This window comes from Phacochoerus africanus, chromosome X, assembly GCF_016906955.1.
Source record: "Phacochoerus africanus isolate WHEZ1 chromosome X, ROS_Pafr_v1, whole genome shotgun sequence".
Classification (NCBI taxonomy): Eukaryota; Metazoa; Chordata; class Mammalia; order Artiodactyla; family Suidae; genus Phacochoerus; species Phacochoerus africanus.
In genome coordinates, this window is record NC_062560.1 from 21,418,142 (window position 1) to 21,562,320 (window position 144,179).

The 144,179-nt window shown below is 37.2% G+C and overlaps 1 protein-coding gene across 1 annotated transcript; it reads left to right on the top strand.

Moving 5' to 3' along the window:
• The first annotated feature begins 106,187 nt into the window (after window positions 1–106,187).
• On the top strand, window positions 106,188–108,080 carry DDX53 (DEAD-box helicase 53). The gene has a single exon (XM_047764131.1). The coding sequence runs from the start codon at window positions 106,188–106,190 to the stop codon at window positions 108,078–108,080; it is 1,893 nt and encodes a 630-aa protein (XP_047620087.1).
• The last annotated feature ends 36,099 nt before the right edge of the window (window positions 108,081–144,179 follow it).

The window sequence follows — 144,179 nt, forward strand, 5'->3', positions numbered from 1 at the left end:
CTGTCCTAAAGAAAAACTGAAGCAAAAAACACTGCCTTCACAAGTGGTATGGACCAAGAGTGCTATGGGGCTTAGTTGAAGGGAATGAACTAACCTGTGATGTGGGTAGAAAGTACAAGTTGGGTATAAGGTTACTGAACCAGAATTTGAACTTAACCTTGGGCTATGATGAGGATTATTCCAAGTAAAAAAGCTAGGGAATCACATTACAAGCAGAAGGAACATGTATGAAGTAATGAAGTCAAAAGAGCAATGCATAATCTGAGGAAGGTCAAAGTTTAACCCAAATGGAGCTTAGAATAAATGTTAGAGAAGGAGAATAAAGAGCTAAAGAGGGAACTTGAGAAATACTTTTAAAATAAATTAGAAGAAGAAACATACAATTTCTCCTATAGAGAAATCTAGATCTAACAAGGGCTGTTACAGAAAGAGTAATAGGATTTTATTTAAAGATAAAAAATCCTGCAGTTCCCGCCGTGGTGCAGTGGAAACAAATCTGACTAGGAACCATGAGGTTGTGGGTTCAATCCCTGGCCTTGCTCAGTGGGTTAAGGATCCGGCATTGCCGTGAGCTGTGGTGTTGGCTGCAGGTGCGGTTCAGATCTAGAGTTGCTATGGCTGTGGCATAGGCCAGAGTAAACAGCTTCAATTCGACCTCCATACGCTGCAGGTGCTGCCCTCAAAGGACAAAAGAAAAAAAAAAGATATAAATCTGCAAGTATTGAGGATGGGTGATTGAAACAGAGGGCAACAAAGCAGGACAATGCACTTATAATAACTTGAACACTAAATTGTGATAATGAGTCAAAATTGTTTTCTCTTCAGAGAGGAAAAAGTGTCTGAGGTAAATGATAAAGCATAGATTCCATGAAATTTTCAAGAAATCAATTTACATTCTTCTATCTACATACACCTCATTCGTTACTACCCAGGCAGCAGGGGCCCTCCCTAGTTTTAGTACAAACATGAAATAATAACTGTTAGTGTTGAAGAATTCAAGTAGAAGCTTTGAAAATAAATATGCTTTCTAATTTAGACCAGAAAAGTAATTGTGAATGGCAACCAGGTGAACATGGAAGGCAATCAGTGATGATCAACCAACCCTATTAAATGGCAACTCATGGCATGAATCCAATGTCTCATTTAGTGATATGTAAAAAAGTTAACAAAACCCCACAGCATCAGACATGAGAATATTCTAAATTAGAGCTTAATACTTGCAAAGCAGAAAAATATTTGCTTTTGAGTATGCTGCATAATGAATTATTTTGTGACTATAATAAAGTCCAAAAATGGCTTTAAAACAGATAAAATATGAGTTTTACAAGAAGAGTTTAATGACAGAGAGAAATTTATTGATTGATTCAATAAATATTTATTGAGCAGTCTTAGGTTGGCAGAGGAAGATGCTGAAATGAGGATTCCTAGGCAACTGAGTTTTAAAAGAAGAGCTCCCAAAAAAGACAAATGAGCAAGTGGTGGAAGCCAAAGATGGAAAGGGGAAAAATTTAAGCAAATTCTAAGCTTTTGCCTGAAGCATTAATTTGCACTTCCATTATTCTCACAGTCTTTGGCTGACATCCATCCAGAGTGGCTATGTAAACTCCCAGGCTGTTCCAGCCTTCTGTGTGCAGCAAAGCAGTTCCAATAGTCAAAGAGTTCAGACATTATGCAGGTGTTAGAATCAAAGCAAAGAGTAACTAAGGGAATAGGGACACAGAAATAGTAAAAGGGATTCTAGGGGATCTAAGCACTTACTGTGATGGGTACTATGACTGCAAGGGCAAACAAGGCAGACAGGATCCCTTACATTCTAAACATGCTAAACATGTTAGAACTTGCATTCTAAACATGAAAACTATAAGCAAAGAAACAAAAACTATAAACAAGATAATGGTGGTTTATATTAAGTATGATAAAGAGAATTAATATGTAAAAGAAAGAATGGGGCAAGGGCATCTGATATTATGGAGTCAATAAAGGCCTCTCAGACATAGGAATATTTGTTCAAATACATTAAGCTTTAGTCTTAAGGAAAAGAAAACAGATAACAAGAAAATATTGCAAAAATAGAAACAAAATCTATATTAAAATCATAAAAAACAACCATAGAAAACATAGGTTCTAAGTCCACCATAGCAAGATCTCCTAGACAGTGACTTAAAGCTGAGGAGTTTTAATGGCTACATATGTGGGAGCAGGAAATAAACTAAGCTTGGAATCAAAGAAGGATGGATTCAGATCAAAGATCCCCCATATAAGGTACAGTTCCTTAAGGGGCACACCTTTGGTTGAACTGGTAAAAAAAAAACAGTAGGAATGCCTGTCTGTCTTAGTCACAACTGTGCATAGAGTAGGAGGGCCGAACAAAATCTCCAAATGCTTAACTACTTGTCTGTATTCAAGTGAATCTGGGGGTCTAAATTCAGACTATGTGTATGGCCCAAAAAGTCTAAGATGAAAAATTAGACTATATAATCCTAGGATGATAATGTCTCTGGATTTCTAGCAGAAGCAAATACAAATTCTCATTGGAATAATGTACCATGAAGATGGGCACCAAATTTCAAAAAAGCATGAGCTCACAATCAAAAGGAAATATATGAGTATGACAAATAAACCATGAGGAAGAACTAAGAAACAGTGAAGTGCAAAATAAGCAGACCCACTAAGTTTGGAGATATCAGATATAGAATATAATGTAAATTTGCTTATTGTGTTTATAGGACTGAAAGATTAACTTAAAAAAAGAAATATACAATGGAATACTCAGCCATAAAAAAGATCAAAAGCATGCCATTTGCAGCAACATGGATGGAACTAGAAACTCTCATCTTAAGTGAAGTAAGTCAGAAAGAGAAAGACAAATACCATATGGTATCACTTATATCTGGAATCTAATATACGGCACAAAGGAACCTTTCCACAGAAAAGAAAATTATGGACTTGGAGAGTAGATTTGTGGTTGCCAAGGGGGAGAGGGAAGGAGTAGGATGGATGGGGAACTTGGGGTTAATAGATGCAAACTATTTCCTTTGGAATGGATTAGCAATGAGATCCTGCTGTGTAGCACTGGGAACTGTCTAGTCACTTATGATGGAGCATTATAACGTAAGAAAAAAGAATATATACTTATATGTGTAACTGGGTCACCATTCTGTACAGTAGAAAATTGACCTAACAGTGTAAACCAGCTACAATGAAAAAATAATAAAAGTCAAAGTATCAAAAAAGTCACAAGTATTTCTGATGTTGTCCAGTTTGATAAACAAGGCTTAGTTTCTTCACAAATATATTTTCAATGATTAGGCAAAAACATTGTTGATATACGAGTAAACCCCATATTGTTTGTTGATTTTAGGAAACATTCTAACCCCTCTAACTCTCCTCTGTATGATGGGGGCATAAAGTCTGGAAACTCCAGACTCCACTGCCAACAGAGATTCATCTACAACCTGTCAATGAAAGGTACCTACAGGAGATTTTGATGGCACAAGACAAGGAGAGTACTATTTTTTCTGGTAACTGTTTCTAGGCACATGGGCATCCAAAGATGGTAGATTTCCTGAAACCTACTCTTCTAACTTTTGTTCCACCAGGATTAAATGACTGTGGGGGCCCCTAATTCCTAACATTAAACCTTTTCCTCCTGGAAATACCTAGAGTGGCTACTGTTTTCCAGAACAAGGTTTAGCCAGTGATCTATGAGGCATAGTTAAGGACAGGAAGTAAGGATAAATAACAGATTCCATGAGAGCTTTTAAAAGGAGTCCTGGAAACAGTGATTTATAGCCTGAGCTGAATTTTGACAAGTGGATTAAATATGGAGATTCAGAAACATGGGATCAATGATGGAACAGCTGAGCAAACTCTGATGAACATTCTCCTTGATGCCAAGACAAAATAGGGATGAATAGACAAATTCTGCAGTATAATTAGCAGAATTTTTCAACTTATAAAAATGCATCATCATAAATATTGTAAAACCTGGACAAGATGTCAGACCCCCATTGAATTCATGTGATCACAAACAAGATGATAAATTAAGGAAATGTCAAGTTTAAGAGACTAAATCACCGCCAAAATAGGCTTATTCCTATAATGAAAGACTCTGACGGTCGTATTAACTGATGACTCCCTTGTGATTATTTCATTTCAAAGATTCAATTATTTGTGTCTTTCAGATTTCAGGAAAAGTGGACTATTTTTGGATACTGCAAATGTTGCTGAACATGGAACCTGAGATCTTAGGAAATATACTCAAATTTTCCTTAATATACTCACTCACGGAAACAAATCAACTCCATAATATTCAGGCCTTTGGATATTAGAGTTTTATTTTTTTCAGAGAAACAGTAAAACACTTTAAGCTTTCAGAGTATTCAGTTAAAAAGGACACAGGAAACCACTTAGAAATAGAGTAATTTTGGAGTTCCCGTCATGGCGCAGTGGTTGTGGAATCCGACTAGGAACCATGAGGTTGCGGGTTCGGTCCCTGCCCTTGCTCAGTGGGTTAACGATCCGGCGTTGCCGTGAGCTGTGGTGTAGGTCGCAGACGCGGCTCAGATCCCATGTTGCTGTGGCTCTGGCATAGGCCGGAGGCTACAGCTCCAATTCGACCCCTAGCCTGGGAACCTCCATATGCCGCGGGAGCGGCCCAAAGAAATAGCAAAAAGACAAAAAAAAAAAAGAAAGAAATAGAGTAATTTTAACATCTAGGTAGGCTCTAACCCATTTTAATTTAGTTTCCATCCAACATAATACCAAATGTACTAAAATGTACTCATATCCCAGAGTCCATATAAATGTTTTTCTATACATTTATAGGATTTCTGTAATTTAGGTTTTGAAATTATTTGTCTTTACATAATTTATTTATAATCAGACATGACATCTCAGCAATCATGCTGCACACTCAAGAACTCAAGCAAAATGAGTTTTTCTTTTTATGTTTTAGAACCAATAATTCTTTTTTTCATATCTCAGTTTCATAAGCCCTTGAGAAACTGTGCTTTGTATTAAACATAAGACCATCAATAAACAATTTGTAGCCTGTGCTCAGAGTATGAATTCACAGGGTCATCTAACTGTTGACAAGTTTTCTTCTCCCCAATACAAGATACTAGAAAGGTATGAGGAGAAAAACCTTGATTTATCTGTCCACCCCGCTTTGAATTTAGACCCGAGTCTACCTTGATTCTGGTATTAGCAAGCAATGAATACCTCCACTCTGACATCCCCTAAGTCAGAAGTACCCTCTCTCCTACCTGACTACTCAACCTGACAACCAGGAAGCTTATGGCTACTTCCTATCAGGCTTTAGAGATTCACTGAGCCCTGTTTGGCTATTAAGGAGTTAGAGTAGGCATCAACAAGGGTCTGGAGTTCACAACATTGTCACTACTCAGATGAAAGTGCCTACTTAAGCTGACAGCCCTCCTGGCTAACACCACTGGCCTTTTCTGCTATTTCAATACTTTTCATAGAGAGAAAGTGTTTTGAAAACTGTCTTCCAAGATGGGACAAACTGGTCTTCTCTACTAGTAATCATGACTGTTACAGGATTAATGCCATGGTGGAGGTGTATTTCAATAGGAAATGTTATTCTTCTCCATCAATTTATTCACCTTTCTAGCACAACAGGGGCTAATAGTATTTCTTTTCCTTAATGAGAGAGAACTAACTTTTATCAAAAGTTTCCACCAATTTCACTGACAAACATAGATGCAAAAATCTTCAACAAAATACTAGCAAACCAAATCCAACAATGCATTAAAAGGATTGTACATCATGATCTAGTGGGATTTATCCCAGGGATGCAAGGGTTCTTCAATATCCACAAATCCATCAGTGTGATACACCACATTAACAAACTGAAGAATAAAAACCACATGATCCTCTCAATAGATGCAGAAAAAGCCTTTGACAAAATCCAACACCGATTTCGGATAAAAATCCTTCAGAAAGTGGGCATAGAGGGAACCTATCTCAACATAATAAAAGCTGTATATGACAAACCCAGAGCTAACATCCTTCTCATTGGTGAAAGCTGAAAGAATTCCCGCTGAGGTCAGGAAAAAGACAAGGATGTATGCTCTCACCACTACTATTCAACGTAGTTTTAGAAGTCCTAGGCATGGCAATCAGAAAAGAAAAATAAAATAAAAGGAATCTAAATTGGAAAGGAAGAAGTAAAACTATCCCTATTTGCAGGTGACATGATACTAGAGAATCCTAAAGACACTACCAGAAAACTGTTAGAGCTCATCCGCGAATTTGGCAAAGTTGCAGGATACAAAATTAATGCACAGAAATCAACAGTATTTCTATACACTAACAATGAAAGAGCATAAGGAGAAATTAGGGAAGCAATCCCGTTTACCATTGCATCCAAAATAATAAAATATCTAGGAGTAAACCTACCTAAAGGGACAAAAGACCTGTACTCTGAAAACTCTAAGACACTACGAAAGAAATCAAAGATGACACAACAAAAGAAATTAAAGATGACACAAATAGATGGAAAGACATACCAGGCTCTTGGATTAGAAGAGTCAATATTATCAAAATGATTATACTACCCAAGGCAATCTACAAATTCAATGCAATCCCTATCAAATTACCAAGGACCGTTTTCACAGAACTAGAACAAAATATTTTAAAGTTAGTTTGGAAGCACAAAAGACCCAGAATTGTCAAAGACATCCTGAGAAAGAAAAATGGAGCTGGAGGAATCAGGCTCCCCGACGTTAGACTATACTACAAAGCTACAGTCATCAAAACCATGTGGAACTGACACAAAGACAGAAATATAGATCAGTGGAACAGGATAGAAAGCCCAGAATTCAACCCATGCACCTACAGCCAACTAATCTATGACAAAGGAGGCAAGAATATACAATGGAGAAAAGACAGCCCCTTCAATAAGTGGCACTGTTAAAACTGGACAGCCAGTTGGAAAAGAATGAAATTAGAACACTTTCTAATACCACACACAAAAATAAACTCAAAATGGATCAAAGACCTAAATGTAAGACCAGACACTCTAAAACTCTTAGAGGAAAACATAGGCCAAACACTCTCTTATATAAACCACAGCAGTATCTTCTCAGATCCACCTCCTAGATTAATGACAATAAAAACAAAAATAAACAAAAGTGACTCAATTAAATTTAAAAGTTACTGCACAGCAAAGGAAATCCTAAACAAAATGAAAAGACAACCCACAGAATGGGAGAAAATATTTGCAAATCAATCGATTGAAAAGAGATTAATCTCCAAAATTTATAAACACCTCCTACAGCTCAATATAAAAAAAAAAAACACATCAAAAATGGGCAGAAGATCTAAACAGACAATGGTCCAAAGAAGACATACAGATGACCAAAAAAACCATGAAAAGATGTTCTATATCACTCATTATTAGAGAAATGAAAATCAAAACCACTATGAGGTACCACCTTACACCAACCAGATGGCCATCACCAAAAAATCTACAAACAATAAGTGCTGGGGAGGGTGTAGAGAAAAGGGAACCCTACTAAACTGTTGGTAGGAATGTAATTTGGTGCAACCACTGTGGAAAACAGTATGGAGATTTCTGAGAAAACTAAAAATAGAACTACCATTTGATCCAGCAATCCCTCCTGGGCATCTACCCAGAGAAAATCATGACTAGAAAAGATACATGTACTCCAATGTTCATTGCAGCACTAAATAGAATAGTCAAAACTTGGAAACAACCTAAATGTCCATCGACAGAGGAATGGATCATGAAGATATGGAATATTACTCAGCCATTAAAATGAAAGAAATTAACAGCATTTGCAGCAACATGGATGGACCTAGAAATTATCATGCTAAATGAAGTCAGTCAGTGATATGCCAACATCAAATGCTGTCACTTACATGTGGAATCTAAAAAAAGGACAAAATGAACTTCTTTGCAGAGCACATACTGACTCACAAACTTTGAAAAACTTGTGGTTTCCCAGAGTTCCTGTCATGGCACAGCGGAAATGAATCCGACAAGGAACCATGAGGTTCAGTTTCGATCCCTGGCCTTGCTCAGTGGGTCAGGGATCTGGCATTACCATGAGCTGTGGTATAGGTTGAAGATGTGGCTTGGATCCTGCATTGCTGTGGCTATGGTGTAGGCCAGAAGTTGTAGCTCCAATGAGACCCCTAGCCTGGGAACCTCCATGTGCCGTGGGTGGGGCCCTAAAAAAACAAACAAAAAAAAGTTTTTCATAACCTCCTAATTCTTTTAATAAAAAAATTTTTAGAGGTCCACTCTTCCTCTAAGTCTTCAAGAAGACACTGTCTTTCACTCATTTTGGCAGTGTGTTTTCCATAAGTGCTGCATGTTTTATTTATTTTGCCCATTCATTTAGGTACTTGCTATCTGGAGGCTCTGTGGTTTTTTTTTTTTGTATGAACTGTTTACTTTGGTGTTAGTCAGACTGTTATTTTGTGTCTACAGAGGGAACCACAAGTTGGAATATCAGTCCATCTTGTGGTTTTCTAGTGCTGTGGTGTTTAATGAAGCAAAATCTCTATTTCTCCCCATTGTTGTCAGTCTCTTGTATCTTTAAGGAGAAAAAATGAAGTGTACTAATACATTAATAGTATTGATAAATTATAATTTTAATATATACTGCCACCATGGATCCTCTATTTCAGACCTAGCTTTGCCTATGCAGTCTATATTTCTAAGGATGTGTTAGATACTGCTATCTCCCCATCTGCTATTCAATGATTTTCTTGAAGTTGTAGAATTACAAAGAAATGTAGGAAGGTATGAATAGCAATGAGGAGCAGTGAAAGACATCAATCATACTAACCTATAAAAGTAGCAGCCTTCCCTCTGTAGAACACCACCCCCATTTCTCATCAATATTAGCCTTGAGCTTCTGGGCAGCAAATGAGTAGGAGGGGAGATTCAGATTGTACCCAGAGTCAAGCAGTTTTTCTATCCCCCTGTACTTGCTGACTTGGACCTTATCTACCTTTCTAACAGCACCTTCTACCACCATTCCTGCTCAAATGTCCCATGGCCCAACTACCTGGAATTAAATGTCCTTCCTTGAATATTCTATTTCCTGCTAGATAAGCTCCTTCAAAACTTCTGTCTTGTTTACCACTGTATCTCCAGCACCAGAATGTGCCTGGTATATAGCAATAGCTCCACAAATATTCATTAAAGAAACAAATGAATGTCCCTATGTCTCTTGTATATTCTTCTTTCAATCCCTGTTTTCTCACTTTTCTATCAGATAGGAGCCTTGTCTTTCTTAATATTACCTTATGTCATCTCCTGTGAAGAACATACTGAAAGTCCCTAATAACGTTATGTGTTTTCCCATCTATCACAATGCATATCTTAGTATTATAATTTCCCTAGGTGTTTTCTCATCTATTATAATGCCTATTTTAATATTGTAATATCTCATTTGCAAATCTAATTTCCCACTAAGCTATCAACTTCAGGGCAGTAACCATATTCTTTTCATGTTTATAAACCCAAGCATGATGATACCTAATAAGTGTTTAAAAAATTATTGTTGGATAAAAAGTCTTCTAACCCCAAATGTAGTAGTATTATTATTTATAATAATAAAAAATAATAAATGTTTAGTGTAGCATAGTGGTTAAGAGCCAATCAGCCAGACTGAATCTCAGCCCTAACCTTTTAAGTGCTATGCCCTTAGCTATCTTATCTACTCTCTGTGTTCTTCAGTTTCTCACCTATAACATGGAAGTAATAGCAATACCTGCCTGATAGGTTTAAATTAGATAATATATGAGAAGTGATTAGAATAGTGCCTGATATCTATAAAACCTTCAGTATCTGTGAACAATACTGTTATACCCTTACAATGTAACAGACCTAATACAAGGCACTTTATAATTTATTTCTCACTACAATGTTAAGAGGCATTTTTTAAAGATCAGAAAACTGAGGCAAAGAGATATTAATCAATTTGATTAATACAAGAGTATTTTTATCAAAGTATAACTTATTTACAGTATTATTATTAGTGTCAGATGTACAACACAGAATATTAAGTGTTAAAGTCTGCCTAACTCTTAATTTGATAACACACAAATTTCTATAAGAGTTTGAAGATGTGATAATTAATTGTGTTGGAGCTTATAGACTATGAAAACCTATGCCCTTGTGTCATGTCTATTGTACTTATCACACAGGAAACATATCATCATATTAAAGAGCTGACTGGGGGGTTACAGTCAGACTAACCTAGTTCCAATCCTAGCTTTAACATTTTACTAGCTAGTGATCCTGGAAAATTGCTTAACCTCTCTAAACCTTGGGTTCCCTCTGTATAATGAGCATAATAATATCAACCTCAGAGGGTTATTTATTCTGAGAATGAAATGAGATAAAATATGTGTAAAATGATTAGTAAAATGGCTACCACATTCAAAGCTCAATAAAAGTAAGCTGTCATCCACCAGTGGTTGTCAAGTTTATTTTATTAGTTTCTATTTTGCACTGTAACTTTTTTTATCTTACTCAGGAATTCTAGGGGTTTACTCTATTTTCCAGACTATTCCTCCAAACATGTTGCCTACAAGAGACTCACCTTAGGGCAAAGGACACATATAAATTGAAAGTAAGAGGATGGAAAAAGGTATTTCACACAAATGAAAAAGATAGGAAAGCAGGAGTTCCAATACTTATATCAGACAAAACAGACTTTAAAATAAATGCCATAAAAACAAAGAAGGACACTGTTTAATGATAAAAGTATCCATTCAAGAAGAGGATATTATAATTGTCAATATATATGCCCCTAATATAGAAGCACACAAATACATACAACAAATACTAACAGGCATAAAAGAGAAATTGATGGGAATACAATAAGAGCAGGAGACTTTAACACCCCACTCACATCAATGGACAGATCCTCTAGATAGAAAATCAGTAAGGCAACAGAGATCCTAAATGACAAAATAGAAAAGTTAGAATTAATATATTCTGGACATCACATCCAAAAAAGTCAGAATATACATTCTTTTCAAGTGCCTATGGAACATCTTCAAGGGTTGACAACATATTGTGGCAAAAAACTAACCTCAACAAACAAGATTATAAAATTATTTTGGGAATTCCTGTTGTGGCTCAGTGGAAATGAATCTGACTATCATCAGTGAGGATGCAGGTTCAATTCCCAGCCTCGCTCAGTGGGTTAAGGTTCTGGCATTGCCATGAGCTGTGGTGTAGGTCACAGACATGACTCGGATCTGGCATTACTGTGGCTGTGGTGTAGGCCAGCAACTACAGCTCCAATTCGACCCCTAGCCTGGGAACCTTCATATACCGTGAGGGCAGCCCTAAAAAGCAAAAGGAAAAAAAAAAAGAAAGAAAGAAATTATTTCAACCATCTTCTCTGACTATAATGGCATGCAACTGGAAATCAACCACAGGAAAAGAAATGAGAAAAAAACTGACTACTTGGACACTAAACAAAATGCTACTGAAAAAACAATGGGTCAATGAGGAAATCAAAGGAGTAATTAAAAAATACCTCAAGACAAATGATAATGAAAACACAACCATTCAAAATCTATTGGATGTTGCAAAAGCATTTCTTAGAGGGAAGTTCATAGTGATACAGGCCTTCCTCAGAAAAAAAGAAAAATCTCAAATCAACAACTTAACCTACCACCTAAAGAATTAGAAAAAGAAGAACAAAACCTCAAGTCAGCATAAGGAAGGAAATCATAAAGATCAGAGAGGAAAGCAATAAAATAGAGGTTCAAAAACAATATAAAAAAAATAAAACCAAGAGCTGGTTCTCTGAAAGTAAACAAAATTGACAAACCTCTGGCCAGATTCACCAAGAATAAGAAAGAACTCAAATAAACAAAATAAGAAATGAAAAAGGAGAGGGAGTTCCCATTGTAGTTCACTGGAAATGACTCCAACTAGTATCTATGAGGATGGGGGTTCAAACCCTGGCCTTGCTCAGTGGGTCAGGATCCAGCGTTGCTATGAGCTATGATGTAGGTCACATACACAGCTCAGATTCCATGTTGCTGTGGCTGTGGAATAGGCCAGCAGCTGTAGATCTGATGTGATCCCTAGCCTGGGAAATTCCATACTGGATGTGGTCCTAAAAAGCCAAAAAAAAAAAAAAAAGAAAACAATAGAAGGAAATCTCAATGGATCTGCAGAAATACCAAAAAAAAAAAAAAAACATAGGCGAATACTATGAACAATTATATGCCAACAAATTTGAAACATGGAAGAAATGGACAACTTCCTAGAGACACACAGCCCACTATAACTGAATCAAGAAGAAATAGAGCAATTGAACAGACCAATCACCAGAAATGAAATTGAATATGTAATAAAAACACTCCCTACAAACAAAAGTCCAGGACCATATGGATTTACAGGCGAATTTTACCAAACATACAAAGAAGAACTTATACCCATTCTTCTTAAATATTTCCAAAAGGTTGAAGGAATAATCCCAAAGATATTCTATGTAGCCACCATCTTCCTAATACCAAAACCAGATGAAGATACTACCAAAAAAATAAATTATAGGCCAATATCGTTGATGAATTTAGATGCAAAAATTCTCAACAAAATTTTAGCCACCTAAATCCAACAACATATAAAAAAAAATCATACATCATGATCAAGTGAGTTTCATCCCAAGTCCACAAGTATGATTCAACATACGTAAATCAATCAATATTATACACCACATTAACAAAAGAAAAGTCAAAAATTATACCATCATCTCAATAGATGCAGAAGAACATTTGACAAAGTCCAACATCAATTCATGATAAAAACTCTTACCAAAGTGGGTATAGAGGAAACATACCTTAACATAATACTCAACATAATATAATACTCAATATAATACTCAACATAATACTCAACAGCTGAAAACCTTCCTGCTAAAATCTGGAACAAGACAAGGATGCCCACTCTCACCAATTTTATTCAACATAATATTGGAAGTACTATCCACAGCAATCAGACAAACAAAAGAAATAAAAGGAATCCAGATTGGAAGAGAAGAGGTAAAATTGTTGCTATATGCAGATGACATGATACTATATACAAAAAACCCTAAGGACTCTACAAAAAACTGCTCAAACTGATCAATAAATTCAGCAAAGTAGCAGGATACAAGATTAACATTCAGAAATTAATTGCATTTCATTATACTAACAATGAAATATTAGAAATTGAATATAAAAATACAATACCTTTTATTTATTTATTTTATTTATTTTTTTAATTGTTATTTCCCCAATACAATTTTTTTTCTACTGTACAGCATGGTGACCCAGTTACACATATATGTATACATTCTTTTTTCTCCTATTATCATTCTCCATCATAAGTGACTAGACATAGTTCCCAGTGCTACACAGCAGGATCTCACTGCTAATCCATTCCAAAGGAAATAGTTTGCATATATTAACCCCAAGCTCGCCATCCACCTCACTCCCTCCCCCTCCCACTTAGCAACCACAAATCTCTTCTCCAAGTCCATAATTTTCTTTTCTGTGGAAAGGTTCCTTTGTGCCGTATATTAGATTCCAGATATAAATGATATCATAGGATATTTGTCTTTCTCTTTCTGACTCACTTCACTCAGGATGAGAGTCTCTAGTTTCACCCATGTTGCTGCAAATGGCATTATTGTGTTCTTTTTTATGGCTGAGTAGTATTCCATTGTGTATATATACCAAATCTTCCTAATCCAATCATCTATTGACGGACATTTGGATTGCTTCCATGTCTTGGCGATTGTGAATAGCGCTGCAATGAACAAGCGGGTGCATGTGTCTTTTTTAAGGAAAGTTTTGTCCAGATATATACCCAAAAGTGTGATTGTTGGAAGACAATGGGACCTAATCAAACTGACAAGCTTTTGCACAGCAAAAGAAACCAAAAAGAAAACACAAAGACAACTTACAGAATGGGAGAAAAGTGTTTCAAATGATGCAACTGACAAGGGCTTAATCTCTAGAATATACAAGCTACTTATACAACTCAACAGCAAAAAAGCCAACAACCCAATGGAAAAATGGGCAAAAGCCCTGAATAGACATTTTTCCAAGGAAGATGTACAGATGGCCAACAAGCACATGAAAAAGTGCTCAATATCACTGATTATTAGAGAAATGCAAATCAAAACTACCATGAAATACCACCTCACACCCATCATAATGGCCATCATTAATAAGTCCACAAATAACAAATACTGGAGGGGGTGTGGAGAAAAGGGAACCCTCTTGCACTGTTGCTGGGAATGTAAGCTGGTACAACCACTATGGAGAACAGTATGGAGGTAGGTACCTTAGAAATTTATACATAGAACTATCATACCTTTTAAAATTGTACCCTAGAAATTAAATACCTAGGAATAAACCTTAGCTTGTGTGCTAAGAATTATAAAACATTAGTGAAGAAATTAAGGAGGATTCAAAGAAATGGAAAGATATTCCATTCTCCTGGATTGGAAGAATTTATACTGTTAAAATGGTCATACTACACAAGGCAATCTATAGAGTTAATGCAATCCCTATCAAATTACCCATGATATTTTTCACAGAACTACAACAAACAATCCAAAAATATATATGGAACAATAAAAAACCTGTAATTGCCAAAGTAACCTTGAGGAACAAAAACCAAGCAGGAAGCCTAACTCTCCCAGACTCCCAAAGCTACAGTAATCAAGACAGTGTGGTACTGGTACAAAAACAGACATACAGACCAAGGAAACAGAAGAGAGAACATCACTAATTATGCTAAAAACAGAAGCGAGAACATCACTAATTATGCTAAAAACATAAGAGAGAACATCACTAAAAATGCTCAACATCACTATTTATTAGAGAAATGCAAATCAAAACCACTATGTGGTACTAACCCACACTGGTCAGAATGGCTATCATTAATAAGTCTACATATAACAAATGCTAGAGAGGGTACGGAGAAAAGGGAACCTTCCTACACTGTTGGTGGGTATGCAAATTGGTACAACCACCATGGAAAACAGTATGGAGGTATCCCATAAAACTAAATGTAGAACAACCATCTGATCCAGCAGTCCCACTCCTGGGCATATATCTGGGCAAAACTTTCTTTCAAAAATATATATGCACCCCTATGTTCATCACAGCACTATTTACAATAGCCAAGACACGGAAACAATCTAAATGTAAATCGACAAGATGAATGGATTAAGAAGATGTGGTATGTATACAAAATGGAATACTACTCATCCATAAAAAAGAGCAAAATAGTGCCATTTGCAGTAACATGGATGGAACTAGAGAGTTTCATACTAAGTGAAGTAAGTCATAAAGACAAATACCATGTGGTATCACTTATATCTGGAATCTAGTATATGGCACAAATGAATCTATCTAAAGAAAAGGAACAAACTCATGGACATGGAGAACAGACTTATGTTTGCCAAAGGGGAGGAGGAGGGAGTAGGACAGACTGGAAGTTGGGGGTTGGTAGATGCAAACTTTTGCATCTGGACTGGATAAGCAATGAGATCCTACAACATAGCACAGGGAAATATATCAATCACTTGTTATGGAAAATGATCAGGATAATGTGAGAAAAGTAATGTCTGTACATGTGTATCTGGCTCACTTTGCTGTACAGCAGAAACTGACAGAACATTGTAAATCAACAATAATGAAAAAAAATTTTAAAGAAAAAGAACCAACAAAAAAAACAACCTCCTCACAAAATTCTTGATAATATAACATTAGCTCCTAGAAGCATACAAACTGACCCTAGCATACTACTGCCTTTAGAAATATAAATGAAGCATCTTAGGCAGAGGGAGATTGAAACATACAATGTAGGGGCTCTCTTAAAAAAAAAAGAATGCTAAAATGGATGCAAAATGAATATTTTAAGTTTTAATTTTATTATTAAAAGTATAGTTGATTTATAATGCTGTGCCAATTTCTGTTGTACAGCAAAGTGACACAGTCATATATATATGTATATATACATATACAATGTGTATATATTATATACAATGTGTGTATGTGTATGTATGTATATATTCCCCTTTGTCTGTTATCTTCCATCATGGTCTATCCCAAGAGACTGTATATACTTCCCTGTGCTATACAGTAGAATCTCACTGCTTATCCATTCTAAATTTAACAGTCAAAATGAACATTAGAAAAGAATAATTATTTTGAATGCCCACAGTCACTCCAACACCCCTAATATAAGGGAATGTGTATGAAAGGAATTCAGAATGGAAAGAGACAGCATTAGTCAAATGCAGTTGAAATAGGTGACTTTTCTAAAGTTTTTCAAAAACATACCATCATGTGAACACACTGATAGAACCCCTCCCAAAGACTTGGGTGTCACAAAAGTGATGAGCCCTAAAGCTTAATCATCGACAGCCCAAGGGTAAGACTGTCTTGATTTTGAGTGATCAGGACTAAGCTACTTCAATTACCTAGGTATCAGTAAGGCTACTAAATACTCTGATAAATTCAAAACCCCTGGGGAACCTTGCACCCTTAGAAAAGGCAGGTTGCAAAACTGATATACCTACAGAAACCAGCAGGTCATGGTGAACAAATCAAGCACATCTGCCTGCATCCTGTAGTTAATAGAGGGACCCCTGCCCTTCTTAAAGCAGATACCAGCTGCTTAACTCAGTGAATTTTTTTCATGATCTATTAAGGGCACAGTATTATAAGATAGTCTAGTTTTTCATAAGAATCCTGATATCTGGAATATTATGAAAAATCTGATTTTTATATGCTAGCTTCTAATTCAACAGGAAAAAAAATGAAGATCAAACAAAACTAGAGCTGCCATTTTTTAAACTCTGCCTCAGATAATACAGAGGATATCACTTGAGTGTATTGTTTATATCCTTCACCCTAACTATCCTCACTCATCTCCAGCATCTGGAGAAATAAAGCATATATTAGTAATTATTAGGTAGTACCATAACTGCTTGTTAGTGGATTAATCTTTCAATTAGATCTTGTATTCTTGGAAGTCACAGTTCATATACTCTCCTCTTTGTTGTCCTGATGTATGGAATACCTAGAAGATAGCATTGGGCATGTTGAGCTGCACATGGCATCTAATATCACATAAGGAGGCAGTGTAGCACAGAGGTAATTAGTATTGGCTCTGGGAGCAAATTGTCTGGGTTACAATTCCAGCTACTATATTTATTAGCTGAGTCTTTAGAAAAGTTACTTTACTTTACAGTTGCTCAGTTTCTTCATGTAAAATGGAATTAATTGAGACAGTCATCTCCTAGGACTGATGTTTGGATTAAATCAGCTAAGGCAAATAAAGAATTTAGCATAGAGCCGGGTATAGATGAAGTCCAGTAAATATTAGGCTGTTTATGTATTTGTTTCTAAAATGCAAATACTACTTTTACAATGTGGGTCAAACATGAAGAGGCTATTTAAGCGTTTCTAAAATACAGATATTATTCAGGATGCTATTATTATTAATATAGAAGGTTCTCAATAAATACTGAGATCCATGCTTTTCACTTTCTACCTGGTATTAGTTATTTATACCTAACTACTTTTGCAAATGGAATTATGTATTCCCCCTAATTTGTTTTATGTGGAAGTGGTAGAAGTAGTTTTATTTGGATTGAACTGTGGCACCTATAAACTTGACCTGAATGAAGGGTTCAATGGCAATATAAAAATATTTCATTGGGTGTATCTATCTCTCCTCAAATCTCCTGCATGCCTGATTAATGTGGGACATGCTCAAAATCTTCCTCCAAAGATGCTAAATCAAAAAGTGGAGCTATTCTTTATCCTGTGAGAGAAGGTTAGGCATTGGAGAAGAAAAACATTATCTTCTTTTTTATAACACAACTTTCTATCCAACTAGGCTAAGTTTTAATAGCAAGTGCTAATTAATATCCCCTTCCTTAACTCTTAGCAAGCATGATATCTGCTACATGGTAGTTCTTATTAAGTTTTTGATATGAAATAAAGAGAAATACCAAATGGTTTCCAGTTCCTACTAAGATAAAAGAGCCTCTGAAGGAGAAGAGAAAGAATTAACATTTATTGAGCCCATACTGGGGGTGAGATCACTTGCTAGATATGTTACAAAAAGTCCTTCTAATCCTTACAAAAATCTTGATTTATTATCTGTTTTCCACAAGGTAAATGAAACATAGAGAGGTCAAAGGAATTACTCAAGCCTTAGCTGTTAACAATTAAGGAGGTAGTATGCCTCCAAATCTATGCACTTTCCAATGAACTTGGCTGTTCTTTCATATTAACACAGCACTGAACAATTCTACTTATCAGTGACTGTGTTTAAAAAAATTATTGAGGGTATCATCAAGTTAATTACAAAAATAATGAGAAGCACTAACTTTTTTCAATTCGCATGGATGGTTAGGAGCACGTGCGATCTATAACAAAGTGTAAGAAAGTAAATGTCATCCTTTCATGTTTAAGTCAGATACAAATGATCTTAGATTATGTCAAAAATGTGTGCTGGAGCTCAATAGCTGGAACATAAAACACAAAAGGACAGTTAAAATGTCTTTTTTAAATTTTTACTTCTTTATATATATATAGGTTTTTTTTCTACTGCACAGCATGGTGACCCAGTTACACATACATGTATACATTCTTTTTTCTCACATTACCTGTTCCATCATAATTGACTAGACAGTTTCCAGTGCTACACGGCAGGATCCCATTGCTAATCCAGCCCGAAGGCAACATTCTGAATCTATTCACTCCAAGCAGTCGCATTTCTGTATACTAACAATGAAATATTAGAAAAGGAATACAGAAATACCTTTTAAAATTGCACCTCAAAAAATAAAATGCTTGGGAATATACATGGCCAAAGAGATAAAGGATGTATATGCTGAGAAATATAAAACATTAATCAAGGAAATTAAAGAAGATGTAAATAAATGGAAAGATACTCCATGCTCCTGGGTTGGAAAAATTAATATTGTAAAAATGGCCATAATACCCAAAGCAATCTACAGATTCAATGCAATCCCTATCAAATTACCCATGACGTTTTTCACAGAACTAGAACAAACAATCCAAAAATGTATACGAAACCACAAAAGACCCAGAATTGCCAAAGCAATCTTGAGAAACAAAAACCAAGCAGGAGGCATCTCTCTCCCAGACTTCAGGCAATATTACAAAGCCACAGTAAACAAGACAGTGTGGTACTGGTACCAAAACAGACAGACAGACCAATGGAACAGAATAGAGAACCTAAAATGTTTTTTTTTTAAATACAAATATGATTATGTCATCCCTCCTACCCTCTAGTGGCTTTCACACTCCTTAATGGAAGTTGTAACTTTCCTCAAAGTTCTCACTTTTGGCTCGTCTCTGTATTTCATGTTGCACCTCAAAAATCTCACTCAAAATCTTAAAAATCTCACTCAAGATCTAACTGAAATTCCCTTGGAATTCATGTTCTCTCATATTTTGGCATCTTTCCATAGGTTGTCCTTCTGCTCCCCCACTTCAACTGGTTAACCCAACATATTCCATCAAGTCATCTTGGACCAAATATCACTAGCAAGCAAGACTTCTGGAAGTCCAAAAGACAGGATTGGGCACTCAGATATGTGCTCCCATAAGTGGGTCCCCAGTCTCAGCATAGCCTTTATCTCACTTTGTGATTATTGATTAATTATCCATTGTCCTTTATTCCTTGTTAATTATCTGTAGGCTTTAGGAAGGTGAGAACCATGTTGACATTGCTCACCAGTAACTCTGCAGCATCTGCTAAAATACCTGGCCCATGGTATGTGTATACAATGTATATGCTGAAATAGTTTTAGGGATGGCTGGATGAAGTAACTAATATGCTGGCTTCACAAGTAAGGAAACTATCATATATATGTGTAATATTAATATACAATTACAGATGCTGATAGTTTTTTTCATCTAGTAAGACGTAAGCTGAAATCTTAATTAAAGATCCTCACGCCTGGAAAAGGCCTTATAAATCACCAACTTTAACTTTGTTATCCTCCAGAAAAGGAAACCAGGGTTAAAGAATAAAATAACTGAGCCTGGTTACATAGTTCCTTAGACCATCAATAAGCATGAATTCACAGGCCACTTAATAGTTACACAGTAAACATTCCACTGGGCTCTGATAGATGAGGAGACAGTATTCAAGACAAGAACAAAGTCCCTGCCCTTATGGAGAATACAGTCTGGTCGAAGAAGGAAGACTTTTATTTATCAAACAATTAGAGGAAAATGAGAAACTTTGTTATTAACTGCTAAATTAGGCAGAACATACAATAAATGCTATTAGCCACTCAAAGTGAAGGGAGAGATAAACTACCAAATGAGCTCAGATTGATCACTTATTCTTCCTTGTGTTTATGAATGACTGTCTCCCAAGTCATGGCCAGCTCCTTTAGGAAAGGGACATTTTTGTTGCCTCGATACTTCCTCTCCCATGGCTCAGTAATTATCTGTTGACAAAAACTAACTTATACCGTCATTTGTAGTTGCTACAGGAACTCTTTAGAAATCACAATACCCTTTCCCATTCAATGATGTTAAGAACTTACCAAAATAAATGAATACAGTATAGCATTAATATTGATACAAGTTTTCTTAATCTTCTTTCAAACCACCACCATAGAGATGATTTTATTCTGATTCCCTATGCACAGACACACACACAGATACATAAACTCCTCTTGAAAGTCTATGCATCTTTTAATAGAACACAGTGAATGGCTGCTATTGTCTATTTAACTAATAGCTGTCACCTCAAGTTCTGCAGATTTCTTCTACCCGATCTTTCCATAGGAATACGTCACTATCCTCAGTAAGCTTTAGATAATATCCCTGATCATCTTCCTAATTTCCCAGGGGTCCTTCAGGTGCTCCTATCACTTCCAGAAGCTAGGGCAGGTGAGGAGGGACCAGGAAGATAACACTGTATCTTTTTTCTGCATACGTGATTCCTCCATATCCTACAATGTCTCAAAGCCAAAGAAGAAAATGGCTTGATAATCCACTCTCACTTAAATCCTGTTCTTGCTCATTTCAACCTTTCCTAAACTCCCCAAGTAGAATGAGTCATTTCCTGTGCTGTACATCTACAGATTTCTATGGAAAAATCTAAAGACATTCCATATAGAACTGAAATGTAATGATTTATCGAGTTTTTCCTTCACTGATCTATATAACTTCTTGAAAGAGGATCTCTTGAGTTTAAATTTTACTCCAGCTAACTTCCTGACACATAGTAGTCCCCAAACATGTTTTGCCTGAAAGCAACTCAGGTCAATGGAACTTAATTCTCACTAAATGTGTTTATCTATTTTTTAAGCAAATTTCTTAACAGTGGTCCAAGCCAATTGCTTTTCTGACATAGGCAATCTACTTGTGAATGGATCACACTCCTTTTCAGAAAAGTATTTTTAAAAGGGACTATAACATGGGTATTTAAACAAAGATAAAATGAGAGCTCTAAAATTATGAGCCCTAGGCCACCAGTAAATATGGTACAAGTTTATAGAGTGAACCAGATTTTATCAAAACTTTCCCTTGGAAAATATTGGCTTTCCTCCCTGCTGGAAACTCTGTTCAGTGTCCTGGTACCTCGAACGCTGGCTTGACCTGTTTTGAGTTGTTAGTCTGACCCTGAAGTATAACCTATAAAATATTCATAACCTTCTGTAAGGTACATAGATTTTTATTAGTTTTACATAGTATATATACAGCACGTAAGAAAAAATACAATGGCATGATTCAGATGGATTGGTACCTCATGGTGACTGGACCAATAAACCAAGAATGCAATTTAAGGCAGATAAATGTAAAATAATGAGTCTAGAGACAATGAACCAAAACAGAGAATCCATATTAAGTGGTAGCAATACAACGCAATGATCAGGAAAATGATTTAGGGATTCTTGAGTAATAATGCTAGAAGCTAGAAGCTCAGTACTGTTTGCTAGCTGAGCAAAAGGCTTATGTGATGCACAGAATACAAATCAAATTATATGGCTCAATATTGTGAAAATAATAGTGGTCACATAACGAAACCTCTGTATGTGACTCTATCTCCATTTCACCAGAGGGAAATAAACACAACCAATTTCAAGATGGTTAGTTACAGAGAGCTGTGGCAAATGAATACATTTAAGTTAGATATTAGGAAGAATTTCTTGCCCCTATGGGCCATAAAACATCACAATTATTTAGAACAAAACAAATCTCTCATTTTTATGTGGCATTTTCTCACAGTGTTTCTTACTAACCAACCTCATTTACTCTTCAACATAAAGCTATGGGGTGCATTAGAGAGACAGTATTTCCATTTTACAGAAAGTAAAACAGAGATTCAGGCACCAAAGATAGTGGTAAGGATATGATATAAGCGCAGAGTTTATGAATATCAATCTAGTGCACTTCCTTTACCGTAAAATCTCTTCAAGGTATCATCAAGGAAAAATTTGGAGCCTAGCTTTCAACAGATTTTTAAAGAATCATATAGGAAGCTATGTTGCCTCTATAAAAGAGATGACTGATTTCTTTCTTAAAAACATCCTCTCACAAGAGATTTTTAATTCAGCATACTCACACACTTTGAGTCCAGAAGAGTTGAAATTTCCTAACTATAGAAAGTACAGCAGTCTTATAGCAGTCTATAGATTCCAAAGATGGCCACGACAATATCTCCCATCCCATGTGCCTTTTTGCAGAAGCCATATGGGAAATCTGACCTCCACTTAATTTTAATTTTGTAAATTTAAAATTGCCCTAAAAGAATAAAGTCCAAATTTTTAAAAAGTGGGTTAATACCTAATCAGTCAACTTTAAACATCTCATACCACAAAAATAGGTGGTATGATAGTGGTGTTCCCAATAGCCAAAGTGTGAGAGGCACTGAATTCAAAGGACATACTGGAATTTATAACAAATTATTTATCTGTATAATTGTTTTTGTTTTTTTATGATTTTTATTGTTTTCCATTATAGCTGATTTAAAGTTTTCAGTCAATTTTATACTGTACAGCCTGGTGACCCAATTACACATATATGTATACATTTTTTTTTCTCACATTATCATTGGATTAGGAAGACATGGTATACATACACAATGGAATACTACTCGGCCATAAAAAAGAACAAAATAATGCCATTTGCAGCAACATGGATGGAACTAGAGACTCTCATACTGAGTGAAGTAAGTCAGAAAGAGAGGAGCTCCTGTCATGGTGCAGTGGTTAACAAATCTGACTGGGAAGCATGAGGTTGCGGGTTCGATCTCTGCCCTTGCTCCGTGGGTTAAGGATCCGGTATTGCCGTGAGCTGTGGTGTAGGTTGCAGATGCGGATGGGATCCCGCGTTGCTGTGGCTCTGGCGTAGGCTGGTGGCTACAGTTCTGATTCGACCCCTAGCCTGGGAACCTCCATATGCCGTGGGAGTGGGCCTGGAAAAGGCAAAAAGACAAAAAAAAGTCAGAAAGAGAAAGACAAATACCATATGTATAATTGTGAAGACTAATTTAAAAATAAAATGTTCATTAAAAAATCGTAATCTATGTCAAAAAATTAATGAATTTTAAAAGTGATTGCTTCTTGGTAGTCAGTCTCTGAGTCATTTGTTTTCTTCCTTCTAGTTTTCTAGCATTATCCAAATGGTCTATAATGAGTACATATTAATATTACAGTGAAAAACTACTATATTAATTTATTCCCATTTAAAAAACATTGTGTTTATGTAGTTCTGTACAGCTATTAATTAATATTAACCCCACAAAAAAAGAATAGTGACTAAAACAGAATACCAAAGTCTTTGAGTGGTGGGCATTTGAACTTTATGGTCTTAAGCATTCCCTCTTCTTTCCTAATAACTTCTAATTTCCTTAAAAATTAACTATAACCTCTTCCCCAGCCAAGGGGAATACTCTTCTCTAGAATCTTACTCTTAAAACAGAGTAACAATGGTAGAAGTCCATTATCCTATTTCTATAGCCTGAAAATGGTAGAATCTATTCAATGAGCAGAAGAGGCATCCTAATCAGATGTTGTCAGACATGAGGTACTTCCTTCTGTTTCCTGGGCCTTTGAAGTTGTCTTATGTCCTGCTCTATTCCGGGTCTGGCTCTTTCATTAATCCTAACAGTTCTGTAAGTTCCCTTTATCATTTCCCTGAATCCTCTTTAATTTAATATACACCAAATCACTTTCTGTGATTTACACCAATGAGCCAGGACTGATATATTCATTCTTAGCACAGCGGAAATGAATCCAACTAGGAGCCATGAGGTTGCAGGTACGATCCCTTGCTTTGCTCAGTGGGTTAAGGATCTGGCATTGCCATGAGCTATGGTGCCATGAGCTATGGTCAAAGACTCAGCTCAGATCTGATGTTGCTGTGGCTTTGGCATAGGCTGGCAGCTGTAGGTCCAACTGGACCCCTAGCCTTGGAACCTCCATATGCCAAGGGTGAAGCCCTAAAAAAAAAGCAAAAAAAAATATATACACCAAATCACTGTGATTTACAACCAATGAGCCATGACTGATATATTCAGTCTCATCCAAGGAAGACTATGTCTTTACAGCTTTTGCTAACTGTAAATGACATACAATAAACTGCACATATTTAAGGTGTACAACTGGACAAATTTTGGTGTATGCATGTATTTATGAAATTTTCACTACAAGGGAAGATATTAAACACATCCATCAACCTCAGGTTTCCTCCTATCTCCTTGTAATTCTTCCATCTTGCCCCTCTACAACCACTAACTCCTAGCACCACTATGTTTTTTCATTAGAGATTTATTTGCACTTTCTAGAATTTTATATAAATAAAATCACACAGTATGTACTTTCTCCTCTGGCTTCTTTCACTCACATAAATATTATGAAACTCATACAAATTGTTGTGTGTATGGCATTATATGAATATACCATAGTGGTATAGATTGGATGCTTATATGTCCCCCAAATTCTTATGGTGAGTACCTAATGCTCAAGGTGATGGCAAGAGAAGATAGGAACTGTGGGAGGTGATTAGGTCATGAAGGCAGAGCCTTCGTGAATGAGATTAATGCTCTTGCAAAAGAGGCCTGAGAGAGCTCTCTAACCCCCTTTACCATGTGAAGAAATACAGCAAGTCTGTGACCCAGAATAAGGCCCTCACCCGACCATGCCAGCACCCTTCCTGACTCCAAAAAATGGATGCAACTTAAGCTTAAACTACAACTTGGGTTATATATATATACATAAAACAACACATAGAAAAAGACCAAAAGAAAATATGCAAAAAAAATAATAATAAATGATTACCTGTGGGTGCTAGGATTATAGGCAAGGGCTTTTTTTTTTCCTGCTTCTTTCGATTTTCCTGAATGTTTAGAGTGAGTGTGTATTGTTGAGCTCTTCAGAGAATCAAAGGAGGGGGGCAAATGTAGCTATACTCTTTGGATATACAAATGTTCCAAGAGTGAGCATGTTCTTGCTGTTCCTCTTCTACCATGAGGAAACCAAGTAGAGAATGACCATGTGTTAGACAGTGCTTACTTATTTCCATAGCTAGCCACCTGTAAAAAGTGCAACAATGGGCAGAACACACTTTTCTCCCAGATAGTTGGATCGTGGGTGTGGGGTTCAGTTTTTCCAGCACATAGCTCAACTTAGATGAAGTTCCAATGAGAGGCAGTAATTCTCATCAAATTTACAAATTATAAAAGCAAGGAATTTTCTGAAACCTCAAAGATGTGCATATCATATGTATGCTGCATGCATATCTCAATAGAGAGGCAACATTCTTCTCTGTAAGTATTCAAAACAGTTGCCTAAGATCAGATTTCAGAAGATGGTGCTCTTAAAGATTATTTATGTTTCACACATGTTTAGCTAAATATTGAACACAGTAACTCCCTAACGGATCTCAAATAATTTCAACCCAAAGTTTCATGTGGCTAGACAGACATTTGACTTTCTTGGTTTTGCAAGCACAACTTTCCACCTCCCTGGAGAGTGTATGATTTGATTGCCATCCCCCAAAGGGGAGATGGATCACTGAAATTCAGATTGCTGCTAATGAGGCTAACGTATTCCAAAATGAATATAAAATTTTCTAAGAAAAAATTGTGACCTACCTTTCTGTTGGATGTCACTTGAATTATGAAGGGTAAAATAGTTGTCTGAGTCAAATAAAAATGCATTTTCATTCATTTAGAACGAATATACACAGAATTAGATTCATTGTAACACTTCCACCCTTCATGTCAAACTCACATGATTGGCCAGTTTATATTTAGTTTATCAGAATTTCAGCTATTTCCAACTATTTAATGAGCATGAAAATCCACAACCCACTTCCAAATAATTTTTTCACATGAATTATAAATATACAAATGTGATAATATCCCAATATTAAGTATTATAGTAAAATAAGGACCACAACCGGTGAGTCAAGAACAGAAAATGGTGTTGAAGAATGGGCATAAGTCAATCTCAGGGATTAGAACTTACTATATACATGAAGAAAACAGAAAGTAAATATAGTCCAAGAAAATGGGCATAGCTAGATCCATAAGCGGGTAGTTAACAAAAACCATATCAGCATATGGCTTATACTGAAGCTCCTTCAGACCCTAGTAGTGGGGATATTTGGAGATAAGAAATAAGCATATGAGTATGAACCTAGAGATCTGTTGCTTTGGAGACCAAGTCTGAAACAAACACCACCATAGCCTATGCAGGGACCTAGATCACCAGATATATTACCCCATGGGAAACAATACTCACAGAATGTCACAGGACAATGTTTCATACAAAATTTTTTATATAAATGCAAAAAGTGGTAGCAAGAGTAGAGATACAATTTTTCTGTGCCTCTAACATGTAAGAAAGGACTGAGTCCCTGCCTCTAAAAACTAGGTAAGCCCCCTTAGTTTTAGGATAATTCATAGATAAAGGGGAATAATCAAGAAGGAGGTATACTGATAGTGCTAATACTTGTGGACTTTTAGTACCTAGCTGGAAAAATTAATGAGGTATGAATTGATGGATACTTTGAGTAGGTGTAAAAAACCATAGCATTGTGGCACACATAGGGAGAAATATCAGCACAATGTAATTCAGTACAGCTGCCTTGGCAGAGCCCTAAGGCTCCCAATAAAAATAGTACTATCTCCTTTCTGACAAAAGGGACCAGCTCTCCTAGCACCTGGTCAAGCCATAATTGGCCAGTCTGCAGTCCCCATGTCACTGACCTCCAAGTTATTCTCAAGTATCACATTTCTCTACAACAAGTTCAATCATGAGCCATGTGGATAAAGCAGGATAATTGTAGAACTGGGTTTAGAGGAAGCCATCTAGCCATGTTGTGCATCCGTGTGCGTTATTGAATAGTGTTGACTAGCAGTGTCAAATGCAGTATCCAAAAGAGCTGTGTTGATGATCATAGGTAACATCGTATCCAGGTAGACTGAACTGATGCTGGTGGTTGGTTAAACCATAAGACAGAAAAAGAATGACATTTCTTTTTTTTTCAGTCTTTTTGTCTCTTTATATCTTTAGGGCTGCACCAGTGCCATATGGAGGTTCCCAGGCTAGGGATCCAATCAGAGCTGTAGCCACCAACCTATGCCAGAGCTACAGCAATGTGGGATCCGAGGTGCACCTGCCACCTATACCACAGCTCACAACAATGCCAGATCCTTAACCCCCTGAGCAAGGCCAGGGATCAAACCTGCATCCTCATGGATGTTAGTTGGTTTCGTTAACCGCTGAACCACAATGGGAACTCCAAGAATGGCATTTCAAACAAAGCTTAAAGATGAATTTAATTTTACTTGCTGAGCACACACAGTGAGATTAAGAAGCAGTGGGAACAGGGACAAGGGAACATACTGGCAGGCATACAGTGCCCAGAGCCCACACCAGGCACATGTGGCACTGAGTTCATGTCAGCAATAATTCCAGGCATAAATATATGGTAGGTGTGATGTTAATATAAGCTGTTTGCCTTGGTCAAGACTGAATAGGAAAATAAATAAAGGCTAAATTTGTCAGATGAAGGTATCAGCAACTTCTGCTGAAAAGGACAAGGGAAAGCAGATGTTGGCATCCTCTAATAAAAGTATATCATTTATGTATTCTTTTTGTTATTTAAATAGAAATTCTAATATCTGCAAAGTAAAGCTCTGGGTAGATATAGAAATGAATGAGGCATGGTTATTGCACTCAAGAGCTTTAAATTCAGTAGTTTCTCATGTAGCTGAGTCACTAAAAATAAAATGAAATTAGTGTTTTATGAGAGTAGCATGACAAACAGAGCATCAAAGCTGTGAAGAAGAAAAGTGCCCTTATATTCAGAGGTGGGAAAATCAGTAAAGATTCGAGGACAAAAACATTTGAACTAAGTCTTGAAGGATGAATCAAAAGAGAGCGGGGAGAGGAGTTCCCATTGCGGCTCAGTGGAAACTAATCTGACTAGTACCCATGAGTTTTCAGGTATGATCCCTGGCCTCACTCAGTGGGCTAAGTATCTGGTGTTGCCATGAGCTGTGGTTTAAGTCTCAGACATGACTTGGATCCTACTATGACTGAGGTGTGGGGGTGTAGTCCAGCAGCTATAGCTCAGATTCAACCCCTAGTAGCCTGAGAACTTCCATATGCCATAAGTGCATCCCTAAAAATAAAAAAAAAAAATTAAAAAAAAAAGAGAGACAGAGAGAGGAAGAGTTGACACGCATATAAAGATCAAGTCATGAGGAGGCTGGGAAGAGAACAAAGTCCTCAAAATTTAATGCGCCTATGAATCAACTAAAGAATATTATTAAAAGGCAGACTTGGATTCAGGTGGGCACATGGGTGGAGCCTGAAATGATGCATCCTTAACAATCTCCCAGGGAATCCCAATGCTACAGATGTATGGTGGGCTACCTTTTTTTTTTTAATTTGTGGCAAGGTAGTAGAGAAAATGTATAGTAACATGGCTATACTCTAGTGTACAGGGATTTCAAATGTGTGATAAGACTGGCAACAGAGGTTAAGACTGGATTACGAGTAACCTAGAGTACCATGCTAAAGAATGCAAAGGTTGTTACTATGAGTACTTGGAAAGTACTTAAATATTGAGTAGTTTTCCCTTACTTCATCAGTATCTCTTTCATGCTGTTTCCAGAAGTATTTTTGTATAATACAGATTTGAGTCGGCCATTTCTCTTCAAGAAATCCTTTGGATTTAAAGAGCGCTAGGTAAGAAAGAATCAAATGACTAAGGTAACTAGCTTTAGTGAATGGGAAAATAAAGTAATATAGGTGCCTGAGATGAGAGCAGGGGAAGCGGAGGGAGGAAGGAAAAAAATTAACCCATATCCTCAAGGTTCTGTGGTTCCTAAGCTTGGCTGTACACTGGAATCCACATGGGGGGGGCAGTGGTTAAAAAGTGTTATTTCCTAGGTATCACCTACAGGGTTGCTGCTGTAATTAGTATAGCAGAGGGACTGCACATCAAGATGTCTTAAGGTTCTTCAGGTGATTCCAAAATGTATCTATCCAAGGTTGATAAACACTCTAATAGCTATGTAGCATCCCCTAAGCATCATAATTTTGAAAATTATTTTCTCATTTTATTTTCATAATAACCTGGTACAGGAACCAATCTCAAAATGGCTCCCATCAACCAAAAATAAGACAATTTGAGTCTCAGAATGATATTAAAATGAATTTAAACATATCAAATACATTCTAAAAATTCCATGTATTCATAAGGTTTCTTTTTGAGATGATGGAAATTAGATTGTAGTGCTGGTGGCACAACTTTGTAAATACACTAAAAACCACTGAATTGTACATTTAGAAAGAGTTAATTATATGGTATGTGAATTAAATTTCAATCAAGTTGTTAAAACAATTCAGGCATTCATATGATACTCAAAAAAATACGATGGTATTATCTTTGGACGTATTAGTGAATCTACTCATTATTCTGAAAGTGGCAACTAAAGGGACAGAATCAATCATTTTTCCAGCCTTTCTTTCACCAAACTATACATCAAAGTAACCAAATTATTGACGAGGAAAAGTTCTCATTTATAAAAACATTCTAGCTAATAAATTAAAAGGAATGATAAAATGATAATTATTTTATAATGTCTAATGAAATAATAAATCTACACAAAGATGATTAATAGCCCTAGGTGAAAACCTGATTATAAACTTGAAAACAGATGGATCTGACTGATAACACCTGAACCCACTAATCAACTCTTGCTGGAGTATTGGACATTAATCTGCTCAGGCCTTCTGGTCTGTGTATTAGTTTACAAGAAATATAGGGGAAAGAGGAACATGATAAAATAACAATGGGGGATGCACTCAGCAAAATCTAGAATATGAGAAACACTGTAAGAAATATCACTTGGTTTCTTCAACAAACATATTTAAAGAAAAAATAGGAGAAGGAAGAAAACAGAGGAAAGAGCTTAGCAAACGTTTTCTGTAAAGGAAAAAAATAGTAAATATTTTAACTTTTAGGCCCTATAGCCCACAACAAAACCATTCAACTCCACTGTTGTATTTGAAAAGCAGCCATAAACAATTGTAAATGAATGAGTATGGATGTATCCCAATAAAACTTTATTTACAAAAACAGACTATGGATCACAGTTTGCTGACCCCCTACAATGGAAGTAAAGAAGAATTTGGAGGCATATCAATCAAACACAATGTGTAAAGCTTATTTGGACTGAATGACCAACTGTAAAAGTATTTATGAAACAGTCAGGCAAATTTGAGCACTAACAAGGTATTTCATGATATTAGAATAAATAATATTTTGATGAGAAAATTACATTTTAAATACATTTTAAAAGTCCTCATATTTACCGTATTTAAAGATAAAATAACTTACTTTCAAAATAATAAAGTAGAAGTGAGAGAGTTAATGTAAAGGAAGATAACAGGTCAGTGGTCTTCAAAGTGTTTCCCCAGACCAGCAATAGCACCTGGGACTTTGTTACAGATGGAAATTCTCTGGGCACCAATCCAAATTTACTCAATCAGAAACTCTAAGGTAAAATCCAGAAGTTATATGGTCAACAAAGCTTCCAAGGGATACGGAAGCATGCTAGTATTTGAAACCACCCATACAGATAAAACAAGAATGAGCATGATATAAGTGTTGAAGTTTGTGCTGAGTGGGTGGGGATTCACCATATTACTAAGTATATTTTTATATGTTTGAAAATTTCCAAATCACCTACAGTGATTTTATTCCAAAGAATACAGTACTAAGGAAAAAGAGTAACTTTATAGTGGATAAACCTGGCAAACACTGCCTTAGCCAGGTAATTAAGGTCAACATCACCAGTAGTAACTCTTGTTGATAGCATGCATCCTTGACAGGATGTGATGAGAATGGCACTTGTCCCAGAGACCCATAACCACAATCTAATCATGAGAAAGACCCCAACTGAAGGACGTTCTACAAAAATTTTGGCCAGAACTCCTCAAAACTGTCAATGTCATCAAAAATGAGTAAAGTCTGAGAAATCATCACAGCTAAGAGGGGACCTAAGGAAATATGATGACTAAATGTAACAATATCCTGGAAGAGAAAAATGACTTTGAGGAAATCTGAAAAAGTCAAGACTTTGGTGAATAATAATGTACAAATATTCGTTCATTAATTGTGACAAATATGCCACAAAAATATAAGGTGTTAATAGTGCAATTGGGGTATGAGGTATACAGAAATTATGTACTATGTCACATGTTTTGGCAAATCTAAAACCATTCTAAAATACTATGTGTATTTATGTGTAACTGGGTCACCTTGCTGTATAGCAGAAAATTGACAGAACACTGTAAACCAACTATAATGGAAAAAATAAAAACTATAAATAAAGAAAAAAGAGTTAAATTTCAAAAAAATAAAAAAGAAACATGCCTGGATAGAATTACCTTGCATGTCCAAGGATCAAAACCATTTAGGTACTTGGAGCTTGAAAAAAGAGAAATGTTGAAGGTCAGAACAGGCAAGACTAGACAATGAAGAAGACTGTGAATGTCAAGGAAAGCCATAGATAGGCCCAATATTCAGATAACCAAGCACCCACAGAGAACAGGTCCCACAAGAGAACTAAAACAGGAACCAGCACCAAAAATTGTAAGGAGGTGAAATGACCTGGTTTCTCCCCCCTACCCACCCTTGCACTCCTCTTTAACATCCCACAGTGTTCCAGCCACACAACTAAGACAAATTAGCCACTTCCTTAAGGTCTTTGGATAAATCAGGATCTTAATAAAGGTTCAATCAAACAGCCCATATTTGGCACTGCAGCCTCAGGGAGAAACTGACTTAACTACCTCATCTCTATTGGAAAACTAATTGACAGTGTTTCCTCAAGGACCTCCCTCCATCAATTATCACCTCTCTCTGATTGTCTGTCTCCCTCTAGCCCAGTGATATTAACCCTGGTTGGGTATTAGAGGTGCCTTAGAAAGCTTTTAAGTTACCGATGCCCAAAACACACCTAAATACATCACTCGTAACTTCTTGGGGTGAGGTGAGTATTTTAAAAAAACTCCTCAGCAATTCCGATGTGCAGAAAATGTTGAGAACCATTCACTGCTGAGCCTTCTCAAACAAAAGTCCACACTAGCCACCCTCATGTCCGAACTTCTCAACTCATCCTTCATCCATCCCTTCTTATTTTTCCTCATGTCTCTTCTTCGGGGACGACCTCTTAGCTTCTGGATCCAAAAGACACTTTTTAGAGGGTTTTTTCCCCTTAAATGTCCTATAAGCCTTAATTTTCTACTTCCTTCTTCCTAAATGTTTCCCTTTTTTGTCACAATACCCCTCTTCCTTGTTTTTAATCTTGCCTCTCATTGCCCTCTCTTCCTTATCAAATCTGTAAATATTCTTTTCTATAAGCCCTGTCCCAAAGACCCCTTATCATCTCATTCTATGCATTTACTTTGGTTCATCTCATCTTCTCCCTTGGCTTAAAATATCAGCACACAGAAGATTCACAAATACATTATTTTCACCCCAAATCCATCTCTACGCTTCACACTCATGGGACCAAATGCCTGGTAAACCTCTCCAGCCACATATCCTGTAGACACTCCATTTCACTCTGTCAAAAATTAAACTCATCTCCTTCTATTAAATCTGCTGGTGTGTCAGTATGAGCATGGACTCTGTGTCAGGCTGCCTGAATTTGAAATCCTGGTGCAGCCACATAATGAGACTGGGTAAATGAATTAACCTCTCTGCAACTACATTTCCTCATCTGTAAAAGAGGTATAATAATGATAACCTCAAGATTATTAGTCTGAAGACTAAAAAAATTATGTGTAAAGGGCTTAGGTAGTTCCTGGCACGTGGTAAGCATTCTATTTGCTACTACTAGTACTACTGTCATCAATATTTTCATTGTCATTATTCTAAATTCCCTATCTTGGTGAAGGGTGCTATCACCTAATTAGATACAGAAGGCAAAAATATGAGTGTCATTCTTTTTGCCTCATTACATCCTATCCCCTCTAGTGGTTATTAGTCTACTCAATTTTTCTTCAGATACTTTCTTTATTCTTCATCTCACCACCACTGCTTCAGGTCCAGCCCATAGTATGGTGGGGTGAGAGCTGATTCAGTATTCAGTGACATCACATTAGTAGCTTAAAACTGGCTATTTTGGGAGTACTTAAACCATGGGAATCAACAAACTCTACAAATGAGGACTCTCATTTGGAAGAGTCAGGCCCTCATGATTTCTCCTCCAAGTTTCAGCAAAACATCCTAAATGTCTATCCCTACCAGTGTTGTGCCATTCTAGGCCATTCTTATTAGTGATACCTGAAAAAAATCGTCTAAAAATGCAAATCTCATTATATAACCATCCCTCAGATTAAAATAATTGAGTAGTTTCCCATTTTCCTAAGGCTAAAATCCTAAACCCTTAGCATGGCATACATGGCCAACTGTAGATGCAGACATGTCCCATTCTTAACCCCTTGAAATGCACCTTTCTTGTACATGCCAACAGTTTGTTACCACAAGCACCAGTAAGACTCTTCCTGAGGGCTTTCCTCACTCTCATGGAAAAGCCCAAAGATCCAGGGAGGTAACACTCCTGGGAGCATCTGTCACCCAATAACAGATGAGAGATTCCTGGATATACACCCCAGCTCCCAGCCCTCAGATAAGACAACTCAGAGAGGGACAGTCACTCCAGAGATCCCCAGTGGATTCAGCCCTAATTGCCCATAGCAGTAGCCTGCTCTCATTTCCCTCTCCTCCACCAGTGCTTCCTGGGATCACCTCCTAAATTAACCACTGGCCCTCAAGTCCTTACTCATATCTGTTTCTCAGGGGAACCCAACCTAATGCATGGCTATTCATGATCCACCTTTTCTCCACTTCAGCCTGGCCATTTCTCCCTTCAAGCTGGAGCTATATCAAACGATTTTACATAGAGTTCTCCAAAGGTAACATGGTGTCTCACATTTTGTTCCCTTGCAGATGCTGCTCACTTTATGGGGAACATTCCATATTAATTCCACCTTTCTTCACCTGGAAAACTCTAACCTGTTCTTCCAAATGCAACTCAGTATCCATCTTTTCCTTGATCACTGCCATTCCCCTCCCCCAAAGTAAGGGTCTCTCATGTGTTCTTATGTCATATAGTACTTAACAAAGCTGCTTGCTAATTGATTGTGGGTGGTCGTTCTACACCCATATATCCATCCCCCATCCTATCAACACCCCTGGCACAACATATTCTAGCAAGTTAATAAAGGTGTGTTGAAGGGATATAGTTTCCAAGACCTGTTATCCCTTATGTTCTCATCCCTGGGGAAAATGTTCGACAAGGAATTTACCATCTAGGTTGAGAGACAAAACTGTTTTCTTGTATTTCCCAATAATTATTGTATAATTACAAGTGTTATCAGAAATTAAGCTATTGGCATAAATATAGCCAAATACCAATTTTGGTTTATGCCCGGTTGATGTATTTCACCAAGATCTTCAGCCTTTGAGCCCTGATATTTTCTTATTATCTCTGCATTTCAGTGTTATCTTCTAGGCTCTGCAATTAAGCAGATTCTTAGGATTTTAAGTAAATAAGCTTGCACCGTTTTTAAACTGCCAAAACACCCAGGGGCACTACTTAATCCTCTGAGTCTGCCTTCCTTCGAAGGGGTTCCTCTCCTGCAACTGAAAGCTTTGTGACTGCAGAGCTTCCTGGTCCAGCGTGGCTGGGCTTTCTCTTAAACACACCACAGTACTCTGTGTCCTCTGCAGAATATATTTGCAGCTTTCAGCAAGGAGACCCTGGGAGGATGAGTCATCGCCCTTAGCCAGAGAGTTGCCCTTGAGGCCACAGTGAAAAAACTTTCTCCTTCTTAATGTATGGAACAGGCTCTGATCAGAAAGCAAGTGTTCTGTTTATAGAAAAATTTCCCACCTAGGCAGGAAATGACATGTCAGAAATGCGGAAAAATAAATGCAGGGGGGATATAATGTAATTCCTTGGATCCAAATGCATTGCAAGGGAGTAAATTCCATTAAAAATGCACTCACTATGTGTATGAATCTACAGTAAGTACAAGGGAAGCTAGAGCATACCAGACAAGATCCCTGCACCCAGCCCCCACCCCTGGGAAAAGTATTAGTTTAGTATTTTAAGGATATTTTAGGATTTGCAGAGAGAAAGAGTTTACATCAAATGACGAGATGTAAAACCACAGCACTATCATGCCTGCTTGCAAATGGACAAATGTGTGAACACTTGAATGTATCTCTGTAGTCTATACTCCTATGACACAGGTTAGTGTTCTGGTCAGAATCTCTTTGGAGGCACTATTCTAAGAACCTTACTGTTACCAGTCTTTCTTGGTACCACTATCAGTATCTAGAACACTGAGAAAATAAATGAATTATACAGGGGAAGCAGAAGTCAGACACCAAAAGCCAAGATGAGGGTGAGGTAAGCTGATATGGGTTAGTTGCAAGAAGTGGGAGCAGGACAGGCCTGGGGCTTGACCCTGGATTTCAAGAGACTGGAGCATCAGAGAAATGAGTGCAGCACACAGGTATCAATGATATGAGGCGCAGAAAATCCTAGAAGTTATGCTAATCCAAGTAAGCAATAAAGCTTAGAGCAGCCAAATGTGCCAGAATCTAGTCAGCATGAGAAGCTAAGAGTAAGGGATATAGTCAGTAACGGAGCTTGTGGAGAAACTACAGCAGTATGGGGGCCTGGGTGTGAGCCAAAACTCTGGAGCCAGACCACCTGGTTTCAAAATTTTATGCTACCAACTAGTAGTTGTGAGAGATTTAATCTCTCTCTGCCTCAGATTTCTCATCCTATAAATGGCAACAAAACAATATATCATTTACTCAATTCTAACATCCCCTTGATTGTAAGATGCACTATCTTACATTTTATCTATTCTTTAAAATATTCTAAAACAGAAATTTTCCAGGATATATAAGCTCTTCCAAATGATAGAAAAAAAATAGAGAGCTACCCAACTCATTTTGTAAAGTTAACTCTCATACTTAAACCTGAAAAAGGCAACACAAAAGAAAATTAAAGTCCAATCCTACTTGTGAAAACTATCATAAATATTCTACATTAAGTACAAGCAAAAACTTTAATAACAACTTCAAACCTTATACAATATGACAAGTTGAGTTAGCACTAGAATGCACTATGACTTAAGACAAATATTAAATATATATCACATCAAGGAGTCAATGAAAAAACACTCTATATGTCGAGGCATTTAATAAAATTTAATATCTATTTCTAAGATATTTCCTATTAAATAAAAATGAGAAGAATGTGACCTCACTTTAGTTAAAAGGAAAAACATTAGGAAGTTCCCATCATGGCTCAGCAGTGACAAACCCACCTAGTATCCATGAAGAGGTGGGTTCGATTCCTGGCCTCGCTCAGTGGGTTAAGGATCTGATGTTGCTGTGAGCTGTGGTGTAGGTCACAGACACGGCTCAGATCCCAGGTTGCTGTGGCTGTGGTGTAGGCTGGCGGCTGCAGCTCCAATTCGACCCCTAGCCTAGGGACTTTCATATGCCACGGGTACAGCCCAAAAAATACACACCAAAAAAAAGGCAAAAAAAAAACAGGAAAAACATTAAACTACTTAACAATGAACACAAAGATAATCCTTTTAATTCCTAAATAAAAATATCTTTGAAAATCATATTCTTACTTCTGTCGGTGATCTGAAAGTGCTAGGCAGTGCAGTAAGACAGGAATAACTAATTATAATTATTTAGGGAAAAAGACAAAATTTTCCTTTTAAAACTCAGAATAATCCATTGAAAAGTTCTTTAAAATCAATCAGAATTTAGTAAAGTCACAAAATGCAGAAAAGTTATAGAAAACAAAAATGTTTTATTTATTAAAAATAATATCTATGTGGAGTTCCTGTCATGGCTCAGTGGTTAACGAATCCAACTAGGGACCATGAGGGTACAGGTTCGATCCCTGGCCTTACTCAGTGGGTTAAGGATCCAGGGTTGCAGTGAGTTGTGTTGTAGGTCACAGACATGGCTCAGATCCCACATTGCTGTGGCTGCAGTGTAGACTGGTGGCTACAGCTCCAATTGGACCCCTAGCCTGGGAACCTCCATATGCCATTGGTGCAGCCCTAGAAAAGGCAAAAAAACAATAATAATAATAATAATAATAATAATAATAATAATAATAATAATAATAATAATAATAATAATATCTATGTGATAATAGCAACAAAATACATATATATCTCAGATAATCTTGAGTATATATTGTCTAAACAGCCATATCTACCTATAATGGGTAAATCACGAAAATAAATCAATTGGCTGAAATTAATTTATAAATTTAGGAAATCACAACATAGATTTTATTATTAACAAAATGAAACACAAATGTAAGAATATACTATTAAGTGACAGTGTGTGCAGCTCATAATATGCATTCTGTAAATTTTTAAAAAATAAATAGAACATGAATCAATGTATGGATAAATATAATGGAAGAATTTATTTAAAAATGAACTTAAAATATATGAGAACTTTTTTAATAAAAAAACTTAAGCAGTGAGAAAGGGATATGTGCTGGGAAGATAGTAGAAATAGATCAACATATATCTACACATATATAGTGGATATATAAAGCAAATACTAACAACTGAAAGGAGAAATAAACAGCAATATGATAATAGTTGGAGATTTTAAAACCCGACTCTCAACAATGGATAGATCATCCAGACTGTGAATCAGTAAGGAAACAGTGGAAATGAATGACACAATAGATGAAATAAATCTAAGAAACATATACAGAATATTCCATACAACAGCAGTAGTATACACATTCATCTCAAGTGCACATGAAATATTCTCATGGATCAATCATATGATAAAGCAAAAACCATGTCACAACAAATTGAAAAATAAATTATATCAACTATCTTTTCCAACCATGAAGGTATGAAACTAAAAATCAGTAATAGAAAACTGGAAAATTCATAAATAACTGTAAATTAAATAGCTTAACCTAAACAACAAGTGGCACAAAGGAGGAATCAAAAGGGAAAACAAAAAATACCCTGAGACAAACAAAAATGGAAATACAATATATCAAAACTTATGGGATACAGCACAGCAATATAATTTATAGTTATAAATGTATACAATAAGAAAAGACAAAGATCTCAAAGATATAAAGGAATTTTTACAAATAACCTAGAAGTTTGCAGAAAGAAGGAAATTATAAAGTTTAGAGCAGAAATAAATGAAATAGAGACTAGGAAAACAATTTAACAAATTAACAAATCAAAGAACTGGTTCTTTGAAAAGATAAACAAAAATTGATAAATCTTTGGGTAGACTAATCAAGAAAAAAGAGAAAGGTCTCAAGTAAATAAAACCATAAATGAAAGAGGAGGTATTACAATTGATACCTCAAAAATACAAAGGATCCTAAGAGACTACTATGAATAGTTTTACAACAACAAATGGAACAACCTGGAAGTATAAATTCCTAAAAACAACCAACCTCCATGTTGCCAAAAATGCTGGTATTTCGTTCTTTTTGATGGCTGAGTAATATTCCATTGTGTATATTACCACATCTTCTTGATCCACTCCTCTGTCAATGGACATTTAGGTTGTTTCCATGTCTTGGCTATTGTAAATAGTGCTGCAATGAACATTGGAGTACATGTGTCTTTGCAAGTCGTGGTTTTCTCTGGATAGATGCCCAGGAGTGGGATTGCTGGATCAAATGGTAGTTCTATTTTGAGTTTTCTGAGGCATCTCCATACTGCTTTCCACAGTGGTTGCACCAATTTACAATCCCACCAACAGTGTACAAGGGTTCCTTTTTCTCCACACCCTCTCCAGCAGTTATTGTTTGTAGACTTTTGGATGATGGCCATTCTGGCTGGTGTAAGGCAGTACCTCATTGTGGTTTTGAAACTATCATGCTAAGTGAAATCAGCCATACAATGAGACACCACCATCAAATGCTTTCACTGACATGTGGAATCTGAAAAAAGGACAGACGGAACTTCTTTGCAGAACAGATGCTGACTCACAGACATTGAAAAACTTATGGTCTCCGGAGGAGACAGTTTGGGGGGTGGGGGGATGTGCTCGGGCTGTGGGATGGAAATTCTGTGAAATCAGATTGTTATGATCATTATACAACTACAGATGTGATAAATTTATTTGAGTAATAAAAAAATGAAAAAAATAAAATAAAAAAATAAAAACAACCTGTGAAAACTGAATCATGAGATATGGATAATTTGAACAGATCATTAATGAATAAGGAGATTGCATCTGTGATCAAAGACCTCCCAACAAAGAAAAGCACAAAGCCAAATGGTTTCACAGGTGAATTCTACCAAATACTGAAAGAAGAATTAACACCAATACATCTCGAACACTTCCAAAAAAAATTGAACTGTACTTCAGAACTCATTTTACAAGGCCAGCATTACCCTGATACAAAGATAGATAAAGACACTAAAAGTGAAGAAAACTACAGGCCAATATCCCTGATAAACAGAGACACAAAAATTCCCTACAGAATATTAGTAAAACAAAAATGACAGTGCATTAAAAGGATGATACACCATGATCAAGGGGGATTCATCCCTGGGTCACAAGAATGGTTCAACACATGCAAATCAATAAATGAGATAAACTACATTAATAGAATGGAAGATAAAAATCATACAATCATCTCAATATATATATATATATATAAAGCATATGACAAGATCTATTTATGATAAAAATTCAACAAAACAGTTTAGAAGAAATGTGACTCAATAAAGGCAACATATGACAAGCTCACAGTTAACATCAGAACCAATGGTCAAAGTTTTAAAAAAATTTCTCTAAGTTTAGAAACAAGACAAGGGTGCCCACTCTCACTATTCCAATTCAGCATAGTACTTGAAGTCCTAGCCAGGGCAATCAGGCAAGAAAAATAAATTAAAAGTACCTAAACCACAATAAGGTACCACCTCACACCAGCTGAAGTGGCCATCATTAACAAGTCAACAAACAAATAATGCTGGGGAGGTTGTGGAGGAAAGGGAACCCTCCTTCACTGTTGGTGGGAATGTAAATTGGTGCAATCACAATAGAAAACAGTATGGAGATACCTCAGAAAAATAAATATAGAACTACCATATGATCCAGGAGTCCTACTCCTAGACATATATCTAGACAAGACTTTCTTTTAAAAATCTACAAGCACCCCTATATTCATTGCAGCACTATTCACAATAGCCAAGACATGGAAACAATCCAAACGTCCATTAATAAGATGAATGGACTGAGAAGATGTGGTACATATACACAATGGAATATTGTTCAGCCATAAAAAAGAACAAAATAATGCTATTTGCAGCAACACGGATGTAACTAGAGATTCTCATACTAAGTGAAGTAAGTCAGAAAGAGAAAGACGAACACCATATGATATCATATTTATGTGGTGTCTAAAACATGGTACAAAGGAGTTCTTATCGTTGCTCAGCAGAAACGAATCTGACTAGTATCAATGAGGACGCAAGTTCAATCCCCAGCCTCACTCAGTGGGTTAAGGATCTGGCATTGCTGTGAGGTGTGGTGTAGGTCACAGACATAGCTCGGATCCTGCAGTCTTGTGGCTCTGGTGTAGGCCAGCAGCTATAGCTCTGATTTGACCCCCTAACCTGGGTACCTCCATATGCCGTGAGTGTGGACCTAAAAAGACAAAAATATATATATATATACATGGCACAAATGATCTATCTACAAGACAGAAACAGATCGTGGACATGGAGGGCAGACTTGTGTTTGCAAGGTGGGAAAGAAGGGGACAGACAGGGAGTTTGGGGTAGGTAGATGCAAACTGTTAAATTTAGAATGGATGGGTTAAGGGGACCTCCTGTACAGTACAGGGACAGGAAACTGTGCCCAGTCTCTTGGGTTAGAACATGATGTAAAATGAAAAAAAAAAAAAGAACATGTATATGGGTGGCTGGGTCGCTTTGCTGTACAGCAGAAACTGAAGGAACATTGTAAATCAACTACACTTCAATAAAAAAAATAAGTATATAAACCAGAAAGGAATAATTTACATTGTCTCTGTTTGCAGATGACATATTTTATACAAAGATAACCCTAAAGACTTGACAATAAAAACTAACAGAAGCAAAAAATGAAATCAGTAAAATTGCAGGATAAAAAAAAACAACATAAAAATGAATTGCATTTTTATACACTAAGAAGAAACTTCCTAAAAATGAAATAAAGAAACAATCCCGTTTAAGATAACATCAAAAGTAATTAGGAATACTTTAACCAAGGTGAAATATCTGTACACTGAAACCATAAGACATTGACGAAAAAAATGAAGACACAAATAAATAGAAAAATAACCCATGTTCACACATCAGGAGAATTAATATTATTAAAATGTCCATATTACCCAAGGTCATCTGTTGCTTCAGTGCAATCTCTATCAAGATTCCAAAAGCAGTTTTTACAGAAGTAGGAAAAAAATCCTATAATTCATATGTATTTACAAAAGATCCCAAATTGCCTAAGTTATGCTGGAAATGAACAAATTTGGAGGCAACACACTTCCTACTTCCTGGTTTTGAATTATACTACAAAGCTAAGTAATCAAAACAGTATGTACTGCCATAAAAACATACACAAAGACAAATGGAACAGACTTGACAGCCTCCTAATAAAGCCATACATATATGGTCAACTAGTATCTGACAAGAAAATAAAGAAGAGTTAATGGGGAAAGATATTCTCGTCAACAAATTTCATTGTGAGAGCTGGATAGTCACATGCCAAAGAAGGAAACTGGAACCCTATCTTACATCATTTGCAAAATTTTAACTTAAAATGGACTAAAGAATTAAATATAAGATAGAAAACTATAAAACTCCTTGAAAAAAATTAGGGAAAAAGCTACTTTACATTTGTCTTGGTAATGACTTTTTGGATATGACAGCCAAATTACATGTATCAAAAACAAAAATCAACAGGTATGGCAACATCAAACTAAATTTTCTGCACAGCAAAATGTGTGATCAACAAAATGAAAATGCAATTAACAAAAACCTGCCTGAATAGGTATTTTCTCCAAAGTAAGATACACAAATGGCCAACAGGCACAGGAAAATATGTTCAATTTCACCACTCATCAGGGGAATGCAAACAAAACCATTATGAGATATCACCTCACACCTGTTAGAATGGCTGTGATCAAAGACAAGAGATAAAAAGCGCTGGTGAGGATGTAGAGAAAAGGGAATCCTTGTGCACTGTCAGTGGGAATTTAAATTGGTACAGCTACTATGGAAAATAGTATGGCAGTTCCTCAAAAAAAAAATAAAAATAGAACTACCATATGATCCAGCAATACATTTCTGGGTATACATCCAAAGAAAATGAAATCACTATCTATCTCAAAGAGATATCTGCATCCCACATTCACTGCAGCATTATTTACAAAAGCCAAAGCATGCAAACAAACTAAATGTCTTAGAAAGATGAATAAAGAAAATGTGTACATAAAAATACATGCATGTGTGCATGCACACACACACACAATGGAATAGTACATTTGCTGATGAGAACACTGTGGCATGGGAGATATTAATTACCCAAGGTCACAGTTATTAAGTAACAAAAACATTGTAATTCCATTAGATTGGACTCCAAAGTTTATAGTTTTTTTGTATTCAGACTATAGAGAGAGAGATAGTGAAGAGAGGGTAGATGCAATTAAATGTCAAGACTGGAAACCTTAGCAATAATTTTACTGGTTATTTTCTCCTTTATTCTTTTGTGAATGTCAAAAAATGTTTATTTGATGACCATTTACTTTGAGAATGAGATGATAAAAGACAACTCAAGTGTTACCACCATGTACTACATCAATTCATGTTACAGTTTGAAATTTGACTTGTTTATAACTCTGCATTTATGCAGAATTTATTATGCATTATCTAAAGAAATGTTAGCTGTACTATGGTTGCCCATGGGAAAGAGGAAAATATATTCCCACTTCATTGTTAAGTTATGCTTCTAATATTTTCATCAAAAATGCCTGACAGATAATAACTGTGGCTACTCAGAGATACAGGCATTTACTGTACTAATATCCAGTGTCCTCAATGTACGACATTTGTTGTTTAAGATGAATGACAAGTTAATGAGTTTTTCTTTTGAGAAGCTGGCATCAGGTCCAATAAACATATTTTTTCTTTTGCAAAATGCAGAACACATAGTAGGCATGTGATGCCTAAATGCTGAATTAAAGAAATAAAGCCATATAAATTTCAACGTGGGATTTCTGCTATGCTGCATAATTTTAAAATTGCAAAAATATTTCATTTCGCTAACATTTTTGAGCATAGGCTCTGCATTAGGGTTAGAAAACCAAGAGTGAAACCAATACATGATCTCTGTCTTCACGTGGCTTGTCAGCAATTCCAAAACTAAAGAAGAAATTAGCAAGCCACAGCATTGAGAACTATGTCTAGATACTCATATTGCAACAGAACAAAGGGTGGGGGGGGAAATGTATACATGTAAGGATAATTTGATCCCCTTGCTGTACAGTGGGAAAAAATAAATTAATAAAAAGCTAAAAGAAAAAGAAAAAGAAATTAGCAAGCTACGACAGGCAGGGCAAATCCAGCACACTGTTTTTGTATATCCCATGAACAAAAATGATTCCTATATGGTTAAATCACTGAAAAACATTAACAGACAAATAATCAATGAATCTTGAGGAATATATGGAATTTGAATTGCGCCCATAAACAAAATTTTATTGGAACACAGCCACACCTATTTGTTTACATATTATTGACCATAGCTTGTTTCACTCTACAAAGCTGAGTAGCTGTGGCACAGACCATGTGGCCCAGAAAGTCTCAAGTATTTGGGATCTGACCCTTCATAGAAAAGGTTTGATTGACTCTTGCATCTATTTTAGCTGAAGACCTAGGATGACTAAGTCTTGTTTCTGATTTTTACCAAAGCAAAAAAAAAAAAAGTAGTAAGTAGAATGCCAACCCCACTTTTCAGGCTTTGTTAAGTACATGAATCCCCTGAGGGTGTTGTCAAAATGCAGATTCAGGTGCAGATCTGGCTAGAACACAGATTCTGTATTTCTAACCAGTTCTGACGTAGGGATTTCCAGGTAGGTCTAGAGATTAGATCCTTTAAATCTCTTCAAGAAGTTGAGTCAAAAATAAAAAGTTGTCATAGCAGAAAAATAAAAGTAGCTTCAGAACTTAGCTTAATGCAATTGGTGATTTCCTCTCACAGGTTTATCGGGGCAAAGATAGACAACAGAGATATTAACATTATTTCTCAGTTGTCTTTGGTCATTGTGCTTTTTTAGCAAAGCTTAGGTGAACTATTTTCCAAAGAATAAAGAGGGATAACAGCTGGTTATTTGTTATTATTAGCTATTTGTGAATATTCGGCAAAACTACTATTTGAGCCTGAACTCTGTTCAGAGGAAGGAAAAAAGATAAGCTCATATACATACTATTAATTTTTTAAATAACTCTTTTGCATCTTTAATAATAATGGAACACTAATAAAGTATCTAGTTTTATGTCCTTTGATTAAACATTACTAATAAAAGATTATTTAGAGGGGGACAGAGCAAGATGGCAGAGGAGTAAGAGGTCAGGCTCACCTTCTCCCACAAACACATCAAGAAAACACATGTACATGTAAAATGACTCACACAGAACATCAACTGAGCACTGGCAGAAGAACTTAAACCTCCAAAAAAGGCAAGAAACTCTTGACATAAGTGGGTAGAACAAAAGAAAAAAAAAAGAGAGAAAAGGAATCAGGGCAAGGCTAGCATTCCCAAGAGAGAGCTGTGAAGGAGAAAAGGAACCCACATCGTGGGAAGCCACCTAACTGAAAGAAAGATCAGCTGAGTCGGAGGGACCTCAAGGTCCCCGAGAAAAGTGGCACAGCTGGAGTGAGAACGGAGAAGCAGAGTGAGAGATGCACAGGATCATCTGAACCACCAGCTCAGACACCACAGCCTGAGATGCTCTGGCGAGGGCTGGGCACTAAGACTTAGGCTCCAGAGGTGAGTCCCTGGGAGAGGACTGGGGTTGGCTGTGTGGAGAAAGCCTAAGGGGCTAAGGAGCAGTGCGCCACTGGCAGGGGGATATGTTCATTACAATGAAATATACACAGCAATGACAATGAAAGTAAAAATAGAACTGGGCTCAAAAATATGGATGAATCGCATGAATATTGGGTAAAACAATCCAAACACAAAAGAAAAAATTCTATCAAGCTTGAGAAAGATAAAACCTAACTACGCTATGAAAAGTCAGATAGTGGTTAGCTTGGTAGGGGAATTAGTGTCTGGAAGTGGGAGTGATGGAGGTTTATGGGGTGCTGATAACACTGTTTATGAACTTGTCTGAGAAGACATCTACTACATTAGAAAAAAATGTTATCAAGCCAGTAATTTTTCTTTAATTTTTTTAATTTCCCCAATAAATTATTTTTTGTTCTACTATATAGCATGGTGACCCAGTTAGACATACATTTATATATTCTTTTATCTCACATTAACATGCTCTATCATAAGTGACTAAGCATAGTTCCCAGTGCTACACAGCAGGATCTCACTGCTAATCCATTCCAAAGGAAATAGTTTGCATCTATTAACCCCAAGCTCCCCATCCATTCCTCTCCTTCCCCCTTCCCCTTGGCAACCACAAGTCTATTCTCCAAGTCCAGGATTTTCTTTTCTGTGGAAAGGTTCCTTTGTGCCGTATGTTAGATTCCAGATATAAGTGATATCATATGGTATTTGTCTTTCTCTTTCTGACTTACTTCACTCAGGAAGAGAGTCTCTAGTTCCATCCATGCTGCTGCAAATGGCATTATTGTGTTCTTTTTATGGCTGAGTAGTATTCTATTGTGTATATATACTGCATCTTCCTAATCCAGTCATCTGTGGATGGACATTTAGGTTGTTTCCATGTCTTGGCTATTGTGAATAGTGCTACAATGAACAAGCGAGTGCGTGTGTCTTTTTAAGGAAAGTTTTGTCTGGATATGTGCCCAAGAGTGCGAATGCTGGGTCATATGGTAGTTCTATGTATAGTTTTCTAAAGTCCCTCCATACTGTTCTCCATAGTGGCTGTACCAGGTTACATACCTACCAACAGTGCAGGAGGGTTCCCTTTTCTCCACACCCGCTCTAGCACTTGTTATTTGTGGACTTAATAATGATGGCCATTCTGACTGGTGAATCTCATGTTAGTTTTGATTTGAATTTCTCTAATAATCAGGGATGTTGAGCATTTTTTCATGTGCTTGTTGGCCGTTTGTATATCTTCCTTGGAGAAACGTCTATTCAGGTCTTTTGCCCATTTTCCAATTGGGTTGTTGGCTTTTTTGATGTTGAGTTATATAAATTGTTTGTATGTTTTAGAGATAAAGCCATTTATAAAAAACCTACAGAAAATATAATATCAATGGAGAAAAGCTGAATGCCTTCCCACTAAAATCTGGAACAAGACAGGGATGCCCACTCTCACCACTGTTATTCAACATAGTACTGGAAGCCCAGGCCACAGCAATCAGACAAACAAAAGAAATAAGAGGCATCCAAATAGGAAGAGAAGAGATAAAACTGTCACTGTAGGAGTTCCTGTCGCAGCTCAGTGGTTAATGAATCTGACTGGGAACCGTGGGGTTGCAGGTTCGATCCCCGGCTTTGCTCAGTGGGTTAAGGATCCAGCACTGCCGTGAGCTTTGGTGTAGGTCACAGACGCAGCATGGATACTGAGTTGCTGTGGCTCTGGCATAGGCCAGCAGTAACAGCTCTGATTCGACTCCTAGCCTGGACACCTCCATATGCCATGGGAGCGGCTCAGGAAATGGCAAAAGGACAAAAAAAATTGTCACTGTATGCAGACATGATACTATATATAGAAAACCCTAAGGACTCAACCCAAAAACTACTTGAACTGATCAATGAATTCAGCAAAGTAGCAGGTTATAAGATTAACATTCAGAAATCAGTCATATTTCTGTATACTCACAATGAAACATTTAAAAAGGAATACAAAAATATGATACCTTTTAAAATTGCACCTCAAAAAATCAAACACCTGGGAATACACCTGCCCAAGGAGGTAAAGGACTTATATGCTGAGAACTACAAAATATTAATCAAGGAAATTAAAGAAGATGTAAAGAAATGGAAAGATATTCCATGTTTCTGATTGGCAAAATTAATATTGTAAAAATGGCCATACAACGCAAAGCAATCTACAGATTCAATGCAATCCCCACCAAATTACCATTGACATTTTCCACTGAACTAGAACAAACAATCCAAACATTTATATGGAACCACAAAAGACCCAGAATTGCCAAAGCAATTCTGAAGAACAAAACCCAAGCAGGAGGCATCACTCTCCCAGACTTCAAGCAATATTACAAAGCCACAGTCATCAAAACAGTGTGGTACTGGTATCAAAACAGACAAACAGACCAATGGAACAGAATAGAGAATGCAGAAAGAAACCCTGACACCTATGGTCAATTAATCTTTGACAAGGGAGGCAAGAACATAAAATGGGAAAAAGTTTATTCAGCAAGAATTGCTGGGAAACCTGGACAGCTGCATGCAAATCAATGAAACTAGAACACACCCTCACACCATGCACAAAAATAAACTCAAAATGCCTGAAAGGCTTAAATGTAAGACAAGACACCATCAAACTCCTAGAAGAGAGCATAGGCAAAACACTCTCTGACATCAACCTTACAAATATTTTCTCAGGTCAGTCTCACAAGGCAACAGAAATAAGAGCAAAAATAAACCAATGGGACCTAATCAAACTGACAAGCTTTTGCACAGCAAAGGAAACCCAAAAGAAAACAAAAAGACAACTTACAGAATGGGAGAAAATACTTTCAAATAATGCAACGGACAAGGGCTTAATCTCAAGCCAATAAATTTTAATAAATTTATTTATACAAGCAAGGAGATGTGAAGGGCATAGGTAAGGACTCCCTGTCCCAAATCCACATGCCACCTTATGGCTTGAGGAAGAAGGCTTGTGCCAAAAGGGTGCTTTATTTTAAACAATAATCTTGGGAAGTAGGGGTGGTATTTCCATCACAGTTTTAAGACTAGTTTATAGAGGACCTCAGTTATTCCTCTATGCTGGTTCTTTCCAGGCTGTTGTTGCCATCAGAAGTTAGCATGACCTATCTTTGGGTCATTCTAGTTTACAGAGGAGTTAGAGGATTGGCCAAGACAAAAATGGGAATATCTGAATATCCCTTTATACTCCCTAGTATTTATATAAAGAAATAGAGATCACAAACAATGCTTACTTCAAGCATGAAGCCATGGTCACTGAGTCATCATTGGGAATAACCTCTTAATTCCAATAATATTTATGAGATTTAGTCCTAATGACATCATTATCAAGAAAGCTGGAAGTGGCTCTGCCCTGTTTACATCTCTAATCTTGGCGTCTAGCAAAGTGCCAGACACACAAGAGAAGTTGGTTGAGTGAAATTAAATTTTTTCATTAAAAATGTTGTTTTTGAAAACTAATGATTTAAGTAAAGACTCACAACATAAAATTAACTGAAATCAGGGTACATATATAATACATACATGTATATATATATATATTTTTTTTTCTTTTTATGACCACACCTGCAGCATATGGAACTTTCCAGGCCAGAGTTGAATCAGAGTTAAACCTGAGGCCTATAACAGAGTCTATGGCAACACCAGATCTGAGCCACATCTGTGACCTACACCGCAGCTTGTAGCAATGTCAAATCCTTAACCCACTGAACGAGGCCAATGAATGAACCCACATCCTCATGAAGATAATGTTGGGTCCTTAACCCACTGCACCACAATGTGAACTCCTATATGTATGTATTTTATGACACGACTGTTATAAAACACCCCAAAAGCATATGTAAATATCTAAGGGGGGAAGACAGGAACTAACTATCTTTAAAAAACGGAAATTATTTGTGATAAGGGCACTTGTTCTTGCTTATTCATATTTACCATATTTTTAATAATTAAAATATATTACTTTACAAATACTTTTGGGAGTTCCCTTGTCATGCAGCCAGTTAAGGATCTGGCATTGTCACTGCTGTAGTTTGGGTCACTGCTGTGGTGCAGCTTTGATCCCTGGCCCAGGAACTTTCACATGCCACAGGTGTGACCAAAATAAGTTCTAGTTTTTTGAGATTTTTTTTAATGCTCTTTAGGGTCTCACCTGCAGCATATGGAAGTTCCTAGGCTAGGATCCAAATCCGAGCTACAGCTGCCAGCCTACACCATGGCCACAGCAACATGGTATCCAAGCTGTGTCTACAACCTATGTCACAGCTCATGACAATGGAAATGACAGATCCCCCACCCACTGAGTGAGGCCAGAGACCAAACCCAAGATCATAGATACTAGTCAGATTTGTTTGTGCTGCATCACAATGGGAACTGCAAAAAAAAATAGTTTTTAAAAAAGTTTGAAGGACTCATAGAAATACCAACAATAGAAAATAAAAGGTTAAAGGCTTCAGGTATCTGACACATTCACTGACTCAAAGCTGACCTTTGAGCCACCATCCTGTAGCCCTCGCTAATGATATTGACAAGGGCTCTCCTTTTTCTCCCCTCTTTGGGAGGCCAGGTCTCTATCTAGATATCCCTTTCTCTTCCATTCTAGGAGAGCAAGCAGGTCACGACTTGCATTTTCCTCCTGCCATGTTGGAGGCAATGCTTCAGCTCTCTAGTAGATTCCCAAGGCACTGTCTTACCTATTCACTTACAAATCTATAGATCTATTTCTTTTGTCTCTTTGCTTTAGATTTCTGAAGGTCAATTTACTATGTGAAGAAAAGTGGCCAAGTTTCAGAACACCTGAGTTTGGGGCCTTTCCTGAATCCGCAGTCTGCCTCCTTCTTATCTTCCAGAGCAAAAGGTTTCTGCTCATATTCCCCCTGCCTTAAGTTTACTTTTCTTCTGGAACCAACTTCTGAGTGCCAACTATCCCTGGTCCCCATGTACCACCTAGCTTTTAAACAACTCTGCCTCTATCATCTATTATACCATTTGAAAATGCCACAATTATTCCACAGTAAATAAATACCCCTTCCCCTCAATATCACAGATTAAAAAATGTTTGAGATGCTTCGTGCCTTCAGAATGGACATAATTATTAGAAAAACAGCTGAATTGGGTTTGGGCAAGCAGGCATTGGAAAAGCATAAAGACGTAAAAAGTAGAGATGAAAGGCCACCAAAGAGAAAATTTGAAGTCCAAGAGGCCTTGAAGCTAGAGAAGTCAAAGGTTGTCAGCCCTAAGACATTTTTGAGGTCAGTGTTATCCCTGCTTTACTCAAAAGTGTTTAATGGATTTTCTCAAAAATATGTAGCCAGCAAACATAGAAATATCTATACACTCTCTATGTCCTTGGATTTTCCATGACAAGTGTGCTCTAAGACTTCTGGATTTTTCAGACAAGTTCAATTTTTAAAAAGGAAAATTGCTGGGTATATTACATAGTTGTCAACCTATCATTTGTTGAATAATTTTATTTTGAAAAGGGAAAGAAAAAGAAAAAATAACATCTACTGTGATTATCATTTTACAAAAAAAAATAAACTCAAAGGAAGTGACATTCATTTAAATTTTAGAAATGTGGATTAATATTGGGGACCCAGTGGCCTGGAGTATCCTGCCCCAGTTTATCAGCCGACTGCTATGCAAATGGGCTATAAGACCTGGGAACACTGGTACTACCTCCACGGGCACATCTTACTATCCAGTAGGAAATTATATAGATTGTCCATGTCTGTTTCTAGTCAGTATCTCAGTTTGACTTCCCCAGAAGTGTACCCTGAGCCAAGGATTTGAAGATAGTTTATTAGGGAGGTGAGCCCAGGCAGCCCAGGCAGCACAAGGAGATAAATAGGGAAATAAGGCAGGAAAGGGAAAGAACACTGTGGGCAACGGGGCACAAAAAAGAACTGCTGGGGACTTCTAGGCACACCATGAATATGTATCAACTCACTTCCTACCCACCGTTTGTGGAGGACCACCCCCAGGAGCATTACCTCCCGTTACTATTGGTCCACTCTTATCACTGGTCAAGTCTGCTCCTGAAACCAGAGAAAATCCTCAAGCACAAAGTTACGACCACTGCTGTGAGTCACCTGGCATATAGAGAGCTTGGGGAAAACATGGTCCTGGCACCAATAGCATCTAGCACCAATAAAACTTTATTAAGTGTTCTCAAGAAAGGCTGGGGGAAAAATGTAATTGTAATGTATACATGTAAGGATAACCTGACCCCCTTGCTGTACAGTGGGAAAAAAAATAATAATAAATAATTTAAAAAAAAGAATGCTGGTTAATTAATTTCACAATGAGACCATTTCTTTATTTAATGCTCATGTTAAATAAAGATATGAAAAGAATTGGTAGGTTTCAAAATAAGAATTTCCTGTTTTCCCTGGAGTTTCCAAAAGGCATTTTGGATCTTTTGTGATCTCTTTTTCAGTAAGGACTTGACACATCCAAGAGAAAACAAGAGTAAGAGCTAAGGAAGCATCTAGAGCATAGATGTTGATAGGACTGACTTACGTCAGCTTTTGCCTCCTCAGGTCTCCTCGAGCATTATCATTTGATAATGGGTTTAAAAAAATTAATACATGAAGGATTTAGGAACTGTCAGAAAAAGTTTGTAAAAAAAACTAATAATAAGCTAAAATTAGTCACCACTGAGTAAATCACAAAGGATACTGGAACTCTTCTCAGAAACTTGCCAAGATATAATGCATAAGGCCTTGTTACTTGTGTTTTATTTTAACTTTGGATTCCTATTTGTTTGTACTATACTTTTGCTCATGGTCTCTCTTCAAATAGTCATCTATAATTATACAGATAGCCATATAAAGACAAAAGGAATAAGAGAGTCAAGATTTGTTGGGCCAGATCCTGGGAAAAGATTCAGTTATTACTTCACCCCAAAGATATTTGCTGAACCTCTGTGATATCTGGCAAAGAGTTGAGGCTCAAGATTCAAAGGTCAGGAAGAGTTTTCATGTCATCAAGGAGTTTACAGTGTAACACTCATAAAATACAGATATAACATGGAAAGTGAAGAATGAGAATACCCAATGTTGTAAAATCAAACCAAGGGTTTGGGAACCAGAAATCCAACTCAGGCATAGGAAAAGGCTGACAAGTCTACTGTCCAAGGAAAGAACTGGGGTAAAGTTAGGGAACATAAACATCAAAGAGAGTATAGCACTAAGCCTACAAGTTGGCCAGAAATTAGCCCTATCTTCACCAGTCTTCATTAATGTTTTTCTCCTGGACACCAGCATCCCAACCAGTTCTCAAACAGACTCCAACTGTGGTAGGAACACCTGTCCCGCCATTTGGAATTGAAGTCAGTCCTGTTGTAGATCCCATAGTAGGTTTGCACGATATAAGTCCTGGGTACCCAATATCTTACCCTTACTCTTGCTATGTTTGTTCATCTTGTAGGTTTGGGTTTTTACCTTGGTGCCATATTGGTATGGAGCACTTCTCTAAGCCTCAGCCCACTGGACAAGAACCCTAATTATTTTCCAGACATCTAAATACATCCTTCTTCCTGACACAAATAGATCATCTTGCCACATGTCTCCCTCTATACTTTTGCAAGTTTCCTGGATCCTATCCTAATTAATCATCTTGCACTACACTTGGATGAATCTAAGCACCAAACATTGCCTGTGTACCCTGCTCCTGTGTCCCATCTAACAAACCGGACATAATGGGATATCAGCATCAGCAAGGAGAAGAAAGGTATTCAACAGACATTTATTCATACCAAGGTACTACATTATACACTATTTCATTTAACCCTCACCCTGTGAGGAAATACTCTTATTAATCCCTCTTTACAGAAGAGGAAATAAGGCTTAAAATACTTAAGGTAACAGCTCATAAGGTAAGTTTGGCGTTCATTTCTCCCGAGGCCTCCTGTCATGCTCTAAGCTTCTAACCCACACTATGCTGAGCCTTTTTCAGCACTACAGAGAAGAATGATGTTAACTTCCTTGGAGAGATGCCCTCTAGGAACCATCAGTTTCTCAGGCCCAAGCAGGACCACAAGGCCCCTACTTTCTCTCTCTTTCCACAAGACCACATATTACTAAAGACACAAGAAGACTCACAGAAGAGCTCTGTTAAGATATGATACTGGGGTTAATTTCTAGGTTATTTCTTCCCAACTAGATAGGAAGTACTCTCAGGATATTAAAATAGAGGGGCCTACTAGTGAGACATCAATGCAGCTGACTACAGGATGGGTAGAACAGGTCACTACTGCAGATGTGTCTCTATAAAGAGATTAATCCTTTGATGACAGAGAAAGTATTTTCTCATGAATTTAACTAGAAGGCTTTCACATATTGAAAGTGATAATAACCACTGAGGTGCTGAGTTTTCCATTTTCTGAGAGTTGTTCTACTATTAGTAATTTTAACCAAACATCCAATATTGACACTGGATATGTTTTGAAGTTGGTCCACAAGAGGTGTATGAGCAGCATCGCCCATTAGCAAGAACAAGTGTAAAGCTCACAAGTCACACTGGATTCATGTCTGCCACTTCCTCTTCAGTCACATTCTAGTTTACTAGAAAGAGATTAGATGGAATCTATAAAGTTTAGACAGCTTCTGTCAGACAAATGTTATTATTTTAAAATTTTAGCTGCTGATCCACAGCACTAATAAATCCAGGTCAGGCCTCTCTGGACCAGCTGGCTGCATGGCCTTAAGGTCTACTGATGAGGCCTTGGAAGAATTTGCTGCTCCTAGTATTTTTCCACTGCTACACCATCTCCCTCCATCCCATTTACCTCATCTTAGTTTCCTATCTTGGAATTTCACCATCCAATCAGATTTGGCACCATCATCTATTAAAAAGAATGATGTATAACCAGAAATTCCATGTAAGGTTGAGTGAAGGGCTCGGGTACTTCCCAGGACCATGATCTGAATCATTAGATAATAATTTATTCTAGGCTTCTCTTCCATTAATCTTTGCTATTTTTCTTAAATTGTAACCATTTAAAAAATGAGTGGACATTGACAACAATTCTGATATTGATACTTACATAAAGTGCAACAAACTGTCAAAAAGACAAATCCATGTAATTACCATCAATCATACAGTTTGGGGTGATGACATTTTAGTGTATGCAATAAACTGTAGGATCATTTTCTGCCAATATTTCTCTAATCCATGTCTTCCAATTCTCAGAGTTGCCTCTAAGGACTTGAGAGCAACACATTCGTCCCTAGACCCAAGGGGAAACAGCAAGACATGAAGTCAAGCATCATTAGATTTGGGGCTGAGGAGAGTAGCAGGGAATGAAACAAGCATTTGAACGTGAGAGCAAGGTGACTTCGTTTTATGGTCCTTACATACCCTCCCCATCCCACCCTACCCCCAACTCCTGGCATATAGGCATACTCCACAAACAACTCAGCAGACCTGAGGCCATAATCCTACTTCCCTACAGGAAAGCACAGAAAACAAAGCAATTTTCTCTGTCTTTACCTAGCTGCACTGACAACACTTAGAGACATTACAGGGAAAACCTCAACCTTGTTGCTATAGAGGCTTCAACTTATGATTTAATAAAACAAATAAGGTTTCTTGCTATCGTGCTTTCTTTATTACTAGTAATTATCCATAGCACTAAGCAAGTTAAATGAATTAAAAGTAGTCAAATCAGAGTTCCCGTTGTGGCTCAGCAGTAATGAACTGTACTAGTATTCATGAGGATGCGGGTTTGATCCCTGGCCTTGCTCAGTGGGTTAAGGATACAGCATTGCCATGAGCCGTGGTGTAGGTTGCAGATGCAGCTCGGATCTGGTGTTGCTGTGGTGTAGGCTGGCAGCTGCAGCTCCAATTCAACCCCTAGCCTGGAAACTTCCATATGCCATGGGTATGACCCCCCCCAAAAAAAAGACCAAAAAGAAGTAGTCGAATCACCCTTCCACTCTTGAAACTATTAACAGCAACAATGAATGCAATACATAATTTAAAACTTTCAAATCCTTTAAAAATAGGATTTTACATCATTTCCCCCTCACCATATTATTGGCACATGACCCATGCAAACACATATACACACCCAGAAACATGTATTCACCCATTTTCATCCCCTTGAACACACACACATAAGGTCACAAAAACATACCTACCCTCCCACCTACCCTCCTTCCACCCACGTGCTTGGAAGCAATAACAGAAAGTGTCAGAGAAACAGAAATTTATCTGAAAGAATCTGTCTAGTCTTTCAGAGATTTGGGCTCCTAGGAGTATCAGAAAGAAAATGTGATATAACAGTAAGTAAATACTTGGGACTGAGGAGACATTACTATAAAAATGAGACAGAAATGTGCATATGTTTTAGCTTGGGCTCCTCCAGATGCAGAACCTGAGATAAGGATTTGAGGGCAGGTAGTTTATTTGGGAAGGACAGAAATGAGTGGGAAAGGAAGGTAGCCAAAAAAAAGTACACAAATGAGTTTGTAAGACACTGGAGCTTGAGCCCTCTGGAAAAATCAGGGACAGGCAATTCAGAATTATCACCCCTAACCCAGCAGTGAAGGGGGTGGAAGATTTAATAATTCCATGACATTTTTTTGGCTTATTACATGTGGGCCAATAAGACCCTGGAGGCCAGAGAGAACCTTCAGACCAGTAAATATGGTTGCTATCAAGTTGTATGAAATGGTGAGGAAACCAATGACAAGCTACCTAAAAAATGTTAGCTTCTGGAGTTCCCGTTGTGGCGCAGTGGTTAACGAATCCAACTAGGAACCATGAGGTTGCGGGTTCGATCCCTGGCCTTGCTCAGTGGGTTAACGATCCGGCGTTGCCGTGAGCTGTGGTGTAGGTTGCAGACGCGGCTCGGATCCCGCGTTGCTGTGGCTCTGGCGTAGGCCGGAGACTACAGCTCCGATTCGACCCCTAGCCTGGGAATCTCCATATGCCGCGGGAGCGGCCCAAGAAATAGCAAAAAGACCAAAAAAAAAATGTTAGCTTCTGTATGTATTACAGTATGTTCTAGTGTGTGTGTTTAGTAGGCTGGTAGGTGGATAAAAATGCTATTAATGTGGAACTAGACACTGAGTACCACAGAAAAAAAAGAGTAGGCCAACAGTGCAATAAAAAAGACTCTTCAAATTGCAAGGGAAAAGCCTATTGAAAAGAAAAACAGAGTGACTAAACTGTACAGCATGTACGCCAGATGTTGGCTTTAAAATGCCACAATGATAAAACGTTTCTTCAGTAGATAGAAACAGCATTAGTTCATTATGCCCATGAAAATTATGAAGAAAAATATAAGCCAGAGTCACCTAGGAGTGACAGCTATGTGAATTTAAAATATCTAACATGTTTTAAGATTACAAAAAAGGCAAGGTCAAACAATACCAGAGCAATTGGTGATGTCCAGAAGTTTTATGGAGAGATATGACCTTCTAGAGAATAGTATAAAAAGTACGTACCAGATACATTCAGATGAGAAGATAGCTCACTGGCTGCTCTACAGATAGGCATGTGGCTCAGTAAAAGCCCAACAAGACAGACAAGGAAGAACAAATATCTGTGGTAGATAGCAAAAATGGCCACAAATCTTCCCCTCCCTGTCACTACATGCTTGCAATAAAGATGACTTTATAACTGTCATGAGGTGGAATCCAGTTCTCCATCCCTAGATTCAGGGCTGGTTCTCAGCATCTTGACCACAGGGACAGAAACCTAACTAAAAGCAGAAGCCTGTAGGATGAAGAGCAACATGGAACCCAGTTCTCTTCCCACCAGACCCCATCTCTAAACAGTCAGTGGCACACGTAGGATGAAGGCCCAAGAGAGACGCTGAGCCTGACCCAGATCAGATGAACTGCTTGGAAGATAGATGGTAGTTGTTCTGAGTCATTAAGATCTGGGATGTGTTTGTCATACAGCAAAAGTTTACCATTCTCAAAACTCTGATAGAACTTCAGATTTTATGCTCTACAAATATTTAATTGCTTACCATGGCTTGCCACTGTTTTGGATTTAGGGAATACAAAAATAATAAAAAGAGTAAGCGTCCACTCTCATGGAGCTTACATTCAGATGTGAAGAAACAGTTAAGCAAATAATAAATATAGAATATGCCATATAGTGTTTAAGCGCCAAGGAGGAAAGTATAAGAAAGCGTATATATATGTATGTATATGTGTGTGTGTGTGTCACTTTTCTGTACAGAACTGTCACAACATTGTAAATAAACTATACTTTAAAAATTTTTGAAAATAATGATTAACAAAAAAAGAAAGTAAAAGGGGTAGGAAAGTTAGTGAGTGGTAGAGGTTGGGGATACCATTTAGATAAGGGTTAGGAAGGCCTCTCTGTGGATATGACTCTTTCTCTGGCTTCCAGCTAGCCTCTAGCGATGTCCCTACTCCACCTCCTACCTCTCTCCCTGTAGCTCACTTCAACCCAGTCACACTGGCCTCACCTTGTAACCAGCCAGGTACACTATTGCCTCAGGGCCTCTGCATACACTATTGCTTCTACTTCATTCAAGGAGGTATCTTCAAGAGACTTGAATGGAGGCAACAGTGAGTGGAGTTGCACTTCCCTGAGATGGAGAAACAGGGCAGGACTGATTAAAATGGTTTCCACTGTCCTCTTCTCCAATGTCTACGCTAAAATGATCTGGCAAGTAGAGAAGATCCCACAAAGAGCCTTAACTCTCTACAAAGAAGATGGAGCATCATCCGTATGACCACATGGGTAATAAAGACGGCATGACTGAATTCATGATGAAATGACTGCATTTCCTAATGTGAATACTGGATTCTTTCAGTATACCTATCTTCCTAAAATAAGGCAATCTTGAACCAGGAATAGATTCTCCTGATCAAAAATCTAATATACAACATATATTACAGATTTAGGCTCTATTTGAACACTGAGCATTGTATTTTTTCCTTCACAAGGCTACCAAGACTGTTGTTTACAATATTTAGTCATTATACAGTTTGGGAAGGGGGATGAGGTTTCTCTACTCTATATGCTCCAGGAGGTAGTACTATTATTCCTTTTCCCAAATAAGAAAACCTAAGCTCAGAATGTTTACATAGTACATTATCTATGTGAGATTCCAAGTCATGTTTATTTCATTCCAACTATACTATGAGTGTTAAATTCCCTTCTCTGGAGCCCCAACCAGTTCTTCTTTGGCTCAACAGCTCAAATTAAACCCACTTCCTCTTCTTTTACAATTATAGGACAGCTCCGATGTCTCACATTCTTTTTCTTTTCTTTTACGGGATGAATGTCTCCAACTCGTTTAACACTTCCTCAGTGACATGGTGTCCTTATCTTTTAATCTCACTCAGTGATGCTTTTCTTACAGCAAGGGGTCTGGTCTTACTCACACATAGAGCTTGAACAATACTAAGTGTAAAACCTCACTTGATCTGGACAATGGTTTTTTCATTTTGGGAATCTGAGATGGGAATCATTTCCTCTTCCACATCACACTTGATTCATATTAAGTTTACTGTAAAATAAAATTCCCAGGTCTTTCACCCTACATTGTATCCCCCAATCTCCCTCTCAGTCTTATGAAATGTGTTTTCTTATTGATATGTCTTTTGTTTTGGTTGCTCTAGAAGCAGACTTCATGAAAGAGATACACATGCAAGTGATATTATAGGAGGTGATCCCAGGAAATCTTGTGCTAGAATAAAGAAATTAGACAGGGAAGAGAAACTATGAAATTACATTTCCTCTATGGGCAATCCAAGAAACATACCTCTGGGAAGTTCCCTACAGAATACACCTTAGAGGTACAGCAGCTGAGCACTGAGGAACTGGATTGTTTGTTTACCAAAAACTCTCAACGTGATAAACATACCATCATACTTTCACCCCAGCCCCTGACAAAAAGGTCCACAATGGTATTCATGAAGCACTGAGTTATTCCATCCAGACCACGTCAGTCGTGTGTCTTCAAATGCTATTAAGTAAATTAAAGTTATTAATTAAGAAGAGCTCCAATCATGCCTACTTTATGAATAGATATAGCACCTAAAAATGACAAAACTGCCTTTTTAAAATGCCATTTTCTCCAGAATAATTTACTGTTCAAAATTACATAGACTACTACTGTACTTTCTTCCAATAAGTTAGAATTAGTACATGCTGGCCATCATCTAATCCGCTTCACCAGGAAAATGTCCCTGAGTTCAAACAAACATTGCCTCTGGGGCCTGTTTCCTTCTGTTGAAGATTTCAGCTAGTAATCTTTACTGTTTCATTTCCAGAAGCCTTCTGCCTTTACACACATTTACCAACACCTCAATATCAGAGTCACTTCTTGGTAAATAAAAGCTGAGAGGAACAATAGGGTTTACTGTGCCAAATTTTGCTCTCACTGGGGTTTTTAAAGAAAAAAAGACTTTTTAACTTCCTATTTTCTATGCTGGATGATTTTCTGATAAACAACAGACATGTTAGAAAGACAAACATAAACAGGGTCTATGTCTTTCCTTCAACAAGAAAAGACAAGGCTGGACGGTGGTTTAATTTCATCAGACATGCATTCCAATTAAGTAAAGAAGCTCCATGAAGAGCAATCATTGCTGAGGTGAGCCTAGGAAGAAAAATTTCTGGCATCCCTTTCGCTAGATGCTCCTTCACATTTTCATAGATGTATTAATTACATTATACAGCATCAGAATATTAGACAATATTTTTTCAGTGAACTACAGGTCACAATGAAAACTAAGCTTTGAAAACAGCAAATCTCCATGAAGCATCTGTGGTTTGAGTTCTGTCATATACAAACTTTTTCCTAGAGCAACACATTTCTTGGTTTTCTTAAAATATTTTGCCATTAAGTTTTTTTTTTTTTGTTTTGTTTTCTTAATGACCATACCCACAGCATATCAAAGTTCCAGGGCCAGGAATTGAATCTGAGCTGCAGCTGTGACCTACCCATTGCACCAGGCCAAGGATCACACCTGAGCCTCCACAGTGACCCAAGTCATTGCAGTCGGATTCATAACCCACTGTGCTACAGTGGGAACTCCTGGTTGTTAACTTTGCTTATCTCCTTTGCAACAAACTTAAAAATTAGTGGGCCATTATAGCACTAAGAAGGATTGTTCAATGAACAGTATACCAATTTTTATGTTCAAAATATTGATGGCTCCTTCATGCCCCATAATATTCAGAGAACAATGCAGTAAGGTATTTGGAAGAAGACATACCAAGTTAATCCAGTATAACCCTTCAGTAACCAGGCTCTTATCACCTGTCCAATTAGATGATTTCTTTGACACGGAGAGGGCAAAGACATGGTGTCCATGTGCTGCCTCCCCTCACCAACATGTGACAGAAATCACAAATCAATCAGAGCCCTAATAATTGTTTTTTCTCAATTAGTCCCTGTAGGGAGCCACAATTAACTGACCAATGTGGGTAGCATAATGAAATCAGCAGATCCCTGGTTTCGGTAGTGTGATCCAATATCTAGATATATTTCCCTCTCGGCAATGTGTATTCCCTTCCAAGCCAAATGTGCTTAGTCCATAAAATCACAGTGATGGTCACATATGATTCTCAAATGTTTCATCCAGTTAGGAGAATAGGAACTAAGAATTGCAAGGGTCTTAAGCAACGTACTCAGCTTCACAGGTGAATACATCAACTACAAAATGTAAAATACAATTATAGCCCCACAATTTATAGGGGAAAAATTCTTCTCAGACAGAGAGCATGGCTTTCTCTAGCGCACAACTAAGCACAGTTTTTAGTCAATGAGTCAATGAAATTTGAAAGGCAAGGCGTGCTGCCTCTCCATAAAACAAATAAGTGAGACTTAACCTCATCCTACCTGGGGTATACCATGTAGCTAAAAATGGGAAAATGTCCATCATTTTACCTGTGTCTCTCCATAAAGAAAAGAAAATCTAATTTGGCCCCTAATCTTTAAATGCTATGCACTTCTATTTCTAACACGGATTCACATCATCTCATAATCATTAGCAGTCTTGACCTCAAGCCTTCAAGTGGCCTGTCATGATGCTTTATAAAGGAGCTCTTTGTGCACCCAACATACTTTGCAAATCTACCCTGCCTTAGTTCCCATTGCTACCTGTCAGCTAACATTGTCAAGAAACAGGCCAATATGTGGAGAAAATTATATTCTTTTAGATGCTCTACTCCCCTTACTTCTGTTCAAAAGTTTTACTTTGCAACACCATGTCATCAAATAACAAATGTTTACTGTCTCCACTCTGGCTACCCTTTTCTAGTTTTCTTTTTTCTGTCACAGACATGATCTAAACCGGTAATTCCTAACCTTTTCAGGAAATCCTAGCAGTCCGGCCAATCAATTGATAGTGCATAACCTTTGTTTTTCATTTCAGGAATGACACTCCGCAGTGCAAACCAAACTCGCAATTATTACACTGGCCTATGTTTTGCTAATTTCCTTGGAAATTACATTTTGCATTTATGACATCATTTGTACTCTTAAAAATTTTAGGGAGAGTCTTTTTGTGGAGCTCTTAAAAAAATGCTTTCGGGAGTTCCCGTCGTGGCGCAGTGGTTAACAAATCCAACTAGGAACCATGAGGTTGCAGGTTCGGTCCCTGTCCTTGCTCAGTGGGTTAACGATCCGGCGTTGCCGTGAGCTGTGGTGTAGGTTGCAGACGCGGCTCGGATCCCGCGTTGCTGTGGCTCTGGCGTAGGCTGGTGGCTACAGCTCCGATTCAACCCCTAGCCTGGGAACCTCCATATGCCGCGGGAGCGGCCCAAGAAATAGCAACAACAACAACAACAACAAAAAGACAAAAGACAAAAAAAAAATGCTTCCAAGCTCTAACAGAACAAAGGGACACAAAGTAAATAGGAATCCCCTAATAGCTAAGGAGTTAAAGGTTTTTGTTTCTCCCCCAATTTTGTCTGCAACCACACATATTGCTGATGCAATGCAATGTGATATGTGGCAGATCAATACTGAATAGGCATGATTTAGATATTGTTCTCTAGCAGGCAACAATTGTTTGGTTTAATTATTCAAGGCATTAGAACTTAACTGCAATTGTCATGAGTGACAGAACAAGGCATGGAGCTACTCTTCCTTAACCTTATTTTGAGATTGCCGAAGGATGATTTAAGAAAGGTCTGATGCCACTTCTCTGACCTCAGTTGGGGCAGGAATCCACTTCAACAGTCCTTCCCCAACTTAGCTCTTGCCACAAGTCAGAGGGTAGTCAAGGGGGGGCTACTGTCTGAAAAGGGTCAGTTAGGTAATAAAGCCAGGAAATATTATCAATAACGAGTGACTAAAAAAAACATGATGCAGAGCCAACTAGAATTGGAAAAGTCAGTGTATATTAAGAGGAACAGTAATTATAACACAGGAAGAGAAAAAATGTTTCTGAGTTTATTCCACACTGAGTAACTGGGATAGATAGTCATTTTTCTGAACTTGTAGGATCACTTTTCCAAGGAAGAACTAGATGTGCTGAAAGGAGAAGGATGAGGTCAAGAACAGCGAACTATGTGATTAGTAATGTATAATTTATAAAATAATTAATTGACGTAACCAGATACACACTAATAATAAAAATACACTTGGTAAATCTGGTATCAACTTTAATTGTCCCTCAAAAAGAAACGGTGAAAACTTTAGCCCAAACGACCTTAGTCCTCTTCTTCTCTAAGTGCTCAGTTCTGTAATTAATTACTCTACTTCTATGTCCTTTCCTTATTTACATAGCTATTTAGAACGGTCTCATCTTTGTAACAGAGATAATTACAAAACTCTCAATCCATCATAAATAACTTAAAGTCTTTAGTTCTTAACATTTCCAATTGGCTTCAAGTCAGTTCTGTGCCCTAAACAGATTTTCTCTCTTCATTGTATTACCTGCAAATATGGGCTGCTAATAGCCTCACAGTTATCTCAGAACAGATCCTCCATCTGAGCAGCACTGAAGGAAATAGAGCTCTCACTCTGACTGCCTGGAATTTCTCAAAGGGGTAGAACACGTCCTAGCATGTGTGTTATTCTAAAGAACCCTCAACCCCAGCAGAAATCATTGCCCCAGATTGTCTTGTCACATAATCAAACATTTCCTCTGGCTATGCTCCAGTTTGCCAGGTAGTCATTTCCTACCACATCATCTGTGGGCTAAAGCAGCATGAATTTGACTTTTTTGGAGAAAAAGATAAAGGTAGAGAATTCTGTCCCTGCACTCATCCCCCTCACCAGGAACAGAGAATTCTAGAGCCCTCATTTCATCTTGTCAGTCACTCAATCACAGCTTCCAGAGGCCCGCCCTGGGATTCTCTGTGGATCTCTGTAGAGGTGCTGAGGAGGGCGAAAGACAGAGAGCCTGGGAAGGTTCTCCTGAGTCATTTCTCATCTCAGTGGACAGACAGGCCCAGCAAACCCATCAAGCTTGTCCCAGAGAGGCAGACAAGCACTGTGGGTTATTAATTTATCTTCCCTCAGTTCTTAACCTCCCCCCTCTTCCCTGGGCTGCTTGGTGATGTGGGGGCTCGGTGTCTGCAGTCCATACTTCTGCTCTGCTGGCTGGAGCTCTGTTAGGATCTAGAGGGGAGTGCGGGGCCTGAGGAAGGAGGAGGGACTTGCTCCTTCCTGTCTGCTTCCTGGGAGGATTTCTCCACTAACATTTCTTCTCCACTGCAGTGGCAGTGCCATCCCGTGACGGCAGCTGCATGCAGTCTGCAGATTTTCCAACCCTGCTAGAACTAGCTTTATCATTCCCTCTGCCCTCAGAAACTCTGGCATCAGGCAAGCCTCTTCCTTAGAGATCTGCGGGTCAAGTCCATTAGGTGCCTCTTTCAAGCATCTAAGGGTAAATAATATCAACCTCTTTCCTTTGTCCAGCACTAGCTGTGGTGGCCACTTGTGTACTTGCTACTTCCACGATACTTTTGTGTTCTCTGTCTTTTCAGTTGCTTAGCTAACATCAGAATGCCTAATTAACAATCTTTTGTACCAGGGCACTGAAAAAAAAAAAAGAGCAGCTCCTGCCAGCAGAGAGCTAGCCTGGTCATATCAGTTATGCCTCCGTGGTGCTACAGGCCAGCCTAGCACTCGCATCTGTGCTGTGGTGGTCTACTGAACAATTCAAAGGACATCAACATGAGACAAGGCATGTTGACAGAACAGACAAAGACAAAATCACTCCACAGCCATGTCTAAATAGAGACAAAACAAACATTAGCCAAGCCACAAAATACTAAATACTTCTCAGCCAGTATGAGTGACCACTGTTTCGTTACTAGTGAGACTGTGATACCCATATAAAGAATTGTCCCTTATGTTTTGTTTTTTGGCCACCTCACAGCATATGGAGTTCCTGGGAGAGGGATCAGATCCATGCCTCAGTTGCAACAACACCAGATGCTTAACCCACTGTGACAGGCCAGGGATCAAACCTGTGTCCCAGTGCTCACAAGATGCCACTGATGCCATCACATCACAACAGGAACTCCTTGTCCCCTATTTCTTAAAGCACCAAATACTAAGCACACTCTGTGTAGACTCTCCCCCACATCACCTAACCAAAGGCTCAGTTCTAAAATCAGTCTCTCTTATTTCCCCATGGTCTCCATTTCCCTTCCATGCAAAGAGAAGTAAACCCAACATTCAACTACAGGTGTGTTCCTGGTGGTATGTGGCTAGAAGACAGTGACAGAAGTGAAGATTCACCATCTAGTTTCAGCGGAAGAAGTAATTGCCTTGGATTGGAATATTTCACTCAGTAGTTAGATGTATATCTCATACCCCTTGTGGCTCTTTTTATTCAAGGTGCCACCTGAGCTGGGCTGGAAGCTAAGTTCAAACTGAACTGTTCTCTGATATTTCACTGAAGCCCTTCAACATAGGATTAATTTTGCTGGTCCGAGAAGGTCTGTTTTTTATCTTGTATGATCAGATCCCTATTGCTCTTTGGTGAACTTGTTTCTTAGCTTTCTAACACTTGTTTCCTATGATCTTTCTGTTTGTCTGGTTTGTTTTTGTTTGTTTTTGTCTTTTTAGGGCCGCACCCGTGACATGTGAGCTCCCCAGGGGTCGAATTGGAGCTACACTCCTGGCCTACACCACGGCCACAGCAATGCCAGATCGGAGCCACATCTGTGATCTACACCACAGCTCAGGGAAACGCTGGATCCCCAACCCACTGAGCGAGGCCAGGGATTGAACCTACATCCTCTTGGATACAAGTCGGTTTCGTTACCACTGAGATATGACCAGTACTCCTGTTTGTCTGGTTTCTTAAGTGTTGTTTGTCTAAAAGACAAAAATTATATATAGAGGAAATGGACATAGTTCACTCTTGAGCTAGCTGTGGTGGTTTCAGAAGCTCTCCTCAGAGCAGTGTCCTTTGAACAAATTTTGTCCTGAATCACCTTTTCAAAACCTTAAAGACTTCTTTCCTCAGTCTTATCTTTATGTTACCAAGAACTATTTTGTTTACTTTCTTCTGCCCAGAATTAAAAGGTTTTGTCCAACCCTTCATTGGTGACAACTGGCCTTTGGCCAAGTTCTGGGGATAAAGAAGTCACCCAAGATCTTAGGGACTGTTTCGGTTTTCACAGAGTATTCTCAGTATAACTCTACACCTCTTTCAGGCTAAATACTAGCTTCCTTCACATTTTTCTCACCACAAAACTTTTACACTTATCTAACTGGTGCAATTTTACCACAGACAATTAGGAACTGCAGTGGTCACTTTCTGGAGCTTTTGATATAAACAAGATTATTCATTTGAGAGTAACCTTAAAACAAAAATTAAAGAAACCCATGAGGAGATTGTCTAATTGGTCTAACAAAGAGATCTATTTGCTTAATGTAGGAAACATCTTTACTTCCATACTCAGGGAATTAATAAGTGCTGGCATTTTATCATATGGCTTTATAAAAGCTCTACCTTATGATGTCAAAACCAGCTATATGTCAACCTCCTTTTTGTGTATATTTCAAAAACTGTTCTTCCACATTTAAAATTTCTTCCCTTTCTTGTAGAAAGAATATAATTAGATTTTACATAATCATTATGTATTTGTCAAAGACAACTCCCATTCATTTTTTTTTCTCTGTTTCATTCTCTTTTTCCCTCTCTTGGGAAACATTTAAGAGTCACTTATCATAAAAAAATCACTGAGTTATTATAAGTACACTCTAGGAATAGCTAGTCCAGATACACTGTCAAAGATGTCTAAAAGAAAAGATTATTAAACTGTTTCTTTTTATGGACTTAAAAGTATATATCCATAAAAGCTCATATTAATATAACCACAAGATAAGAAGGAAAAGTTTTTGTTTAAAGATAAAAGAATTTTGATATGATTTCAAGACTTTAAAATTAATTTACTAAATGAAAATAAAGTTAGCATAACCATTTGGTTTGTTTGAGAAAAAAGTTCTCTTTTTCTTTACTCAAAACTTCTAAATTTTCTACATTAGTTTTATGGGTTAAATAAGTTACCACTGTTTCTACAAATTGCTTAAAGTTTTAAATCACATGTATAGAATTTCATCAAATTAAAACTGTTATTCTTGAGAGTTCCTGCAGTGGTGCAGTGGTAACAAACCCATCTAGTATCCATGAGGATGTGGGTTCAATCCCTGGCCTTGCTCAGTAAGGTAAGGATCCAGCATTGCCATGACCCATGGTGTATGTAGGTCACAGACATGGTTCAGATCCTGCATTGCTGTAGCTGTGGCGTAGGCTGGCAGCTACAGCTCTGATTTGAACCCTACCCTGGGAAATTCCATATGCCATAGGAATGGCCCTGAAAAAAAAAAGAAAAAAGAATAAAACAGCTATTCTTAAAAGGTTTAATTTTACTAAATTCTTATAATGCTATTAAAATTTGTTAAAAACAATAAAATAGAGATTCAAAAAACAATAGAGAAAATTAATAAAACCAAGAGCTGGTTCTTTGAAAAGGTGAACAAAATTGACAAACCCCTGGCCAGACTCACTAAAAAGAGGAGAGAAAGAACCCAAATAGCCAAAATTATAAATGAAAAAGGAGAAATCACAACGGATACAGCAGAAATACAAAAAACCATAAGAGAATACTATGAACAACTATAGGGCAACAAGTTTGACAATCTGGAAGAAATGGACAATTTTCTAGAATCTTACAGCCTGCCAAAACTGAATCAAGTAGAAACAGACCAACTGAACAGACCGATCACTAGAAATGAAATTGAAGAGGTCATAAAATCACTCCCTACAAATAAAAGTCCAGGACCAGATGGCTTCACAGGTGAATTCTATCAAACATATAGAGAGGAATTGGTGCCCATCCTCCTGAAACTCTTTCAAAAGGTTGAAGAAGAAGGAATACTCCCAAAGACATTCTATAATGCCATCATCACCCTAATTCCAAAACCAGACAAAGATAACACCAAAAAAGAAAACTATAGGCCAATAACTTCGATGAATATAGATGCAAAAAATTCTCAACAAAATCTTAGTCAACCAAATCCACCAACATATGAAAAAAATTACACACCATGACCAGGTAGGGTTCATCCCAGGTTCACAAGGATGGTTCAACATACGCAAATCAAACAGCATCATACACCACATTAACAAAAGAAAAGTCAAAAATCATGAGATTATCTCAATAGATGCAGAAAAAGCATTTGAAAAAGTCCAACATCCATTCATTATCAAGACCCTTGCCAAAGTGGGCATAGAGGGCACTTTCCTGAACATAATCAGAGCCATTCATGATAAACCCACAGCAAATATAATACTCAATGGGGAAAAACTGAAATCCATCACACTAAAATCTGGAAAAAACAAGGATGCCCACTCTCAACACTGCTTTTCAACATAGTTTTGGAAGTCCTATCCACAGCAATTAGACAAACAAAAGAAATAAAAGGCATCCATATAGAAAGAGAAGAGATAAAACTGTCACTGTATGCAGATGACATGATACTCTACATAGAAAACCCTAAGGACTCAACCCAAAAACTACTTGAACTGATTCATAAATTCAGCAAAGTAGCAAGATATAAGATTAACATTCAGAAGTCAGTCGAATTTCTGTATACCAACAATGAAATATTAGAAAAGGAATAAAAAAATACAATACCTTTTAAAATTGCACCTGAAAAAATCAAATACCTCAGGATACACCTGACCAAGGAGGTAAAGGACTTAAATGCCAAGAACTATAAAACTTTAATCAAAGAAAATGTAAAGAAATGGAAAGATATTCCATGTTCCTGGATTGGAAAAATCAATATTGTAAAAATGGCCATTCTACCCAAAGCAATCTACAGATTCAATGAAATCCCTATCAAATTACCCATGACATTTTTCACAGAACTAGAACAAACCATCCAAAAGTTTATATGGAACCACAAAAGACCCAGAATTGCCAAAGCAATCCTGAGAAACAAGGGAGGCATAACTTTCCCAGACTTCAAGAAATATTGCAAAGCCACAGTCATCAAAACAGTGTGGTACTGGTATCAAAACAGACAAACAGACCAATGGAACAGAATAGGGAATGCAGAAAGAAACCCTGACACCTATGGTCAATTAATCTTTGACAAGGGAGGCAAGAACATAAAATGGGAAAAAGAAAGTCTATTCAGCAAGCATTGCTGGGAAACCTGGACAGCTGCATGCAAAGCAATGAAACTAGAACACACCCTCACACCATGCACAAAAATAAACTCCAAATGGCTGAAAGGCTTAAATGTAAGACAAGACACCATCAAACTCCTAGAAGAGAGCATAGGCAAAACACTCTCTGACATCAACATCATGAATATTTTCTCAGGTCAGTCTCCCAAAGCAATAGAAATTAGAGCAAAAATAAACCCATGGGACCTCATCAAACTGAAAAGCTTTTGCACAGCAAAGGAAACCCAAAAGAAAACAAAAAGACAACTGACAGAATGGGAGAAAACAGTTTCAAATGATGCAACCGACAAGGGCTTAATCTCTAGAATATATAAACAACTTATACAACTCAATGGAAAAAAAGCCAATTGATCAATGGAAAATGGGCAAAAGGCCTGAATAGACATTTCTCCAAGGAAGATATACAGATGGCCAGAAAACACATGAAAAAATGCTCAACATCCCTGATTATAAGAGAAATGCAAATCAAAACTACCATGAGATACCACCTCACACCAGTCAGAATGGCCATCATTCATAAGTCCACAAATAACAAGTGCTGGAGGGGGTGTGGATTAAAGGGAACCCTCCTGCACTGTTTGTGGGAATGTAAACTGGTACAGCCACTATGGAGAACAGTTTGGAGATACCTTAGAAATCTATACATAGAACTTCCATATGACGCAGCAATCCCACTCTTGGGCATCTATCCGGACAAAACTCTACTTAAAAGAGACACGTGCACCCGCATGTTCATGGCAGCTCTAGTCACAATAGCCAGGACATGGAAACAACCCAAATGTCCATCAATGGACGATTGGATTATGAAGATGTGGTATATATACACAATGGAATACTACTCAGCCACAATAAAGAATGACATAATGCCATTTGCAGCAACATGGATGGAACTAGAGACTCTCATACTGAGTGAAATGAGCCAGAAAGACAAAGACAAATACCATATGATATCACTTATAACTGAAATCTAATATCCAGCACAAATGAACATCTCCACAGGAAAGAAAATCATGGACTTGGAGAATAGACTCGTGGCTGCCCGGCAGGAGAGGGAGGGAGTGGGAGGGATCAGGAGCTTGAGGTTATCAGATACAACTTAGAATAGATTTACAAGGAGATCCTGCTGAATAGCATTGAGAACTTTGTCTAGATACTCATATTGCAAGAGAACAAAGGGTGGGGGAAAAATGTATACATGTAAGAATAACTTGATCCCCATGCTGTACAGTGGGAAAAATTAAAAATAAAAATATTGCATTCATCTACCCACAGCAGAAAACCCAAATAAATGAAAATGAGTTAAATATAAAAAAAGGTTTTACATTGTTTACTTTAATCTCTTTTATTACAAAATAAAATTTGATAATTAAAAAAAATTTTAAATAAAATATAGTAGCTGAATTCTAATATTTTGTAGTTCCTCAACTAATTCTACCTTGGACTTAAGTTAATTCATAAGTTATGTTTGAATGCCTATACAGTTTCTTAAAAACATAAAAGAAAATACTAACATAGATTCCTTAATATTAATTAAGGATTAGTCTCTAAAATGTCAATAAATTAACAAACTATGCAAATACCTTTGGAAAATATTACAAATATGCTAACTTTTTTTCTTTTTAAGGCCACACCTACAGCATATGGATGTTCCTGGGCTAGGGGTTAAATCAGAGCTGCAGCTGCCAAACTATACCACAGCCACAGCAACAGTGGATCTGAACCCCATCTGTGACCTACACACAGCTTGAAGCAATGCTGGATCCTTAACTCACTGAGAAAGGACAGGGATGGAACCTGCATCCTCATGGATACTAAGTTTGGTTCTTAACCTGCTGAGCCACAATGGGAACTCCCAAATTTGTTGATTTTTAACTTTAAAAAATAAGTACTTATGAAAACAATAACTAATTTTTTTTGTTTTCCACCCTTTTGTTTTCCCTTATGTCTAGAGAAAAGTTGGTAGTTTGATTAAAGATAATAAGCACTATCAAATCTTAACTATCTGAGGTATACTAATTTCAGAGAAATAAAAATGTGCACAAGATAATGAATGTGATTTGGGATTTATTTTAAACTGTTACAGTTTATTAGTTCATAAATAGAGTTTTATTTAATATACTGATGTTAATTATTTTCAGGTAGTTATTTAAAAGTTAATTACCTTATGCTAATTTATCTAAGTTTTAAGTCATTTACTATCTATACATTTATATAATGATGTAGATATAAATGCATTCATACATACGTATAGGAATAAATATCCCCTATAAATGTTACATAAGTAATACACCAAAGTAGTAAAAAAATCAGGGGGCCTGTTATATAAAACAACATGTATTTTATACCCACATTTATGGAGGTTCCTATGACACATAACCAAATTATTCTTTTAATTCTCAGTGCTTTTAGACACAAGTTCAAATCATATTTTAAAAGATTCACCTTTTAACATTTCCTAATAGTCATTTATTTAGTTTTGGCTGGAAATAATTCTTGCTTCAGACTTATGACTGATATCGTGTCTTCTCTAAAAACTATTCTTGATTTGCATTTCCCAAATTCAAGTTACAAATTCTAAATAATAAAATAATTAATATTACTTTTATGCCTAAATCCACTTCATGTTTCCTACATTGTCCACTAGGTAACAAAAAATTTTCATTTATATTTTAAGAAACACACAAACAAAAGGACAATAAAAATAAATGTTTGTCTAAAATTCTCTAAATATTAAGTTAAAACTGTCATGCAAGTGTTTGTCTAACAAACAATTCCTTAAAGGAAAAAGAAAAGAAAGTTCATCTACCTATTTAATTGTATCTAAAGAAATTAACATAATGTTCTTGTAATAACTCAGAATGTAGCCCTGGAGATATTCAAAGAGCTCATTGTTAACTACAAAGAAAAGCTCCTGATTCTGATAAAAAGTAATGAAAAGAATTAAGATGTTTACTACATAAATATAATATTTGGTGTTCTTAGAATAGCTAATTAGTAGCATCTAATTATTTAAAATACAATTTTTAACAATGTTCCATGATATTAGCCATATTAAGAGATAAATAGTCAGCTACATTAAAGTAAAATCAGCACAGGATTTTAGAGTAATTGCCTAGGATGTTTTCAGCAAGTGTTCTCCCTACCAAAGGCAGAGTCCTGATGAAATGGTAAAGGTGAGACCGAGAGAATGACCAAACCTCCAGGGCCCTTTTATCACCTCTAGCGGACTGTTGACAAGTGCATCCTACAACAGGCTGTGAAAATATTCTGATTATTCTTTGTTTATTCTCAGGGTGTAGGGGTTTTTCTTGCTGGAGACCAATGGCTCCTAATGTCTGTCTATCTGTCTGTCTCTCTCTCTCTGACTGTCTCTCTGTCTCACATACACAGAGATGCACACACTCTTCAATTTTGTTTGTCAAACTTAAAGAATTCCAATTTGACTCAAGTGATATTTAACATTGCTATTAAAGAATTATGTCTAGTTCTACCTTTTACCAAGAAACTGTATTGTCCTCATCCACAGTCCTCAGGAAAAGGAAACCAGGCTAGTTAAAAATACATATAATTTTTTAAAAACAGTTAATATTATTATTTTTTGCCTTTTCAGGCCTGCACCCACGGCATATGGATGTTCCCAGGCTAGGGGTCGAATCAGAGCTACAGCTGATGGCCTCACCACAGCCACAGCAACACCAGATCTGAGCCACATCTGTGACCTACACCACAGCTCACAGCAATGCCAGATCCTTAACCCACTGAGCAAGGCCAATGATTAAACCCACACCCTAATGGATACCAGTCAAGTTAATAACCACTGAGCCACAATAGGAACTCCAAAAAATCAGTTATTACTTTCTAATACTTCCAAATATGTATTAAAAAATCAATGGGTCAATGAGGAAATCAAGAAGGAAATTAAAAAATATGTTGAGACAAATGACAATGAAGATATAACCATTCAAAATCTACAGAATGCTGCAAAAGTGGTGCTTAGAGGGAAATTCATAGTGATACAGGTCTTCCTCAAAAAAGAAGAAAAATCTCCAATCAACAACTTAATCCACCACCTAAATGAATTAGAAAAAGAAGAACAAACAAAACCTAAAGTCAGCAGAAAGAAGGAAATCATAAATATCAGAGAGGAAAGCAATAAAATAGAGATTCAAAAAACAATAGAAAAAAATTATTAAGACCAAGAGCTGGTTCTTTGAAAAGGTAAACAATATTGAAAAACCTCTGGCCAGACTCACCAAGAAGAGGAGAGGAAAAAAAAACAAATTAAAAAAATCAGAAATGAAAAAGGAGAAATCTCAATGGATACTGCAGAAATACAAAAAGCCATAAGAGAATAACATGAGCAACTATATGCCAACAAATTTGACAACCTAGAAGAAATGGACAACTTTCTAGAGTCTTACAGCCATCCAAAACTGAATCAAGAAGACATAGATCAACTGAAGAGACCAATAACTAGTAATGAAATTGAATATGTCATAAAAACACTCCATATAAACAAAAGTCCAGCACCAGATGGCTTCACAGGCAAATTCTACCAAACATACAAAGAGAAACTTACACCCATCCTCCTTAAACCTTTTCAAAAGTTTGAAGAGGAAGGAACACTTCCAAAGACATTCTATGAAGCTAATACCAAAACCAGACAAAGATACTACCAAAAAAGAAAATTATAGGCCAATACTTTGATGAATATAGACACAAAATACTCAACAAAATTGTAGCCAACTGAATCCAACAACATATAGAAAAGTTCATACACCACAACCAAGTGGGATTCATTCCAGGTTCACAAGGATGGTTCAACATATGCAAATAAATCCACGTCATACACCACATTAACGAAAGAAAAGTCAAAAACCACATGATCAGAGTTCTGTTGTGACTCAGTGGAAATGAATCAGACTAGTATCCATGAGGATGCAGGTTTGATCCTGGTCTTGCTCAGTGGGTTAAGGATCTGGTGTTGCCGTGAGCTGTGGTGTAGGTTGCATACACAGCTCTATCTGGCGTTGCTGTGGCTGTGGTGTAGGCCAGCAGCTGTAGCTCCAATTAGACCCCTAGCCAGGGAAGTTCCATATGCCATGGGAGTGGCCCTAAAAAAGGCAAACAAACAAACAAAAAAACTACATGATCATCTCGATAGATGCAGAAAAAGCATTTTACAAAGTCCAACATCCATTCATGATAAAAACTCTTACCAATCTGGGTATAGAGGGAACATTCCTTAACATAATAAACGCCATTTATGACAAACCCAGAGCCAATACAATACTCAGTGTAGAAAATCTGAAAGCCATCCCTTAAAATCTGGAACAAGACAAGGATGTCCGCTCTCACCATTGTTGTTCTAGGTAGTATTGGAAGTCCTAGCCACAGCAATCAGACAAACAAAAGAAATAAAAGGGATCCAAATTTGAAGAGAAGAGCTAAAACTGTAACTGTATATAGATGACATGATACTATATATAGAAAACCCTAATGACTCCATACAAAAGCTACTCGAACTGATCAATGAATTCAGCAAAGTAGAAGGATATAAATTTAACATTCAGAAATCAGTCATATTTCTGTATACTAACAATCAAACATTAGAAAAGGAATACAAAAAAATACAATACCTTTTAAAATCACACTCAAAAAAATTAAATACCTGGGAATACACCTGACCAAGGAGGTGAAAGTCTTATATGCTGAGAACTATAAAACGTTCATCAAGGAAATTAAAGAGGGTTGAAAGAAATGGAAAGAAATTCCATGCTCCTGGGTTGGAAAAATTAGTATTGTAAAAATGGCCATACTACCCAAAGCAATCTACAGACTCCATGCAATTCCTATCAAATTACCATTGACATTTTTCACAGAACTAGAAAAAACAATCCAAAAATTTATATGGAACCACAAAAGACCCAGAATTGCCAAAGCAATCCTGAGAAACAAAAACCAAGCAGGAGGCAATATTACAAAGCCACAGTCATCAAGACAAGTTGGTACTGGTACCAAAACAGACAGACAGACCAGTGGAAGAGAATGGAGAATGCAGAAATAAACCCTGACACCTATGGTCAATTAATCTTTGACAAAGGAGGCAAGAACATAAAATGGCAAAAAACAGTCTTTTCAGTAAGTGGTGCTGGGAAACCTGGACAGCTGCAAGCAAAGCAATGAAACTAGAACACACCCTCACACCATGCACAAAAATAAACTCAAAATGGCTGAAAGACTTAAATATAAGACAAGACACCATCAAACTCCTGGAAGAGAACATAGGCAAAACATTCTATGACATTAACCTTACAAATATTTTCTCAGGTCAGTCTCACAAGGCAACAGAAATAAAAGCAAAAATAAACCAATGGGACTTAATCAAATTGATGAGATTCTACACAGCAAAAGAAACCATGAAGACAGCTTACAGAATTGGAGAATAGTTTCACATGATGCAACTGACAAGGGATTAATCTCTAAAATATACAAACAACTTCTACAATCAACAGCAAAAAAAAGCCAACAACCCAATTGAAAAAATTAAAAATGGGCAAAAGACCTGAATAGAGATTTCTCTAAAAAAGATATACAGACAGCCAACAAGCACATGAAAAAAATGTTCAACATCCCTGATTATTAGAGAAATTCAAATAAAAATTACTATGAGGTACCACATCACACCAGTCAGAATGGTCATTATTAATAAATCCATAAATAACAAATGCTGGAGAGAGTGTGGAGAAAAGAGACTATGCCCTGCACTCTTGGTGGGACTGCTAATTGGTACAACCATATGGAAAACAGTATGGAGGTAACTTAGAAAAATATACATAAAACTACCATATGACCCAGCAATCTACTCTTGGGAATATATCCAGACAAAACTTTCCTTGAAAAAGGCAAATGCACCCGCTTGTTCATTGCAGCATTATTCACAATAGCCAACACATGGAAACAACCTAAATGTCCATCCACAGATGATTGAATTAAGAAGATGTGGTATATATACACAATGGAACACTACTCAGCCATAAAAAAGAACACAGTAATGCCATTTGCAGCAACATGGATGGAATTGGAGACTCTCATCCTGAGTGAAGTAAATCAGAAAGAGAAAGACAAATACCATATGATATCACTTATATCTGGAATCTAACATACGGCACAAAGGAACCTTTCCACAGAAAAGAAAATCATGGACTTGGAGAATAGACTTGTGGTTGCCAAGGGGGAGGGGAGAATTGGATGGACTGGAATCTGGGGTTAATAAATATAAACTATAGCCTTTGGAATGTATAAACAATGAGATCTTGCTGTATAGCAGTGGGAACTATATATAGTCACTTATGATGGAAGATAATGTGAGAAAAACAATGTATATATGTATGCATGCCTAGGTCACTTTGCTGTACAGTAGAAAAGTGATAGAACATTGTAAACCAGCTACAATGGAAAAATATAAATCATTCAAAAAATATGATGTACCCACCATTTTGCCGGTATTATATTATTTATATGCAATACAGGAAAACACATAACATGCATTCACCCTTCCTCAGCACCTTATATCCATACATACTATTAACCTTTCCCAAACTCCTATACATACACACAGAATACACATACACAAATGCCAAATGCACTTCATTCACCACCACCACCCCTGACACAGATGTGCTCACATGTACATACACTCATTCCTCTCCTAACTGCATAGACACACAGGCAGAAGCACTCTCTCTCTTCCTACCACAAGCCCAACACACAGAGACTGATACATACAGCTATTCTTCCCCACTGTACACCCTGAAAACAAATGTATGTTCTCAAACACACTAATAATTCCTCATTAAACATACACACACAAAGACATTTTCTCATCCACATTCCTTGTCATAACCACCCACCCCACAGAGCCACATATATAAATGCTTACAAACACATACATACTTCTTTCCCTGCCACCACCCATATCCACCCACACACACTTACTAATCTATGTACATACCCTTGCCCCTCCACACTCTGACACTTATGAAACTAATACTCTGTCACACACAGATACTTATCCCTACAAAACACAACCATGACACACATCCATACATGCTCGCATCCATACACACCTTCATCCCTCCTCACTGCAGCTCAGTATACACAGATACAGGCAATCACCACTCCATACCACCTCCAAATACATACGCATGCTCATACACACATTCATGTACCTATTCCTACCACCACTACCTTTAAACGTGTATACACACATACACTTAGCCCTCTACCACAAACACACCAGAGGTGCATGGATAGAAACAGTACCTACATGGGCCGCTAATAACCTCACAGTTATCTCAGAACAGATCCTCCATCTGAGCAGCACTGAAGGAAATAGAGCTCTCACTCTGACTGCCTGGAATTTCTCAAAGGGGTAGAACACGTCCTAGCATGTGTGTTATTCTAAAGAACCCTCAACCCCAGCAGAAATCATTGCCCCAGATTGTCTTGTCACATAATCAAACATTTCCTCTGGCTATGCTCCAGTTTGCCAGGTAGTCATTTCCTACCACATCATCTGTGGGCTAAAGCAGCATGAATTTGACTTTTTTGGAGAAAAAGATAAAGGTAGAGAATTCTGTCCCTGCACTCATCCCCCTCACCAGGAACAGAGAATTCTAGAGCCCTCATTTCATCTTGTCAGTCACTCAATCACAGCTTCCAGAGGCCCGCCCTGGGATTCTCTGTGGATCTCTGTAGAGGTGCTGAGGAGGGCGAAGGACAGAGAGCCTGGGAAGGTTCTCCTGAGTCATTTCTCATCTCAGTGGACAGACAGGCCCAGCAAACCCATCAAGCTTGTCCCAGAGAGGCAGACAAGCACTGTGGGTTATTAATTTATCTTCCCTCAGTTCTTAACCTCCCCCCTCTTCCCTGGGCTGCTTGGTGATGTGGGGGCTCGGTGTCTGCAGTCCATACTTCTGCTCTGCTGGCTGGAGCTCTGTTAGGATCTAGAGGGGAGTGCGGGGCCTGAGGAAGGAGGAGGGACTTGCTCCTTCCTGTCTGCTTCCTGGGAGGATTTCTCCACTAACATTTCTTCTCCACTGCAGTGGCAGTGCCATCCCGTGACGGCAGCTGCATGCAGTCTGCAGATTTTCCAACCCTGCTAGAACTAGCTTTATCACTTCCTCTGCCCCCAGAAACTTCAGAACTAGCACCTTTAGAGATCTGGCTTTAACTCCATGGGGACCTTCCTCTGAGCTGCTAAATTTTAAGAGTAAGTTTCAAGAATTCCAACCTCTTCTTTTTGTTTCCCTAGCTCCAGAGTTGGATGCTGTTTCCCTGTAGTTTCTCCTTCCCTGATTCCTTAGTGATCTGTTTTTTCCCTGTTTAGTGTCTTAGTTAACAATGTTATATATACATTTTAAACAATTCTTTATACCTCGACACAGATTTTCCCTGTTAAATGATGAGGTTTCCACCTCCTCACTGGACCCTGGCTGATATACAGTTCCAAGAGTACCCAGCCTTTACAATGTAACAGGGTTTTGGAAACTCTCTGAACAGACTGCTGGGAAAGTCCACTGATCACTCACACCAGTGAGTTTCCCTTTTTCTTTCCAAAGGCAACATCCTCAGCTGTCTTTGAATGAGTAGGCCAAGTCATGAGACATAAAATATGTATGGTAACTTGTAGCATCTGGTAATATATAAAAACTCAAAATTATGTATACAAACCTGGGACTTTGTGCCAGCCAGTCCCTACTAGATACTCCCATGCCCCACAGTGGACACAGAAGCTTCACACCTGTCTCCAACAAGAACAGGCTTGATGGTGGTACTAAGAGCCTCCTGGAGCTACAGCTGATCTCCATCTTCCAGTGGCATACCACCATTCCCTATTCCTGGGCTTGGGCTCCAGCACTGGGTTTATTTCACCTTGGCTTGAGGCCCAAAATCCCTTGCCAGCTTCCTTTCCTGAAGAGCTGGAAACTGGTCTTTCCACTTGCTCAGAATCTACCTCAATCTCAATCACCTCTCCTGAAAATAAAATCACATCCACAGATTCCTGTTGCCAAGACCCTAACAACTCCCTGAACCCTCTGGATATAATGTCAGTCCAACTCTTGACATAAATTTATGAAAGCCTAAGACCTTGATTCTACAGCTGGGTCAGTTCTTTTAGGGCCCTCACGTCTATGCTTAGCTTTGAGCCAGAAAGCACAGAGGTATAGAGGCCCAGCGGGCCTGCCAACTAGAAGCAAACAGTTTATGACAACGCACTCCCTTGCTCATTTCCCCTTTAAAGCAAAGACTCCTATTAGGACCCACTGAGATCTTCCATGTGTGGCCATGGCAAAATCATCTGCGTGTGATCCATGTTGTTTAAAGATTGTTCCCAGGGAGTATGTGATGTGACTCTCTGGCAAGTTTTAGCAGAGTAGCCTGGGGCCAGGAAGGCTCCAGGCATGAGCAAACACTGAATGAGGAGGCAAGACAACCTTGGTGGTAAATGAGAAGCAATACACATCTCATGCCAAAGATGTATCCTCCTCACCCCACACTTCTCAGCTTAAAGAGACAGCCAATGCTCTGATTAGCTCTGCTTCCTTCCAAGGGCCCCAAAGACCTTGAGGGAAAAGCTTAAAATGAACTTCAAGAGCTGCCTCATATTTCCCTTTTGTTTCCTTATAATCTGATCCACCATGCCACCTGCTTGTACATTATTTTCTCAGAACAAAGCCATGCCTATTCATTTACATAATGTCTGTCACTGCTTTATCAGTAAAAGGGCAGAGTTGAGTTGTCCCAGCAGAGACCACGTGGCCCACAAAACAAAAAATAGTCACTATCTGGCTCTTATATTAAAAGTTTGGCAACTCCTATTTATAATCACTTTGGAATATCTATTAACTATGTGAAGCCATGGCAGTGTTAACTAACTTGATTGTGGTAATTATTTCACCATATATCAAATCATCACTTTGTATATCTTAAGTATATACAATTTTCTTTTTCTTTTTTCTTTTTCGTTTGTCTTTTTACCATTTCTTGGGCCGCTCCCAGGGCATATGGAGGTTCCCAGGCTAGAGGTCGAATCAGAGCTGTAGCCTCCGGCCTGTGCCAGAGCCACAGCAATGCAGGATCCGAGCCGCGTCTGCGACCTCACCACAGCTCATGGCAATGCCGGATCCTTAACCCACTGAGCAAGGCCAGGGATCGAACCCACAACCTCATGGTTCCTAGTCGGATTAACCACTGAGCCACGATGGGAACTCCAATACAGTTTTATTTTTCAATTATACTTCAATAAAGCTTGGAAAAATAGGCACTGATTTATTTAGTTCACTAAAGCTCTATTGCTATCTGTTTTAGGATCACTGTGGGGGACACATAAAGCCAAAGGCTTAGCAACAACTGACCACATCTGAAGCCCTGAAAATTACTTGTCGTTATTATTTCCTATAAATAATACTACTGCTTGTACCTTGTTAGAGTACTGTTAAGTATTCTAATTTATTATTTCATATACTCTTCATGATCATAATATATATTATTCCATTTTTTTAGATGAGGAATTAGAGTAAAGTAACTTGAACAACTTTATACAGCCAGTAATTGGTGAAAACAGGTTACAAAATCTTACAACATAACCCATTGTACAGGTCTTTCCCAGTTTTACTGAGACATAATTGAGCTCCAGCACTATATAAGTTTAAGGTATACAGTGTCATGATTTGACTTACATTCATCATGAAATGATGACCACAGTAAGGACAGTGAACATCCATCATCTCATACAATTACAAAATGTTTAAAATAGATTTCTTATAACAACTTTCTTATATAACACGTAGGAGTATTATTTATATTTATCATGCTATACATTATATCCCTAGTACTTATTTATCTTATACCTAGAATTTTATACTTTTTGATTGCCTTCATTCAAATCCTCTTCCACCCGTGCCCACCTTTGGTAACCACAAATCTGATTTCTTTTTCTATGAGTCTGTTTGTTTGCTTTTGAAGTATAATTGACCTAAAACACTATACTAGTTCCTAATACACAACATGGTGATTAAATATTTCTATACATTTCAAAATGATCATCATGATAGACTTGTCACCGCACAAAGATATCACATAATTATTGACTATATTCCTGTCACTGTACATTTCATATCTGTAACTCATTAATTTTATAACTAGAAGTTTGTACCTCTTAATCTCCCTCACCTCTTTCTCTCCTCATCCCACCCCTCCCCTCTGGCAACCACCTGCTTTTACTCTGTAGCTATTATTGTTTCTGTTTAGCTATGTTCATTTGGTTTTTTTTTAACATTCATATATAACTGAAATCATACAGTATGTCTTTCTCTGTCTGACTTAAGTCCCTTAGCCTAATACCCTTGAGGTTCATCCATGTTGTGTCAAATGACACTTCATCTTATTTATGGCTAATATTTGATTCCCTCTCCCTCCCTCCCTCTGTTTCTCTGTGTACACACACACACACATATATACATACATATATAAAACCACATTTTCTCTATCCACTTATCTATAATGGACACTTAGGTTGCTTACATATATCATTTATTGTAAATAATGATGCAAGTAACATAAGGGTGTACATATCTTTTCAAATTAGTTTTCATTTTCTTTGGATAAATAAATACCCAAGAGTAATTTTAATTTTTTGAGGAATCCCTATACTAGAGATTTATATTCCCACCAATAGTGCATGAGGGTTCCTTTTCCTCCACAGCCTCACCAACACAGTAATTTGTTGTATTTTTGACAAAAGCCATTTTTGACAGGTCTAAGGGGATAGGTCACTGTGGTTTTGACTTTCCTTTCCCTGATGATTAGTCATGGTGAGCATCGTTTTCATGCACCTGTTGGCTATCTTTATGCCTTCTTTGGAAAAATATCTACTCAGAGCCTCTGCCCATTTTAAAAACATATTATTTGTTTTCTGATGTTGAGTTGTATGAGAGAGTTCTTTGTACATTTTAGATATTAACTCTTATCAGATAAATCGTTTGCAAATCTTTTCCCATTAGGTAGGTGGACTTTTTTTTTATTTTGTTGCTAGTTTCATTCACTGTACAAGAGCTTTTTTTTTTTGTCTTTTTGTTGTTGTTGTTGTTATTGTTGCTATTTCTTGGGCCGCTCCCGCGGCATATGGAGGTTCCCAGGCTAGGGGTCCAATCGGAGCTGTAGCCACCGGCCTACGCCAGAGCTACAGCAATGCGGGATCCGAGCCGCGTCTGCAACCTACACCACAGCTCACGGCAACGCCGGATCCTTAACCCACTGAGCAAGGGCAGGGACCGAACCCGCAACCTCATGGTTCCTAGTCGGATTCGTTAACCACTGCGCCACAATGGGAACTCCTATACAAGAGCTTTTTTAGTTTGATATAGTCCCATTTGTTTATTTTTGATTTTGCTCCTCTTGCCTGAGAAGACATATCATAAAAACTACTACTAAAACCTATGTCAAAGAGCATACTGTCTATTTTGAACTTACTTTTGTGCATGGTGTGAGAAAGTAATTCAGTTTTATTATTTTGCCTATAGCTCTCTAGTTTTCCCAGCACCATTTATTGAAGAGGTTGTATTTTTCCCACTGCATATTCTAGCCTCTTTTGTCACAGACCTTCTCAAATCTTAATGTACATAGGAATCATCTGGTGGACTTTATTAAAATGCAGCTTCTGATTCATGACGACTGGGATTGAACCTGAGATTCTGCCTTTTTAACAAGTTCTCAGGTGATGCCATTGGTTTGCCAACAATACTGAGTAGCAAGGAATTATATCATATTGCACCATGTTGAGATGATGTAATTGAAAATATTTAATCTCTTTAGTTAGATCAAAGTCTTAGTGACAAAATTAATGACCAGAATTGGAAGGACTAATCTAATAACAGCAGCAGTAAGAATAGCTAACATTTCTTGACATGCTATTATGTGCACCTGATGTGAACTGTTTCATTTTTCCCTAACAACCACTCTAGGAGATAAATATTTTAACCCCATTTTACAACAGAGGAAACTGAGGCACAGAGCAGTTAAGTAATTTACCCAATGTCATACAAATAGTAAGTAGAAGAGGTGAAACTCAAATTTCAATCTATATCATGTAGCTTCTACTCATGATCACTACCCTCTATCAGGTCTTATTGCATGTGTCTGCTTACATAACAGTGATGATTGCTGGCCCCATCTGTAAGTGGGTATCAGTCCCTGTCTTTCCCAAAAACTCCTACTTGAACTCACCAAAAGCTTGCTCCTCCACAAGGCCAGATGATAGCATGAATTTTACCAGCAACCTTGGCCCACCTCCTTACACAGGGGCTGGAATTGGTCTTGCTGTCACTGAGAAAGTATCAAATGTATCACATGGGCTCTGCCTCAGTTAAGCCCTATCCCATGTTTCAAGAGTCTACTCAATAAACTTTCACCCTGTTTCCTTCTGCCCCAAACTTCCACTTTCCATTGGCAACAAAATCCCACCCTGAGCCACTGTCTGTTTGGGTGGGGTCCTGATGCTTCACCAATTACTTGTTACTGAGAGCTGGATAATCTCAAAGGCTTTCTGAGTGGCAAGTTGCATGAACCACATTAGCTTCTCACACCAGATATCTTCTACTATCAGCTCAATGAATTACAGCTATGGGATTAGAACACCTTTATCCACCATGTAATTGGACCTGGTCTAAGGTAAGCATGCTTTCTGGACTAGCCAAGCGAGTTACTTCACCTCCATTCCCCCCCGTTCCCACTGGCCCATCTGTGAGGACCCCAGTCTGTCAGAACTAAGTTATGCAAGCCTCAAAAATGTCCAAGTTTTAACTCACAGCTGCTGCCATCTACAGAATTTGTGTCACTCCAAGTAGAGAATATTCAGATCAAAGTCAGACTGGCTAGAAAATACCACTTGATGTTCTCCCTGAATGATCTTTAAATAGCCATACACATCAATTAATTTTCTGCCATACCTCACAGAGGTTGCAATCTTTTTCAGCAAATTGAGACAGAGACCATAATGAGAACAAAACTGTATCAAATACCATTTCAGCAAAAATTGAAAAATCAAAAGTGATAATATTTTTGAAGTAATGGCTGGGTTGAAAAGAGTAAATGCCATCAAATGCATCTATTTTCCTGTCAAGTGCTATAATGAGACTGACAGAAAAACAAGATGCAAAATTAATTCACCCTTAAAGGCTGTTGCCTTTTCTTCCATCAATTTCCTACACCTATCATTTAGGAATATCAATAAACTCCCAAAGAGAAGCTTTGGCAGTTGTTAACATTGTCATTTTGTGTTTCTCTTCCCATACAATGATTCTTACTAAAGACTTAAGTCACCTGCTATATGCCTCAATGGTAATGCACACTGCAAAGAATTGAGCATAAACTCTTGCTCAAATCCTTAGTTTGAATAGTTTCATCAACTACAGCAGTTCTGAAGCCCCTGAGGAAGGCAATAAAAATTTCTGTCACACTGGATTGCCTTTTTTTATCCCAGATTATCACAAGTGAATATGTTTATTAGAAATGGCTTCCTTTTCTTGCCTTCCCCATGTTTCCCCTGCCTATTGTTAATCACCCTTGTGTGTAGCCAGGAAATCTGTTTGAGTTCACTTCCTGGAGCTCAGGAGTTAGCTGTGTGACTTAAGGAAAATAACAAATTCTTTGTGCCTCAGTCTTCTCATTTGAAAACTGCCTTGCTTTGGGGGGTGGGATCAGATGGTATAATTAAGTAACATAAAAGCAGGGAAACAAAGTGCTTAAAAACCTGAAAGTCACAAAATTCCATATATTGATTAATAATTCGTTGAGATACAAGTTAATACCATGCAATTTGTACATGTAAAGTGAACAATTCAATGGTTTTTTAGTACATATACAGAGTTTCAAAACAGTCACTACAATTTAATTTTAGAATAACTCACCACCCAAAAAGAAACTGTAGCAGGGAGGCAGAGCAAGATGGCAGAGAAGTAAGAGGTCGTGCTCACCTTCTCCCACAAACACATCAAAAAACCATATCTATATGTAAAACAGCTTGCACAGAACCTCAACTGAATGCTGGCAGAACTTAAACCTCCAAAAAGGGCAAGAAACTCTTGACGTAACTGGGTAGAACAAAAGAAAAAGAGAGAGAAAAAAAAAGGAATCAGGATGGGACTAGCATTCCTGAGAGGAAGCTTGAAAGAGAAAAGGAACCCACATGGTGGGAAGCCACCTAACTGAAGAAAAGACCAGCTGAGTCAGTGGGACCTCAAAGTCACTGAGAAAAGTGTAGCAGCTGGACTGAGAACAGCAAAGCAAAGAGCAGCACAGATCATCTGAACCACCAGCAGACACCACAGCCTGAGATGCTCGGGGGCTGGATGCTGAGAATCAGTCTCTGGAGGTCAGTCCAGAGAGAACTGGGAGAGAACTGGGGCTGGCTGCGTAGGGACAGCCTGAAGAGCTAAGGAGCAGTGTGCTACAGGCAGGGGAGCGGTACACCATGGGCTGAGGAAGGGAATGCCATGGCAGAGGAAACCCTGGAGAAGGTCCTGACCCACAGGAGAGGCAAGGCGCCATTGTTGGGGAGGGTGAGAGGAGGAGGGACGGATACCACTGGAAACTCCTTGCACCAGAGCACGTGCATGCCTGCAGAATCTCAGAGGGCAGGGTGGCTCTGGCACAGGCTAAGGGTGGCAAGAAGCCTCTTGCTCACTTAGGGCAGACTGGGTGCTTCTTGTGCAGGCTACAGGTGGCCAGGCACTTCTTGTGTGGGCTAAGGACATCAGGGGGCTAAACGCAACGTGGTGCCTCTTGCATGAGCTACAGGTGGCAGGGATAGACTGTGACAGTCATCTCAGAGGTCAGAGGGAAGTGTGGCTTGCCACCACTGGAGGTCTGTGAGTGGGCTCCAACTGTGACCCCAATCACCTCAGGGGTTGGCAGAAAAGTAAAAAAGAAGGTGCTGAAACCAAGCACCATATGCTTTTGCTCTCACTCCCCTGTGAACACACCCACCCTGCAGCTGCCACTGCCAAATGCTCTGGGTGATACCCAGACATTTGGTCATTGTCCCTTCCCAAGACCCTACAATTAGGAGCAGCTAGTGCAGCACTTCATGTATAGGCAAAGGGCAACAGGGTGCCTCTTGTGTCATCTGCAGGCAGCGGGGGCAAACCGCCAGTTATCCCTGATTCCAGAGGTGGGCATGGCCCACTGCCACTGAGGATATCTGAATAAAAATCACTTGCAGCCCCAACCACCTCAGAGGGCACCACAGAGGAGGGCATTGTGAACGAACACCACATATTGGTGCTCTCACACCCCTGGGAACACACACGCCCTCCTGTTGCCACTGCCAAATGTTCCAGGCAATACCCACATGCCTGATCTCTGTCACTTCCCAGGATAGTGCAACTAGGATCAGACTAGCCCACAGAACTTCCTATGTGGGCTAAGTGAGATGGGTTGCTTCACACATGGTCTACAGGTGATGGGGGCAAATCACTGCAGTTATCACTGACTCTAGAGATGTTCATGGCCTGCTCCCAATAGGGGTCCCTGAACAGGTGCCACCTGTGATTCCAATCACCTCAGAGGAGGGCACTGCAATACAACACAAGCTGTTGTTGTTCTCACTCCCCTGGGAACTCACACACCCTGCTGCTGCTACTACCAAATGCTCTGGTCACCTTGAAGATCTGCCTAGACCCTGTTACCACCTCCCAGGGCCCTGCAACTATGAGTAGCCTATGCCACCTTCCTGCAGGTCCTTGCTGCTATTGAGAGCCCAACAACCAGACACTGACTGCTGGCCCTACCCATTGCCTCCGTCTCCCTGAAAACACACTGAGCATCCTGGGAACAACAGCCTGCCCACACCAAAGAAAGAGACAGTAAATATTCACACTTCTGCCCCTCAAAATAAATAATAACCCCACACAAAATACAAAGGGGTGCTCTTGCATAGAAGTAGCTCTCCAAGACAACAGGGTGGCTTCCCTAAACTCACAGAAAAAGAAACACATAAGCAAGTTGAAGCTGCTCAGAAACCATTCCCAGTTAAAGGAACAGGAGTCACATGAAGCAGCAAACAATGAAACATACCTCTGCAGTCTGACAGACATTGAGTTCAAAAGGGACATAGCGAAAATACTGAAGGAATTAAGAGAAGATATGAACAGTAATGCAAACTCCTTTAGAAAGGAACTAGAAAATATAAGGAGGAGCCAAGAAAAACTAGAAAATTCATTTGCAGAGATACAAACTGAGCTAAAGGCAATAAAGAGCAGAATGAATAATGCAGGAGAATGAATTAGTGATATGGAAGATAAAACAATGGAAATCATTCAAACAGGACAGCAGACAGAAAACCAAATGAAAAAAAAAACATGAAAGCAATATAAGAGACCTATGGAATCATATAAAGTGGGCCAATCTACACATAATAGGAATTCCAGAAGGAGAAGAAAAAGAAAAGGGGATGGAAAATATATCTGAAGAAATTATGGATGAAAACTTTCCAAATCTAAAGGATAGTCACATCAATATACAGGAAGCACAGAGGGCCCCAAACAAGTTGAACCCAAACATGCCCACACCAAGACATAGTATAATAAAAATGGCAAAAGTTAATGATAAAGAGAGGATCCTAAAGGCAGCAAGAGAAAAGCAAAGCATTAATTATAAGGGAACCCCCATAAGGCTATCAGCTGATTTCTCTACAGAAACACTACAGGCCAGATGGGAGTGGCAAGATATATTTAAAGTTCTGAAAGGAAAAAATTTGCAACCTAGAATATTCTATTCAGCAAGAATATCATTTAAAATAGAAGGGGAAATAAAGAATTTCTCCATCAAACAAAAGCTAAAAGAGTACAGCAATACTAAATCCATTCTAAAAGAAATACTGAAATACTGAAAGGGCTTCTCTAAATTAAAAGAAAAAAAAGAAGAATTAGGATGGAAGAAACCACAATTGTAAAGCAGTCACTTAAATAAGCCAGCATAGAGATCTAAACATGAAGATGTTAAAAAAAAATAAGACATAAAAATCATACAATGTGGGAAAGGAAAGTAAGAAAATATAGATTCTTTTTTTTTACTTTAATGATGTGTCTGAGCCTATATGACTATCAGGCAAAAGCAAGCAGATATAGGAAGGGCTTAACATACTTAAAAAAACAAGGCAACCACAAATCAAAACCAAAAATTATATTCACAAAAACTGAAAAGAAAAGTACTCAAGCATAAAAGATGGCGAAATAGAAGGACTGGAGCTCAACTTCTCTCCTAAAAACAACAAAATTCACAACTAAAAGCTGAGAAATCACCACCCAAATGGACTGGAAACCTTAAAAAAGATACTGTACTCCAGAAGAAAATAGAGGAGGCCACATCAAGAGGTAGGAGGGGCGATTTCACAATATAAACAACCCCATACCTCCTGGTGGGAAGCTCCACAGACTGAAAACTAACTGGTTCACAGAGACTCACCTACAGGAGTGAGAGATCTGAGCCACATATCAAACCCTTACATGAGGGGATCTGGCACTGAGAGAAAGAGCCCCTGGAGCATCTGGCATTGAAGGACAGTGGGGCTTGTGCGCAGGAGCTCTGCAGGACTGGGGGAAACAGAGACCCCATTCTTAAAAGTCCCACAAGGATTTTCACGTGCACTGTGTCCCAGGGCAGAGTGACGTCTCCATAGGAATCTGGGTCAAACCTGACTGCAGTTCCTAGAGGGCCTCCTGGGAAAACAGGGGTGCATGTGGCTTGTTGTGAGGGAAGGACATTGGAAGCAAAGCTCTCGGGAATAGTCAGCAGCATGCCTTTCTCTGGAGGTGGCCATTTTGGGAAAATCTGGCCCCATCCGTCAGTCAGCCTGAGAAGCCCCAGGGCAAACAACAATCCAGGTGGGATCACTGCCCTGCCCCTCAGTAAACAGGCTATCTAAAGACCCCTCAGGCACACAGCCCCCTCTAATCTCATCCAGAGACAAAGCCCCACCCACCAGAGGGATTAGAATCAGCTCCACCTACCAGTGGGCAGGCATCAGCCCCTCCCATCAGGAAGCCTACAGCATGCCCCCATACAAACTTCAGCCACAAGGGGGGCAGACACCAGAAGTAAGAGAGGCTGCAACTCTTTTATCTGGAAAAAGGTCACCACACCAAAAACCTATAAAAATGAAAAGACAGAGAACGATAACTCAGATGAGGGAGAAAGGAAAAACCCCAGAAAATCAGCTAAGCGATGAGGAGATTCTTAGCCTCCAGGAAAGAGACTTTAGATTGTTGATGCAGAAGATGATGCAAGACACTGGAAAGAAACTGGAGGCAAAGATGGATAACTTACAGGAAACACTGAGCAAAGAGATACAAGATGTAAAACTTAAACAAGAAGAGATGCAAAATAAATAACTGAAATTAAAAACTCACTAGAAGCAGCTAATGCAGAATACAGGAGGCAGAAGAACGAATAAGCGAGGTGGAGGACAGATAAGTGGAAAATACAGATGTGGAACAGACAAGAGAAAAACGATTGAAAACAAATGAAGAGAGTCTCAGGGAACTCTGGGACAACGTTAAATGCACCAACATCCATATTATAGGGGTGCCAGAAGGAGAAGAGAGAGAGAGACGGGAACAGAAAAAATATTCCAAGAGATAATAGCCGAAAACTTCCCTAATATGGGAAAGGAACCACTCACTCAAATCCAGGAAGCACAACAAGGACCATATAAAATAAACCCAAGGAGGAATACCCCAAGACACATATTGATCAAACTGACCAAAATGAAAGACAAAGAGAACATCTTGAAAGCAGCTAGGGAAAAGAAACAAGTAACATACAAGGGTACCCCAATAAGGTTATTAGAAGATTTTTCAGCAGAAACTCTGCAGGCCAGAAGGGAGTGGCATGATATACTTAATGTGATGAAAGGAAAAAACCTCCAACCAAGATGACTTTACCCAGCAAGGCTCTCATTCAGATTTGAAGGAGAAATCAAAACCTTCACAGATAAGCAAAAGCCAAGAGAATTCAGCAACACTAAACCAGCCTTACAACAAATACTCAAGGAACTTCTCTAGGCAGAAAAGAAAAGACAGCAACAGGAAACAGAAATTCCACAAATGACAAGGCTCACCAGTAAAGATATATATACAGTAAAGATACAAAATCATCCATGTGCAATTATACCACCAAAATCAGAAATCATGAGAAGAGGTGGGTACAAATGCAGGACACTGGAGATGCACTTGCAATTAAGAGAACAACAACTTAAAACAATCTCATATACATATAGACTCTTATATCAAAACTTCAGAATAGCTGCAAACCAAAAATAAAATTGATACACAAACAAGGACTCTCTGGAGAAGAAATATATCTCATAGTAAATAAGTACATTATCCACCATGAAGGGGGTCATCTGACATCATTCTTGGAATGCTGAAGTCTTCTTACATCTGATTCTGATTTCCTCTCCATCAAAGAATTTATGTTAATTTTAATTAAATAATGCAACTGTACAATTAACTAATACAGTTCTACAACTGTATTATTAATAACCATTTCTCTTCATGGTACAATGTAAGGTCTATAATGTCTTGTTTATCACATCACCTAGAATGGTGTAATGCCTATATTGAAGAATCAATAAGATGTAACAAATTGTGAGGACATATTTATATAGTTACACTGTTTTTTAACCAATTTATGCATTTTATATTTTACTTATTTTCAGAGGGTATATTATTTGTGTTATTCTTACCAGTTAAGTTGTTCTTTTATTTTTTTTAATTCTTTTTTATTATGCCATATAAAATATTTAATGGTCTATAAGGCTTTATTTATAAATTTTAGTTGCATAATATAACAATTTTAATATAATGCTAATTTTTAAAGAAAAATTGAAATGTAATAGATAATACTAAATAGTAAGAATGAAAGCCATACAAAATGGGATAAAGTATAGAATAAATTTCCTATTTGTCTCATTATATTTTCCATTCCACTTCTCCAGAGGGAGTCACTTAATCTATTTCTTAAGATCCATGATATAATAATATGTGTGAATGTAATTTTGTTTAAATGTATGTATTTTATTCTGTAAAAAACAAAAATAAAATTTCAGAATAAAAAAAAAGTACTCAAGCATAAAATAAATGGAAACCATCCAACAACAGCAAAAACAACAAAAACAAAACAAAAGAGAAACATAGAATTAACTGGAAAACAAAGTTTGAAATGGCAATATATACACCTCTATCAAGAATCACCCTAAATGTCAATGGACTGAATGCTCCAATCAAAAGACACAGAGTGGCAGATTGGATAGAAAAAGCAAAAATCTTCAATCTGTTGTCTATAAGAAATGTACCTTAGGGCAAAGGACACGTATATATTGAAGGTGAGGGGATGCCAATGAATAAGAGAGGAAAGCAGGAGTTGCACTACTCCTATCAGACAAAATAGACTTTAAAATGAAGGCCATAAAAAAACACAAAGAAGGACACTATTTAATGGTTAAAGGATCCATTCAAGAAGAGGATATTACAATTGTCAATATATATGCACCTAATACAGGAGCACCGAGATACCTCCAACAAATACTAACAGACATAAAAGGAGGAATGGATGGGAACAAAATAATAGTAAGAGACTTTAACACCCCACTCACATCAATGGACAGATCCTCTAGAAAAGAAATCAGTAAGGCAACAGAGATCCTGAAGGAAACAATAGAAAAGTTATATTTAATTGACATTTTCAAGACATTACATACAAAATGTAAAAAATAAGAATATACATTCTTCTCAAGTGCACATGGAATATTCTCAAGAATCCACCACATACTGGGGCACAAAGCTAACCTCGACAAATTTAAGAGTATAGAAATTATTTCAAGTATCTTCTCTGACCACAATGGCATGAAATTTGCAAACAACCACAGGAAAAGAAATGAGAAAAAAACCTACCACATGGAGACTAAACAACATGCTACTAAAAAAACCCATGGGTCAATGAGGAAATCAAGAAGGAAATTAAAAAATACTTCGGGACGAATGACAATGTAGACACAACCACTCAAAATCTATGGGATGCCACAAAAGCAGTGCTCAAAGAGACATTCATAGTGATACAGGCCTTCCTCAAAAAAGAAGAAAAATCTCAAATCAACAGCTTAACCCACCATTTAAGTGAATTAGAAAAAGAAGAACAAACAAAACCTAAAGTCAGCAGAAAGAAGGAAAACATAAACACCAGAGAGGAAATCAATAAAATAGAGATTCAAAAAACAACAAAAAAAATCAATAAAACCAAGAGCTGGTTCTTTGAAAAGCTAAACAAAATTGACAAACCTCTGGCCAGACTCACCAAGAAGAGGAGAGAAAAACCCCAAATAAACAAAATCGGAAATGAAAAAGTAGAAGTCACAACGGATATTACAGAAATACAAAAAACCATAAGAGAATACTATGAACAACTATATGCCAACAAATTTGACAATCTGGAAGAAATGGACAACTTTCTAGAGATTTACAGCCTGCCAAAACTGAATCAAGAAGAAACAGACCAACCAAACAGACCAATCACCAGCAATGAAATTGAATGTGTCCTAAAAACACTCCCTATAAATAAAAGTCCAGGGCCAGATGGCTTCGCAGGTGAATTCTACCAAACATATAAAGAGGATCTGGTGTCCATCCTCCTCAAACTTCTTCAGAAGTTTGAAGAAGGAACACTCCCAAAGACATTCTATGATGCCACCATCACCCTAATTCCAAAACCAAACAAAGATACCACCAAAAAAAGAAAACTATAGGCCAATATCTTTGATGAATATAGACACAAAAATTCTCAAAAAAATTTTAACCAACCGAATCCAACAACATATAAAAAAGATTGTATACCACAACCAAGTGGGATGCAACCCAGGTTCACAACGGTGGTTCAACATATGCAAATCAATGAACGTCATACACATTAACAAAACAAAAGTCAAAAACAACAGGATCATCTCAATAGATGCAGAGAAAGCATTTGAAAAAGTCCAACATCCATTCATGATAAAAACTCTTACCAAAGTGTGCATACAGGGAACATACCTTAACATAATAAAAGCCATTTACAACAAATCCACAGAAAATATAATACTCAATGGAGAAAAGCTGAAAGCCTTCCCACTAAAATCTGGATCAAAAAAGGATGTCCACTCTCACCACTTTTATTCAGCATAGTATTGGAAGTCTGAGCCACAGCAATCAGACAAACAAAAGAAATAAAAGGCATCCAAATAGGAAGAGAAGAGGTAAAATTGTCACTGTATGCAGATGACAAGATACTATATATAGAAAACCCTAAGGACTCAACCCAAAAACTACTTGAACTGATCAATGAATTCAGCAAAGTAGCAGGTTATAAGATTAACATTCAGAAATCAGTCACATTTCTGAATACTCACAAAGAAACATTAGAAAAGGAATACAAAAATATAATACCTTTTATTTTTTTTCCTTTTTTTTATTTTCCCACTGTACAGCAAGGGGGTCAGGTTATCCTTACATGTATACATTACAATTACATTTTTCCCCAAGCCTTTCTTCTGTTGCAACATGAGTATCTAGACAAAGTTCTCAATGCTATTCAGCAGGATCTCCTTGTAAATCTATTCTAAGTTGTGTCTGATAAGCCCAAGCTCCCGATCCCTCCCACTCCCTCCCCCTCCCATCAGGCAGCCACAAGTCTCTTCTCCAAGTCCAGGATATTCTTTTCTGAGGAGATGTTCATTTGTGCTGGACATTAGATTCCAGTTATAAGTGATATCATATGGTATTTGTCTTTGTCTTTCTGGCTCATTTCACTCAGGATGAGATTCTCTAGCTCCATCCATGTTGCTGCAAATGGCATTATGTCATTCTTTTTTATGGCTGAGTAGTATTCCATTGTGTATATATACCACCTCTTCCGAATCCAATCATCTGTCGATGGACATTTGCGTTGTTTCCATGTCTTGGCTATTGTGAAGAGTGCTGCAATGAACATGTGGATGCATGTGTCTCTTTTAAGTAGAGTTTTGTCCGGATAGATGCCCAAGAGTGGGATTGTGGGGTCATATGGAAGTTCTATGTATAGATTTCTAAGGTATCTCCAAACTGTTCTCCATAGTGGCTGTACCAGTTTACATTCCCACCAACAGTGTAGGAGGGTTCCCTTTTCTCCACACCCCCTCCAGGACTTGTTATTTGTGGATTTATTAATGATGGCCATTCTGACTGGTGTGAGGTGAAAAATATAATACCTTTTAAAATTTCACCCCAAAAAATCAAACACCTGGGAATATACCTGCCCAAGGAGGTAAAGGACTTACATGCTGAGAACTACAAAACATTAATCAAGGAAATTAAAGAAGATGTAAAGAAATGGAAAGATATTCCATGCTCCTGGGTTGGAAAAATTAATACTGTAAAAGTGGCCATATGACCCAAAGCAATCTACAGATTCAATGCAATCTCTATGAAATTACCATTGACATTTTCCACTGAACTAGAACAAACAATCCAAACATTTATATGGAACCACAAAAGACCCAGAATTGCCAAAGCAATTCTGAAGAACAAAACCCAAGCAGGAGGCATCACTCTCCCAGACTTCAAGCAATACTACAAAGCCACAGTCATCAAAACAGTGTGGTACTGGTATCAAAACAGACAGACAGACCAATGGAACAGAATAGAGAATGCAGAAAGAAACCCTGACACCTATGGTCAATTAATCTTTGACAAGGGAGGCAAGAACATAAAATGGGAAAAAGTTTATTCAGCAAGAATTGCTGGGAAACCTGGACAGCTGCATGCAAAGCAATGAAACTAGAACACACCCTCACACCATGCACAAAAATAAACTCAAAATGCCTGAAAGGCTTAAATGTAAGACAAGACACCATCAAACTCCTGGAAGAGAACATAGGCAAAACATTCTCTGACATCAACCTTATGAATATTTTCTCAGGTCAGTCTCACAAGGCAACAGAAATAAGAGCAAAAATAAACCAATGGGACCTAATCAAACTGACAAGCTTTTGCACAGCAAAAGAAACCAAAAAGAAAACAAAAAGACAACTTACAGAATGGGAGAAAATACTTTCAAATAATGCAACGGACAAGGGCTTAATCTCTAGAACATTCAAGCAACTTACACAACTCAACAGCAAAAAAGCCAACAATCCAGTGGAAAAATGGGCAAAAGACCTGAATAGACATTTCTCCAAGGAAGATATACAAACGGCCAACAAGCACATGGAACAATGCACAACATCCCTGATTATTAGAAAAATGCAAATCAAACGTACCATGAGATACCACCTCACTCTAGTCAGAATGGCCCTCATTCTGAAGACCACAAATAACAAGTGCTGGATCGGGTGTGGAGAAAAGGGAGCACTCCTGCACTGTTGGTGGGAATGTAAGCTGGTACAGCCACTATGGAGAACAGTATGGAGGTACCTTAGAAAACTACACAATGATCTACCATATGACCCAGAAATCCCACTCTTGGGCATATATTCAGACAAAACTTTCCTTGAAAAAGACACATGAACCCACATGTTCACTGCAGCACTCTTCACAATAGCCAAGACATGGAAACAACCCAAATGTCCATCGACAGACGATTGGATTAGGATGATGTGGTATATATACACAATGGAATACTACTCAGCCATCAAAAAGAACAAAAGAATGGCATTTGCAGCAACATGGGTGGATCTAGAGACTCTCATCCTGAGTGAAATGAGCCAGAAAGACAAATACCCTATGATACCACTTATAACTGGAATCTAATATCCAGCACAAATGAACCTTTCTACAGAAAAAAAATCCTGGACTTGGAGAATAGACTTGTGGTTGCCAAGTAGGATGGGGAGGGAGTGGGATGGATTGGGAGCTTGTGGTCAACAGATGCAAACTATTTCCTTTGGAATGGATTGGCAATGAGATCCTGCTGTGTAGCACTGGGAACTATGTCTAGGCACTTATTATGGAGCATGATAATGTGAGATAAAAAAATGTATACATATATGTGTACTGGGTCACCATGCTGTACAGTAGAAAAAAAAATTGTATTGGGGAAATAACAATTTTTTAAAAAGAAAAGAAATTAAAGTCTGTCTGATAAAAAAAAAAAAGAAACTGTAGCAGTCACTACCTGTCATACCCCCATCTGACTTCCAAATCCACCCTACTTGCTGCTGCCTCAGCCCTATGAAACCACTTATCTACTTTCTCTATATGTATTTGCCTGCTGTGGACATTTTATGTAAATGTAATTATAAAATAAGTGGTTTTTGAAACTGGCTTCTTTCACTTCACATATGTTTTCAAAGATCATCTACATTATAGCATTTATCAGTACTTCATTCTTTTTTATTTCTGAGTAGTATTCCATTATGAATATATAACACATTTTGTTTATCCATTCATCGGCTGATGAACATTTGAGTTTTCACTTTATGAATACTATGAATAATGTTGCTATCTACATTTATACATAGGGCACATGTCAACATGGTTTCATTTCTATGGGTAAATACCTAAAAATAGAATTGCTAGGTCCTAGGTAAATTATTTACTTTTAAGGTAACTTTATATTAAACAATTTGTAAAACTGTCTTCCAAAGCTACTGCACTATTTTACATTCCTATTAACAATATATGAGGATTCATATTTCTCCTTCACATCCTCATCATCACTTCTTATGTATCTTTTTTATTATCGTCATCCTAGTTCGTGTGTATCTCATTGAGATACCAATGAGAAGTGGTATCTCATTGTGGACTTGATTTATATTACCCTTATGACTAATAATTTTGAGCCTGTTTTGAGGTGTGTATTTCCTGTGGTTAGTTGAAATTGCTTTCTGAATTCCATTTTAATTTATCTGTAGTATTTTTCTTTAAATTGATTGAGATAAGGTTGCTTTGTAACATTACTTAAATTTCATGTGTACAACATATTTGGTCTTCTGTATACTCTTGCCTGTAGTGCTTTTGAGTGTATATATTTGTATGGCTATTTACCGGTTGTTGAAGTTACTGTTTTAATCATAACTTATATTAACAGGTACCATTATTTTAGTTTGATGAAGTATAGAAACCTTACCTCTTTGTATATCCCTTTACCTTCTCCAATTATAATTGTTTAAACTATTTTCTCTACACATATTTAAAACCATTTTAGACATTGTTATAATTGTAGCTCAATTGTCAAAGATAGTTTAGAAAACTCAAGAGACAGATACGCTATTGTATTTACTCATAGATATTTTTTCTTTCCTCCTTCCTGATATTCCAAAGTATCTTCTTTCCTCATTCCCTTTCCATTTAGAAAATATGCTTTACCCATTATTTTAGGTTAAGTCTGTTAACAACACATTTTCTTAAGTTTTCTTTCATTTGAGAATATGTTGATCTTCACTTCTGAAAGTATTTTCTCTGGATATGGAATTCTGGGTTGATCATTATTTTCTTTCAGAATTTGAAAAATATTATGCTTCTTCCTTCTGGACTCCAGAGTTTCTCATGTAAAATCTGATATAATCTGAATTGGTGTTCTCCCTATAGGTCATTTCTCTGATTTTAAAAGTTTTTCATTGACTTTAGATTATAGAAGTTTGATTATTATTTTTTTTTTTGTCTCTTTCTAGGGCCACATCTGTGGCATATGGAGGTTCCCAGCCTAGGGGTAGAATTAGAGCTGTAGCTGCCAGCCTATGCCAAAGCCACAGCAATGCGGGATCCGAGCCACATCTGCAACCTACACCACAGCCCATGGCAACGCCAGGTCCTTAACCCACTGAGTGAGGCCAGGGATTGAACCCACAACCTCATCGTTCCTAGTCGGATTCGTTAACCACTGAGCCACGATGGGAACTCCATAAGTTTGATTATGACATGCCATGGCCTAGATTTCTTTGGGTGTTTGGAGTTTACTAATTTTCTTGAATATTTAAGATTTGTACCTTTCATGAAGCTGGGAACATTTCAATCTTTGTTCTGTTAAATATTTGTTCATACCCATATTCTGTCTCCTCTTCTAGAACTCCAGTGACATTAATATTAGAGCTTTTGTTATTGTCCACAGGCCCCTGAGGCTCTGTTAACTTTTTTCAGAGTATTTTCTCTACGTTATAAAGATTGGGTAATTTATAATGTTGTATCTTCAAGTTCACTCTTCATTACTCTCTCATCTATTGTTTCGTTGAATCCATGCAGGAATTTTATTTTGATTACTGTATTTTTCAGTTCTAAAATTTCTACTTGGTTCTTCTTTGTATCTTATACTTCTTATTAAAATTTTTATTAAAGCATAGTTTATTTACAAGGTTTCGTCAATTTCTGTTGTACAGCAAAGTAGAGAATACATATATCTTCTACTTCCTGCTAAGGCTTTTCCTCCTATTTGTTTCGAATATGTTCATAGTTGCTCTCTGAAGCTTTTTTTAAAATAATGGCTGCCTTTACATTCTTTTCAGCTAATTCCAATGTCTCTTTCTTCTCAGTGTTAGCATCTTTTATTGATTTTTTTCTCATTCAAGCTGAGATTTTTCTGGTTCTTGATATGATTACTGATATTCGATTCTTAGACATTTTGTATATTATGAGACTTAGGATATTATTTAAATATTTTATTTTAGGGAGTTCCCATCGTGGCGCAGTGGTTAACGAATCCAACTAGGAACCATGAGGCTGTGGGTTCGATCCCTGCCCTTGCTCAGTGGGTTAACGATCTGGCATTGCCGTGAGCTGTGGTGTAGGTTGCAGACACGGCTCGGATCCCGCGTTGCTGTAGCTCTGGCGTAGGCCGGTGGCCTGGGAACCTCCGTATGCCGCAGGAGCGGTCCAAGAAATAGTAAAAAGACCAAAAAAAAAATTTTATTTTAGTAGGCCTCCACTGCCACCATGCTGGTGTGGGAAGTTGAGCCCTGCCTTATTACGTCCAGGCAGATGTTGAAGTTGTCTTCCCATTCAGACTGCACATACACTGTGGAGAAAGTGAGGTGTGCCTCACTGCTGCTAGATCAGGACGGACGTCCAGGAGCCCCATGTGTTTCATAGGTTTCTAGTGCCATGAAGGGAGTGGGGATGGAGAAGGCAACTCGTTACCTTGGGGCAGTGTTTAAAACAAACTTGGAGACTTGGTCTCTTTGGACAACATCCCAGTGGAGAGAGGTAGTGTATCTCATTACCAACAGATGAGAACAGAAATCTAGGCTTCACACCTGGCCTTTGTTGATGGGGCCAGGCAAGGTATATTGTTTTTTCATATTTTTTTTCTGTGATGTGAGAGCAGGGCCATTATTATAAAAAAAAATTCTTTCTTGGCAGGCTGTTCCTTTCTTGGTCCTTTGGCTTAAAAAACATCAAATAGATTTTTCTTGGATTTTTTTTTTTTGCTCGGCCTCTGGGTGTTTCCATATTGCAGGCTTCTCCAGAACCCAATCCAGGATATAAGGGAGAAAAAAATAAAACCCAGGGAATACACCATTTTTCCATTTATCTCGTCACCTTAATTGGCCTGCCTTCTCTCTAGATTTCAGAGACTTATTGGTTGTTTTATATATAAAATACATAAGGAGGAAGAATAGGGAGAAATGTGCCTACACTACCCTGTCCATAATCAGAAGTCTCCCCTTTTCTACTTTTTTAAAAAATAATGTGGCCACTAGAAAATTGTATCTGTGACTCACATCATGTTTCCATTGGATAGAGCTGCTGTAGGTCATAGCTTTCTCACTTACAAATGACAAGGTTATGAGACACTTTCCATAGTCAGTCCTTTCCACATCTAAAACCACATGTTCTAAATAAGCATTGTTATTTGGCTTCTGTATACAATGTAAATGATGTAGATAATACTGTTGTTCTTTCCATTTACCTACACTATAGCTATTAGAAACCAAATAGTCCTGGAAAGCCCTTCAAACGCCTCAAAAGAGAGCCAAGGGATAAGTGAAGGTTAGTACTATTTTTAAGTAAATGCCAATATATTTAAATTTTCATAGGAAATAGTAAGCAAGAATTTATCCAAAGGCGCTTATTGCAGGTGCTAATCAGCTTACAGTATACATATTTTTTTTTTACTGTTTGTGCTTAAAGAAGAATTAATTACCTAAATAGCCTCACTTCTTCATATACCTAAATAATGCACCCCCCTACTCTGTGGAGAATAAACTAAATTTGATAGAGAAAGGTTTAATGGGTGGCTAAAAATAGCACTGCAATCTCCTTGAAAGAATTCCCAGTACTCTCTCTCTCCTTTTAGAAAGACTTTCCTTTTCTGAAACAGCTAATGAATGGTTCTTGTTTGCTTGTGATTCTCTCCCTCAGCCTATCCTCCCACATATTTTCAAAGACTACTAAAGTTCACTTTCTTCCAATAGCCATGATAAGCAATCTTCTTGAAATCCACTGGATCATTCACAGAACAATCCCAGCAACTTGTCCATGAAATCTTGGTTTCCCGGAGGCCTTATTTAAAAATCAAGACAGTGCCTTTCACCTTCAGTGCAAGATGTAAAGTTCTCTTCTCAACATTGCAAAGTTGCCCTGTGGTCCAGCTGTTTCTCATCCCAATCGCTTCCCTTGCAATGTGTTTCTCCATCATTCTCCAAAAAGGGCCTTCTTGAAAGCATTGATAATTTCCTTCTCTCAAATTCAATAGTCCATTTACCTCCTGTCCTTTATGAAGTATATGACAATATTTACCAGGTCTTATCAACATGTTCTCTGCCTTATTTCTTATTATAATGTGTTCTTCTGATTCTCTTGAATTTTTCTTATTTCTTCACTTAGCTTCCTGTTCTCCTAGTCTCATTATCTAATCATATGAATTCTCTGACTCCTAAAGAAATTTGTAAGCCTGTCTTTCATTACTCTCTATTTCTTGGGAAGAATAATCATTCTCTCAGTTTCAACTATAACATCTATGCTGATTATTTGCTTATCTTTCCTCCTGTCTTCTCATCTAAACTATAGCTCCAAATCTCCAGTCCTACTTGGCATTTCCACTTGTACAGCCTGACACCACTGTACACTGGATATGTCTGAAACCAAACTCCTCTTCTTCCTCTACAAATGACTTCCCCTTCAACTTTTCTGTCAAAAGGCCCCAATAGTCTTTGATGAGTCTCCAACCTGTAAGCTTGAGTCATCTTTCATTGAACACTCTTTTCATCCCATTTCTAGAATCAGACACCAAATCAAGCACAAAGGGCCTTGAAGCTAATCTGGCCTGTATTTAAATTTAGCTAAGTTATTTACCATACCTTTCATGGACTTGGACTTACTATGTAGCATCTACCAATTTCAGTGTTTTCATATGAAAGAGGAGTAAAATGCCCACTATGAAGTTGCTGTGATGATTAAATGAGATAATAACTTTAAAATGTTGACACAGAGTAGGACAAAGAAAATATTGGTAGCTTCTTGGATCCCTTTTGTTTTAGCTATTCCTTTCTATGAAGGACTACTGCCGAAGTCTATTTAAATCTCTCAGTCCAAGGTACTGAAAATACCGCAAACACAGCCCCATCCTTCACTTTATTTAACTCCATCCTGCTTTCTCATATGGACCTGCTGCCCTAATTAATACTGACACTGTCATATGACCCCTTCACTCTGGGTTCTCTCTCTCTTTTTAACCATATTTATTTGAAACTCATTTGACTGTCACTGTGGTCCCTGAAGGTTTCTTTCCTTTTCCCTTCCCTGACCTAAACTACCTTTCTCCATTTCCTCTTTCTCTCTAATCTGAGTCTTTAGTCCTAGTCCTTCAGCCTTCCCTCACCTCTTTCCCAAGGTCATGTTAGTTTCTTCCCTTGAAACTTGAACATCTTTCAGTCTCAAATTCCACATCTCCTAGTGGAGGATCAGACCTACATCTCCTATAGGACCTTGTCTCAACTCTCCAGCTTCCTAGCTCCTCTTGCCTGCCATCATGATCAACACCTAATAACATCCTGAATTGTGTTTATTTGCTATTGTACTAAATAGGTGCTTCTAATTTGGGGGGGGGGGTGGTTAATACACCAACGACATTTGAAAACCAAGTCTAGCTACTGGCACTAGTTTAACGTTTTTTGCCCTGGTAAAGACCATTAAAAATCATTTATGATCCTGATTTCTGTTTTAAAGGATATTTTAAAATGTTTTTATTCTAACATTATACCCCAGAATAGAAGGGTATAATGTTAGAATAAAAAACATTTAAATTGAATAAATTTAGATTTATGAAAAATTGTATTGCCCTTATTCATTTTTATCTGCACCAGAGAAAACTATCAGGAAAATTCTTGAACAGGTATTTGAGAACCTTCATAATTGTCTCTTATTAACCTTCTATTTCCTTAACATAGGTAGTTAACATTTGCATAGACCATTTCCATAACATGGGTAGTTAACATTTGCATAGTTCCCACTCTGAACCAAGTAATGTAACTACGTGTATGTCTCTGTTTATATGAGATAATTATCCAGTATGTCATCCTACTGATAGCAAAACCAAGGTATAGGAAGTTTGGAACTTGCTCAAGGACTCATGGCTAATAAGCAGTAGAATTTAGAGCTGAACTCAGTTTTAGGGCCACACCTGTGGCATATGGAAGTTTCCAGGCTATGGGTCAAATTGGAGCTGCAGCTGCCGGCCTATGCCACAGCCAAACAGGATCCCAGCCATGTCTACGATCTAACCCCATAGCTCACAATGCCGGATCCTTAACCCACTGAGTGAGGCCAGGGATCCAACCTGCATTCTCATGGATACTAGATGGGTTCGTAACGCACTGAACCACCATGGGAACTCCTGAACTCAGTTATTTAGACTCCAATGTTCTTGACCACTAAGCCAAACTGCTAACAACTCTTTAGATTTTACAATATTGAGTATGGTTCTCTGTGCAAAATAAACACACTAATAGCTATGTGCAATAATGATGGCAGCTTTTACCATAATATATTGCATCTGAAGAACAGAATAATTGCTATATATATGTCTGTGTGTGTGTGTGTGTATATATATATATATATATATATATATATAATCTGTATGTATATCATATATATATATATATAATGTATATTTTCCAAGTAGACCATTTCTACAGGTATTTACAAATGGTACTACCAAGAAGATTACTAGGTGTACAATATGTTAACAACAACTGCAGTTAAACAGGGCCTTTGAAGGTCAGCTGGATTTGGTCACTCACTTCCAAAGAAGAGTGTGCAGAAAGGGACAAATATTACAGTGGGAAAAAGCTGACTAACACCACTTGACCAAGTGACCAAGGTTAACATTACCAGTGATAGCTCATGTTCCATCAGGTACCCTCCCCTTCATGCCATATGACTGATAATAAGGACACTTCACTTCTGTGATTTTTTTTTCCAAAAATCCATAACCCAAGTCCAATCATGAGAAATTATATAAGGCATACCCAATTTGAAGGGTATTTTGTATTCCTCCAAATATCTCACCATTATTCCTCAAAATTGACAAGGTTATAAAAAATAAGGCAAGACAGAGACTATCACAAATCATACATAACAACAAAATTCAGTGTGGTGTCCTGGACTGGATCCTGGAGTAGAAAAAATATATTATTGTAAAGCAGGTGGTATAAAATCTGGAGTTTAGTTAATATGAACACAGCAGTATTGATTTCTTATATTTGAAATGTGTACCATAGTAGCATGAGATAAGATTAGAGGAAACTGAAACTGGTTGAGGAGTATATGGGAACTCCTTGTACTGTCCATGTAACTTTTCTCTAATTCTAACATCATTCCATATAAAAAGTTTAATGAAAACATTAACAAGAGATTCCACTGGCAAATTCCTTTGGAAACTTTGGATTAAATAATACCCAGCTGAGTTTCTCAATTCCTGTAATTATAGAGCTTCTGAGATACCTAATACACATTGTGAATCTGAGAGCATATAGGGCACTGTATTTTCCCAACACATTTGGCCAGCAACCCTTTTCTTCCTTCAAAAAGCATCTTTGCAGGATAAATATACTGACATAGAGAAGCTTTTCTCAGTGTGTCACTGACTTCTACCCAATATACAGCCATATTCAAATTTCAATCTCAACTTTGACTGAGGAGAGAACAATGCCATGAACATTTAAATGGCAAAAGACTTAAAACTTGAGGCTAATAGGATGGATGAGAGAATCAGCATTAAAATTAAATTTAATATGCTGCTTCAATTGACCAAACTTAAGAGGATAAATATTTAGTATACTTTCAGTTAAACAAAGAAAAAAATTCAACCGTATAATTACAGGATGAGGAATAACAGACTTAAAAGTCCATTATGTACCTATGAGCGAGTTTATGTCTTGAGTTTGTAGGTAGAATTAGTACAACTGTCATAGTCAGTGAAAAGGACCTAATGAGAAAGATAAGGCCATTTCTTCAGACTTTTAGTTTTATGTGCCACATTGTGAAATGTCCACAATGAATCACTTCCAAAGGATAAGAAGCAAGATGGTATGCATCTTGGAAACTATGTCATACCTAGAAATATTGATAAAACTAGAAATCTTACCCCAGTAAACAGAAAAATTAAGGTGATTTGATCATGGCTATTAAGTATATAAGGATAAAGTAAGAATCGAATTGATTCAGTTTAACTTTAGAAGTCAGAAGGACCTAAGGAAGCAAAAATGGAGCAAGTTAGTTCAAAACCATCTTTGTAACCATTAAACTGCCCCATAATGGGATGGAGATCCTTGAAGCAAAGTGAGCTCCTTGCCTCTAACACTGTACTAACAGAAGCTGGATGTCCACCTGCCCTATTTGCTGCCAGAGTGTACAACGTACCTAATAAATTACTTTTATTTAGCTTTCTAGTGCTAAGATATCTGAATCTATGAAACCTCATGGAAGGAAAAAAATTGACGCACTGCGACAAGTGACAAATTATTGAAACACCTCTGAAGTTAATGTAGACCCCACCCTACCTCTCTTCTAACCAGTATACCTGAAATACTAACTGGAAACTGACTGAACAAATGCTGGAGTTTAGCCCAAGAATCAGAGGCAAAATGTCACGCTAAGTGTGTAACTAAGAGATTTCTGATGGTATAATTTAAGAGGATAGGGAACTAAGGAATCAATCTAGACCCAGTATTGTTACTCAAAAGGAATTTAGCAAAATAAACAAATACAAAAACAAGTTGATTTTTAAAAATTCACTATTTTTTCCTCCATGGAAATATCTGGCTTATAACAAAAGGTTATGTGCATAAGTTAAAGGCATGCTTCAAGTTGCTCCCACACTGAGCTATAGCCTTCAGTGGAGACACCTGGTACACAAATGAGGAGCAAAGGCTCTCAGAGTCCTTTAAATGCCTATCGGGTCAGCTCCTGAGAGTGAGCGTCCCTTTAAATTTTGTGTGGGTGGTGCCTGCTTACGTCACCCTAGTCTCAACCCTGTGATTGGTCAGCACATCAAAGCGGCTCCCTAACCCTGAGTCAAAGAATAGTTCCCTAGGTAACGCTCCCCGTAACTACCTACCAGAGCAGAGCACTGTGGGCGGCCTGTCTGTTGGTGAAGACCTGGACCTGATGAGAAAGAGGCCTGAGACCATGTCTTTTTCCAACTCTAGGTAGGCGAGAGGACAGCACCAACTTTATCTTTATCCAGAAATGGCCTGGGCCCCAGAGTGGAAAAGGGAAGAGCCTAATTCAAGAGATCCCAGAGCCAGCCAACATGGCCGGGATGGTAGAGGCAGGGGCAGGGGCTGGAGCAGCACTTCTAGCCATGTAGAAACTAGGGCTTCTGGCTCCCGAGAACCACCACTCTGCTTTAAAATAAACAACAGTATGGCTGGTGTGGTGATTGGTCGTGGTGGATCAAAAATAAAAGACATCCAAGGTATGACGAACACCAAAATAAAGATCATAAAGGGTGATTCTGAAGCAGAGGTAAAAATTTTTGGCAGCAAGGACATGAAAGCCAAGGCCAAAGCAGCTATAGAAGCTCTTATTAAGAATAAACAAGGAGGTTACAATTCAAGATCCAGTGTTGGTAATGCTGCCTCCCAACCCTCTGTTGGAAGAGGCTTAAGCAGAGATAACACTGTTAGAGAAGCTCAGCCACTGATAGACTGGGATCAAATAAAGGCCGAAGTGGTAGAGTGGGAAAAAAGAAAATGGGCAGATTTACCGCCAATTCATAAAAACTTTTATGTAGAATCCAAAGCAACCAGCTCAATGTCTCAAGTGCAAGTAGACATTTGGAGAAAGGAAAATTTCAACGTAATGTGTAATGACTTGAAAGATGGTGAAAAACGTCCCATCCCCAATCCAATTTGTAAATTTGAGGATGCTTTTGGACCTTATCCTGAACTTATGAAAAGCATTAAAAAAGCTGGTTTTCAAAAGCCAACACCAATTCAATCCCAGGCATGGCCAATTGTTCTACAAGGAATAGATCTTATAGGAATTGCCCAAACTGGAACAGGCAAAACATTGTCCTATTTAATGCCTGGGTTTATTCATCTCAATTCTCAACCAGTGTCTAGGGGACAAAGGAATGGACCTGGCATGCTAGTCCTTACACCGACAAGAGAATTAGCTCTTCAGGTGGGAGCTGAATGTTCCAAATATTCTTATAAAGGTCTTAAAAGTGTTTGTATATATGGTGGTGGAAATAGAAAAGTACAAATACAAGACATTATGAAAGGTGTAGACATCATTATTGCAACTCCTGGGAGACTGAATGATCTGCAAATGAATAACTTTGTCAACCTCAGAAGCATAACATACTTAGTCTTAGATGAGGCAGATAAAATGCTGGATCTGGGGTTTGAACACCAAATAATGAAGATTTTATTAGATGTGCGCCCAGACCGGCAGACCATTATGACAAGTGCGACTTGGCCAGATACCATTCGTCAACTTGCACATTCTTATTTAAAAGAGCCTATGCTTGTTTATGTTGGTACCCTGGATCTAGTAGCTGTAGACACAGTGAAGCAAAATATAATTATTACCACAGAAGAAGAAAAACGATCCCTTTTCCAAGAATTCCTACAGAGCCTGTCACCCGAAGACAAAGTCATTGTGTTTGTCAGCAGAAAGCTTATTGCTGATGACTTATCAAGTGATTTAAGTATCCAGGGCATACCTGTACAATCCCTGCATGGTGACAGAGAACAGAGTGATCGTGAGCGAGCATTAGACGACTTTAAAACTGGAAAAGTGAAAATACTGATTGCTACTGATTTAGCATCCCGAGGCCTCGATGTTAGTGATGTCACACATGTATTTAATTACAATTTTCCACGGAATATTGAAGAATATGTACACAGAGTAGGGCGTACCGGAAGAGCAGGGAAGATGGGCGAATCAATCACACTTATGACCCAAGATGATTGGAAGGTTGCTGGTGAATTGATTGAAATTCTGCAAAGAGCAAATCAGAGTATCCCAGAACATCTTCTATCAATGGCCGAACAATACAAATTACATAAACAAGAAAAGGAAACAGGAAAAAATCCAAGAACACCTCAGGAAAAATTCAGAGAGTTTTACTGATGTCTACATTGAAGTTGTACCAGCCTACTAGAAGGTTCAAGATATGTTCAAGTTATGCAGTATTCAAGTTACGCAAAGAAGTATCAGAAACATACTGGCGATTAGAAGACATTGAACTAATTCTTAACTAACATCAATAAACTTTCAATGTATGTTACTTAATAAAATCAAAAGTGTTTTGAAAATGAAAGAGTGAGAGACTATGTGGGAAAAAATTAAATGTGATGTTTGTTAAAGTATACGTTCTTTTATAGCCTGCTATGTCCACTTGTGTCTTCGCCAAAAGGCTTGGTAGAAGACAACAGTGGTGCTTTTCTTGCTTTAAAATAGTTGTTCTGGGGAGTTCCCATCATGGAGCAGCAGAAACGAATCCAACTAGGAACCATGAGGTTGTGGGTTCGATCCCTGGCCTCGCTCAGTGGGTTAAGGATCCAGTGCTGCTGTGAGCTGCAGTGTAGATTGCAGACGCAGTTTAGATCTGGCATTGCTATGGCTGTGGTGTAGGACAGCAGCTACAGCTCCGATTAGACCCCTAGCCTAGGAACCTCCATATGCTGTGGATGTGGCCCTAAAAAGACCAAAAAAAAAAATAGTTGCTCTGAATTGAAGCATACTTTTCATCAAGCTTATCCCAGTTAAACCTATTTTATTTTCCCCCAATGGTTGGTGACACAACAATCTCTAAAAATATCTCCACTATTATTTCCTATTTTTTAAAATGATTTTAACTATGTATTTTTTAAAAAAATTATTGGAGTATAGTTAATCATTTCTAATTTTTTTAAAAAAATAATTAGAAAATACATACTAAATCTTCTAGGAGATTCCATACTTCTCTTTTTTCAGATAGATGTGACTAATAGAGCAGTGCGTCTGATTCACTGGGAATCAGATCCTTGTATGAACTCTCACGAAACATTGGTTAAAAATTCTGGGGCAATTACTTGCCTCTGTAGGCCTCACTTTTTTCACTAATAAATTGGGATGGTTATATTAAATAATTTGGGGGTCTCCTTCACTAAATTCTATATTATAATCAAATTGGTACCCCAGCCCTATGTTAATAATTTATTTTCTAATCTAGGGGAAAAGCACAACCTTGTGCAACAAATTGAACAATGCAACACTTTTTATGACCAGAATAGTACATTCTGCATCTTTATTGATTTTTGAAATGTGACTCACAGGTTGTCTTTATTTTCTTTTCATCTTATTTTTCAATTTGTCTTGAAAAGGTCAAAACCAGATACGCACATTAGAGGAAAAGTTAATGTGAAAGAAAAATCTCTCTTCTATACTGGGGAAAACATTTTAAAATGATATTTTTGCCATAAAAACTAATTTTAGTAAAATTCCTAAATCTATAATTCCCTCTCTTGCATTATACTTAAAAGCAATATGCATCTTCTCACATTGAAAGAGGATATCTCACAATGATGCTGAATTGTATAATTCAGTGTTTATGAGAACATTAGAATGAGTCAAGCCTTAAAATTTCTGGCAAATAAAAAATAGTAATAATCCAGCAACGTTTTTTTTCTAGCATGTCCCAGCTGTAACTACAGTAAGAAGTCAGAAATGAAGGGAAATAAAGAGATAGATATTCTGGATAGAGGTGATTGAGGTTAAAAGTCTGGCTTTAAAGACTTTTTATAAAGCCTAGAAAGCTCTTGATAACATTAAGAACGTTAACATTTTTGAGCATCTGAAATACATCTGGTGCTTTGTTTTGTAATCTGTAGTTTTTATTTAAAACCCCCTGAGAAGGTAATCTTGCCCCTGTTTTACAGAAGATGAAGCAATGTCAGAGGAAGTAACTTGTCCAGGTTACCAAATCTAGTTAAACAAATTTTGTGGTATATCATCTCAGATGTGACTGATTCCAATATTTACATTATTTTCTTGTCAATACAGTTAACTACATGAAAGGCAATATGCTTGTCTTAAGACTGGCCACAAGTTCACATTTAATGAAATGGAGAAGTACGTGTCAATTTACTCTAATGCAAAAGCAGTCTACAGCGGAATGTGTGAGAGAAGCACAAATCACTCGAATGAGTAATGATGAATGTTTAGCAAGTTGGAGTATATGTTATTTGCCAGAATTCCTCTTAGGGGCAATGCTGTATTTGTTAGAGAAAAGTGTAACAATTAAACTACTTGAGATAGAAAGTGAGGTTCCTCAATCATGTTCAAGTAACAACAGAAATCATCACTCAATGAGTAAGAAGAGGAGAGAAACATACATTTGTTCTTAGAGAAGAGGTGAAAAGAAGAGCTATGGGGAAAAGTAAGTAGAAATAGAACAGTGGTTCTCAACCAAGGGTATCTTGCCCCTTCCCTTCAGGACAAATGTAATCATATGTGAGACAATACTGGTTGTTTCAGTTCTTGGGGTCTGGGGTGGTGGTGGCAATGTACTTAGCCAGCCCCTAGTAGAAGCCAGGGATGCTGCTAAACACCCTACAACCTACAGGACAGACCCCTACAACAAAGAATTATTTGGCCCAAAACATTAATAGTGCTGAGATGGAGAACCCCTGAGAGCATAAGCCAAACAAAACAAAACCAATCTCACTGTCACCAAAAAAGAACTGCAAAGGAAACAAATAGAGGATTTTTAAGTTACATCATATAGGCAGTGCAGAATATAACCCTACAACTTCCCTGTCCCTAGTATAGTCTGCATCAGTTTTTCTCCACCAAGGCCAATTTTACAATTATCTGGAGGCAGATTTCATTGTCACAACTCCAGGAGAGGGGCATTGGCATCTCCTGAATAGAGTCCAGTGGTGCTGCTAAACACCCCATGATGCATGGACAACCCTAAAAACAAAGAATTATGGAGCCAAAATTTCAGTAGTGCTATAGTTAAACATTGCAATAGATTAAGCAAAACACCACCCCTACCCTCGGACCACCCAAGGCAACTGCAGAGAAACAAAGAACGGAGTTCAGTGAGGAAAACACAAAGAACATATTTCTTATACACTGTTCAATATAAAACTCTCTATCAACTTGCATTATCTTTGGTATAATCTATATCTATGACTGCCCATCAGAGTTGATTTTTGCCCCCTGGGCGATATTTGATGATGTCTGGAGATGTTTTTGGCTGTCCCACCTATGCAGCAAGATTTCTAATGTCATCTAATAGGTAGAGGTCAGCAACTAACATCCTGTAATGCACAGAACAACACCCTACAACAGTGGATGTTTCAGCCTGGAAAGTCTATAGTATTCGGGACAACAAACTGTGGTTAACACTGACTGACAAAGTTTTTGTGAATGAATGGATTTTTAGAAATTCAAATAAATACTGAGTTCTATGGCCAAACTGGAACAGAGTGAAAGCAGGACACTGAGCATGCACTGACATCAGAGTTATTCCTATAAAATGCATAGCATGGTAATTTACATTTAGTAGGTGCTAAACAAATATTAGACCCCTTCCACCCTGCCTATCTCATTACCTATTATATAATGCTTGTTTGCAATTTTGGGTATCATTACTCACTGTTTCCCCCATCTGGAATGCCCTTTCTCCTCCCTCCCGGCAGATTCATCATTCTGGGTCCAGCCAAAGTACCACAGCTTCTCCAAGATCCTATCTGCTCTCCTCCATTTCAAAACTTGTAGCCCTCTCTACCTACCAGTAAAATGTTGATGTGTGTACCATACCAGTTTGCATTCCTAGAAAGAAAATTTTGAAAAATTCAAATTAAGAGGAATTTCACTATCAAATATTTAAATACATTATAAAAAGTATAACAGTTTGAATAGTTTTATCCTATAGGATTGACAAATCATGAGAGAACTGGCCAGAGCTAAATCTGCAGAAGAAGCTAGTATACAATAAATGTGGAGTTTTGAAATCACTGAAGAAAGAAAAGCCTATGCCAAAACAAGTTTTCAAAAATTAAAAAATATATAATGCACACCAGAACAATTTATCAATCATAAAATCCCTATTAAAAAGAATCCCCACTAGATTCTTGCTTTTTATAAAAAAGGAAAGAACCTGAAGCTCAAATAGGAATATAATAATTTTTTATATCAAAGTGGAAAAAATTTTAAAACATACAAGCAACAACAGAAAATTCAAGGTAAATATTAATAGCTTTAGCAATATAAACATGAAATGTGAAAAAGACAATGAAAGGCAAAGGAAACAGCAGAAAAATAATGTAAAATATGTAACACCCCCATAGTTATTTATATTTAATATAGATATTTTTACAAACAAAAAATAAAGGATGAATCCCAAAATATATATGTGGGCAGAAATATAAAGGACAATTTATCAGACAAACAAAGGAACAATAAATATGTACAAAAGTGCTTCACTTTTATAATCAAATGAATGAAAGTTAAACCAATGACAAAACTTTTTTCTCGAGAAAAATGGGCTGTAATTAGAAAAAAACTGGGACTTCCTATTACTAGTAATGATGTAGGGGAAAACATTAATAAATTATCATTTGATAAAATTATATTCCTTGGTGGGATAGTTGAGAGCCTGCATAAAATTTGCATATGTTTAATAGACTTAGACCCAGTATTATCAAATCTAGATATTTAGCCTAAGGAAATTATTATATATACACACCAAGATACAAGGTTATTTACCATAGGATTGCTTAAAATAATTAATTTTTGAAAAAAATCTTCAAAGTCCTAAGATAGAGTTTTAGCTAAAAAAAAAAAAAAAAACAAAACTGTAGTGTATATATTCATGATTTAGGATAGTAGAAATCATGTTCTTAAAGAATAAAAGTATGAGGAAGTTACTTTATAAAATCATCTCTACTTTTTAGAAAACTATACTGGTCTGTATATCAATATAGTAAAAAAACAGATAAGCTGGACACATACAGACATACATCAATGATAGTCATAATTTTCTACATTATGTAGTTATAGGTGATTTTAATTCTTATTTTATTTTTTAAAATTTCTAAAAAATAACATAACTCTTATCTTAATAAAAATGACATTGATATACCTGGAGAAAACTCTAATTTGAAAAGATAACATACACCCCAATATCCACAGCAACACTATTTACAATAGCTAAGATATGAAAGCAACCAAAACGTCTATCAACAGAGGAATGGATAAAGAAGATAAACACACACACAACATAAAGTTAGAGAATCAAATAAAGACAAATACCACATGACACCATATTTATGTGGAATCTAATAAAAATGATACATAAGAACCTATTCACAAAACAGAAACAGATTCACAGACATAGAAAATAAACTTACGGTTACCAAAGGGAGTGGGGAAGGGATAAATTAGGAGTTTGGGATTAGCAGGTACAAACTGCTATACATAAAAGAGATAAACAACTAGATCCTATTGTATATCACAGGGAACTATATTTACTATCCTAGGGAGTTCCCACTGTGGCAACGAATCTGACTGGTATCCATGAGGATGAGGGTTTAATCCATGGCCTAGCTCTGTGGGTTAAGGATCCAGCATCGCTGTGAACTGTGGTGTAGTTCACAGATGCAGCTCAGATCTGGCATTGCTGTGGCTATAGTTCTGGTTCAGGCTGGCAGCTGCAGCTCCAATTCGACTCCTAGCCTGGGAACTGCCATATGCCTCAGGTGCAGCCCTAAAAAGCAAATAAATAAATAAATATATTTACTATCCTGTAATAAACCATAATGGAAAAGAATATGAAAAATACATGTATAACTGATTTACTTTGCTATACACCAGAAGCTAACACAACATTGTAAATCAACTACATGGCAATAAAAATTTTAAATAATGTTGATCATAATTTTTGAATAACTGAAGAAATTAATTCAAGAGGCACTGTAGTTGAAGGTATTCAAAGTACAAGCATCTTCTATTTCACCCATTAAAATGTAGAAATCATTAAGGGGAAATTTGGCTCTTTTAAACCACTGCAACTTAAGGTGCCAAAAACAATGCCTGTGGAAAATAGTAGGAGCACAGTAAATATATCAATGAATTAACAAAGGACAAATGGAAAGAAAGAAGGAAGGGAGGGAAATAAGTCCATTATTTAATTTTCATTTATTAAGGGTAAGCCTTTCTATTTCTGTTTCTCATTTTGCCTGGTAACATCTACTGGCCTCCTTCACCTTCTGTTCAATAATAATAATAATGTTAACTGTTCTTAACTACAAAAAAAGAGAAAAAACAAAGGGATCCAGGAAGTTGTAGGAAGTGCTAGATGTGTCTATTCCCTTGTTTGCAGTGAGAGTGTAACAGGTGTTTGCAAATGTCCAAATTCATAAAATTGTACAAATTATATATGCACAATTCTTGGTATATAATAATAACTCAATAAAACTATTAATAAAAAAGGAAGAAAAGAATAGGGCATGGCTTCCAACTTAGAGATCCTTTCTTATGTTGTCCTTTTACATGCAACCAATGGGAACTCCAGTTCTGTTTCCTTGTTTTTTTTTTTTTTTTTGCTTTTATAATTGCATGGATTTTGCCATCAAGGTTTTCTAACTCATATCAAAATAAAAAGTCAAAAATGATCAGATAATATTGCTAAAAGGAACAAATGATACTGCAATACTTTTGAAGAATATGATTCAATTTTATTTAAAACCACTAACTATAACTATTTGTAAATATCTCATCATGCCTGTCAGTAGTCAGAGACAAATTTGCCAGGATACGCCAAAACATTAATAATGACCATCTCTGGGGAGCAAAGTTGGGGAAAGCAATCAATTATGAACCTCTCTTACTTTTGTAATTAAAAGTAGTTCATGTATGAATACCAGAGACAGTATATATAATTAAGATTAAGTCTAAGACTTGAAATTTCAGCCTCTTTTTCAAGAAAACAATCCAGAGAATCTCAAAGAAATCTACATTTGTGCAGACATAAAATTTGTGGGCTCTTTTTAGTTTTACATGCAAAATTTGGAATTGTTTTAAGGAAAAAGCAAGTAGCTGCATGAAAAAGTAAAAAGTATTACTTATACAGATATTATGATTTCTATCCATGTAATGACCTATCTTTCTAACGGCATCAATAAATGAAGAAGAAGAAGAAGAAGAGGAGGAGATGATGATTTGTTGTTTGTGCATAGCACCCACAGGAAGGGTTATTTTTATCTCATTTTACACATCAGGAGACAAATGCTCAGAGAGGTCACATAGCTTCTAGCTCTGTGCTGAAAATTAGAGATTCAACAAAGAAGCAGGGTAAAGTACACAGAAACATAGGACAGATGACAGAGACATTATTGGGGAAACCATATGGGTATCTCATTTTGTACCAGAAAGTACCCTGTGAATGTACTTTCACACTAAGCCAAGTTTTTCTTATTCTTCTTCCCTGGCCTCAAGTATGTCTGTAGCTTTTCTAATGCTGGAGAAACCTGAATGGTGTTCTCAAAGTTTAAATGGACAGAACTACAATCACAGACTAATGCAATCGAACTTTTCAAAAGTCATTTTAAAAGATGTCTCAACAGGATGTTTGGCATCTGTTCACCTAATCATTTAATAAACTATGAACCACAACAGCAATACAAGAAAAGTAAGGATGATATTAAGAAAAACTGCAATATGGAGTTCCCACTGTGGCACAGCAGAAACGAATCCAAATAGGAACCATGAGGTTGCAGGTTCAATCCCTGGCCTTGCTCAGTGGGTTAAGGATCCAGCATTGTCGTGAGCTGTGGTATAGGTCGCAGATGCGGCTCAGATCCCACGTTGCTGTGGCTCTGGTGCAGGACAGCAGTAACAGCTCTGAATCGACCCCTAGCCTGGGAAACTCCATGTGCCGCAAATGCGGCCCTAAAAAAAAAAAGACAAAAGCAAAAAAAAAAGAAAAAGAAAAAAGAAAGACTGCAATAAAGTTTTCATATTCCTGTCTGAGGGGAAGGGAAGGGAGTGTAAGATAAGCAAGAGAAGTTGCCAGGATAATAAATCATAAATTCAGTAATCAATTTATAACATCTGAATCCCTGGCAATGAAATTATGAACTGCCACCTTAGCAATATTTATGGTGGCAGACACTGGTGGTTTACCTACAAACAGTTACCCAAACCACATTCTTCCTATGGCCCCTTCTATTTGCTGGCATGATCCACTTCCCATTTAGTTGAAAAAGTCAGGAACTCATTTTCCTAGTCTTCCCTGTAGCTAAAGCATAGGCATGTGACTCAGACTTGGCCTATGAGATTGACAAGTTTGGCTACTTTAAAGAAAGATCTTCCTCCCTTAAGAAAAGAGTCATGTAAGGATGAGCTCTCCTTCCTGCTTTTGCACAAAGTTTTGTGAAGACATGAGGTAGCAAAGATAATTTTTAGACAATGAGGAAATAAACATGAAGAATACCAAGATGCTAAGCATGACCAGATGCAAATTTGGAAAGCACCTGGATCCTGGATGACATAACTGCTGCTGAATTAAGCCCCATGTGGCAACTATGGAGGTGTTCTGCTCAGATCGCTGTTTAAGAAAGAGCTTGCTGGAAGTCGTGAGAAGTGCAGTTAGCTGATAGTCTCCAGCTTAGAACAATCCATGACAGCATCTGAGCTGAGGTCAAGCTCCTCCAGAAGTCCTAGCCAGTAACTGGGCACAGTGGGTCACTACGGCCCAGGCATTTCTGCCCAACATAAAGACTCCTCTAGGGGCCATCATTAGCCGGCTGTGTGTTTCTCGAAGCCTCACTACAGTCTTAGGCTCTTCCCTACCCAGTCTTTCTTCCTTTTCCCTCTTCTTTCACAGATGTCAGACACGACCTGTGGTCAAGGATTTCTCTGACTATTCCTGATCCTTTTCCTCTTCATCTTTCATCAATGTTACATCCAGTAAATACTGGACTCAAAAAGAACATCCAGGAATCTCCTACCTTTGAACTTTGCATATTATGAAATAGTAAATGTTTAAGTCATTATTCATTGAACATTGTATTACCCGAAGAATCTTCACTGAAAAAATGGGGAAAATAGCCACAGATTACCTCCTGTTGTGGCAGTGAATTTTCCATTATTGAGAAGAAGCCCCAATAAGGTGTACTTTACTAGGATGAGGGTTAACTATAATAAGCAAATTCTTCCCTTAGATGTTTATTTAATGGGGACACTAAAACCACAGGATTCTATAGGGAATTGCTGTAATTTTATTTTTAAAAATTGGAAGCATATCAAAAAAAGCCCAGCTTTTGGACAGTCAGCATCAATTAGAGGAAGAAGTGAGAAACCAGCAGAATAAAAAACTTGAGCAGCAGTCATAAAGAGACGCAATATCAAGGTCATCTGAACCAATAGTTCTAACAGCATTCACACTTGGATGCACCTGGAGTACATCACTGGCTTTGACAGATTTGAAATGTAGCCAACCAAAGAATTTCTTGCCAATCAACATTGAAGGGCTCAGAGTGAATAATTCTACCTAATTGAGATACACAGCCAAAAGCAATGGGAATCTTCCCTTGAACACACACACACACACACACACACACACACACACAAAACCTTTGCACACAGAAGCAAATAAGCAGAGAGGAACTGATGGCCCATTTTGGCTTTTCCACCTGAGCTTGAAAATCCAATTTAAAAAAAAAAGGAAAGAGCAAGTATTTTCTAAACGAATACTAAGCAAGTCAGCAAAACACTTCTCTCCCTCTCTTCTCCCTTCCTGTAACCCAAGCACCTTTCCCTTAATAAAAAAAAAAATGGGGAGTTCCCGTCGTGGCGCAGTGGTTAACGAATCCGACTAGGAACCATGAGGTTGCGGGTTCAGTCCCTGCCCTCGCTCAGTGGGTTAACGATCCGGCGTTGCCGTGAGCTGTGGTATAGGTTGCAGACGCGGCTCGGATCCTGCATTGCTGTGGCTCTGGCGTAGGCCGGTGGCTACAGCTCCGATTCGACCCCTAGCCTGGGAACCTCCATATGCCACGGGAGCGGCCCAAAAAATAGCAACAACAACAACAATAACAACAACAAAAGACAAAAAAAAATGGTAATTTGGGATTTATTGGTATATTGATGGGATGAAAATCTATAATTAAGTGGAAAGATAGAAGAACTGGTCCTCTCTATGCTGACTCCTCCATTTTACTTCCCAAATACCACCGAAGCTGGTCAGTGCCATTCAAGTTCAGACAACTGTAATCTTTGACCTCTCCTCCTCACCTCTCCTTTCACCATAGTAAAAGCCTGTTACTGCTTACTGCTTATACTCCCTGTAAATGTTACCTTTCGGTCCCCTTCTACTGCAACTTCTGTTTTCTTCTAGCCCTTCCAACAAGGTAAAATGTCTGCAATGATGTCTACCCACGTTAAACAAAGTCCATGCTATCATCCAAACCTTAGAATTTGTGGTAAACTTTCAACAATGAAAACGGTGATATGTTTGCGGGTCTTAATGAAAGTTTCAATTGGAACACATTTCTCAGAGTCATCAAAATCCCTTTGAAGCCTGAACTAATTGCTTTTAGGCTTGGGTCTTCTGAAAATCCATATGGTATTTACATATATTTTCATTGTCTCTGGAATCAATAAACATGGCCTTGTCACATCCCTTCCCAGGCATTTATTTTTGTTATGTTTGTAGGCATTTCCTACAACACACACAGTCTTTCACAATGGCTTCCCATGAAGCACCATTATGATGTTCCATTTTAATTTTCCTCTCTCATGGATAAGACAGTGTAAAATGATCTTAACTAAAGGAAATAAACATTTTATACTTCTGGGAAAGACTCTCCTCCTTACTTCCACCTTCTATAGTAGGCACACACTTTGTGTGTATGTGTGTGTGTCCAGTTTTCTGACAACACACAGCCTGTCTGACCACTACCTCCTCCAGACCTCACTCTGTCAATCAGAACTCAGAACATCACGCATAATATGTAGAGTAAGCTGAACTTACTGCTCCTGTAGATGAGGGACAAATATCTTTCCTCCTTTATAGAAGATAATTGTTGCTGCCTCCAGATTCAAACATGGCATAATGGTTAAAGGTGAAGTCTTAGGAGTATGAAACATATTCATATAAGTCTCAGTCTGCCACTCACAATGAGTTACATGAATTTGGGTAAGTTCTATACAAACCCTAATTCTTGGTTCCATCAGCTGTAAAAGATGAATGGTAATTTTAATTCCTACTTCATAAAGATTAGATGACATATATATATGTATATATATAGCACCCATGATAAAAGACTATTTACGTTATACTCAATGGTTTTTTAAAACAAGAGAAGTTGGCATGGGGAGATGATGGTCACACCCAGGCCACTTCAACCTGTCACTCCTTCAAATAGATGTTAACGTATTACAAAAGAATTTCTAAAATATAGTAGTTTTGTTTTAGGAAGTGCTTCCATGGAGGGAACACTTGTTGGGTCTGCCTGTAGAACATATCTATTCTTGAGCTTTCTTTCTCTCTACATGTCTGCTCCATTCTTCTCCTTTCACAGGCTGCCTTTCACTGTTTTTTTCCCATGTACATGGTGGAAGCTGGTTGATTCCACAACTCTCTGGTTTAAGTTACATCTGTTCACAATATCAATGTAGATTGAGCTAGACTGTCTTAGCTCCAGCTTATTTCTATAAGAGAGGATTTGATAGGTCCAATTTGGATCAGATGTCCCCTTACAGTCCAAACAAATGTTGCAGGTGGGAAGGCTAGTGGTAATAGGGCCTTCTATCAAAAACATAGCTGCTAGGACCCCTGTGTTTGAATGAAGGTAAACTTTTGAGAAAAGGGATTTTAAAAGCTACAGTATTAAATAATCAAAGTATTAAATAATGAGAAAGCTCATATATTTATGTTACAGATCCAGTTAGTAGTTCAAGTTGTCATGCACAGACTATCAAAGTTCTTTTTAGGCATTTCTTTGAAATATTAACATTTTGTACCATTTAGAGAATCAACTCATTAGCATATCTTATAATTTATTTGACCACATATATTATTCATCCCATTTCTGGAAACTTTCATAAGATCACATGACAAGCAATATTTACTTCTAATCAATTTTAATAACCATTTGCCAAGGACAGGACTCACAATAACTTTTATGTCATATTCCCCAAGCCTATTCTTTGTAATATCTGAAACTGTTTGATTAATAAACATTCCTGTCTAAAGTAAGAGAAGCCTTATCACTTAAATTTATCTGCCCCCAAAACACTTTTACATAAAATTTAATTTCATTATCAGATCATATCATCATACTTTGATATTTATATATTAGCGCTAAAAATATACGTTGAGCTTTATTTACAATGGTCATTTAGCTAAGACAAAGTTGTTTCTTGGCACTATCTACTTTTTATATCATACTAAACCACAAATAAATTGATTTAGGATGACTCAAATACAACAGAGTTTTTTTTCTTATTTACTACAGGTCTAATTCATTATCATACCCCATTCATTTATTATTGATGTGTTAGCTCAATATATCAGTTTGCTATGCTGAGATTTAAGTAGTCCATGTAGGAAACTAAATAAATATTAATCACATTTGCTGCTTCAGAAAATATCTTAAAGTACAACATCGAATGTGCCAGAAAATATAAATCTTAAGATTGTACAAAGTATAACTTGAAGTCAAGGAATCTTGAAAAGAAGGAAAATAAACTATGCAGTTAAATGTGGATTAAACCATTGAAGGAAAGATGTTTCAAAGGCAAAATTGGTTGGTTCAGAGGAGTGGTTTCATGGAATTTTTCAAGTCAAATATTTTATTTGCTATCATATAAATACCCCCTATATACTTTTTTGATATTATGGTAGGGGTAGGAATTGAAGGGCTTTTTCCCCAGCTTAACTGAGGTATAACTGGCATACAGAATTGTGTAAATTTAAGGTACACAACATGTTGATTTGACACACTTACATACTGCAAAATGATTACACATAATTACCCTTTCTTTTTTTGTGGCTAGAACATTTAAGATCCACTCCCTGAACAACTTTCAAGCATATAGTATATTATTAACTATAATCACCATATTGTACATTAGAACTTATTCATCTTATCATTGGAAGTTGATATTCTTTGACCCTAAAGATTTTATATACATCTTGGCAATTCTAGCTCCAAACAAAGGTTCCAAATTCAAGCATAATTTGGGGTAGAGAGAAGAAAAATGACCCAGATCACTAGTTTTACATGCTTACATGCTTAGATTGCTAGGACAAATGGTCTCCATCACTGATGGCAAGGCCCAGTGTTTATTTAGAAACCTAACTCTGGGGGTTTCATGGCAAACCATGGTGCCTCCTGAGCCCTCAGCCATGAGCCAGTGCAGAAATATCAGACCTAAATTAAATGCCAGTGCTCCTGTGCAAAATCTAGCAGAAGCAAGGACAAAAATCTATCTGGACTTCACGAGACAGCCATAAGTCCTCCATCCTACTGCCTTACCTACCAGCATCAAAATGAGGAAATGCATATGCGCAGACAAAGCACCATGCTTACAGAGATGACAAAACTTCTGAAATATAATCCCTGGCAAGTATACATCTCCCAGTGTAGGACCTGTGCCCTAATTCATCTGACTCTGGAACATTCAAAGAAAGCTTTCATTATTTTGTAAGCAATTCCACCATATGACCACCTGAACTCCTCTTAGCTATCAGATCATATGGCCCAGGATAGATCAGGGACCTCTAGAGAGACTGTCACTAAAACATTACCATTGTGACACTGGTATCTCACCATGTCCCTGACAATACTGATAAGAGACAGCTGGATTTGGGAGGTCAGGCTAGGGTCCAGATTGGGTACAAGCACTACCATATTATTTACATTCCTTTTTTTTAAAAAATGAAACATACATAAAATTATAAAAACAACAGATATCTACAGCTAAATTTAGCAAATGCTAATATTCTGTCACATTTATTTTGTTAAGAAATGCAAGACTACAGAGTGCTGAAATTCTTCTACCTTATCCTATTTCTCTTCCTCGTATTCCAGGGGTAACCACTCCAAGTTGGTATGCAATCTTCCCATGTATATTTCAGATGTTTACTACTTACATGTGTGCTCACCAACAATATACAGTATTGTTTCATGCTTTAAATTTTACATAAATTGTGTCACGCCATATGACTTCTTTTCAATTTTTTTTCTTATTGTGTAGTAAAATTCAGCAAAGCTGACATGTACATTTGGTTCATTCATTTAAATTGTTTAACAGCATGCCAATTGATGACAATGTGACAATTTATTCATCACTTTAGGAACATATATAGGTTATTTGCAGGTTTGGGAGGTATTACAAAAAATGCTGCATTGAATATTCTTATACATGTCTCTCTGTGTGTGTAGAAGTTTAAATCTCTAAGACATATACAAGATTGTTATTCAAATGAAATACATCAATATGACCATGCCAGTCATATGTTTATTCTGATTGGTTGGTGCCTCTTATAACAGTTATCAAGTATTATGACTGAGAAGAGTAATCTCTGGGTCATAAAGTATGTCCAACTTTACCTTCACTATATATTACCAATAGCTCTTCAAAGTTAAACCAACTTACACTCCCACTAGCAGTTTAATATGTGCATTCTTGTTTTTCAACAATTGATAGGCTTCCTAACTTTCTGATGAGAATGAAGTGTTGTCTTATTTTAATCTTCAGTTTTGTGATTACTAATCAGGTGAAACAGCATCTGTTTATCAGCCATTCAGAACTCTTTTTTTGTAAATTGCCTGATAATAGCCTTTATCCACCTTCTCTGGAGTTGTCTATCTTTCTGTATTTGACTTTTAAGTGTTCTATACTGATTCTGCATATTAATCATTTGTCAATTATAAGGGTGCTTGTATCTTATTGCCATCTGTCCCTTAAGTTTCACTTTCTTTACAGTGACACCCTACGGAATACCACTGGGGAGGCTCTATACATTTGGGTAAATCATGAAAAACTCTCAAAGTCTACATTTACTCATTTATAAAACCAGGATAACAATGCTTTCTTCACAATGTTGTTGTGAATAAAAATAATGAGGTAATAAATGTATAAGATGATACTCAATGAAAAGTTTTCTTTCTGCGGCCCTACCCTCAGATAGAAGAAAGAAACAAGAGACCACTACTATGCAAGTATCTTCAGTGAGCTATGATGTGTTAAAAAAGAAATCATGTGGATACTTAAACATAATGACGAGTTGACTGGATTATATAACTCACTCAATAAATATTTATTAAACTGTTTATATGTGCCAAGAATAGAATTAGAAGGGGATGCAAAATAGACCAAGGTTTATCTAGACAGAGAAAGAGATACAACAAGCAAATTTACTACCATGTCAGGATGAATAAAACAAAGTTCAAGAGGATTACAAAAATAGAAGGGTACAGCTTCTCATTGGGTGGCCAGAGAAATCCCATCATGGAGGTGACTAGAGCAAAAAACCAGAAGAATTGAGGAAGGGAGCCATGTGAAGGAAGTATGTGCAAAACCCTGAGGCTCCAGCATATTTGTCAATCAAGGAGAATGAGATCAGTGTGAGGGAAGGAATTATCAAGAGGGACAGAAGTAACCAGGGACCCAATGACCTTGGAGGTCAGATCAAAATTCTGAATTTTAAGTGTGATGGAATGGTTCTGAAGGGATTTTAACAGAGGAATGGCAAATTACAACTTATTTATTAAAAGGATCCCTCCAACTACTGGATAAAGAGAGGGTTGTACCAGTAGGGGAGAAGTAAGGAGAACATAGGAAGGTGTCTTTGTTACACTGAAGCTTTATAAAGCTATTCTGATCATTACCAGGACTCAAAAAATAAGGTACTCTGAACAGAAATCTCGAATGCAACAAACGCTGCTATTTCTGTTTACTGTTATTGGACAAGCCACATTTAATCCCAAACCCAGCAAAACATAATAGTGGAAAAAAACAAGTGATGGAAAAATAATGGTAAACTTGTTTACCTCTCATTTGCACTGGCCAGTTTGTGCATTTTTCTTTGGCTCAAAGAAATCAAGGCCTATTTAGGACAGTTACTATCTGTGGATAAAATGGTATCAAATGGCTTAGGTAAAAGCAGTAGTTTCCCCATGATTATTTTTTGAGCATTACTCCTTGGTGATATGGAGAGGTCATAACTAACTTTCCCTCTCAAGATACGCTGGCCATCTGATAATGAATTTTCCCAATACTGTCTCACTCTCCAAGGTGTTCTAATTGATTTTTCTCCCTGTTGTTTAAAAATCTAAGACTATTTAATCAATGGGTTTCTTTTACACAAATAGAAAAACTCAGCATGACCAAAGTCAGAAGTGGTCAACAGCTCAGTGCTTCCCTGCCTCCCAGCTGTAACACCTTATTAGGTCTGATAACCCCAGCCTGGCTGCCAATCCACAGTTGCATCACAATGTGTTCTTTGAAAAGTTTCTGCTTCTGTACTGAAATCACTGGTTCCATGTGTTATGAAATTATTCCTGGAGCTGATCTTCCCAAACTGTGTTGAGAAAACAAATAAGCTAGAGATCTTGGTAAAAGCAGATTTGAAATGAGTTGATCTCTGGCAGAGCCCAGGATTGCACATTTACCAGGTGATGCTGATCCTGGTGATCCAGGGCCATACTTCAGTAGCAAGGTCCTAGGCTGAAGGCAACCACAGCTTTAAACATAATTAAAATATATTTTTCTTATACATAAAATACACATATACATATATAATATAGGTGATATATATGTAAATATACATATATATGCAGAGAGAATATTTAGAAAAGTTACTACTTGTAGATAAAGAAGTGTCAAATGGCCAGGATGGTACTAAGCAACATGATTTCTTTTTTAGAACATCTTTATGAGGTGTCAGAGGGAGTTTCATCGATCAGGTTGAGATTTTGCAAACATATCTAACTATGGTATGCATAATAACGATATATCACCTTGCATTAAGAAGCTAAATAGCTATACTCCCTAGGAAGTAAGATCTTTTTAGGAAAGTGGGAATGTATATCCATCTTTGATAGAATTTCTTCAAGGTCAATAGTTCACAATGCTGATTGTGTAAAGCCCTCAGCCCTGGCTATCAAAATACACCCCCAAGACCAGTATCAGCGGAATCACCCAGAAACTTGTTAAAGTTCCAAATTTGAGGCCTCACCCAACATTTTACTGAATCAGGAATGCTGTCCATCGGGCCCAGATGTCTTTATTTGAACAAACCCTCTAAGTGATTCTCGATTTTAAGAACTACAATTCTAGAGGCCTGGTTGTTTTATTTCCATATCTAGATGTGTAACATGCATATCATTTTCTTAAATACATAGGACTGGTAAAAAGAAAATACAACCCCCATAAACTTCAGCTTAATAGTGCTTTGCACATATAAATGAGTTAAAAATATAGACCTGGGAGTTCCCGTGGTGGCTCAGTGGTTAACGAATCCGACTAAGAACCATGAGGTTGCAGGTTCGATCCCTGGCCTTGCTCAGTGGGTTAACGATCCAGCGTTGCCGTGAGCTGTGGTGTAGGTTGCAGACGCGGCTCGGATCCCGCGTTGCTGTGACTCTGGCGTAGGCCTGTGGCTACAGCTCCGATTGGACCCCTAGCCTGGGAACCTCCACATGCCATGGGAGTGGCCCAAGAAATGGCAAAAAGACAAATATACATATATATACCTTCCTATATTTTAGAGTTTAAGCTCTTGTCAGTTGCATCATAAGTTGTCGTTTGTTTTATTTATGGTTTCCATTGCTGTGCAAAAGCTTGTCAGTTTGATTAGGTCCCAATGGTTTATTTTCGCATTTATTTCTGTTGCCTTGGGAGAATGACCTAAGAAAATATTTGTATGGTCAATGTCAGAGAATGTTCTACCTATGTTCTCTTCTAGGAGTTTGATGGTGTCTTGTCTTATGTTTAAGTCTTTAAGCCATTTTGAGTTTATTTTTGTGCATGGTGTGAGGGCGTGCTCCAGTTTCATTGATTTACATATGGCTGTCCATTTTCCTGGAACCACTTGCTGAAAAGACTTTTTCCCATTTTATATTCTTGCCTTCGTTGAACTAACATATGAGCCAGCAATCCCACTCTTAGGCATATATCTGGACAAAACTTTCCTTGAAAAAGATACATGCCACCCTCATGTTCATTGCAGCACTATTCACAATAGCCAAGACATGGAAACAACATAAATGTGCATCAACGAATGATTGGATTAAGAAGATGGGGTATATATACACAATGGACTACTACTCAGCCATAAAAAAAGAACGAAATAATGCCATTTGCAGCAACATGGATAGAACAAGAGACTCTCGTACTGAGTGAAGTCAGTCAGAAAGAGAAAGACAAATACCACACAATATCACTTATATCTGGAATCTAATATACAGCACAAATGAAACTTTCCACAGGGAAAAAAACTCATGGACTTGGAGAACAGACTTTTGGTTGCCAAGGGTGGGGGTGGGTGAAATGGACTGGGAGCAACCCGGGGTTAATAGATGCAAACTATTCCATTTGGAGTAGATAAGCAATGAGATCCTACTGTATAGCATAGGGAACTATATCTAGTCACTAGTGATGGAACATGATGGAGGATAATGTGAGAAAAAGAATATATATATATATGTATGACTGGGTCACTTTGCTATACAGTAGAAATTGACAGAACATTGTAAATCAACTACAAAGGAAAAAATAAAAATCTTAAATAAAAAAAGAAAACAAAATACCTTCCTTCTATACTAATGTGACCATTAGCTATTCATTGCATGAAGGTGGAAACCCAAAATGTGACACAGACATTAACATTTTAAATTTTAGGCAATTTATAGCAAGCAGTAGGCTCTTGGGAGGCCAGCTTGATATTGCTTTGAGGGTCACTTCTCAATTTCTTATACAAAGAATATCTAGTCATTGTTCTTTTCTCATCTCAAAGTTTATTCCTCCTGGGGAGAATCCATTTGAACCATGCTCTGTATATAATTGACTATTTATATGCAGCTATTACTGGCAAACTTTACCCTCCTGAGGGCCACTAACCATGCCGGGGCCTGATTCTGGGATACTTTTATGATGAAATGTCACCAGGAGATGAGAATCTAACTGTGGAACAAATTCAGGCTGGTTTTCTAAAGCCTTCTGCGGAAAAAAAAATGTCATTAGGGGCCATACATGGGTCCACTTCAGTCCTGGCCCTACAAAGAAAAAACACTCCTCAGAAGTCACTGGTAAATTCTAATACATTTCTAAGTGACAGATTTCCCCTGAGTTTCCATCATCACATTTATAGTGCTGGCTAGTGGCCCTGGAAATAGCTAGAAATAATTTCACATCATCATTCAGGATTAGAATCTGTAATATCTCAACATGAAATACATTTCATAAATCACAAATATCTCTGCATTGAATTTTAATCTGGACTTTTTTTAAAAGTTATATTCCATGTCTCAACTTTTGCTCACCTTTTACATGGTATGTTTTCAATATTTTTTAACCAATATATAACTACTTAAAAAATCTGTAATCTGAGAATTGACATTAAAGGACCTAACAAGAGGAATAAATTAAGCTAACAGCTTGTGTAAGAACATAAATAATACTAATGAAAAATTTAAGCAAAATTATTTTAAAAAAAAACTTCTGATGGCTATTTGGATGTATCAACTTGGGTAGGCTACAGTGCCCCGATATTTGGTCAAACATTACTCTGGAAGTTTCTGTGAAAATGATTTTGGATAAGGTTGACATTTAAATAGATGGTCTATGAAGAAAATAGATTATCCTCCATAATATAAATGGACTCGTTCAATAAGTTGAATGGATTTAAAAGTTAAAAAAAAAAAAGACTGAATGTACCTCAAGCAAGAAGAAATTCTGCCAGCACACTTCCTTTGCACCAAACTACAAATCTTGCTTGGGTCTTGAGACTGCTGGCCTACCCCATCAGATTTTAGATTTGCTTTGTTCTCTCTCTCCCTCCCTCTGGTGGGCGATGTATGGATGTATGTATTTATGTTTGTATATAAAACTCAATGCTAGATACAATGTATATTCTATGTGTGTGTGTGTGTGTGTGTGTACATAAATAACATTAGCAGGAAATTGTATGTAAAATTTATCTTTTCTTTTAGCATTTAATGAATACCAATTTGAAAAGTATATCTGATAGAATTTCCAAAGAGAAAATGTCCCCTCTAAAGCAGCCACCATGGTATGATTATTTTCTGATTCAGGGGCAATGCCCTGTCCCCCCCAGAGAAATCTTTCCTGAGAGAAGAAATAGGCCTTAAAAATAAGACAGACTCTTATCTGTCTGGCATATACCCAGCATAGGACAGTCTGAAGAGAGGGAGATGAATTAGTAAATGGATCTGTAAGGATTTTGCATCCCCAACAGTGTGGCAATAGGGCATTTCTTGGGTTAGAACCTATCACTGCCAAGAATTAGGTCCCTGTCTTCCTTGGCAATAAAAGACATACCCAATGGTTCATTCAGACTGCTCTAGCTCTGGGAGACAGTAAAGTAGAACTTTATCTTCTTGACACATGTTGTTTTAGCACTTAGTGAAATAAATGGTTTCCATATTTCACATCATTATTCATATACTAAAACTGTTTTTTTTTTAACATCTGAAAAAGATTTTCAACTTGGAGCATCTTTTACCATTTGATTTTTCTTCAGCTATGTTGAGGGAGTCCTATGTATTAAAAAATCATAAATATTCAGCATTAAGTCTGCAAGAAGACTAGAGGAAAAAAACTAATATTCTGTCCCTGACAAACTCAAATCAAAGAACCAGTGCATTGGGTTCAACTCACATGGCACTTTCAAGAGCTGAGTATCAATTTAAAAAATTAACTATCCGTAAAACTAATAAACTGTCCCTTTTCTCACAAAAGATCAGGATTTTTTAGTAACTAAAAACATATGGGCTTTAATTTTGTGTTCTACAAACTTGCAACAGAATATACTGATCATTACATACAACCTCAGGTAGGATTTCCAATAAAATTTCAAGTCCTGTTCAAGAGGGTGCAACAGAGAGGCAGCTGGGGAATCACCAAAGGGTCCATAAATGAGAATGGTAACAATAGAAACTAAGTTCTCGGAAGAAAAAAAAATTGAAAAACTAAGAGAAAGAAAGTTGAAAAACTAAGGAATAATTTAATAACCAACTTCAATTGCACAAGATGATGATGAGCAACTGATGAGTAGGGACACCATTTGAAATGTAGACCAAGCTAAAGTAACAGTATGAAATTGCAGACAACAGGATCAGGTAAGACACAAAAATAACTTTCAGAAATAAGGGTAAAAAACATTAACGTATTATAGAAAAAAAAGATGATGCAAGGTTTTCGTTAAGTTCACAGGCACATTCTTCTAGCAAATCTGCTGCTTCCCTTTTTACTCATCTCCCAGCCACCCTATAACTTCCTCTGCTGCTGTCATACTAGCCTCTTTACTCTGCATTAAATTTCCAGACATATTGCTATTCAGACCTCTGTACTCGCTGTTTCCTCCACCTGAAGATCTCTTCCTGAAGGGACACTTTTGCTCTCTTCCTTCAGGCATTTCCTCTAATGCCACCCTCTCAATGAAGTCTTCCCTGGCCACACTCCTTTTCAACAGCTTCTGTTACCACCCTTCCCTGATTTATTTATTCTCTTTAGCAATCAGTGTCTTGCTCTCGCCTTCTTACTAGCTCTGAGGAAACAAGTTGCCATGTCAGAAAAGGCCATGTGGTAAAGAAAAAAGGATAGCCTCCAGGCAAAAACCACAAAGATGTTGAGGCCCCTTAGTCTAACAGCCCAACAACAACAACAAAGAATCCCGATAACAACCACATAAACTCAGAAGTGAGTCCTTCTCCATTCAAGATGACAATAGCCCAGCCTGTATCTGGATTGCAGCCCCCCCGAGAGTCTCGTAGAAAAGGAGCCAGATAACCCGTCCTGATTCCTGATTTACACAAATTGTGAGACGACAAATGCACATTGCTTTAAATCACTACATTTTGGGTACACAGCAATAGATAGCCAATATATATACAAAATGTTCCTGCTGGGATTTTGATTGAAGTTGTGTTAAATGTATAGATCAACATAGGGAAAATGGAAATCTTCGCTATATTGAGTCTTTCAATCTATGAATATAGTATGTTTTCCAGTTATTTGGGTCTTAATTGATTTTGTTAACTAGTATTTTATAGTTTTCAGCATATACATCCTTTATACAATTTGTTATGTTTATACATACACATTTATTTTTTGGATAGATTAAAATTATTATTTTTTAAATTTCAATTTCCATTATTCACTGATAGTACTTGGAAATATAACTGATTTTTGTGTTTTTACTAAGCATGCTATGACTTCTTTCAACTCATTTATTAGTTCTACGAAGTTTTTGTAAGTATTGAGATATTCTCCATAAATAATCATGTTGTTTGGGAATAGAGACAATTATATTTCTTTGCTTTCAATTTCAATACTTTCTATTTCTTTTTCATTCTTTATTCTACTATCCAGGTCTTCTAGTATAATATTGAATAGTAGTGGTGAGACTGGACATCTTTGCTTTGTTCTTGATCTTAGAGGGGTGTGTTCAATCTTTGATGAATAAGTAATGTCAGCTCTGGGAGTTTTTGTAGCTGCCCTTTTATCAGGACATTCCCTTCTACTTCTGGTTGCTCAGAGTTTTCTCATAATGGATGTTGAATTTTGTCAAAAGTTTTTTCTAAGTCAATAGATATAATCATGTGGGCTTTTTATTTAGATCATTAATATGGTATAATTCATCAATTGATTTTCAAATATCAAAACATCCTTGCATTCTTAAAACACACCCCACTTGACTGTGGTGTATTATTCTTTTTATATGTTAGTGGGTTTTTTTGTTGTTAATATGTTGTCAAGGATCTCTAGGTCTCTGGTCATTAGGGATATTGGCCTATAGTTTTATATTCTGTACTGTTTTGTATGGTTTTGATGTCATGGTTGCTAGTATCCTTAGTATGGGAGTGTTCCTTCCTCTTCGATATTATGGAAAACATTGTATAGAGTTGGTATTATTTCTTCCTTAAATGTTTGGTAGAGTTTGCCAGTGAAAGGATCGTGGCCTTTAGGTTTCCTTTTTCAAAGAATTTAATTATGACTTCAATCTCTTTAATAGTTATGCAGTTATTCAAGTTATCTATTTCATCTTCAGAAAATGTTGAGAGTTTGTGAGTTTTGAAGAATTCTCCATTTCACTGAATTTGTTGAAATTACATTTGGAAAATTGTTCATGGTATTCTTTTACTACTATTTTGGGGGTTTTTTCAGTTTTATTGAGGTATAATTGCCAAATAAAAATTTAAGATATTTAAAGTGTACAGCATGATTTGATAAATGATATATATCGCGAAGTGATTCCCATAATCAAGTTAACATATCCATCACCTGACATATTTTCCTTTTGGTATATATCTTTTTGTGACTTTACAAAACAGTGTTATCAACTGTAGTCATCATGTTATACATATACATTAGGTCCTCCAAATTTATCCGTCCTATAACTGACAGTTTGTATCCTTTTAACAACCTCTCCTTATTTCCCCCAGCCCCCAGAAAGCACTTTCTACTCTCTGTTTCAATAAGTTCAACTTTTTAGAGAGTCAACACTTAAGTGATATTATATAGTATTTGCCTCTGTTTTATCTCACTTAGCATAATGATTTCATTTCCTTCAGACATATATGCAGAAGTGAGATTGATGGAATCAGTAGAACTACATAGTAGTTCTATTTTTAATTTCTTATGGGATCCCCCCATACTGTTTTCCATAGTGGCTGCCACCAATTCACATTCCCACCAACAGTGTAGCAAGTTCCCTTTTCTCCACATCTCACCAGCATTTATCTCTTATTTTTTGATAATGGACATCCTAACAGATGAAGGTGTTATCTAATTGTGGTTTTGATTTGCTTTCCCTGGATGATAGTGATTTTTAGCACATTTCAATGAGCCTGTTGGCTATTTATATGTCTTCTTTGGAAAAATGTCTATTCAGGTCCTGTGTCCATTTTAAAAATTCTTTTTTTTTTTTTTTGCTATTGAGTTGCATGAATTCAATTTATATTTCTAATATTAACTCCTTATTAGATGTGTGATTTGCAGATATTTTCTACAATTCCAAAAGTCATCTTTGCATTTTGTTGATGGCTTCCTCTGCTGTGCTGAAGGGTTTTAGTTTGATACAGTCCTACATGTTTATTTATGCATTTGCTGCTTTGGGCTTTTGATGCCAAATCCAAAAACATTAACAAGATCAATATCAAGACATTTATCCCAAATGTTTTCTACTAAAAGTTTTGTTTTATGGTTTCAGGTCTTAATGTTCAAGTCTTTAATCCATTTTGGCTTGATGTTTATGCAGAGTGTAAAAAAGGGGTACAGTTTCATTGTTTTGTATGTAGATATCCAGTTTTCCCAATACCATTTATTGGCTCCTTTGGTGTAAATTAACTGATCATATATGCCCGGGTTTATATCTTGTCTCTCAATTTTGTTCCACTGATATTTGTCTATTTTATGTCAATGCTGCACCGTTTTTATCTCTATATAGCTTGGCCTTACAGTCTGAAATTTGGAAATATGATGCTTTCAGGTTTGTTCTTTTTTGTCAAGATTGCATTCAACTATTTGACATCTTTTGTGATTCCATACAAATTTTTTTTGTCTTTTTTGCCTTTTCTAGGGTCGCTCCCATGGCATATGGAGGTTCCCAGGCTAGGGGTCTAGTCAGAGCTGTAGGCACCGGCCTACACCAGAGCCACAGCAACATGGCATCCGAGCCGCATCTGCGACCTACACCACAGCTCATACAAATTTTAAGATTATTTTTCTATTCAGGTGAAAAATGTCATTAGACTTTTGATAGGGATTGCTTTGCATCTGTGATTGCTTTGGGTAGTATGGACATTTTAACAATATTAATTCTTCCAATCTATGCACATAGAATATCCTTTCATTTATTTATCTGTTTTTTTCTGACTTCTTCCATCAATGTCTTATAGTTTCCATATACAAATCTATTACATCCTTGGTTAAATTTATTGCTAAGTTTTTTTGTTTTCTGTTTTTTTTTGTCTTTTGTTTTTTTTGTCTTTTTGCTATTTCTTTGGGCCACTCCCGCGGCATATGGAGGTTCCCAGGCTAGGGGTCGAATCGGAGCTGTAGCCACTGGCCTACGCCAGAGCCACAGCAACTCGGGATCCGAGCCACGTCTGCAGCCTACACCACAGCTCACAGCAATGCCGGATCGTTAACCCACTGAGCAAGGGCAGGGATCGAACCCTCAACCTCATGGTTCCTAGTCGGATTCGTTAACCACTGCGCCACGACGGGAACTCCTTTTTTGTTATTTTTGATGCTACTGTAAAAGGGATTGTTTTCTAAATTTCTCCTTTTGATAGTTCATTATTGATGTGTAGAAACGCAACTGATTTTTTATACTGATTTGTATATTCCAACTTTACTGAATTTATTAGCTCTAAGGGTTTTTTGTGGCCTCTATAGGATGTTTTACATGTAATATTTCATCTGCAAATAGAGATCATTTTATTTCTTCCTTTCCAATTCCAGTATCTTTTTATTTCATTTCTTGACTAGTTGCTCTGGCTAGGCCTTCCAGTACTAAGTTGAAACTAAAATGCAAGAGTGAACATCCTTGTCTAGTTCCTGATAGAGGAAAAACTTTCAACTTTTCACTCTTGAGGATGATGTTAGCTGTGGGCTTGTCATATATGGCCTTTATTATGGTGAAGTATGTTCATTTTATATCCAGTTTGTTGAGAGTTTTTATCATGAAAGGATGTTGAATTTTGTGAAATGCTTTTTCTGCATCTATGGAGATGATCATATTATTTTTATCCTTCATTTTGTTAATGTGTCTTATTGCACTTATTGATTTGCAAATGTTGAACCATTCTTGCATATCCAGAGTAAATCCCAATAAACCATGGTGTATGCTAAACTTTTTAAGGTATGTGGGGTTTCTAGTTAGACCTCCCTTTCCATTCCTGGTATCGGTAATGTGTGTCCCTTTCTCTTACTAAGTCTTACTGCAATTTTATCAATTTTATTAATGTTTTTACAATCTCATTTAATTTTTCTATTGTTTTTAATTTTATTGATGCTTCTGCTTAACTTTATTTTCTCTTTCTGGTTACTTTGAGTTCACTTTGCGCTTCTTTATTTCATAATAAGGTAGAAGCAGAGATTACTGATTTTTAGATCTTTTCTCTTTTAAAATATAAGCATTTCATGCAGTCAGTCTCCCTCTAGGCATTACTTTAGTTAAATCCCATAAATTATACAGGTTGTATTTTCATTTATGTTCAGTTCAAAGTATCTTTTAACTTCTCTCAAGACTTCCTCCTTGACTCATGGATTACTTAGGAGTATGTTGTTTAAATTTCCAGTGATCAGAGATTTTCCTTTTATCTGTTGTTTATTCCTAACTTGATTCCTTTATTATTATAGAACAAAGTAGCATACTTTCATGATTTCAGGCCTTTTAAATTTTATTCTCCATGAAATAGCCTATTTTAATGAATGTCCCATGTGCATTTGAAAAAAATGTGTATTCTTCTGTTGATTAGTGGACAAGTCTACAAATGTCAATTATACTCAGTTAACTGATGATGTTGCACATTCTTCAACATCTTTGTTGACTTTCTGTGAGTTTTTATCAATTACTGAGAGAAAAATACTGAGATCCCCAACTATAAATGTGCTTTGTTTTCAGTTTTTCCATCTATTTTTTATTCCTCTGTTCTCTCTTTTCTGCTTTATTTTCGGCTATTTTAACATTTCCAGTGCTTCACTTTAATTTTTCTATTTTCTTTTTAAACTACATCTCCTTGTATAGTTTTATTTGAGTGGCTTTGGAAATGTAATGTACATACTGAACTTTTTTGTCTACAGAGAATATTTTGCTACCTCATGTAGAATGAAAAATTAATCATCTACATTTCTTTACCTTTTCCCTTTATGTTTTAACTGTCTTATGTTTAACACTGACATTGAAAACCCATCAGAAAAATTACAATTTCTGCTTTCAACCATGAAACATTTAAACAAATAAGTGGGAGAAGACTAATTCATTATATAGACACAGCTATTTAGATTTGTCTTCATTCCTGATGTTCCAAGTTTCCTCTGGAGTTATGTCTCTCCTTTCTGAATATTTTCCTTTAGCAATTCTTTCATAGAAGCTCTTCTGGCAACAAATTTTCTTAGTTTTCATTCATCTGAGAGTGTCTTTATTTCACCTTCATTGCTGTAGAATTATTTTTGCTCAACATAGAATTATGGGTTGAACAATTCCCTTATTACTTTAAAAATATTCTAATACTTCTGTCATCCATGATTTCTGTTGAGAAATAGCTCTCAAATGAGTAATTGTTTTCCAGTAAACAATGTTGGGTTTTTCTCTGGTTGCTTTCAAGATTCTTTCTTTGACTAGTTTTTCAGCAGTTTGATTTTGATGTTTTTGGGTTTGGATTTCTTTGGCGTTATCTTGTTTTGAGTTTACTATACTTTTTGAAACTGGGAAGTTTCTGACCATTATTTCCTCAAAAGCTTTTCTGCCACACCACTTTCTGGGCTTCCAATGACACAAATACTTTTTTGCTATTATCACAGATGTCCCTGATACTTTGTTCACTTTTTTCATTTTTTATTACTCAACTGCTCAAATTATAAAAGTTTTGGAGAACTACCTGCAATTTCAGATTCTTTCCTCTCTTATTTTCATTGTATTAAATTCCTGCATTTATTTTCTATTTCAATTCTAAAATTTCCATCTCTTTCTCAATTCTATTTCTTTGCTGTCATTTTCTATCCTTCCTATTTTTCCCCCAAGATTGGCCATCCCTAGGTTAGTGAACCACTTTTATAATAGCTGTTTTCAAGTCTTTATCAGAGAATTCTAACAACTGTGTAATCTCAGTGTTGGTGTCTGTTGATTTCATTTTCCCATGAAGGAAAGATTTTCCTGGTTCTTTGAATACTGCATAATTTTGGATTATATACTAGACATTTTGAATATCATGTTATAGAACTTGGGATTATGGTTAAATCATATGGAAAGTTTTTGTTATTGTTTTAATAGGGAATTGACCCAGTTGGGTTCGGGCCATGAGTTCTGGACAAGCCTTCTGTAGATTGCAGTTTCAATGTCTCTTTCCAATTTCTAAGCCTTTTCAATGCTGTTTGGATCTGTTCCTCATGTGCACCACCCAGTGGCCAGTCTGGGACCTCCACAGTGGTCTATCCTGGGCAGTCCTCAAAGTCTGTGGTATAGGTTAGATCCATGCATACACAGTCATGGATGAGTTGGGGAGCTCATAATGAACGTTAAGAGGCTGCTTTACCAAATTCCTCTCTCTCTCTATGATCTCCTCTGGACTTTCTACCCTGGCACTTTTTTTGTGGTACTCTAGCCAGCAAAGCTGCGGGTTTATTTATCTTACTTTGCCACACATTTCCTGCTACCTGTGTTGCATTTAGGGCCAAGTGACAGAAGTTCAGAGAAAGAAAAATTTCAAAAGGAGTTTGCTCCACCCCCTTGGGATTCAGCTCTTTCCATCAGAGAGGAAGATTCCCCTCTCTTAATATTTTGGCATGCTCTCATTGTTACTCTCACATCTGCTGCTATGGGGTTATTTGGGCTGAGGTATGAGAATAGAGAAAATGGTGGTGATGAGGGGAGACTGCCCAATTCTGAGCATTAATAAACCTTTTTCCTGCTTCTAGAGCCAAAAATAGAGGTCTTCTCCCAACAACACTCCCTCTTTACCTCAAGTCTGCTTCTGAGTTTTAGGCTTCATTATCTTCATGCATCTATATTCTTTAAGGATATAGGTGAAATACCCTATTAACAGTCATATTTAATTCAGATGTATAATTGTAGCTACTGGTGGAAAAATATTTTACATTTCTTACAGAAATATTCAACTATATAAATTTCATCTGCCCCAGTTCCTACTGAAGTACTAATTTAAACTACAAAATAATTTGTATATTAAAGTGTAGTAACTACCAATATTTTAGCTAAGCATAAGAAAGATCCAGTAAACCTTATAAAAACTATTGGAAGAGATAAAAATTCATTCATCCCTTAGAGACAAATGTTTTTCTTTCTTCATATTTAGGAACATGTGAATATCACAAACTTAGACACATACCTTGGCAGGAATATGCCTGTCTTTTGGGTTAAAAAGACATTCTGATTAGGTAGTAGTTAGATTTGGTCTCCCTACCATGTGACTTGTGTATGACAGTCATTTTGCCTTACTCAAAGCTTCTTGAGTCCTCAGCTTTAATGAAGAAAGAGGAAACCAAGTACAATATTTTTTAAAATGCTGCTGCCATCAGCAAAGAAATTTAATAGATCTATAGGCTATTACAAAGCTCAAAAAAATGCAAAGGCAATACCTAAAACACAATTCATGATTGGTTAGTAAGAATTAGCACTATTATTTTCTTCATTTCATATCAAAAATCTTACAACTGAAACTTAATAGCAACTTACAAATAACCAGGATGATCTAATATCAGTGGGTAAATGGAGTATGTGGGGTAGTATAGAAATACCTATAACTACAATTTTGGGCTGCCCCATGGTATCATGTTCTCATGTTCTCTAAGGTGACTAATATTGGATCATTACATAAACAGAGCCTAGAAAAACTAATATAAATACTACTTTGTTCACATGATGACTTTTTTTCCATTAAATTTAAAGGCTTTTATTTCCGTATTTTCACTATTCATTATTCTGAGTGCTTTAGAAGGTTGACCATGGGTATTCTGCTAGGTCAAAATCTACTGTCCATGCCCTTGACATTTAATTACAGATAACTTTCTGGTAACTACTCTTACCCAGAAATAATTATGAACATAGAGTGTCCAAGTAGGCACCAACTTTCCAGAAAAACATCAGGTTTCACTGCATAGTTGACTGTAATGCTTATAACAACTTTCCTGAAAGAAAAAGTCATTTCCTAAGGGCAAAGGTGATCAGTTCTGAACTCAGATACAGAATAAAGAAAAATTTTACAGTACTTCACAAACATTAAAGTGTGGTGGTCTACACTCATGGCCACAAATCAGTGGTTGATTTCCAGTGTAAATTCTGCTATTGACTAGCTGACCCCAAAGATATCATATACTTTCCCTGGACCATTTTTTTCCATCTTGAAATTGCAAGTAGCTAAGCCAACCATTTTATTTTGATGAAGAAATCTCTACTTGATGAATAATAGCGGCAATTCAAGTATATAACTCAGGTTTTTCAGTTCCCACAACTTCAGTTTTCCTTTTAGCTATATAAATAAAAACCTAAGGTTCACAAATACTGATTTAAGAACATATACTTTGTAATGTCCAAAGTTATGAAAATTATGAGGTTTAAGAGTGATGGTTTATAACTCATACAACTCAACAACAACAAAAGACTCCATCAAATAATGAGCAGAAGACCTAAATAAACATTTCTCCAAAGACCTATGGATGGCCAGTAGGCACATTAAAATATGCTCAACATCAGTAATTATTAGAGAAACGCAAATCACAACTACAAAGGGGTACCACCTCACAGCATTCAGAATGGCCATCATTAATAAGTCTAGAAGTAACAAATGCTGGAGAGGGTGTGGGGAAAAAAAGGGAACCCTCCTACACTGTTGGTGGGGATATTAATTGGTACAACCACTATGGAAAACAGTATGGTGATACCTCGTAAAACTAAACGCAGAACTACCATGTGATCCAACAGTCTCAATCTTGGGCATATATCCATACAAAAGTATAATTCAAAAAGATGCATGCACCTGTATGTTTACTATAGCAATATTCACAATAGCCAAGACATGGAAACAACCTAAATGTCCACTGACAGATGAATGGTTTAAGAAGATGTGGTATGTATACACAATGGAATACTACTCAGCCATAAAAAAGAACAAAATAATGCCATTTGAAGCAACATGGATGGAACTAGAGACTCTCATAGTAGGTGAAATAGGTAAGAAAGAGAAAGACAAATACCATATGATATCACATATGTAGAGTCTAACATATAGCACAAATGAACCTATTTACAGAACAAAAACATACTCACTAACAGAAAACAGACTTGTGGTTGCCAAGGGAGAGGGGCAGAAGGAGGGAGTGGGATGGACTGGGAGTTTAGGGTCAGTAGATGCAAACTACTACATTTAGAAAAGTAGACAACAAGGTCCCACTGCATAGCACAGGGAACTATATTCAATCTCTTGGGATAGACCATGATGGAAGACAATAGAAGAAAAGAAATGTACACATATGTTTGACTGGGTCACTTTGCTGTACAGCAGAAATTGGCACAACATTGTGAATCAACTGTAGTTTAAAAAAATTAAAAAGTATTTCATAAGGAGTGATGATTTATAATTGCCAATGGATTCGTTACAATATTATCCATTATTATACCACGCACAAAAGTGTATGTACCTGATTGTACATATATGTATTAATGCATGTGTTCATATATAAATAAGAAAAAATAAAATTCATTTGTAAAATAAGTGTTTTAATATAAATGTTTTCAGAAAAATATGCTCCAGAAATTCTATGGGGCATCTCTGATGTGCACAGGGTTCAATGAGTATCAGGGCTGCATGCTTTATTGCATTATTTGTAGGATTCTGGACACCAATGGTCTGTACATGCGTTATAAAGCATGCAATGTAAAGAAGCAGAAAACTGGTTACGCATGGTTGCCCAACACATAGATGCATCACCCCCAAGCCCATCCTTCCTCTCCTGGTTAGTCCTCTCTTTGTCCCCCTTTTATAATCTAGGTATTGAAATGTTTTAGCCCACCTTCTCTTCCTTGGGATTATGATGTCACTGTTCTTCCTGAGGAGCTATTCTCAGGGCCTGTTCTATTATATGGTATTGCCATACAATTTTTTGGTCCAAAACAAATTATCAACATTTATTCCTATAAATTCATCTCAGCTAATGTCCATTCTCATCATATAGTCTTGAGCAAAGAAGGTAAGGAGAGAATTTAGAGTAACTTTTTTTTTTTCCCCACTGTACAGCAAGGGGATCAAGTTATCCTTACATGTATACATTACAATTACATTTTTTCCCCATCCTTTGTTCTGTTGCAACATTAGAGTAACTTTTTAATACTGGGAGTCAAGGGTACCTGGAGAATCTGGATATCTATGACAGTAACTTCAAATTGAGATCAAAAATATTTTTAGAGTATTTCTTATTATAAACAATAATTTAAATATTATTATAATAAAGTTTAAGATATAGAAAATAGAAATATTTTAAATAATGAATAAAAGCCACCTATCACCTGGAGATACACACCTTGATTGTATAGTGGCAGTCTCTTTCTATACCTTTATAAAACTTTATGTAAACTTTATATAGGAAAAATAAAGCAGGAACATTTAAAAACCTACTTTTTTCATTTAACATAACATTAATGCCTTTCCATGTAATAAATATTTGTCTGCAAACTTTTTATCAATAGATGACTATAATTTGTTGAATAGGCTATATTATAATTTATTAAGCTGATTTTCTACTAATACAGCATTCGGGCTGTTTTGAAAGTTTAGGTATGAATATCCTTTTTTTTTTTCTTTTTTGCTTCTTATGGCCGCAACTGAGGCATATGGAAGTTCCCTGGCCTAGTGGTCTAAGTGGAGCTGTAGCCACAGGCCTATGTCACAACCATGGCAACACAGGATCCGAGCTGCATCTGCAACCTACACCACAGCTCAAGGCAATGCTGGATCATTAACCCACTGAGCGAGGCCAGGGATCAAACCTCCATCCCCATGGGTATTAGTTGGGTTCATTACCACTGAGCCAGGATGGGAACTCCTAGGTATTAAAATCTTTTACCACATTTTTTCAGTTATTCTATGCAACCAAATTGCACCAAGTAGGTGTATTAAAAGCTATGTATATTTTAAGGTTTTATGACATGGCCTTGTTATAAATAAATGAATTATAAAATGAAGTGTATATTAGAGTGATAGTTTTATTTTTAAACAAAACACATATTTTACTAATGCTTAAAAATCAAGCAATACTTTAAAAAGCAACTAAGCTACCATCAACCAGCTATGTAGTCACAGACAGATAGTCAAAATTGCTTATAGATGCATATTTACAACAAGCAACTTTTTTGAAATACTAAATTTAATTACCCTAAAATATAACACAAGTGAAACTCAAGGAAACCCTGAATTTAATCGTTCCTTTGTCACAAAAATATTTGTTTATAAAGACCCATCTAATGCAATGATTCTCAAATAGGAAAAATTTTGTCCCTAAGGAACATTTGGCAGTGTCTGCAATGTTTTTGGACATCACAACTGGGTGCTACTGTCATCTAGTTGACAGAAGACAAGGAGGCTGCTAAACATACTACAGTTCAAGAGAGAGCCCCCCACAATGGAGTCATCCAGTCCAAAATGTCAATAGTGTCAAACTTGAAAATATTAAGGAAAAAATTTAGAAAATGTTCAAAGTTTGAAGTCATTATTTTTTAAATGTACCTGCTTCAATTTTTTATGACCAATTTGGAATGAAAGGTGGTTATCACGCTTTCTTCCCACTGCCCATAAGCTATCCATCTGCAGCCCTAAGATGTTCAATCTAATTTTTGAATATTATATTTGAGCATTCTTGTTTTAATGTCTAAGAACTTCCCAAGTTCTTTCCACTCTGAGAGTGTCTGCTGTGGCTTTTAAAAAATAGTTATTGGCTATGTGTAATATTCTTGGGTTCCACTTTATTTTCTGTTGGGACTTGTAGAAATCTCACCGTTGTCTTATGGCATTAAATGTTACTATGAAGAATTATGAGTCAGCCTTGATTTTTTTTCTACTTGTGAATTAATTTTTCTGCCTGAATATATGAAGAATTTTGATTCTTTAAGAATTGCATGTTTATTCTTAAGTACAATGGGCTCATTAGAATATGTCTCAGTATCACTGATTCCAAATAATTTTCCCTGCTATGAGTTATACTCCTTTAAGTTTTAGTTTTTATCTTTATTTATGGGAAATTTTCCTGTACTATATCTCTAAATATTTTTTATTCTCCATATTTTATGCTCAAAATTCATTTTAAGCTGTTTATTTCTCATTTATTTATAAGCTAGAAACATGCTATCTTAGTTCTCAATTTGCTTACTGTTTAAGCTCCTTTTGCATTTTATTCTTATTATTCATGTGATTTTTTTCAAAATTTTTTATTGGAGTATAGTTGACCATCTCATTCTTTTTGTCTGACCCTTCTGTTCTGTTTGTACTTGAGTAACATTCTTTGTAAATTCGTCAACAACATGAATAATTTTGGAATACTATCAACAGTATCTTAGTTTTCACTTTTTTTCAGGACTGGGTTCTTTTGGTTTTGCTTTTACTATTTTCAGTCATTTTTTTCCCTTTTTAAATCTATTCTTCCTATTTTTCTTCCACTATATTATCACAGCTGCTATTTTACTTCATTTCATCCATCTTATACATAATGTATTTCATTTACTCTGTTCAAAAGTTTTGTTTGAGTCAGTTTCCCTTGACAACATTCATACTTTGAGATTCTTTTTCCTGCTCCTCTAAGCTTCAGTTTGAGTGCTTCACTTCTTGCCTGAGTTTATGGGGAATAGCGGAGTCAACATTTGGCTTCAATTTTATCAAATACTTAAAGAGAAATTTAAGCTCCTCTTTCTCATCTAAAATCCTGTACCAAAGCCCAGTCAACTCAGATTGCTTTCTAAACTTTGCAGTGATCCTTAGAAAAGACCTGCAGTCTTCTTGCCCCAGGATGTGAGAACATATTCTCCCAAAGTTTTTTTTTTCTTGATTTTACCCAGTATTGTTTATTTATACCCTTATTATATTTCCTCCAAAATTGATTAGTATTAAGGGTAATTCTTAGGATTTTATTGAATCCTCTTTTGCTAAGTGTTATTTTCTGATGCACTGGAACACAATTTTTCAACTAGAACACTACCTTTCAAGGTGATGTCATAAACTTTTCTTAGTTTGTCTAGTTTCTGTTTATTTATTTTGACCCTTGTTGGGACATATAAACTACTTTTTCTGCTCAGTTAGGCTTCAGGAAAGGAATTTTCTATAATCCTGCCCCCTTCAGCCATTGTTTCACTGTCTTCTATGTGTCATTTTTTAACTTACAGTCTGTTACTCCAAACTTTCATTTGTTTTGGATAGTAAAATTTTAGATATTACAATCAAATGCACAGCCAAATTTATAATCTTTTTTTGTCTTTTTGCCTTTTTTTAGGGCCACACCCAAGGCATATGGAGGTTCCCAGGCTAGGGGTCTAATCAGAGTTGTAGCCACTAGCCTGTGCCAGAGCCAAAGCAACATGGAATCCAAGCCACGTCTGTGACCTACACCACAGCTCATGGCAAAGCCAGATCCTTAACCCACTCAGTGAGGCCAGGGATCGAACCCACAACCTCATGGTTCCTAGTTGGATTCGTTAACCACTGAGTGATGACAGGAACTCCCAAATTTATATTCTTTTGGAGTGTTTGGGGATGTACGTATGGAGATAATCATATCTAGTAAGACTGGGTCACTATATTGTACAGCAAAAATTGATACAACACTGTAAATCAATTATAATAAAAATTAAATTTTAAAAAAGATCAAGGGCTCATTGAGGAGCAACATGGAGGGCATTTACTAACTATAAATTTCTCAAATGTAACAGTGAAAACATAAATATATGGATATTTTCCTTTTTAAAAAAAATTAAAAATATGGCTGCAAAGTTTAATGTGTTCAGGTATGTCGTCTTATGATGCCAGACTTCACACACTCTGGGTAGGGAAAGAAAGTAGCTTCATAGGATAGAGGTGGGATTTTCACATTTATGACCACGTTTCTGAATTGACAGACCATGGTCACTTCCTATGCTCCAACTGCTAGATACTGCTTCATCAATCTCTAGCTCCACCCTGAACCAATACCCTTAGAGCTAAGGAAATGATCTGTGCCAAAATTCAAGTGAGCTTCATCACATACCAATCAAGTCATTCT

Coding starts and splice junctions, on each gene's coding strand:
- DDX53 (XM_047764131.1), top strand. CDS start 106,188: ATGGCCTGGGCCCCAGAGTGGAAAAGGGAAGAGCCTAATTCAAGAGAT.